We start from the raw sequence: 142,305 nt of genomic DNA on the forward strand, positions 1-142,305 counted from the left end.
GTTTTATTTGACCCAGTATAGCCAAAATATTATCATTTCAATGTGTAGTCAATATTTAAACATTATTAATGACATATTTTACATTCTTTTAATTGTATTAAGTCTTTAAAATCCAGTGTGTATTTTATACTTAGAGCACATCTCAATTCAGTTTAGCCACATGTCAAATGCTTAATCGCCATATGTGGCTGGTAGCTCCATACTGGACATCAGGGCTAGGAGGGAAGGCAAACAAAATAGACAAATAGACAAAGCATTTACAAACGGTCACAATTTTCTATGGAGGAAGCAAACTGGAGGACAGGAAGAACTTCTGTAAATAGGAGACATTTGGATAAGACCTGACATGTAAGAAGGACACAGCTGTTTAAAGAGTGGAGAGATTTCCAGCAGAAGGAACAGCACGAGTAAAGGCCCTGCGGTGGGAAAGCTTGGTCTTTGGGAAGAGCCAGTAGGACTGGAGGGGAGGAGGCCAAGGGAAGGTGGTAAGATTGAGGCTAAAGAGGAGAAGAGGCCAAGCATGAAGGACCACGTATGGCCATGATTGGGGGTTTAGAGTTTCCTTCTCAGTATGATGGAAAGCCAGTAGGAAAATTTAAACAGAGTGGCCATGTCATCTGATTTACATGGATCACATTGGCCCCTAACTGGAGTATAGATTAGAGAAGCAAAGAAGGGAGGCTTTGAGGAGAGATGGTGAGAGATGGCAAGAGATGAGGTGCCCTGGGACAAAGAGGGAGTGGAGAGGCTGCAAAGAAGGGGAGAGATGCAGCATATGTTAGTATTTTGGCAGCATAACTGACATGTAGATAGATTATATGTGCGGAAAAGGAAGGAGTTCTAGGATGACTCCCAGTTTTCCTGCCTTGAAAATCGCTATCTGTGCCTCAGAAGTAAAATCAGGGTTATTAATCCATTCAACAAATAATTATTGGACCCCAGGTTATACAGGAAATATTGCAAAAGATGTACTGTCTGACCTGAGTTTTCCAGAAGTCCCCACCCCATGGATGGCATAAAGAAATGCCGAGAAGGCGGCCTGAAGACCAGTTCCTCATCATGACCCTGGCCTTAGCAGCTCCGTGAACCTGGGCAGGTGACCGAATGCCCCGGGTCTGTTTCCTCATCCATCTGGGGGCAATTAACACATAACCCTTTGTACCTCTACTTGATTGTTGGGGAAATAATCAAAGCACAGGTAGGAAAGAACTCTATGAGGTTAAAAACCCTGGGAAAAAATGTAGTTATTAGATTTAACACATTTAATATCTATATACTGTTCAGGCTTTGAAAGTGTTAGTTGTTACAAAGCCCAATTTGCCTTAAATGAGTCACGGGAAGTGACAGTTTTTTAAAACCAGTAATATGAAGATGCTAAAATGCAGTTCTCACCTTGTGTTTCCTTGCTTAAAACCATTCAGTGGTTCACCATGGTAGGCAAGTTAATGGTCTCCCCGAAGATGTCCATTCTCTAATCCTTGGAAATTGGGATCGTGTTATGTTACATGGCAAGAGGAAATTAAGGCCGCAGATGGAATTGAAGTTGCTAATCAGCTGACCGTGAGTTGGGGAGATTATCCTGGATTGTTTGGGAAGGTCCAGTGTAATCACAAGAATCCTTATAAGTGAAAGAGGAAGGCAGGAGTATAAGAGTCAGAGGGGATGTGATGACAGCAGCAGAGGTCACAGTGCTATGATTTCTGGCTTCGAGGATGGAAAGAGGCCATGAGGAAGGCAAAACAAAGAAACAGACTCTCTCATAGAGCTTCCAGAAGGAACTCAGCCCTGCCAACACTTTCATTTTAGCTTAGTGAGACCCGATTCAGACTCCTGACATCAGGAACTATATGCTAATACATTTGTACTGTTTTAAGTCATTCAGTTTACGGTAATTACAGCAGCAATAGGAACCTAATACACTCACCAGTGCCCTTGGGGAAAAGTCCAACCTGCTAAGTACGGCACACAAAGCCTTGTGGGATTGGGCTTCTGCCACTGTGACTCTGAGCAAATTTCTTAACTTCTATGGGCCTCAGTTTTACCATCTGTAAAATGGGGAGGAAAAAACCCTCTAGGTCTGTAGTGAGATTAAATGCAAGGACATATTTAAAGTACCTACTAGAGAGACTGCACACAGCACATCACCATTATCATCATTATTGTTGTTGTCATTATTATTATCACGGAGCAATTGACAGGCAGTTAGGAGGCCTGGGTTCTACTCCCCTCACTAGGACTCTGTTTCTGCATCTGTAAAAAAGGAAACAAACAAAAACATATAGGTTTGGCCGTCTCATCTTTCCTCTCTTCACTCTTTCCTGGTCACTGATCTTCATTCACTTCCTCAAACATTCTTCACTCTGTCTTCCAATTTTGTACATGCTGTTCCCTCTGCCTGGAATGCCCTTCCCATCCCCTTTACCAGATGAACTCCCATTTCCTCCTGGAAGTCTCTGCTGACCCCAATTAGATTGGTTAGACCTCACTGTTATGCATTCCCAAAACATCCTAAACTTCCTCTATCATAGTACTGATTTTCTTTTATTACTATGGCTTGTTTTTCATTTAGAAAAAAAAGAAAAACAAATCCAGATAAGAATATTTTGACCTATTTGCTTCAACTGGGTTCTTTAATAAAAACCATTTCAAATAAACTTGACATAGTTGAAGTTCCCTCTCCTCTCTCCTCCTCCTTAATTCTCTCCCCACAGGCAACGCTATCATGAATTGGGTGTGCATCTTTCCAGTCTGTGTTTTTACACTTGTAATACCTATATGCCCATAAATATATAGAATGTGCTTTTGTATGTGTGTTTATAATTAACACAAAGGTAACCTTTAAAAATATTTATCATTCTACAACTTTCTTTTATTGATCCAACAATAGGTTTGGGGGATATCTCCATGTTTATATAGAGCTGGATCATTCATTCTAATCACTGTATAGTATTTTTTTATTAGGGTATATCCCCTTTTATTCATCCATCGCCCTACCAATGGACATTTAAATCATTTCTAATATTTTCCACTAATATAAAGAATGCTTTATATTATATGCAAAGAACATCCTTATACATACAACCTATGCACAAGTGTTCGAATTTCTTTAGGGAAGGTTGTCATCTTGCACATTAGCTGTAAAACAAAAGGTAGTCCATGGGTGGTGCAGCTGTATTCAGAGAGCCTATGGGCTGTATAACCAGCAGTTGAATCGACGAGTTGTAAGGTGTGTGCCTTTTCAACTTTATGAGATATTGCCAAATTGCCTTCCAAAGTGTGAATGTAATCATATAAAGATTCCTGTTCCCCAACATGCTCACAGACACTTGGCATGCATATGTGTTTTAATTTTGTCTAGTTGATGTATTTAAAATCATCTCTTATAATTATTTTGATTTATGTATCTCAGTTGCCTATTGGCAATTCAAGTTTTTTTCCGCTGAAAGTTCCCTATTTATATATTTTGTTCACTTTTCCTTTGCAGATTGTGGGGGAGAGTCTTTCTTAAGGGTTTTCAGGAGTTCTTTGAATGCTTGCCCTTTGTTATATAGGTTGCAGGTTTTTACTCCTAGTCTATTGCTTGTCTTTTAATCCAATTTGCAATGTCTTCCGTTACATGGCAGTTTAAATTTTGAGAGAGTCACAGATCAACTTTTCCCTTATGAGTTATGCTTTATTAAGAAATCCTTCTTCACCATGAAGTCATAAAATTATATATATATGTATGTACGTATATACAGTTGACCCTTGAACAACATGATTTTGAACTAAGCAGGTCCACGTACATGCAGATTTTTTTCAATAAATATGTACTACAGTACTATACAATCGGAGGTTGGTTGAATCCAAGGATGCGGAACCGTCTATAGGGAAGGCCAGCTGTAAAGCTATAGATGGTTTTTCAACTACTTGGGGTTGAAACCCCTAACTTCCGCATTGTTCAAGGGTCAGCTGTAGTCCGAAATATTTGTTTGCCATATTTATTCTTTAATCCATTTGAATTAGGTATCTTATTTTTTATTCCTATGGAATGCCAGTTTCTCAGTGCCATTTACTGAGTTCTCCATCCTTTCCCTTCTGATTTATGATGCCACCTCTATGTATGGTACATCAAGTTCACACACACACACACCTGTGTCTGTTTCCAGGATCTCCATTGTATTCCATTAATATTTGCCTCTCCCTGCACCATAATGTGACTTAATAGGCAGAGAAATATCTCCTTTCCCCAACAAATACACTTTGTTTTTTTGGTTTGATAAGGGCTCTCAAAAATCCTGATTGGATTTGGGAAAATACATGTCTTTATGATACTGAGTCTTCCCATCCACGTACATGGTATATCCCTCCACTTATTCAGGCCTTCTTTAATGTCCTTCAATAATGTTTTGTAATTTTCTCTATGAGAATATTAACTCCACAATCCTTATTAGTTTTGTTCACTGCTGTATCCTCAGAGTCAAGAATGGGGCAAGACATAGAGTAGATGCTTAATAACAATTTGTTGTTTAATGAATGCCTTGCATATATTTTGTTAGATACATTCCTACATAACTTACGTTTTGTTGGTATAAAACAACAACAACAAAATTTTTTGAATAGTTTCTAGTCAGCTATATAGATATAGGTATAGAGATTCCAGGGCAGTGGAAGGACAGGGAGCCAATACAGGGTGCAATGACGAATAAATTGCCACTTCAGGTTATACGCAGGAGAGAGACAAGATCAGATTTGTGTTTTAAAGGGCTCTTTGCCTGCAGTGCAGAGAATGAATTGGAATGGATGGGGCAAAGTGGGCACAACTAGACAGGAGGCTACTGCAGGCATTGAGGCGAGTCCTAGCATAGTTGGTGCCTAAGAATTAGAGTGACTGGGAGAGATCAGAAGTGACCGATTGGCCAGGTGACCAACTGACCAGGTAACTCAGTGAGGGACCGAGTAAGGAAACTTAGAATCATCGCATTGACCAAAAACTGACAACTTTTCAGACGCAGCGCTATTTAGTTCAACCGAAGTGCAGCCGGAGGAGACGCTAGGCAGTGAGTGCCCGCGGCTGGCAGCCGGTCTCTGGCCCGGTGTGCCCCAGGGTCGCGGAGGCGTGGGGCTGGGAGAGAAAGTAAAGGGGAGCAGAGAGGTCCGGGCCGCAATGACACGCAAGGGCTTCAATCAGCTCGAGACTGCGAGCTGCGCCAAACGGCGTGTCTTTGCCTCATCCAATCAGAGCGGCAGAGCCTTCCCTCCGTCGCCTTGGCAACGGGACGCAAACGCTCGAGCGGGACGCAGTGACGGTTTGGGTCGGGCCCTGGGGAATTGTATCATGTCGCGACAGAAGGTAGGGGTGCCCCTCGATCCAGATGTTCCATCGTCCCAGAGAGGGAGGGAAATCGCGGAGGGATTCAGAAGTTGTGGGGTCCTCGTGGAGGGATTCCGGTTAGAATGGGAAGAAAAATGATGAGTTCAGAGAAAAAACTACAAGTCCCGGCATGCCGCGCAACGCCGGAGTTCCTGCGAGAGTCCAAGAAACCCAGTTTGCTGGCGGGAAATTTATGAAACGCCAGGATTCTAAACTGTACTCAGCGATTTCTGTGACCCCCGGGGAAGCTCAGAATTTCGTATTTCCTGACCTGGAAAAGCTCTTAGAGATCTTTTCACCCCGTGCCGTCTTACGACTCGCTCATCCATCTATAATCCATCCATCCCTCCATCCATCCACCCCCAAAACGCTAATGTGTTTTTTTCCCAGGCGACCCCAGTGCTGGCCAATGGGGGCACAGAGGTGAATCTGACAAGCCCCTGCCCTCTAGGAGTGCACAGGCCAACTCCCCCATTTCAGAAGTGGGAAAGATTAGACCCAGAGAGAGGAATGAATTACTCTAGAATCCAGCTCTCCCACCCCAACCTGCTTCTTATCCCGTGTGGCACCTCTGATGAATGGTACCTAAAGAAATAAATTTCTTTATTTCCCTCCCAGAGCATTAAAATGAGTGATTACATTGGGCCCACCTGTGTACTTCAGGATAATCTCTTTGTTTTAACGTCAGTTGATTCCAAACCTTAATTCCATCTACAACCTTAATTTCCCTTTGCCATGTAATGTAACACATTCACAGGTTCTAGGGATTAGAACATGGACACATTTTTTAATTGTTTTTTTAATTAAATTAATTAATTTCTTTATTCTTGGCTGCGCTGGATCTTCGTTGCTGTGCGCGAGCTTTTGCAAGAGGGGTCTACTCTTCGTTGCGGTGCGCGGGTTTCTCATTGCCGTGGCTTTTCTTGTTGCAGAGCATGGGCTCTAGGCGTGTCGGCTGCAGTAGTGCACATGGGCTTAGTTGCTCTGCTCTGCGGCACGTGGGATCTTCCCGGACCAGGGCTTGAACCTGTGTCCCCTGCATTGGCAGGCGAATTCTTAACCACTGCGCCACCAGGGAAGCCTGAGGACATGGACACATTTTGAGGGAGCATTATTTTGTTTACCACAATATACTATTATCAAATAATTGGAAAATTAAAAATTTACAATAGCATCACAAAATCAAATACCTATGAATAAATCTAATTAAAAACGTTCAAGACTTCTATACTGAAAACTAGAAGACATTGTGGAAAGAAATTGAAGACTTAAATTAGTAGAGATAGACCATATTCATGGAATGATGAACTCAATAGTTTATGGTGTCACTTCTTCCCAAAATGATCTGTACATTCACTACAATCCCAATAAAAAACCCAACATACTTTTTTTTTGATAGAATAGCAAACTGATCCTAACATTTTTTAAAAAATTAATTAATTAATTTTGGGCTGTGTTGGGTCTTCATTGCTGCACGGGGGCTTTCTCTAGTTTGTAGAGAGCGGGGGCTACTCTTCATTGTGGTGCGAGGGCTTCTCATTGCGGTGGCTTCTCTTGTTGCAGAGCATGGGCTCTAGGCGCACGGGCTTCAGTAGTTGTGGCACTTGGGCCCAGCCGCTCCGTGGCATGTGGGATCATCCTGGACCAGGGCTTGAACCCATGTCCCCTGCATTGGCAGGCAGATTCTTAACCACTGCACCACCAGGGAAGTCTGATCCTAACATTTATACTGAAGTCCAAAGGACCTCAAATTGCGAAGACAATCTTGAAAAAAAATAAGTTTGACTTATGCTCCCTGATTTCAAAGATTTACTACGAAGCTATGGTAATTAAGACAGTGTGGTAGTGACATAAGGGTAGACAAATAAGTCAACAGAACAAAATAAAGTCTAGAGATAGACCTACATATACATAGTCAGTTGAATTTTGACAGAAGAGGCAAGGCAATTCAGTGAGGAAAGGGAAGGTTTTTCAAGCAAAGACTCTGGAGCAACTGAATAAACATACATAAACATATGAGAATAGAAAAGATATTATGAAAAAAGATTAGGACACTTGACTAGTTCTGGAGGAATTAGAGGGGCTCTATCCCCTTCCACTGGCTTTTTGAGGGGTAGGATTGTGTGGTAGGCAGAATTCTAAGGTGGCCCCCAAGATTCCCATCCTCAGTGTACACACCTTGTATAATGCCCTCCCTTGAGTGTCAATGGAGCCTCTGAATTTGATGGGATAGTTATTACCATGATTACAATATATTATATAAGACTCTGCCATAGCTGACTTGGAGTGGGGGGAGGGTTGGAAATCAGAAGGGCATGCTCCTGTTGGCCTGGAAGAAAAGCAACATCTATGTTGTGAACTGCCTATGGGGGCCACTTCAAAAGGAACTGCAAGTGGCCTCTAGGAGCTGAGAGCAGTCCCAGCCTATGACTAGCAAGTAAACAGGGACCTCAGTCCTACAACCCCAAGTAACAATTCTGCCAACAATTTGGATGATCTTGGAAGAGAACCCCAAGCCCCAGAGGAGAAACACAACTCCAGCCATCACCTTGATTGTAGCCTTGCAAGACCTGAGCAGAGGATCCAGCTAAGATGTGCCCAGATTCCTGGTCCAAGGAAACTGTGAGATATAGATTTGCACTGTTTTAAGCCACTAAGTTTGTGGTAATTTGTTATGCAGTGCAGCAGTAGAAAACTAATACAGATGGCACGTCTGGCCAAGGTGCAAAGGTCATCCTGCATCGGACCAATTTCTAGTTCTTTTTTCATATCTGCCTTAGGGATTAGTCTTATCAGGACTGAGGGAGAAACTGTTTTGGACATAGTTGGAGGAGAATAATACCTACCACCCTTTGAGGATTTGGAAGGTCCATTTTGGGTAGAAGAAATTAACATTGCTCTGAGTCTTTGACCCAGCTCCTCCTGGATCATGGGTCTAATCAAACATTCAAGGTTAGAGTAGGTCCACATCCTTCTCACAGAGCCTGCTGAGTTCAGCCCTCAAACTGGGGTTAATGGTTGGACTTTTAGAGCATTGAAAACGGATGTTCACTATACTGGTCATGCCTGTGGAGTAAGCCTACAGTGAGGTGGACCCTTGGATTCTTGGAGGTTCATTTCAAGGACCAAGTTACTAGGCACATGTTGACTAATAAGAAATTGGCCAGGCTGAACCTTCATGTCATAGCATCTGGGCAGTGTTGAGTCCGATAGTTTGAGCATTTTAATATCTACAGTAAGTTGATTTGGGAAGCAGGTAGATATGCATAAGATTACATCACTTTCCTTTTCTCATTGCAGAATCAAAATTACAAGGGGCATGGACTGCCAAAGGGAAGAGAGCGGTGAGTGGTCCCACCCAATCCAATAAACCCAGAACTAACTTCCTGCTTGCTAGCTGCCTTCCTTCCTTCCCTTTGTCCATCCCTCCCTCCCCACTTCTTTACTTAAATAATGATAATGATAATAAACAATCAGTGAGCACTTACCATGTGCCAGGCCCTGGGCTTGTTACTTTACTTGTATATCTCATCGAATCCTTACCACAATTCTTTGAAATAGATACTACTCTTATGTCCACTTTACCAATGGGGAAACTGAAGCTCAGGGAGGCTAAGTTACTTGCTCAAGACCATAGCATCTGTTAGTGGCAGAGCTTGTTGGACTCCATGGCCCATGTTTTGTCTAACTGTGTTTCCTTGCCTCCTTCAACAACCACGTGAAGTTGACTTGATAATGCAAATGTCAACTGCACTCTGAACTTCTGCATCGCTCTGCACCAATAACCTGGTTATAGAACTCAGCACCTCTTCGGATTTCTTAAAAATAATCCACTTGCACAAAGCAGGAGTGAGCAATGCAGACTTTACTGAAGATTTTTGTGGGAATTAGGGGAGGTAGTTTACATTGCACACACCATGGCAAATATTTTAGAATTTTCTATTCCCTATTTCATTATATATTTCTGTTCTTTCTAATGCCCTTCCTGGCTACACCACCTCTGGGGCAGGCATGCATGGCCTCTGACCTTTCTCTCATGCAGCACCCATCTTCTTTGCCTTCTTTGTCTCTGTACTGACTCCTTTCCACCAATTTCAAACCTTTCACTCTTGCATGCACAGTGTTCCACTGTGTTCCAGCTCCTGGAACTTACACACCCACTCCCACCTCAACAAAACAAAGAGCACTTCAGTTAACAAGACCCATCCATCTGTTTTATCAAGGCAGATATTGATTAGAAATGCATTTAGCTACAAGTAACAGGAAACCCAACTAATAGTACTTTTAAAAAATTGTATTTCTTTTCCTCATGTAACAAAGCTTCCGTGGGGCTGGTGCAGTGGTGCAACAACGTCAGAGCTAGTGTCTCTGTGATTGCCTTCACATTTTCCTGATAGACACCAAGTGGCTGCTACATCTTCAGCCTTCATGTTATGGTCAAGATGGGAAGCAGGGAGGAGGGCAGACTCAAGCCATCTCTCTCTCAAATCAAAAGAATAAACACTTCCCAGGAACCTACCCTCCTTAGCGGTTTTATGCTTTTATCTTATTGACCCAAATTGTGTCACATGGACACCCCTAGCTGCCCGAGTGGCTAGGAATAAAAGTTACATAAGTGGCATTATACTGTTACATTTGCACCCTGCTTTTGTCTCACAAAATTATACTTTCAGTATTTATCCATGTTGGTGCATGTAGCTCTGGATACATTTTAACTACTGTATGAGTTCCATTATATACCACAAGTTATTTTTCTATCTGCCTTCTGAAAGGCACTTAGGTTGTGTCTTATATTGGTTTCCTCCAGAAGCAGACCCTGAGATAAGGATGTGAGAGCAGATCGTTTATCTGGAAGGTGATTCCAGTAAGCATCGGCAGGGAAGTGGGGAAGTGAGACAGCTAAGGGAAAGAAACCAATAAAAAGTGCATTATTGACAGGTTATTGCTGTGGGCAAGTGGGGCTCCATCCCACCGGGGATTCCTATGAGATAGTGTAGAACACACCGTAGACTTACCCCAACTGAGTGATGAAAGAGCTGGAGGATTTATCCATAAACTTCAGTCATCATTGGTTTTATGCTGTTGGGGGGAGGGCAGTTAATTCCCTGGTACTTCAGATCTACTCCAAGCACTGGCTGAGCACACCAAGGGCTAGAAGAAGACTTCAGGTAAAGAACTGCAGGTGCTGGCAGAGGAAAGCCCTGTGATTTGCATGCACAGGAATGGCAAATGCCCAAGGGATAAGGATGGACCACCAACAGTGTGTGCTGCAGATTACTTCCATAAAAATATTAACAGTTACAGATGAACATCCTTGTATGTATATTGCCGAGTACATATGTAGGGTATCTACCTAGGGTGTAGATCTAGGATAGAATTGCTGGGTGTAGAGTATATGCACATTCAACTTACTAAATACTGCCATGTGGTTCTTCAAAGTGCCTTCTACTGGCGGAGGAGGAGTTTCCATTTTAGCACATTGTTGCTAAAACTTGGACTTTTAGATTTTTGCCAATCTAATGTGTATGAAATAGTAATCGATGGTTTTAATATGCCAACTTTCTCTCCAAAAGTTTATCCAATTTACACTCCCATCAGCATCACTATCATTTCTCCACATTCTCGCAAACACTTGGTATTTGCCTGATTTTTAATATTTTCTCCAATCTGATGGATTTGAACTTGTATTTCTTTATTGTTTTGGATTAGCTTTAAATATTTCACTACTTTAGAACAGTAGTTTTCAAAATTTGACCTCAGGATCCCTTTACAACTTAAAAATTGTGGACTGTAATAACTTTTGTTTATGCAGCTTATACTTATCAATATTTACCACATTAGAAATTTTAAAAGATAAATTTAAAAAATACTTATTTATTAATTCATTTAAAAAGCAATCACAGGGCTTCCCTGGTGGCGCAGTGGTTGGGAGTCTGCCTGCTAATGCGGGGGACACGGGTTCGAGCCCTGGTCTGGGAGGATCCCACATGCCGCGGAGCGGCTGGGCCCGTGAGCCACGACTACTGAGCCTGCGCGTCTGGAGCCTGCGCGTCTGGAGCCTGTGCTCCGCAGCGGGAGAGGCCGCGATAGTGAGAGGCCCGTGCACCGCAATGAAGGGTGGCCCCCGCTTGCCACAACTAGAGAGGGCCCTCGCACGGAAGCGAAGACCCAACACAGCAAAAATAAATAAATTAATTAATAAACTCCTACCCCCAACATCTTCTTAAAAAAAAAAAAAAAAAAAGCAATCACATACTCATTACATGGAAGCATAAATAACATATTTTTATGAACTATAACTATTTTCTCCCTCCCCCAAATTTACTGAGATGAGTGGTGGTTGTGAGGCTGGTTTTTTGTGAGGCTCTTCAATGTCTGGCTTAATAGAAAACATTCAGCTTCTCAAATTTTCTGTATTCAATCTGTTGTGATACGTTGTTTTGCCTGAAGAGTAGGAAGAAAATCTAGCCTCACAAAGATATGTTGTTGAAAGGGGAGGACTTTGTGTACCCCTGAGAGTTGGGGACCTTGAGGAGTACTTGGACCACACATCAAGAACCACTGCTTTGGGACTTCCCTGGTGGTGCAGTGGTTAAAAATCTGCCTGCCAATGCAGGGGACACGGTTTCCATCTCTGGTACAGGAAGATCCCACATGCTTCGGAGCAACTAAGCCCGAGTGCCACAACTACTGAGCCTGCGCTCTAGACCCCGTGAGCCACAACTACTGAGCCCACGTGCCACAACTACTGAAGCCCATGCCTAGAGCAGGTGCTCCACAACAAGTGAAGCCCGCGCATGCCATCGAAGAGTAGCCCCGGCTCGCCACAACTAGAGAAAGCGACGAAGACCCAACGCAGCCAAAAAATAAATAAATTAATTAAAAAAAAAAAAAAAGAACCACTGCTCTAGGGAATTACAATATGCATCCTTAACTTATCACTATCTACCTTGACTCAATATTATACCACTTCGTGTACAACATAAGAGCCCTAGAACAGCATGCTCTGTTTACTCCCCTCCCATCTTTCGTGCTGCTATTTTTGTCGTATATTTTACTTGTAAATATATTATAAACCCTACAATACATTCTTTTTTTTTTTTTTACAATGTAGTTTTTTTGTTGTTGTTGTTTTTGTTTTTTTTACTTTTTGGCCACACCACCTGGCACATGGGATCTTAACTCCCTGACCAGTGATCGAACCCTCACCCCCTGCAGTGGAAGCATGGAGTCTTAACCACTGGACCGCCAGGGAAGTCCCAGCCCTACAATACATTCTCATTATATTCACTTTACATAGTTAACTATTTGTTTTTTTTAATTAAGATATGGAAGAAAGTATTTCAAATTTACTCCACTCTTTATCCCTTCTTATAGGTCTGAATCTCCATCTGGTATAAGTTTCCTTCTACCTGAAGAACTTTCCTTTAAAATTCTTAAACGATGATGTCCCTTTGTCTTTAGGCTTGCATTGTCTCTGATGAGAAGTCAGCTGTCCTTTACACTGTCTCCCCACCACCGCCCCGGCAGTTACACATACACATACACACACACACCTGTATGTGTCTTTTTCCCTTGTCTGTTTTTAAGACTCCTCTGGTTTTCAGAAATTTGACTATAGTTTGTTCGCCTTTGTGTGTGTGTGTGTGTGTGTGTGTGTTTTGTATTTATTCTGCTTGGAGTTAATTGAGCTTCTTGGATCTGTGACTTGATAATTTAGTCAAATTTGGAAATTTTTCAGCCATCATTTTTTTAAAAAATATTTTCCATCCTATTTGCTCCCATCTCCTTCTGGGATTCCAGTTACATGTATGTTAGGTTGCTTGATATTATCCCATAAGGCACTGAGATTCTGTTCTTCTAAATTTTTTCTTTCTCTAATTCAAATTGAATAATTTCTATTGACCTGTCTTCAAATTTATTATCTTAAATTTTTTTCCAGCTTTATTGAGATATAATTGGCATAAAACATTGTATGATTTAAGGTGGACAATGTGATGATTTGATACACATATATATATTGTAAAATGTTTACCACAATAAGGTTAGTTAACACATCCTTCACCTCACATAACTACCATTTTGTTGTTGTTATGGTGAGAACACTTAAGATCTACTTGAGAACACTTAAGATCTACTCTGAGCAACTTTCAAGTCTATCATACAGTATAGTCACCCTGCTGTACATTAGATCCTCAAAACTCATTCCTCTTATAACTGGAAATTTGTACCCTTTGACTAACATTACTGTCCTTATTTCTACAATGTCCAATCCCCTGTTGAGCTCATCCTATGAATTTTTAATTTCAGATACTATAATTTTCAGTTCTACATTTTTCCATTTTGGTTCTTTTTTAGACTTTCAGTGTCTTTTCTGCAATAACTCATTATACTGATTAAATGTAATTAAATATATTTAAATAATTAAATATATTTACTCATTATATCCACCTTTTCATGTAAATTCTTTTTTTTCATCTTTATTGGAGTATAATTGCTTTACAATGGTGTGTTAGTTTCTGCTTTATAACAAAGTGAATCAGTTATACATATACATATATCCCCATATCCCCTCCCTCTTGCGTCTGCCTCCCACCCTCCCTGTCCCACCCCTCTAGGTGGTCACAAAGCACGGAGCTGATCTCCCTGTGCTATGCGGCTGCTTCCCACTAGCTACCTATTTTGCGTTTGGTAGTGTATATATGTCCATGCCGCTCTCTCACTTTGCATGTAAATTCTTTAACACATTTATAATATCTGTTTAAAGTCTTTAATAATTCCAATAATTGGGTCATTTATGAGTTATGTATATATAACAGAACTCTATAACAAAATATAGAGTTTTTCCTCTTGATCATGCATTAAAATTTTTTTGCTTTATTATTGCATGTCTTCTATTTTTTATATTCCATTCTGGTCATTGTGTATAAAAAGCAGTGAAGACCAAAAAATTACACACACCCACACCCACACCCACATATGTGTATGTGTGTATACAGGCATACATCATTTTATTGTGTTTTGCTTTATTGCAGTTTACAGATATTATGTTTTTCACAAATTAAAGGTTTGTGGCAACCCTGCATCAACAAGGTCTATTGGTGCCATTTTTGCAACAGAATTTGCTCCCTTCGTGTCTGTGTCACGCTTTGGTAATTCTCACAATATTTCAAACTGTTTCATGATTATTATATTTGTTATGATGATCTGTGATCAGCGATCTTTGATGTTACTACTACAACTCACTGAAGGCTCAGATGATGGTTAACCTTTTTTAGCAATGAAGTATTTTTTAATTAAGATATGTACATTTTTAAAAAGACACAATGCTATTGCACACTTAATAGACTACAGTATAGTGTAAACATAAATTTTATATGCACTGGGAACGTGGGTTGGACCAAAGCTTTAATTACACTGAGTTCATCCCAAGCCCAGCCTCCTGTACTACCATTTTGAGCTTGTTAGTATTTGACCTGGGAGGACATTGGACTGCAGTTCAGTTTTTTTGTTTGTTTGTTTGATTTTTGTTGTTGTTCCTTTTTTTTTTTTTTTTTCCTCAGGCTCAGCGGCCATGGCTCACGGGCCCAGCCGCTCCGCGGCATGTGGGATCCTCCCGGACCGGGGCGCGAACCCGCGTCCCCTGCATCGGCAGGCGGACTCTCAACCACTGCGCCACCAGCGAAACCCCTGTTGTTCATTTTTGAATTCAACTCTGGCAGGGCTGCCGGAATGCAAACACCATGTAAACATGCAGGAGTCTGGGTTTTCTCTCAGCTGTACTGTTTTCTCTACTGTTCCTTTCTTAAGCAAATTTGCCAGAATCCGGTTTTGTTTGGTTTGGTTTTGGAATGGGCCCTTCCAGATTTTGATGTGTTTTGCCATCCTACATATCGTATAAGCTCAGCTGATTTCTCCTGGTGCCACAGACTCTCTCTTCCACGGCTGGCTTGTTCCTCCACTTGCCCACCCCAGGCCAGGCAGCCAGCCCAGATCTGGAAACGGCTGCATCTCTCTGCTGCCCCCCATGAAGGCCTTGTTTCTCTCTGGAATCGGTTCATCAAGTTTTCTTTTGTCTATTGCTCTCCACTAGCCCCATGGACAAGTATATTTATTTTGTACATTTTTTTCTCATTGTTACTATAGGATTGAAAGTCTTTTACATTCTTTTACATCATAACCCAAAGCGGAAGTCCTCTCCTTGGTATTTTAATTTGCATTTCTTAATTATTGGTAAGGTTGAGTATCTTTTAACATGCTTGTTGGTCATTTAAATTTCCTATGCTATTAATTGCCTGTTCATAGCTTCTAGACATTTTTCTATTGAGTTTGTCTCTTTCTTTATGTACTTGGTCCAAATCTCTTATGGATTTTAAGCACCACAAATATTTTTTCTTAATCTATAGGTAGTCCTTTAACTTTATTTGTGGTATGTTTTGTTATAGAGTTCTGTTATATATACAGAAAGTTGAGTATATCATAATTTTACAGCTCAGTGAATTTTCATAAACTTAATATACCCACATCAGGAAACAGAACATCACCAGCATGCCCTCTTCTAATCATTGCTCGATAAAGGTAGCCATTATCCAGACATCTAAAGTTGTGTTGGGAATTTCCTGGCAGTCCAGTTAGGACTCCGCACTTTCACTGCCAAGGGCCTGGTTCAATCCCTGATCAGGGAAATAAGATCCTGCAAGTTGTGCAGCCAAAATAAAAAACTGTTAATTTTTAAAATTGAACATTTTAATTGTGGATTCATATGCAGTTGTAAGAAATAATACAGAGAGATCTTATGTGCCCTTTACCCAGTTCCCCCCAGTGGTAACAGAGTAAAACTATAGCACAGCATCCAACTAGGATATTAACATTGATACAGTCAAGATATGGAATATTTCCACCACCACAAGGATCCCTCATAGTGCCTTTTATAACCACACCCACTTCCCCTCCCTCCCCCTCTTCCTCCCCATCCCAACGTACCCTATCTTTAACCCCCAGCAACTGTTGTTTTGTTCTCTTTTCAATAATTTTGTCCTTTCAAAGAGTTTTTTTTGTTTGTTTTCTTTGGTTTTTTTGTTTTTTGCGGTACGTGGGCCTCTCACTGTTGTGGCCTCTCCCGCTGCGGAGCACAGGCTATGGACGCGCAGGCTCAGCTGCCATGGCTCACGGGCCCAGCCGCCCCGCGGCATGTGGGATCTTCCCGGACCGGGGCACGAACCCGTGTCCCCTGCATCGGCAGGCGGACTCTCAACCGCTGCGCCATCAGGGAAGCCCCAAAGAGTTTTTATAATGGAATCACACATTATATACTAACCTTTTGGGACTGGTCTTTTTCACTCAGCAACTTCGCTAGAGATATTCAGGTTGTTGAGTGCATAAACAGTTCATTCCTTTTTATTGCTGACTAGTATTCCAGGGAACGGATATACCACCATGCGTTTAATCACTTACCTATTGAAAGACATCTGGGTTTTCTTCCAGTCTGGGGCTATTATGAATAAAGCTGTTATGAACATTCAAGTACAGGTCTGTGTGTTAGTTTTCATTTCACTGGGGTAAATGCCCAGGAGTACAATTGCTGGATTATACGGTAGTTGCATGCTTAGTTTTTTAAGAAACTGTCAAATTATTTTCAAAGGTGGCTGCACCATTCTATATTCCCATCAGCAATGTATGAGTGATTCGGTTTCTCTGTGTCCTTTCCAGCAGCTGATGTTGTCAGAGTTTTTTATTTTAGCCATTCTGATACTTGTGTATTGCTATATCATTGTGGTTTTAATTTGTACTTCCCTAATGGTAAACGATGTTGAACATCTTTCCATGTGCTCATTTGTCATCTGTACATCCTCTTTGGTGAAATATCTGTTCATGTCTTTTGCCCATTTTCTAATTGGATTTTCTTTTTAATGTTGAGTTTTGAGAATTCTTTATGTATTCTAGATAGTAGTCCTTCGTCAAATATGTGGTTGCAAATATTTTCTCCTAGGCTGTACCTTGCCTTTTCATTGACTTAAAACAGAGTCCTTTAAAGAGCAGAAATCGTTAATTTTGAAGGTTTATCAGTTTATCCAATTTATCAGTTTCCCCTTTTATGGACCATGCTCGTAGTGTCAAATCTAAAAATTCTTTGCCTAGCTCTTAGATCCCAAAGATTTTCCTCTATGTTTTATAATTTTACATTTTACACTTAAGTTTGTGATCCATTTTGAGTTAAAGTACTTTATACTTTATATAAAGTATGAGGTTTAAGCCTAGGTTCATTTTTTGCATGTGCATATCCAATTCTGCAGCACCATTTATTGAAAAGGCTATTCTTCCTCCATTGAATTGCTTTTGTTCATTTGTCAAAATTCAGTTGGGCAGGGACTTCTCTGGTGGTCCAGCAGTTAAGACTCCACGCTCCCAGTGCAGGGGGCCCAGGTTAGATCCCTGGTCAGGGAACTAGATCCCGCATGCTGCAGCTAAGGGCCCGCACGCAGCCCAATAAATAATTTTTAAAAATTCAGTTGGGCATATTTGTGTGGGTCCATCTCTTGTTTGTTTGTTTGTTGTTGGTTGGTTGGTTGTTCTCTTGGTCTTTGTATCTCTTTCTCTGTGAATACCACACAGTCTTGATTATTGTAGCTACATAATGTTTTGAAATTGGTTAGACTGATTTACCCCACTTTATTCTTCTTTTCAAAATTGTTTTAGATATTCTAGTTCTAATATCTTTGCCTTTCCACATACATTTTAGAATTATCTATAGCTACAAAAAAATCTTACCGGGATTTTGATCCCAGGAATCGCATTAAGTCTGCACACCAGTTTGGGAAGAATTGACATCTGTACTCTGCTGAGTCTTCCAATCCATGAACATGGTAGGGTTCTCAATTTATCTAGACCTCCTCTGAATTTTTGCATCAGCATTTTGTAGTTTTTAGTACCTACGTCCTGCACATGTTTTGTTAGATTTGCACCTAAATATTCCTTTTTTTAAAAGTAATAGTTGTAAATTGTATTTTTAATTTCAGAGTTCATGTGTTCATTGATAGTATATAGAAATATAACTGATTTGTATATTCATCTTATATCCTGTGATCTCACTGTACTTACCTATTAGTTCATGAATTGTTTTTTAGATTCCGTGGGAATTTTTACACAGTCATCTGCAAAAAGGGACAGTTTTCTTTCTTCCTTTTTGATCTATGTCCCTTTTATTGACTTATTGCACTGGTTAGAACTTCTAGTGCTATGTTGAATAAGAGTTGTAAGAGCGGACACCCTTGCTTTCTTCCAGTATTCTTCACATATTCTTCAAATGTGTTCTTAATTACTCATTGAAACATTTTTATGATGGCTGCTTTAAGATGTTTGTCAGATCATTCTAACACATCTGCCATTTTGGCATTGGTATCTATTGATTTTTTTTAACATTTTTATTGGAGTATAATTGCTTCACAATGGTGTGTTAGTTTCTGCTTTATAACAAAGTGAATCAGTTATACATATACATATGTTCCCATATCTCTTCCCTCTTGGGTATCTATTGATTTTTCTTAGTCACATTGAGATTTTCCTGATTCTTGGTACGACAAGTGATTTTCAGTTGAAACCTGAACATTTGGAGTATTATGCCATAGAACTCTGGATCTTGTTTAAGCCTCTTTTAGGTGACATTTTCTGACATCACTCCGGCCAGGGAAGGGGGCATGGTACCACCTCATTACTACCATAGAGTGTAGAAGTCCAGGTTCCCCACTTGACCTCCATTGACACTTGAGGGTAAAGGAGGTTCCTTCTTACTGCTGGGTGGAATGGGAGTTCTGGTTCCACTAGGCCTCTGCTGATACCACCCTGGCCAGGAGGGTTAGGAGTTCCTTGCTACTGCTCCCTACCTGACTCACATGAACACCACAGGAAGTGCAGCCTCATTACCACTGGGTGGTATTGAAAGTCCTGACTCTCCACTAGGCCTCCGTTGACATCAGCTCAAGGGAGAGGGGTGCCTCCTTACTTCCAGGTGGGGGTGGAAGCCCAGGCACATGGTCTCCACTGACACAGCAGGGGTGGGCACCTCACTACCACCTGCTAGGGATGAAAGTCCCGGCTACGTCTTTGACCTTCTCTGACACCAGCCTAGCCAGGGGTCTTGGGGGATATTGGGTACCTTGTTACAACCTGGTGGGAAGTCTAGATTCCCCACTCAGCCTTTGCTAGCATAAGTGAGCGTAGGTCACAGATTTGTTTCTGCTGGGGTTGGCCAGAGTAGAGAAGTTACTGTCTTAAGTGTTCCTTTCCTGATTTTGTCAGCTGGAGAGAGCAGGCTTTTGCTGGAGGTTTTTTTTTGTCTGTGCCCATTGGTGTTTCAGACTTGCTAGCTTCTTCATCTCCACATCTGGGATCTATGAGGCAAAAAGAGAACCCAGGGAATTCACCACATGCTCTTCCATGGGTCCTGAGGTCCTTAGCCGATCTGCCTTCTTCTGTCCACCTTTCAGGGTCTTCTTCTACTTGTTTTATATCTAATGTCCTGGGGTTTTAGTTGTCCTGGTAGGAGGAAGAGGGAAAAGTATATCCATTCCATCTTCTCAGATGAGTGACAGAAAGGGGGATTTGCGAAAACGTATCATTTAGTATAAGGATTAGCCATGGCGTATGTAAAGCAACCAGACCATGAAAGGCACTGAAGACAATGATTGCTATTATTTTTCAATGATTCAAAGATTCTATCATTCTCAATTTGATTATTTTGTTTCACGCTATGATGCTAAATTCTAAAATTCAGTAACTCTATGTTTTGGCATTTCCATGTATGAAACTTGACCTTTCTTCCTTTCCCTTTTTTCCTATCCCTGGACTGTCCTAGGGAAATAGTTGATTCTGAGCAAGTGTTCCATTACCATGTCTTGCAGAGAGCAGAGAGCATCAATCCGGTTCAAGACCACTCCTATGAATACCCTCATGGATGTCCTTCACCACAGGCCAGGATGGGTGGAAGTAAAGGAGTAAGAAGCCCTCATCCCCAGCCTTGTTTCTCCTTCCCTTTGTCTCACAGGTCCTTGTCTCCCTTCGTTTTTGTCTCAGTTCCCTTGGGTGGCCACTGGGACTTGTCCCAATTTGGCTGTGACAGGAGCCGACATTTATTTAGCATTCACCATGTGTTAGGTGCATTACTGATGCCATCTCTGTCTTATTTAAGCCTTATAACCATCCAGAAAGATGTGAATATGTTCAGAAATATTAAGTCAATTGTTTAAGGTCACACAGCACGTAAGTGTCAGAGTGGGATTCAAACCCAGTTCAGTTTGACTATTCCACAGCCAGTGTCCTATAACTCTCTATGCAACCATCACAGACCTGTGGGGTGAATCCTCCGGTGATGGCAGGTCCTGGCCACTTACTAGTTCTGTAACCTTGGGCAAGTTTTTTGACCCCTAAGCCTACATTTCTTCTTCTATGCTGGGCCCTGGGGATACTGAGATGAAAAAGCAAACAATTCCTGGCACGTAGTAGGTGTTAATATTAGTGAAGGTTAAGGTTTGGATGCATGTAACAGGGACACAAAATAAAAGAGGCTTTGACAGACTAGAAGTTGATTTACCCGTCCCATTGAAGTCCAGATGTAGGAGGTTCAAAGATGGTATGGAAATGTGGAACCCATCTGCTTCCGTCTTTCCACTCTGCTATCCTTTGAGTGAGACCCTCATCCTCCTGGTCTGAGGTGGAGTTCCTGTACATTCCAAGCAGCAGGAGGTAGGAAGGAGACAAGAAAAGGCATGTCCTACCCTTGAAGGACACAACCCAGAAGTCCCTCACATTTCACTGGCCAGAACTTAGCCATGTGGACACACCTAGCTGCAAGGGAATCTGAAAAATGTAGACTACATTTTCCAGGTAAATGTTGGAAATTCTATGACTGTAGAAAAAGGAGAGAATAGATATGAGGGGTGAGGGCAACCAGATACCCTGCCAGGGTCCTCAATAAATATTTGTTGCATAACAACAACTAAGCCTCCTAGACACTCTTGCACACTTTACACGCATGACCTCTTTGAATCATCCCAGTAAACGTTCCAGTAGGTGCTATCATCATCTCCATTTTCCTGATGAGAAAACTGGACAAAAAGAGGAAAAATATACCATGTTGGAAAGTGGAAAGATATACCATGTTGGAAAGTGTTGGAATATACCATCTTGTCAGGGCTTGAGCTAGGGTTTTCACCTAGCCTGGCTGTCTGCAGAGTCCCAGGTTCAGCCTCCCTGTTCTAGCAGCCTCTCAGTAATTGAAGGAACAAATGAGTGAATAGGTGAATGCATGCTTCCTGCTGCCTGGTGCTGGAGTCTAGCAGAGGAGACAGACCCTTACTAAATCATCCCACAAAAAAATTAGGAATTGGCTGACGGTGGCAAGCGTGGTATGGGGAATCCAAGATGGCAGAGTCCTCTCTCTGGCACTTTGGGGAGTATTACAGTGATGGTGATGACGGTGATGGTGGTGATGACGGCAGCTACTGTGGATTTTCCTTCTTGGTTCTCTCATGTATCACACTAATATCAGAATGAGTTTTCCTTCCCTGGATCCAGAAGAACTGGATGTAGTGGAGGATGAGGCGGGGGAGGTGACCGGCAGGTATATGGGAAAAGGTACTGTCCTGACCTGCCACATGATCTGAGGCTGCCCCCTGTTTCTCCTCAGCCTTGCTCCATGGTCAAGTGGAAGAAGGTCTGAGGGTTCGTCTGGTGCTGATAGTGTGGGAGTCCATGAAGCAGGTTGTTTCCTGGCTGATCCCAAATTGCCTTGAGAGTCCTCAAGTCAGGAAAGGCTAGAGGCCAGGGCCTTTACACCAGACATGGCTCGGTGAATGTGAGCCCTTTTCCTTAGGACCTAAGCTGGGGTCTGGTATTTCCAGATAGAACGAGGTCCCAATTCAGACCATCAGCCTGTTAGGTCAGAGTTTGGAACAGATGTGGCCAGAGCTGTCCCCTCCCTTGCTTCCCACAAAGAAAGCTGTCCTTGATGCCTGGAACTGCAGCAACCATCTTGTGACCTTGAGGTGATGAGCATGAAGACAACATGTTAAGGATGGCAGAATGAGAAGGTAGAAAGAACCTGGATTTCCTGTTGGCCTTGTTGAGCAGTTTAATGTCTTCCTGGGTGATTTAAGAGCAACTTGACTGTGATAATCATGAAGATGGTATACAAAATGAACAAACTTGTGGAATTAGAAAAGAATCCAAAATCCACATCATGGTCTACAAGGCCCTGTTTGTTGGGCCCTACTCCAGTTTCAGTGTCGTCCCTTACGTTTCTCCCTCCACTCTGGCTTTTTTTTCATATCCTTGAATGAGCCCTTTCCAACCTCAGGGCCTCAGTTCCTGTCCTTCCCACTCCTGGAACCCTCTCCCCACTGCCCTTGATCTGGCTGTCCCTCCTTACCATTCAGATCTAAGCTGAAAGGTCAGCTCCACAGGGTAGCCTCCACCTAAATAGGTTCCTCAGCTGCCCTGCCTCATGGCCTCCAACTGGATTATTCCAACTGGGTTATAACATTTCACAATTCCTCATTAGAGAGTTGTGTATTTGTTTCCTTGTTTATTTTTTATCTTCCCCACAGGACTGTATGTGCCACCTAGCCAGGTGTTTTTGTTCCCCCTATATCCTTGCATCCAACATTGTCTCTGACACCAAGACAGCCTCAACACCTATGTGCTGTATGAATGAATGAATACTTCATTATTCATTCATTCATCCATTATTCATTCAACTAAAACAAAAGGTGGGTTAAAAAAAAAAAAGCAAATTGTGAAAGGAAATAGACAAGAGTAGCTCTAACTACAGAGCTCGGAATCTGGAACCCGATGGCCTGAGTTCCAGTCCTGCTCTGCCACTTACTAGCTTATGAACTTAGGTGAATTCCTTAACCTCTCTGTGCCTCACTTCACTCATCTTTAAAATGGGCATAATAAAAGAACCTAACACTTAACAGTTACTATGAGGATTAATGAGTTAATATTTGTAAAGTACTTAGAACAGTGTCTGGCACATGGGAAGTGGAAGTAAGTATTAGCCATTAGAAAGTTTTAAGAACATGCCAAACGATGCCATGTGCCACATATGGATATGCACATATATACACAGTAAAACTATAAAGACACTCATAGAAATGATTCCAAATTCAGCCTAATGGCTTCCTTTTGGACAGGAGAGTAGGAGATAGAATCAGTCAGGAATATACGCGGGGCTTCAGTTATATCTGTAATTTTTTACTAAAAAATTTGGAAGTAATCATGGTTGTGCATTTCATTTCCTGTCAAGTCTTTTTGAAGCGCCTCCTCTGTGTACTCCAGCTCTGGTATCCGGATTTGGTAGATCAGTCTGGTTTCCTGTCCCCCTCTCTGGCAAGGTGGTGAAGAACAGGGTCAGAATTTGGAGTCGGGCAGGCGTGGGTGTGAATCCTGAGGCTGCCATGTCCTCACTGAGCAAGGCTGTCCCCGTCTTAGGGATCCAGGCGTGATCGTAGTCACTTCTGGGGCTGCTCTGAGGATTCAGTGAGAGGAGGGTTTTCTGAACTGGGAAGAGCTTATAAATGTTGCCTGTTTCCACTGCTTGGTAGTGTGGGCTCAGGGGTGGCTACTTGGATGCTTCCAGAGCCCAGGCAGGTAACATGACCAGGTAAGGTTGGCCCGTTGTCATGGGCCATAGGGCATGGTGGGGACTGTGATCTGGAGAGGGTGTGCCCTGTCTAAGGCGGTGGGTGCCAGGGGGCATCTGGGCTCAATGTGGCCAGATCTGCTGATTGTTTGAAGGAAACCAGTAGCCTGGATTTTTGCAGGGACATTTCTGTAGTTTTCACTCTGGCCTCACAAAGTACATGGTGGGCAGCGACAGCCCGAGGCCACCTCCTTGAGACTTACCTGATGGGCACACCGCTGCTTACCCCTCAGCTGCACCTCCCTGGGCCCCAGATCTCCAGCAGTGCTGAGGTCCTCAGGTCCTGACTTTTGTCCCACCCCCACCCCCAGTGAAGGGGAGTGGGATTTCTACTGGTGCGATGTTAGCTGGCTCCGGGAGAATTTCGACCACACCTACATGGATGAGCACGTGCGGATCAGTCACTTCCGAAACCACTACGAGGTGAGCTGGGTGGGCCCAGGGGACTGGGTGTGGCAATGAGCAGGGGCTGGCTTGGGGGTACAAGGACCAGAATGGACAAGTACAAGGGAATTTGGGGTACATGCCGGGTGAGAGATATGTGCCCTAGATTCACGATGAGCTAAATAGTGTGAGGGAATAGGGATCTCAGACCTGAGGAACAGCCCACCTTGGGGAGGGGACTGAGGTCATGGGCCGTCTGACTTCAGGTGCGAAGGCTAAAGAAGCAGGATGCTTGAGGGATTATGTGATTTCAGGGTGAGGCAAGTTGAGCTGTTTGGAGTCTGCAGATGGGAGAGAGCTCTGGGAGGAACCATACCACAAAGATGGGACTTGAGGGGCCAGTGGTGGGAGATTTAAAAAGTTTAGTGCAGCTTAGCAGTTAGAAAAAGAATTTTGGCATCAGACAGGCCAGGTCAAACCCTGGCTGTGCTGCCTGTTAGCTGGATAGCTCTGGGCAACTGACAACCTTCTGAGCCTCAGTTTCCTCACCTGTAAAGTGGGGATAATTATAGAATAGCAGGCTCTCAGTCAAAGTTACTCTCATTGTTACTCTTTTTTTAACCCTTTTTTTTATAAGATTTATTTTTATTTATTTATTTTGGCTGGGCCGGGTCTTAGTTGAGGCACGTGGGATCTTCGTTGTGGCGTGTGGAATTTTTTAGTTGCAGCATGCGGGCTTCTTAGTTGCGGCATGCAGCATCTAGTTCCCTGACCAGGGACTGAACCCAGGCACCCTGCATTGGGAGCACAGAGTCCTTCCCACTGGACCACCAGGGGAGTCCCTCTTATTGTTACTCTTACCGTACAGAGAATGGGGGCTGTGGGGGGCAGTTGGTGGGGTGGTTGGAGAGGGGCAGTTGGTGGGACGGGTGGTGCAGGGCAGTGGGCATGAGCGCCAATGGCCTGCCTGTCCATCATGCTGCTCAGCTGACCCGCAAGAACTACATGGTGAAGAACCTGAAGCGCTTCCGGAAACAGCTGGAGCGTGAGGCAGGAAAGCTGGAGGCAGCCAAGTGTGACTTCTTCCCCAAAACCTTTGAGATGCCCTGCGAGTACCGTCTGTTTGTGGAGGAGTTTCGCAAAAACCCAGGAATCACCTGGATCATGAAGCCTGTGAGTGCCCAGTGCTGGGGACTGGGGAGAGGGGGTGTCCCAGGGACCAGAGCAGGGATCCTCCATTGACACAGGAGTCTGCCAATGGAGAAGGACAGGACTCTGCCTGGGAATTCAGCCTTAGATGCACCATCTGCCTTTCCCTAAAGCAGGGGTCCCCAACTCCCGGTCCGGAACCTGTTAGGAAGCAGATGCACAGCAGGAGATGAGCGGCGGGCGAGGGAGCAAAGCTTCATCTGCTGCTCCTCATCACTCTCCATTGCTCCCCATCTCTCCCCATCGCTCCCCATCACTCCCCATCTCTCCCCATCTCTCCCCATCACTTCCCATCTCTCCCCATCACTCCCCATCACTCCCCATCACTCCCCATCACTCCCCATTGCTCCATCTACTGCTCCCCATCTCTCCCCATCGCTCCCCATCACTCCCCATCTCTCCCCATCTCTCCCCATCACTTCCCATCTCTCCCCATCACTCCCCATCACTCCCCATCACTCCCCATCACTCCCCATTGCTCCATCTACTGCTCCCCATCTCTCCCCATCGCTCCCCATCGCTCCCCACCTCTCCCCATCTCTCCCATCTCTCCCCATCGCTCCCCAACTCTCCCCATCACTCCCCATCGCTCCCCATCTCTCCCCATCGCTCCCCATTGCTCCCCATCTCTCCCCATCTCTCCCCATCACTCCCCATCACTCCCCATCGCTCCATCTACTGCTCCCCATCTCTCCCCATCGCTGCCCATTGCTCCATCTCCCACTCCCCATCTCTCTCCATCTCTCCACATTGCTCCCCATCTCTCCCCATCGCTCCTCATCTCTCCCCATCTCTCCCCATTTCTTCCCATCTCTCCCCATCACTCCCCATCGCTCTATCTGCTGCTACTCATTGCTCCCCATCGCTCGCATTACTGCCTGAACCACCCCCACCCTCACCCCTGTCCGTGGGAAAAATTGTCTTCCACAAAACTGGTCCCTGGTGCCAAAAAGTTTGGGGACCACTGCCCTAAAGGACTGACTACATCTCCTCCTCTCTGCAGTGTGTGGACCCAGCACCTATGACTGCTGGTATACAGTAGATGCTCAATAAATGTTCACTAGATAAACAAGTGATCCTCAGGACACCAAGGCAGGGAATCCAGAGTCTCTCTTCCTGAAATGAATGAAAACAATGGCCAGGCTGTGAGAAGTGCTTTACTTGCATTGCCCCACTTCTTGTAATGGTCCTTGGGAGGAGGTATTACCAGCCCCATTTTAAAGATGAGGAGCCTGAGACCTATTCATTCAAGCATCCCACAAATGCTTATTGAGCACTTGCCATGTGCCAGGCACAGAACTAGATGGTGGGGATACAGCTCTCAGCAAGTCAGACGTGGGTCTCTGCCCTCCTTGAGGGCAGACAATATGCAGAGGATACACGTGTGATTATAGCTGTGCTAAGTGTCAATAAGGAGAATGGTGCCAGCAGAGGAAACAGCAGGAGGATTTCCCCCAGCCCTTCAGCAGGCTTCTCAGAAGAAGTGAGAGATTGGGCTCTGAGACCAAACCCCTTGGTTCAAATATTAGCTGTACCACCTACTGTGTGACTTCAGGCAGATTACTTAACTTCTCTGTGTCCCGGTTTCCCCATCTGCAAAGTGAGAATAACTATAGCACCTATCACATAATGTTGTGTGACTAAATGAGTTAACACAGGTACAGCACATATTAGGTCCTCAACGAATGATAGTTGTTGTTGTTATAAGAATTAGTATTGAAAAACAAACAAACAAAAGAAAACAAATAAATTTTTTAAAAAGAATTAGTATTGAGCTTCAACCTGAAGGATGCAGAGGAGTCAGCCTGGAGAAGGGCAGAGGTAGGGAAGAGCATTCCAGGAAGAGGGAACTGCATGACCAAAGGCCTTGCATCTGGAGCAAGCCCTAGATCAAGAAACTGAGTGGCGGGCAAGGGTACCAGAGCACCTGCCGGCCCCTCAGCCCTTCCTCGTGCCAGGACTGGCTCTCACCACAATGCCACCATGGCCTTGAATGGCATCATCAAAGCCCCCCTAGTATTTTCTGGGATTGGAAATGTGCTTGGCCCCAGGAAGGGAGTTGGGGGGTAAGGTAGGAGGGGGCAGCCCCCCTTGTGGAGCTGGAGATGGGCTGGTGTTGGCTCGTGCAGATTTAGCCAATAGCACAGGTGAGTGGAGGGGGAAACTGGTAAAACACACCAAGTGCTCCCAAAGAGGCCAGAGCCAGGATTTACCCAGGCCTCCTGAAGTCTCACTGGAAGGCTCGGCCCCCTTCCCAGGAAGGCGGGAAGGCCAGCGAGGAGGGCTCAGAAGGGTGTTAGGCAGATGAACACTGCAACCCACCGGGCGATCCCAATTCCCACCATTATCTCCTCAGACAAATGGTAATTTGTGCAAATTGGGAACAAGCAATTGCATATTAAGTTGATTCCTTTCCCAGCCCCCGCCTTTGTTAGCAGCAGAGACAGCTGTAATTAAGAGGAGGAATCTTGGCTCCGTGTGTGTGTGTGTGTGTGTGTGTGTGTGTGTGTGTGTGTGTGTCCTCTCTCCTGAATCGCTGAGGCGCCCTGTCTGGCATGGAGAGTGGGTGCTTCTAGTTAGAAGCCTGGTTCTGATTCTGATCCACCACTTATGAGCTGTGTGATCCTGAGCAGGTTACTAAACCCCTCTCAGTCCATTTCCTCATCTGTAAAACGGCCTTAATGGGTATACCTGCCTTACAGGGTTGTGAGAGGGTTCAGTGAAGTTACACATGAATTATACAAGCTGTATAAAGGGCTTGGCTCTTAGGTGTCCAATAATTAACCGCTTTTATTGTTATCACCGAGAGTCCAGACAACACTGCCTCTTCCCGCTGCCCCTGGGGAGCACTGGGTCAGTGCTTCCCAAATTTTAACGTGCTCACAAATCATCAGGGATCTGGCTAAAATGCAGAGCCCCTTTCAGCAGGTCTGGATGGGGCCTGAGAGTCTGCCTTGCTAACCACCTCCCAGTGATGCCACTGGGGCTGGTCCACAGACAACACTTTGAGTAGTGAGAATATAGAGGGGCAGTTCTCAAACTTGAAAATTTTCTGGAAAGCTTATTAAAGCACACCCCCCCAGAGTGTTGGCTTCAGTAGGCCTGGTATGGGGCCTGAGAATATGCATTTCTAACAAATTCCCAGCTGCAGCAATCAGGGATCTCCATGGAAATGGAACCGTTAGTGTGTGTATAAGGAAGTGGCTGTGTGATATTGCGGGAGCTGGTGAGTCTGAAATCTGTGAGGGCAGAAAACTCAGGCAGGATTTCTCTGTTACAGTCTTGAGGCAGAATTGCTTTCTTTTTCCAGAAGCCTCAAGTTTTGCTCTTAAGCCCTCACCTGATTGGATGAAGCTCGCCCAGATGATCCAGACTGATATCTTTTATTTAAAGTCTGCTGATTTTAGATGTTAATCACCTCTATAAAATACCTTAACAGCAACATCTAGACGAGCATTTGACCAAACAAGTGGACACCATTGCCCAGCCAGGTTGACACATGCAATTAACCATCATACCAGGTTATGAGGATGCTACTGGTCTAGGTACCACACTCTGAGAACCACTGAGCTAGATCATTAGCTCTGGGATCCTGTTGTTTGGATTCCTTTGGTGTGGGGAAAAGTTAAAGAAGAAAAAATGTTCACATAGTTCACATAGTTGCAGTAGCCGGGCCAGTTGGGGCAGCCACCCGCCTGCCTTTTCCCTCAGATGTCTCCTCTGCCCTGTTCCCCAGGGCCTGCGAGCCTCCACCTTCCTCTTCGTGACGGCAGAGCAGTCCTAGAAAGAGGGGTTTGAGTTGGACTCAGAAGGGAGCAGGCAGCATCACCCCCTTCACGCCACCCCATCAGTCTAGTGTAAAGCCCATCTCAATCCGAACTTTTTTTTCCATCTAAGTGTTCTCCCCTCCCACCAGCCCAGGCCCTCTGGTTTGTCAGAGAAACGGACAGGACCCAGATCATAGGGATCACGCTTGCTCCTCTAGCCTCCCTTGTGTGGCTAGGAAGCAGGTGCTGGGCTCTCAGGACCCTGTCTGTCCGTCTCTCTGTGTGTCCACAGAACTGGTCTAACACTTCACTCAGGGCTGTGAGCATCCTGGGCAACGACTGTGCTGCTCTGGGCTTTGGGGGGCCTCTGTCCAAAGTGCAGGATGGTAAGAGCCGAGTTTTAACATTCTCTTACGCGGGTTTACCCCAACCAGAGCTTCTCACACTTTTTCACTGAAATCTCCCAAGAGTTGAGATGTTTTGGATGCAGATAACAGAAAACCCAGTTCACAGTAGCTCAAACAAGAAGGCAGGGGTTCTGAACTGTTCTCTTTGGCATCTGGTGTAATGTGTGGACCCCATCACAGAATAGTGTTTTTAAACGCATAACATAAAGTATGTTTGATTATAAAAGAAAGCAACTGTATCGAAAAACAGTTACAAGCTGTGTTTGTCTGGCTCCTCTGAGAAACAGATTTAACAGGCCAGGGTTTGGCCTGTGAGACGAGGCGGAGGGAGCCTGGGGAGGCTGAGGGAGCTGTCACCCCACCAAGGCCAACCCCAGTGAGGGAGAGAGGGAAGGAAGGGTGGGCGAAGTCTCCTAATGCCCCGTGGCCTGACGGAAGTTCAACGAGGCCTGCGGAGGCCTCAAGCCCAAGTCGCTGTCAGGAGTCCCCTGTCTCCCAGGAGTGGGCCAGCCTTCAGATCCTTGCATCGAGAAGATGCAAGAAATGTTTAACAAAGATCTAGAAGAATTAAAGAACAAACAAACAGAGATGAAAAATTCAATAACTGAAATGAAAAATACACTAGAAGGAATCAATAGCAGAATAACTGAGGCAGAAGAACAGATAAGTGACCCAGAAGACAGAATGGTGGAATTCACTGCTGCAGAACAGAATAAAGAAAAAAGAATGAAAAGAAATGAAGACAGCCTAAGAGACCTCTGGGACAACATTAAACGCAACAACTTTCACATTATAGGGGTCCCAGAAGGAGAAGAGAGAGAGAAAGGACTCGAGAAAATATTTGAAGAGATTATAGTCGACAACTTCCCTAACATGGGAAAGGAAATAGCCACCCAAGTCCAGGAAGCGCAGCGAGTCCCATACAGGATAAACCCAAGGAGAAACACACCGAGACACATAGTAATCAAACTAGCAAAATTGAAGACAAAGAAAAATTATTGAAAGCAACAAGGGAAAAACGACAAATAACATACAAGGGAACACTCATAAGGTTAACAGCTGATTTCTCAGCAGAAACTCTATAAGCCAGAAGGGAGTGGCATGATATACTTAAGGTAATGAAAGGGAAGAACCTACAACCAAAATTACTCTACCTGGCAAGGGTCTCATCCAGATTTGATGGAGAAATCAAAAGCTTTAAGACAAGCAAAAGCTAAGAGAATTCAGCACCACCAAGCCAGCTCTACAACAAATGCTAAAGGAACTTCTCTAAGTGGGAAACACAAGAGAAGGAAAGGACCTACAAAAACAAACCCAAAACAATTAAGAAAATGGTAATAGGAACATACATATTGATAATTACCTTAAAGGTGAATGGATTAAATGCCCCAACCAAAAGACACAGGCTTGCTGAATGGATACAAAAACAACACTCATATATATGCTGTCTACAAGAGACCCACTTCAGACCTAGGGGCACGTACAGACTGAAAGTGAGGGGATGGAAAAAGATATTCCATGCAAATGGAAATCAAAAGAAAACTGGAGTAGCAATACTCGTATCAGATAAAATAGACTTTAAAATAAAGAATGTTACAAGAGACAAGGAAGGACACTACATAACGATCAAGGGATCAATCCAAGAAGAAGATATAACAATTATAAATATATATGCACCCAACATAGGAGCACCTCAATACATAAGGCAACTGCTAACAGCTATAAAAGAGGAAATCGACAGTAATGCAATAATAGTGGGGGATTTTAACACCTCACTTACACCAATGGACAGATCATCCAAACAGAAAATTAATAAGGAAACACAAGATTTAAATGACACAATAGACCAGATAGATTTAATTGATATTTATAGGACATTCCATCCAAAAACAGCAGATTACACTTTCTTCTCAAGTGCGCACAGAACATTCTCCAGGATACATCACATCTTGGGTCACAAATCAAGCCTCAGTAAATATAAGAAAATTGAAATCATAGCCAGCATCTCTTCTGACCACAACGCTATGAGATTAGAAATCAATTACAGGGAAAAAGACATAAAAAACACAAACACACATGGAGGCTAAACAATACGTTACTAAATAACCAAGAGATCACTGAAGACATCAAAGAGGAAATCAAAAATTACCTAGAGACAAATGCCAACGAAAACATGGTGATACATACCTATGGGATGCAGCAAAAGGAGTTCTAAGAGGGAAGTTTATAGCAATACAAGCCTACCTCAAGAAACAAGAAACACGTCAAATCAACAATCTAACCTTACACCTAAGGGAACTAGAGAAAGAAGAACAAACAAAACCCAAAGTTAGCAGAATGAAAGAAATCGTAAAGATCAGAGCAGAAATAAATGAAATAGAAACAAAGAAAACAATAGCAACGATCAGTAAAACTAAAAGCTGGTTCTTTGAGAAGATAAACAAAATTGATAAACCATTAGCCAGACTCATCAAGAAAAAGAGGGAGAGGAGTCATATCAATAAAATTAGAAATGAAAAAGGGGAAGTTACAACAGACACCGCAGAAATACAAAGCATCCTAAGAGACTACTACAAGCAACTCTATGCCAATAAAATGGACAACCTGGAAGAAATGGACAAATTCTTAGAGAGATATAACCTTCCAAGACTGAACCAGGAAGAAACAGAAACTGTGAACAGACCAGTCACAAGTAATGAAATTGAAACTGTGATTAAAAATCTTCCAACTAACAAAAGTCTAGGACCAGATGGCTTCACAGGTGAATTCTATCAAACATTTAGAGAAGAGCTAACACCCATCCTTCTGAAACTCTTCCAAAAAACTGTGGAGGAAGGAACACTCCCAAACTCATTCTATGAGGCCACAATCACCCTGATACCAAACCAGACAAAGATACTACAAAAAAAGAAAATTACAGACTAATATCACTGAAGAATATAGATGCAAAAATCCTCAACAAAATACTAGCAAACAGAATCCAGCAACACATTAAAAGGATCATACACCATGATCAAGTGGGATTTATCCCAGGGATGCAAGGATTCTTCAATATATGCAAATCAATCAATGTGATACACCATATTAACAAATTGAAGAATAAAAACCATATGATCATCCCAATAGATGCAGAAAAAACTTTTGACAAAATTCAACACCCATTTATGATAAAAACTCTCCAGAAAGTGGAGCATAGAGGGAACCTACCTCAACATAACAAAGGCCATATATGACAAACCCACAGCAAACATCATTCTCAATGGTGAAAAACTGAAAGCATTTCCTCTAAGATCAGGAACGAGACAAGGACGTCCACTCTCACTACTATTATTCCACATAGTTTTGGAAGTCCTAACCATGGCAATCAGAGAAGAAAAAGAAATAAAAGGAATACAAATTGGAAAAGAAGAAGTAAAACTGTCACTGTTTGCAGATGACATGATACTATACACAGAGAATCCTAAAGATGCCACCAGAAAACTACTAGAGCTAATCAATGAATTTGGTAAAGTTGCAGGATACAAAATTAATGCACAGAAATCTCTTGCATTCCTATACACTAATGATGAAAAATCTGAAAGAGAAATTAAGGAAATACTCCCATTTACCATTGCAACAAAAAGAATAAAATACCTAGGAATAAACCTACCTAGGGAGACAAAAAACCTGTATGCAGAAAACTAGAAGACACTGATGAAATAAATTAAAGATGATACAAACAGAGAGATATACCATGTTCTTGGATTGGAAGGATGAATATTGTGAAAATGACTATACTACCCAAAGCAATCTACAGATTCAATGCAATCCCTATCAAATTACCAATGGCATTTTTTACAGAACTAGAACAAAAAGTCTTAAAATTTGTATGGAGACAAAAAAGACTCCCAGTAGCCAAAGCAGTCTTGAGGGAAAAAAACGGAGCTGGATGAATCAGACTCCCTGACTTCAGACTATACTACAAAGCTACAGTAATCAAGACAATATGCTACTGGCACAAAAACAGAAATATAGATCAATGGAAGAGGATAGAAAGCCCAGAGATAAACCCATGCACCTATGGTCAACTATGACAAAGAAGGCAAGGATATACAATGGAGAAAAGACAGTCTCTTCAATAAGTGGTGCCAGGAAAACTGGACAGCTACATGTAAACGAATGGAATTAGAACACTCCCTACCACCATACACAAAAATAAACTCAAAATGGATTCAAGACCTAAATGTAAGACTGAACACTATAAAACTCTTAGAGGAAAACATAAGGAAGAACACTCTTTGACATAAACGACAGCAAGATCTTTTTTGATCCACCTCCTAGAGTAATGGAAATAAAAACAAAAATAAACAAATGGGACCTAATGAAACCTAAAAGCTTTTGCAAAGCAAAGGAAGCTACAAACAAGACGAAAAGACAACCCTCAGAATGGGAGAAAATATTTGCAAACGAATCAATGGACAAAGGATTAATCTCCAAAATATATAAACACCTCATGCAGCTCAATATTAAAAAGACAAACAGCCCAATCCAAAAATGGCCAGAAAACCTAAATAGACATTTCTCCAAAGAAGACATACAGATGGCCAAGAAGCACATGAAAAGCTGCCCAACATCACTAGTTATTAGGGAAATGCAAATCAAAACTACAATGAGGTATCACCTCACACCAGTTAGAATGGGCATCATCAGAACATCTACAAAGAACAAATGCTGGAGAAGGTGTGGAGAAAAGGGAACCCTCCTGCACTGCTGGTGGGAATGTAAATTGATACAGCCACTATGGAGAACAGCATGGAGGTTCCTTAAAAAACTAAAAATAGAATTACCATATGATCCAGCAATCCCACTCCTGGGCATATTCCCTGAGAAAACCATAATTCAAAAAGTCACAGGCACCCCAATGTTCATTGCAGCACTATTTACAATAGCCAGGTCATGGAAGCAACGTAAATGCCCATTGACAGACAAATGGATAAAGAAGATGTGGTACATATATACAATGGAATATTGTTCAGCCATAAGAAGGAATGAAATTGGGTCATTTGTAGAGACGTGGATGAATCTAGAGACTGTCATACAGAGTGAAGTAAGTCAGAAAGAGAAAAACAAATATCGTATATTAACGCATATATGTGGAACCTTGAAAAATAGTACAGATGAACTGGTTTCCAGGGCAGAAATTGAGACACAGATTTAGAGAACAAACATATGGACACCAAGGGGGGAAAGCGGTGTGGGGCAGGGGTGGTGGTGTGAAGAATTGGGAGATTGGGAGTGACATGTATACACTAATATGTATAAAATGGATGACTAATAAGAACCTGCTGTATAAAAAAATAAATAAAATTAAATTTAAAAAAAAACCAAATTTGCGTAGCTTGTTATAATTTATATCCAACCTCAGTGTCTACCTTTGCAAAACTTCGGGACTAATGGTACATGGATCCTAACTGAGATGCTGTGATTTAAATAAGAGAGGATTTTTTATTCAAATTAAGTACATATAGGATTCCAGCTTTAGTGGGCGTTACCGTCTCCCCAGTATCCATTCCACTGCGGCTCCCCCATTCTATAGTGTAGATTCTATTTGGACTGAGTTTTTCCAGGTGATCCCATCTGTATCGCCCGTGTTTTCCTGTCTCCTCAGTAAAATTCTCTCACTTCCATTTTATGAATTTTGTCAAGTGGCCCCTTAGTTATCTATAAATGCGTAATTCTAATTACACATAATTCCAGTGTTTCCCTTTGGTGTTTGGAGGCTATCTTTAAGGAGTCTGAGATTTTCTGTCCCTTTTCCTGTTGACAAAGGGAGAAAAGCAAAACCATTTCTATAGTAGTATCATATGCAATAGTTTTCTTGTAGTTATCCCTCCACATAATTATAGCCAACACTCAACTGTCCTTTAAGAAAATTCATGATATGACTTTCTAGACAGAATTTAGAAACTAATTAATTACAGTACAACAGACTTCTTTAGCAAAAATACATTCAAGGGCTCCTTTTAAAAAGCAAACTTCTGTTGCACATAATTAAAGAATCATAGACCTTGACGGGTCTTTTATGATCATCTTTACAAATAAATTGAGATGAAGTATTCTTTTCAAGGGAATGATCACTTTGTTATTTTCACGCAGTGTTTTCACCCAACGGGATCTATGTAGCCATAATAAGGAACCAGGACATTCTATACGAGCTGAAATGGAGAGATGCTCAGGATAGAACGTGAAGTTGAAAAAGGTGCAAGCTGGTCTATCTTAGCATCTCTAGATGTGGAGCAAACAGACAACTGGGACGGAATAGCAGCAGCTGTGTATTCTTGCCAAAAAGGGGAACCTGAATGTAACCAAACCTCTAGAGCTAAGTTTCATTTATAGGAAATACAAAGAAAAGAGGAATACTTTAAATGGTGCTACAAGGAAACAGACCAACCCAGAATATGGAACAGTGCACAGGACAATTGGTTTGTACACCTAGTCAATGGCAGGGGGAAAGGAGGGAGGACTGTCCTCAATTAAAAGAGACTTAGGTGTCATAACAACCAAATGCAATGTAGGGAGCTGTTTAGGTCTGGACTTAAACCTATTATAAAAGGATATTTTTGAGATAATCAGGGGAATTTGATTATGGACTGAAGAATCAGATGCTAAGACATCATTATTAATTATGTCTTATATGATAATGGTATTATGGTTATATAGCAGAGTGTCAATTTTTTGAAAACAAGATGCACACAAGTCTGTAAGGGTGAAATAACATGACATCTGGGATTTGTTTTAAAATGAAAGTTCGATAATTTTGAATTTGTGTATTGGGAGTATGTACTATTCTCTGCTTTTGATATGTCAGAAAATTTTAATGTAAAATAGTAAATAGAGGGCTTCCCTGGTGGCGCAGTGGTTGAGAGTCTGCCTGCCGATGCAGGGGACGCAGGTTCGCGCCCCGGTGCGGGAGGATCCCACATGCCGCGGAGCGGCTAGGCCTGTGAGCCATGGCCACTGAGCCTGCGTGTCCGGAGCCTGTGCTCCGCAACGGGAGAGGCCACAGCAGTGAGAGACCCGCGTACCGCAAAAAAAAAAAAAAGAAAAAAGAAAATGCAAGGTGAAAAAAATAAAGGTTTAATGAGGAAATGTGTGTAAAATCCTTGTGCCTGGTTCATTGTTGAGAAGTATTAGCTTCTAATATTACCACTGTTTAGGAACTATTCCCCTAAAGTTCTGTTTCTGTTGCTGCGTTCCCAAACTCCGTGGCTTGAAACAACAATCATCTCTTATTTAGCTCATGAGCCTCCGGCTTGGGCAGCACTTGACAGGGAAGGCTCATGGCTGCTCCAGCATCTACCTGGGCGGATTTACTGAGGGCTGGAGGACTCACTGCCAAGCTGACCCACTCGCTCCGCTAGCAAGTTGGTGCTGGCTGCTGGCTGGGAGTTCAGCCAGGGTTGGGGGCTGGAAGACTCAGTTGCCCCCAGTGTGGGCTTCTCCACATGACCCGAGCTTCCTCACAGCACGGTGGCTGGGTTCCAAGGGTGACCATCTCCAAAGAGAAAGCTGTGTGGAAGCTGTGTTGCCTTTTATGACCCAGCACTGGAATTCCCACAGCATCACTTCCGCTGTACACAATTAGTTGAGACAGTCCTGAAGGCTCACGCAGATTCAAGGGGAACGGACATTGACTTTCCTCTTGTTGGAAGGTGGTGGGTAGCAAGGTTGGGGAAGACATGTGGGACTGGGAATATCGTTGTGATTGCTTTCGGAAACGACAGTCTGGTGGGGCTAGATGTTAGGTGATTTCCAGTCTCAACAACTCTGATATATCACCACGCAGGAAGTTTATTTTCCACTCTTTAGGATTATTCCAGGACATCTCCTGGAATAGGCATGTCAGTGACTAACAAGGCTTTAAACAATAAAGGCTTTTCATTATCTTATATAACAAGAAAGCTGGAGGTAGGCAGTTCCAGGTTTAGGGATGTGCTCAAAGGTGCCATTAAAAGCCGGGGCTTCTTCTCTTTGTCCACTCTGCCTCCTCAGTGTGTTGGGTTTCTGTCATCAAACTTGTCACCTTATGGATGTGAGATGGCTGTTGTAGCTGCAGGTTTCACCTCCTCAGATGCAGCATTTGAACAAGGGGCAGACACTTTCTCTCTCTCTCTCTCTCTCTCTCTCTCTCTCCCCCCCCCACCCCCAATCTCTCCCCCCCCACCCCCAATCTCTCCCCAACCCTAATATTTTTAACAAGGATGAAATTCTTTCCTCAAAGCCCCAAGCAGATAACTCCTTAGGTCTCTTTGGCCAAAATGGGTCACATGGTTTCCATTAGCTGCAAGGGAGGCTGGGAAAACAAGTATCTGGTCTTTCTAGCCTCCATCCTGAGAGGTGGGCTTTGTCAGCCAGGAACAAGAGGAAGTGGAATGGCTTTAGGGAAGTCAACCAACAGGGGTGGGGGTGGCGGTTCCTAGATCAAAAGGTATGAACTGTTAAAAAGAAATTTTTTAATTGAAGTTTAATAAAACAGAAAGTTCCCAAATTATTAAGGATATAGCTTGATGAATTTTCACAAGGTGAACACTAGTACCCAGATTATACACAGAGCATTGCCAGCCCCTCAGCAGCTCCCCCAGACCCCTTTCCACCCACCACCCCCAGTCACTGACGGCATAGGTTCTTTTTGTCTGTTTTGGGACTTTATATAATTGGAATCATGCAGTACAGCTACATTGTGTCTGGTTTCTCTCCTTCAACATTATGTCCGTCCGATTCATCCATACTGATGTGGGTAACTGTAAATTGCTAAGCATTGTTGTACACTATTCCATTGAGAGAATATTTATTCATTTGAGAGTTTCAAGGTTGGAGTTATTATGAATTGTGCTGCTTGGGCATTGCCGTGCATGTCCATGGATGCCCACGTGCACACGATTCTGTCACGGAGTTACCTAGGAGAGGAATCGCTGGGTCACAGGGGTGCCTGCCTTCAGTTTTAGTGGATGCTGCCCAACAGTTTCCAACAATGCAGTGTGTGAGCGTTCCAGTTTCTCCACATCCTCACCAACACTTGGTAGTGTCTGCCTTTACTTTTAGCCATTCCTGGGGAGTGTGTAGTGCTATCATATTGGGGTTTTCATTTGCGTTTCCCTGAAGACTATGGGTCAGTGCCTTTTCATTGCTTACTCTGGGTCATCTCTCCCGAAGTGCCCAGTCAAGTCTTTGCACAGCTGTGAACCGTTGGAAGCCCTGGATGCACACTGAGTAATTGTTTTCCAAAAGAGCTGTGCACGTGTGGCTGCCCCTGCACCACTGCCAGTGCTCCAGTATTTTGGGCACCCCATCTTCTGGGCACACACACCCTGAATCAGGGTGCACAGCATGGCAGGCAGAGCAGGGCTGGGTTTTTAGCTCCCACTGCCCCCACCGCTGGAAGCCCTTCTTGCAACAACCCGCGGCCATGCCTGATGGCCCTGCCCGCCTCACATCGTACCAAGAGCCTCGCTTTGACCAGCTGGGCCATGCTCAGAGGAGATGAGAACGAAATGAGAGTTTGCTCAGGCTGGGTGCATTTATGCTGGAGAAAAAATGGCTCCGGGGCACTTGCTCAGGGGCTGCAAATAACCAAAGGGCTGTTCTGGGGCCCAGGAACCAGATTTGTTGTAGGAGGCCTAGAGGCCAGAACCAGGCAGGCGAATTTTAACTCAACACAGGTTAAGCTGTGAAAGTTCCATGAGGTCTGGGTTACTGCTGTAGCATAAAGCCAAGCACAGAGTAGGCACCTAATATGTACCTTCTGGATGAAATGACTGCTTAATAGAGCTATCCTGCCGTGGAATGGGCTGTCAAGAGGTGGGGGCAGGTAGTGAGCTCCCCGGCACTGTGAATGTGCAAGGTCAGGCAGGTGACCATTGTGGAGGGATGTCACAGAGGGAGCAATGCCTTTGGTGCCTGCTGCCCTGCATGGAATGAAAGCTTCTCCCAACCCCTAGACTCTGTGAAGCTTTGAATTATCCATGCTGGGATTCAACAAAGGCAGGCTGATTGCAGTATTAGCTGAAGCAAAATCTAATTAGGAAGGCAAATTGATTTCCAAAAAAAGAAGTGGATGATGTGTTCCCAGGACTGTTAGAAATGGCTTTTTAATTGTCTGCTCCTTTGTATTATTCATGCAATTGTGTGCCTTTGTGAGCTCAGTCGGTCTCTCACTTTCCTTCCCACTTCCCTCTCTCCCTCCCACCATGCTTAGCACCTTCTCTGTCCCAACCCCTTCAAGGCTGGGCTGGGCCATTCCTCAGGGACAGCTGGGGGGCCCTCGGGGAAGGAAACAGAAAAATGCTGGGGAGGGGCCCCTGGGGAGGGGCCCCAGGCCCCCAAGCCCAGGGGCCAACAGGGAACCACACAGAGCTGAGAGCCAACCTTTCTGCCCTCACCCCCACCCCAGGTAGCCCGGTCGCAGGGGAAGGGCATCTTCCTCTTCCGGAGGCTGAAGGACATCATGGACTGGAAGAAGGTGAGCTTGCCCCTCCCCCTTCCTCCCCAAACCCTCCTTTGCCCTTGCATGGATGAGGGGCCCCTCCTCCTTGCCCTCAAAACTTGGAGGGCTGGCCAAGAAGCTCTGCCTGCAGGCCTGCCTATGGGTGCAGGGTCTCTGGAGCCAAATTGCCTGGGTTCAAATCCTGACCTTGCCACTTAATAGCTGTGTGACCTTGGGCAAGTCATTTCACCTCTCTGTGCCCCTGTGAATCAGTGAGTTAATATGTCTAAGAGAACGGTGCATTCTTTTCCTGGGCTTCCTGCTCACCTGGCTGCAGAGAGTTTGGCTAACTCTTCCTCCAGGTCCTGGACTGAGCCCGAGGCAGGTCCCTCCCTCCCCCAACCCCGTCTTTGTCACAGCAGAAATCCTGGTCCCAATCCTGCCTCAGCAGCTGTGTGGTCCTGGGGAAACTGCTGAGCCCCTTAGGGATGATAATGTGCAGGGTGGGTGTGAGGGGCAGGATGACAGAACTCCACAACGGGCACCTACCGTGTCAGCAGCTCACAGCAGGTGCTCAATAAATGAATTTTTCCTCCCCACCGTGTGTCCTGATTCCTCCAATGGAACTGTCGGGGCACCGCCGCGAAGAAGCTCACCAGCTTGGGGGCTTAGCCGGCTCCGAGCGCTGTCAACCCCTCTGGCAGCCACATGAGTATAGGTGGGGGTAGCCCTGGGTCCCAGAAAGAGAAGACCTGGCTGCCTCGATATTGAAGCAGCTTGGGGGTGGGGGTGGTGGTAGGTGTAGAAAATTCTGGCCCTTGGGCCCAGAAGCCCTGAGTTCCAGCGCTCACTGCCACTGGCTGTTGTGTGACCTTACCAGGTGTGTGACATTTGCCTTTGGGCCTCGGTTTTCTCACAAGGTTACTGTGAAGGGGACAGTGGGTGGGAAAGGGCTTTGCAGATGGTGAGGTGAAAAGGAGCGTGCTATCCTCCTGAGCTGGGCTGGCCTGCAAAGAATTAGCAAGTAGAGAAGGGAGAGGAATGTCCTTGGAGGCCTGGGTGGTACTCCAGGCAGCACTGACCAACGGAACTTTCTACAGTGGTGGGAATGGTGCACACCTGTGCTCTCCAATGCCCTGACCACTAGCGCCATGTTGATATACTGAACACTGGAAATGAGGCTAGTGCGACTGAAGGACTGGATTTTTAATTTATTTCCTCTTTTATTGCGGTAAAATATACTACATAAAACTTACCAGTTTAACTCTATTTGTGTACAATTCAATGGCATTAAGTACATTCATAGTTTTGTGCAACAGTCACCACCATCCATTTCTAGAACTTTTTCATCTTCTCCAGCTGAAACTTGTAGCCATTAAACACTAATTCCCTCCTGCCCCCTGCCCCCAGCCCCTGGCAACCACCCTTCTACTTTCCGTCTCTATGAATTCCACTCCTCTAGGTACCTCGTATAAGTGGAATCATACAATATTTGTCCTTTTATGTCTGGCTTGTTTCACTTAGCATGATGCCTTTAAGTTTCCTCCATATTGTAGCACGTAACATCATTTCCTTTTAATCAATTAAAATATAAATGTACATAGCCACATGTGGCCAGTAGCTGCCCTACTGGGAAGCACAGATCTAGAGGCTAAATACCCAGCTCTGGGCCCAGCCTGTGTGGGTCCACTTCCCAGCTGTACCACCAGTTGGCTGTGTTACCATGGGCAAGTCACTCCCCTTCTCTGTGCTTCAGTTTCTCATCTGTAAAACGGGAATAACATTAGTACTTTCCCGACAGGGTTGATTTAAGGATCAGATCATATACCCCCAAGTAGAGTGCCTATCACAATGCCTCATATACAGGAAATGCGAAAAAAATGTTAATAACAATTATTATTACAACTAGGCCACAAGAAGTTCTGATGACCAGAAAGATGATATTCCCGTGGAGAACTATGTAGCTCAGCATTACATCGAAAATCCCTACCTGATAGGAGGTAAGATGGCTGTCTCTGCTCCTGCCCTTCCATGGGATGGTCGGTCAGTCAGTCAACAAGCCTTGATTAGCAGCCCAACGTGGGCTCAGCCTCACACCAGGCATGATGGGATGCAAAGACAGAATCCCACCCTGCATGCTCCCACCTCCCAGCCGTTGCCCCTAAGGTTCCCCCTGCCTGGCATGCCCTTCCCTCTCCCTTCCTGGTTCGCTAAAATCCTCTTCATTCTTCAAGAACCAGCTCCTTCATGCGTTTATCCAACAAATATTTACAAAGTGCCTAGTCAGTGCCAACCATCGTCCAGGGTGCTGGCTGCCCACCCTGTTCTCTTGGAGCTTACACTCCAATGAGCAGACAGCAATAAACCAGAAACAAAGAAGTAAGATAGTTCCACACAGCGGTGAGTGTTAGGAAGTAAATCAAGTGCAGAGTGAGGGAGGGCCTCTCTGCAGAGGTGACGGGAGCTGAACCCTGAATGACAGCTAGGAGTCACCCGTGGGTAGATTTGGAGGCCCGGGGAGATGTAAGGGCCAAGGGCCTGAGGCGGAACCAGGCTATGGCGCATGAAACCTTCTCAGATTTCCCCAGGCCGTCTCCACCTCTGCTTTTCCCACACAGGGGCCGTGAAGTACAGACACGTCAGGCAGTATGTGAGGAGGGGCGTCTTGGGAGGGTCTGGTCTGAGAGGAGCCAGTGCTCCGAAGGGGACAACATCACTTACCTCCTCTCACTTCCTCAGGAAATGTCCTTCCGCCGGGGCAGTCCGTGGTGTCTTCTCCACCCCTCCCTTTCCCAGTGACCCCATCCTCTCTCGTGGTTTTAACCACCACCCAGATCCAGTAACTCCCAGCTTTCTGTCTGCAGCCGAGACCTTGCCCTGCACCCCAGACCCTGATGTCCTGCAGCCTGTATCATCCCCTCGCAGGCATCTCTCAGCAACTCGAATCCAACAGGACTAACATCTACCCCTTGTCCTCCCCCCACCATCTGGCTCACCCACCAGCCTCCCCCTGGGGACGCAGCCCTCGCACCCCCGAGCCAGAAGGTGGAGACCGTTCTGGGAGCGTCCCTCTCTTCCCTCCCACATCCGGTTCTCCATCAAGTTCCCATGCAGCTTTTGAACCTGCTGGCCACCTCCATCCCAGTTCCGGACACTGTCCTCTCCCTCCAGGGCAACACGCCAGCCTCCGCATTGATGCCCACTGCTCTGGCCCCCTTCGCTCTACTCCAAACACAGTTGCCAGACGGATCGGACACCCTTCAGTAGCTTCCCATGGTTGGTGGAACAAAATCCAAAAACTGCACATGACCTGGCCTCTGCTGACCTCACTCACATCTCCTTCCACTCTGCCCTTGGACCAAGCTCTTTGTCGCCTCTGGGCCTCTACTCAGGCAGCTCCTCCTGCGCGAAGGCCCCGCCCCCTCTGGGCTAGGCAGGCACCCGGTACCTCCTGTGGCACACTGGGATTCACATCTGCCTGTCAACTGTTGTATCCCCCAAACCTAGCATGGTACACGTTCAATATTCATTACACTGATTAATTCTTTCCTTGCCTGACAGGCCGCAAGTTTGACCTGCGTGTCTACGTGCTGGTGATGTCGGTGAGTGACCAGTACAGGTGCCTTCCTCCAGTGGCGGGGAAGGGACAGTTGGACTGGGGGACAGGGGCAGAAGCCATTCTGGGGGCACCCGTGTGAGCTGTCTGGTTTAACCTGCCTGGGAGAGCCCAGGGGGTGGGTAAACAGATCCAAGCTTTGCCGTCTCAGAGACCCCAGCAACTGGGTTGTCACTCTGCCTTCCTTCTTTATTCATTCAGTCATCCATGGTAACCACAGCTAGCATGTATTGAAAACCAGGCCCAGTATTTAGCAGGTTTTATCTCATTCAGTCCTCCTAATAACCAGGGAGGTAGGATCTTTTATTGGCCTCATTTTACAGATAAGGAAACAGATCAAAGGGACTGAGTGACTGGCTTGAGTTCACACAGACGGTGAGTGGCAGGGCTGGGACTTGGATCCAGGCATCCTACTCTCTTAACAAAGGAGGTGCTATACTCCCTCCGCCCATGCATTCGACGAACACTTAAACCTTCCTGGTGCAATATTCTCTGCTGGGAACAGGATATAAGGGTGTCCAAGACAGGCTCGGCCCCTGTCCTCCTGGAGCTTACAGTCTGGTGGGGAATATGGACACACCGTGAGCTGGTGGGTGTCACATGTGGTGGCGGAGCAGAGAAGACACCCATTAATTTTGTTCCCTTCTGCATCTCCCTACCCTTACTTCTACCTCCAGGGAAGGAGGGGGATCGAATCAAAGGAGGCTGATGTTTGAGCAGATTCTTGAAGGATGATGTGGGAGAGAAGGCAGGGCATGCCAGGCGGAGGAAACAGCAGGTGCAAAAGCTAGGAGTTGTGAAAGTGCTGGTATTGATTCCCCTTCCCTTTTCTCTCTCTCCATTTCCACCTCCCCCACAGTACATGCCGCTGCGAGCCTGGCTGTACCGGGACGGCTTCGCCCGATTCTCCAACACCCGCTTCACACTGAACAGCATTGATGACCAGTGTATCCTGGCATCCCACCCCCCACCCCTAAGTGTTCTCCACATACCCTGCTCTGCCTGTCCCCTGGCTGGTCCTGAGATAACTCATTCACTCCACAGATGTTGGCTGAGTGCCAGGCTCTGGTCTGGGCACAGGAGATACAGCAGTGAACAAGATAGCCCTGGTCACTTCCCTTCTGGAGCTTACAATCTTGTGGAGATGGGGGATCCTCCAGTGATCTGAGGAGAGCAGCCTTGCTCTGCTCAGAGCAACTCACCCCAGGCTTCTCTGCTTGGTGATCATTTCACATTGATTCATGCTCATAGGATAGGAGTGTTTGAGTCCCTTTGGAGAATGTTTGCATCCTTTTACATGCCTAGTCATCAGCTCACTCATTCACTTGAATACAATGTCCTTTTCACCCATCAAATTGACAGATATGAAAAATTTGATAACACGCTATATTGGCGAGGCTAGGGGAGTACATACATTGCTGGTGGAATGTGAACTGGTACAACCGCTTAGGAGGCAATCTGGCAAATTATCAAAAGACAAATGCCCAGACCCTCTGACCGAGCAGTTCCCTTCTGGAGTTTATCCTGCAGGTACTCTAACAATATAGTAAAAGAGGGGGTTAAATGTTATTCACTGCACAGCCTTGTTGTGAGATTTTTTAAAAAAGAAAATACCTAAATGAATTACTCATTTATACAGTGGAGTACTATACAGCTGTTAAAAACGAATGGGGGGCTTCCCTGGTAGCGCAGTGGTTGAGAGTCCGCCTGCCGATGCAGGGGACGCGGGTTCGTGCCCCGGTCCGGGAAGATCCCACATGCCGCGGAGCGGCTGGGCCTGTGAGCCATGGCCACTGAGCCTGCGCGTCCGGAGCCTGTGCTCCGCAACGGGAGAGGCCACAACAGTGAGAGGCCCACGTACCACACACACACAAAAAAAAGTGTATCTCTGTATATGTTTTTATCTGTGCCTAGATATCTCTGGAAGGATGTAGAAGAAACAGGAAACAGAATTTGCCTTTGGGAGGAGAAATGGGCAGGTGGAGACTGGGGTGGGAAGGAGATACTCCTTATATACATTTTTATACCTTTTGACTTTTGAACTATGTGAATGTATTATCTGGTTCAAATATAAACATCAAAGATTGTTTTTAAGATTTTCAGACATGAGCATCAGAGGAAAAGGGGTATGATCAGAAATATTTAGGAGATAAATCAGCACGACTAGATCACCTGCATATGGGAGAGGTGGAAATGACAAGTGATGTTGCCAAGCTTCTGGCCTGGGCAATCCAGCTGATGCTTTTAGTCAATTCACATCACTGTGCCTTAATTTCATTATTCAATTAAGTGTCTGTCCAAGATAATACATTCCCTACATGATAGAAGGGCTTAGGCCTTCCTGAGAATTTTCTACAATTTGTTTCTTTCTATTTAGCCAACTTCAGCCTTTCCAGTATGTTTGTTTTATTTTGTGATTCTAACAAGCCTTTACCATATGCAACTCATCAAATTTATTTTACTTTCATTTTTTGCCACCTCATTTCTTATTAAAGTTAAATGATACATGTAAAGCACTTAGACAATGCCTAACCCAGAATGACTACTCAGTACGCGTTAGTGGTCTCCCGACCCCCATTTAAAAGTGTTTGCTTATCTCCAGACATCATGGGGCCTTATTAAACTGAGGCCTCTCCCAGGGCTAGTTTCTGTTTAATGAGCCTTTGCTGTTTTCACAGTGAGTGAATACACGTAATTTTCCATCCCTTCTTTTAATTGTTCTTAATTTTTAAATACTGAAATATTTCAATTCTATGAAAACTGCAGGAAAGGCTGTAACAGAAGTCTATGCATCTACCATCCAGATTTAGCAGATATTAATATTTTGCCATATTTGCTTTAGAAACACAGTAACTTTTAAAATAATAAAGCAACTTGGGATCACAAAATAATAATATATAATATTATTAACCTGACTTTAAATAAATATATATAACATATATAGTTTACACACAATTATTCAAATACATATATGCATATACACACACCCAAAATATAAAAATATTCACCTCAACACTGTAGTAGTAAACAAGCAGAAACAGCTTAACCCACCCTAGAGGGACGGTGAAATGAATGATAAAGCATTTCCAGGATCCTGTGTAGCTGTTGAATACAATGAGGTGATTGAAATGTCATGGAAAAATACCTACAGGAATTCCCTAGCCGTCCAGTGGTTAGGATTCTGCGCTTTCACTGCTGAGGGCCCGGGTTCCATCCCTGTTTGGGAACACTAAGATCCCACAAGCTGCAAAGCTCTGCCAAGAAAAACAAACAAACAAAAACCCAACGTGTCTATCACAGACCATGAGGTGGAAACATGTGCGGTGTAGAACTGGGATGCGTTTACAATCCCATTTTTGCTTTTAGGGAAGTACGTTTCTGTTTAGAAGAAAGTATGAAAGGATACTCATGAATCTATTAACTTTGAAAAATTCAGAGGATTAGAATCAGGTCAGGAAACGTTTACTGTCAACTTTACACATTTCTCTATATTATGAACTGTTCTTTATAACTGCTATGAATTACTTTAATAGTAAAGAGAATAAAACATTTAAAGGATATAGCCTTCATAATAAAAGTATAGCTCTTTAAAGACAAATCAGAAAATACAGAAATGTACAAAAAGGGGGGAGGGAGGAAAAGAAACCTTTTCTAGTCACACTTTCTAGAAATAACTACTTACCTTTTTGATGTCTTTCCTCCCAGGTTTTTTTGTTGTTGTTTGGCCTTTTATATATGAGTGATCACGCTGTATAAGTATAACCTTTTTTTCACTGAACATTATTTAAGTATTTTCCTTATAGACATTTTTTATTAGTTACAAAGTATTCCACTGAATACTGGTTTTACCGGTTTTACTGGTTTACTAATCCTACTTGCTGCAGGCATTTGGGAAGTAGTCAATTTCTTCCTGTTATGACAAACAATGCTGCAAAGAAACATATTTTTTTCATAAATCTTTTACTATATTAAAATTTTTTCCTTTGTATGATGCCACAGGGGTATAAATACTGGGTCAAGGGCATCGGCCAGATTGTTTCCCAGAAGATTTCCTCATATTTTTACCCTCCCACTGACATTTCATTCCAGCTCCCCAGTACTGGGGACGATCAATTAAAAAACACATTTCCAGGGCTTCCCTGGGGCGCAGTGGTTAAGAATCTGCCTGCCAGTGCAGGTGACACGGGTTCAAGCCCTGGTCCTGAAAGATCCCACATGCTGCAGAGCAACTAAGCCCGTGCACTGCAACTACTTAAGCCCGCGTGCCTAGAGCCTGTGCTCCACAACAAGAGAAGCCACCACAATAAGCCCGCGCACTGCAATGAAGAGTAGCCCCCATTCGCTACAACTAGAGAAAGCCCGTGCGCAGCAACGAAGACGTCACACAGCCAAAAATAAATAAATTTATTCAAAAAAAAAACACATTTCCAAAACAATTGGCATATATAGGTGAAGCATATATGGGAATTCATTGTACTATTCTTGCAAGTATTCTGTGGGTTTAAAATTTTTTCCCAATAAAAAGGTTAAAAAAAAATGTAACTGACTTGATGGGGAAGCAGATTTTTTGCCTTAGAATTTGCATCTCTTCCAATTTGCATTTTTCCCCCATTTACATCCCTTTAAAATTGTGTATCTTTTATTACTAGAAACTTTGGGCACTTTCCCAGATGGTCTTTTACCAGTTATATTTTTTCTTTTATGTTTTCATATCCTTTATCTATTTATCTATTAGGGTCATACAATTTTACTGTTAACAATTTATGCGTGATTTTCACGTGACAAAACATTAGCCTGTCATATTTGTTACAAATCTTTTCTCTAGTCATGTTTGCCTTTCAGTTTTGCCTTGACATCTGATTAATTTCCTTTTCACATAGTTGACTATATCCACTGATTTCCTCTGTGATTTCTATTGTCATTTCTAAGATAAGAAAATCCTTTTCCCCCTGAAGATCTCACAGCTAATCAGTTCCACTTCTCTATGAATTGGACCGTTTGTTTGCTTACTTTTTGCCACTTAGCTTGTTGGTCCATTGGAACCTGGTTTCAGGTCCATCTGTGGAGAGGGGAGGCTCTGAGGTCAGCTGACCAGTCACCCACTCTCCTCTTTTAGCCTCTGCTTCCCCCTGGAAACTAGGGAAGTCCCTGACTTCTCCTGCCCGCAGGCAGGAGCAGTGTGCGGAGAAATGTGAGTGTTTCCTCCAACACAAGGGAGCAATTTCCCCTCTTAAAGCCAGTAACTCACTTTGCCTGAACATCCTCTTTTTCCATTTTTTAAATAACAGTTGTATTGTGATATATTCACATACTACACAGTTCACTCAGTTAAATCATACAACTCAATGGTTCTTTTTTAAAAAAAATAAATAAATTTATTTATTTATTTATGGTTGTGTCGGGTCTTCATTGCTGCACACGGGCTTTCTCTAGTTGTGGCGAGTGGGGTCGTTGCGGTGTGCAGACTTCTCATTTTGGTGGCTTCTCTTGTTTCAGAGCATGGGCTCTATGTGCGTGGGCTTCAGTAGTTGTGGCACATGGGCTCAGTAGTGTGGTTCCTGGGCTCTAGAACATAGGCTTAGTAGTTGTGGCACATGGGCTTGCCCTGCGGAATGTGGGATCCTCTGGACCAGGGCTCAAACCCGTGTCCCCTGCATTGGCAGGCGGATTCTTAACCACTGTGCCACCAGGGAAGCCCAACTCATTGGGTTCTTATCATCTTCACACAACCATCACCACATTCAGTTTTAGAACATTTTCACGATCCCCCAAAAGAAACTCCATATTCATCAGCTGTTGTTTCCCATTTCCTTCCGACCCCACTTCCCAGCCCTATGCAACCACTTTTTACTCTATATGTTGCTTATTCTGGACATTTCATATAAATGGATTCATATAATATGTGGTCTTTTGTATCTTCTTTTATTAAGCATAATGTTTTCAAAGTTTACCCATGTCATAACCTGTATCAGTACTTCATTCCTTTTTTATTGCTAAGCAATGTTCCATTGTATAGATATAGCACATTTTATTTACCCATTCATTAGTTGATGGACATTTGGGTTGTTTCTACTTTTGAGCTATTATGAATAATGCTGCTATGGACATTTGTGTACAAGTTTTTGTGTGGACATATGTTTTTATTTCTCTTGGGTATATACTAGGAGTGGTGTTGCTGGTCACATGGTAATTTTATGTTTAACCTTTTGAAGAACCACTAAACTATTTTCCAAAGCACTGCACCATTTTACATTCCCACCAGCATGGTAGGAGAGTTCCAGTTGCTCCACATCCTTGCCAACATTTGTTATTATCTGTCCTTTTTTATTATCGCCACACTAGTGGATGTGAAGTGGTTTTGATTTGCATTTCCTTGATGACTAATGATGTTAAGCATCTTTTTGTGTGCTTCCTGGCCATTTGTAAATCTGTGGAGAAATTTCTACTCAAAGTCTTTGCCCATTTTCTCATTAGGTAGTCTTTTTTATTGTTGAGCTGTAAGTTTCTAAATGTATTTTTAATACTGCTCCCTTATCAGATACACGATTTACAAATATTTTCTTCCATTCTGTGGGTTGTCCTTTATATTTTTTAATATATATTGTTCCATTGTTTGTTTTCTCTTTTTTAAATGTTTATTTATTTTTGGGTCGGGTCTTGGTTGCAGGCACACAGAATCTTTTTGTTGCAGCGCGGGCTCTTCGTTGCAGTGCGCAGGCTTCTCTCTAGTTGTGGCGTGCAGGCTTAGTTGCCCAACCAGGAATCGAACCTGCATCACCTGCATTGGAAGGCAGATTCTTAACCACTGGACTGCCAGGGAAGTCCCTGGTTGTCCTTTTTTTTAAGGACTATTTTTTAGAGCAGTTTTAGGTTCATAGCAAAATTGAGAGGAGGGTACAGAGATTTCCCATATACCCCCTTCCCCCATGTGTGCATAGCCTCCCCCACTATCAACACCACTCACCAGAGTGGTACATTTGCTACAATTGATGAACCTATGTTGACACATCATAATCACCCAAAGTCCATAGTTTACATTAAGGTTGTACATTCTATGGGTTTGGACAAACATATAATGATATGTATCCATCATATTGTATCATACAGAGTGATTTCACTGCCCTAAAAATCCTCTGCGCACTGCCTTTTCATTTTCTTCATAAAGTCCTTTGAAACACAAAAGTTTCTAATTTTGATGAAGTCCAATTTATCTACTTTTTTATTGCCACCTGTGCTTTTTTTTAATCTCAATATAATTTTTTTTACATCTTTATTGGAGTATAATTGCTTTACAATGCTGTGTTAGTTTCTGCTGTACAACAAAGTGAATCAGCTATATGTATACTTATATCCCCATATCCCCTCCCTCTTGAGCCTCCCTCCCACTCTCCCTACCCCACCCCTCTAGGTTGTCACAAAGTATCGAGCTGATCTCCCTGTGCTATGCAGCAGCTTCCCACTAGCCATCCATTTTGCATTTAGTAGTGTATATTTGTCAATGTTACTGGCTCACTTCATCCCAGCTTCCCCTTCTCCCCCCGTGTCCTCAAGTCCATTCTCTACATCTGCATCTTTATTCCTGCACTGCCACTAGGTTCATCAGTACTGTATTTTTTAGATTCCATATATGTGCATTAGCATACGGTATTCGTTTTTCTCTTTCTGACTTACTTCACTCTATGACAGACTCTAGGTACATCCACCTCACTACAAATAACTCAATTTCGTTCCTTTTTATGGCTGAGTAATATTCCCTTGTATATATGTGCCACATCTTCTTTAACCATTCATCTGTCGATGGACACTTAGGTTGCTTCCATGTCCCAGCTATTGTATACATAGTGCTGCAATGAATATTGTGGTACATGTATCTTTTTGACTTATGGTTTTTCTCAGGGTATATGCCCAGTAGTAGGATTGCTGGGTCATATGGTAGTTCTGTTTCTAGTTTTTTAAGGAACCTCCATACTGTTCTTCATAGTGGCTGTATCGGTTTACATTCCCATCAACAGTGCAGGAGGGTTCCCTACACCCTCTCCAGCATTTATTGTTTGTAGATTTTTTGATGATGGCCATTCTGACAGGTGTGAGGTGATACCTCATCGTGGTTTTGATTTGCATTTCTCTAATGATTAGTGATGTTGAGTCTTTTCATGTGTTTGTTGGCCATCTGTATGTCTTCTTTGGCGAAATGTCTATTTAGGTCTTCTGCCCATTTTTGGATTGGGTTGTTTGTTTTTTTGATATTGAGCTGCATGAGCTGCTTGTATATTTTGGAGATTAATCCTTTGTCAGTTGCTTCGGTTGCAAATATTTTCTCCCATTCTGAGGGTTGTCTTTCTGTCTTGTTTATGGTTTCCTTTGCTGTGCAAAAGCTTTTAAGTGTCATTAGGTCCCATTTGTTTATTTTTGTTTTTGTTTTGTTTTTGCGGTACACGGGCCTCTCACTGTTGTGACCTCTCCCTTTGCGGAGCACAGGCTCCAGACGTGCAGGCTCAGCAGCCATGGCTCACGGGCCTAGCCGCTCCGCGGCATGTGGGATCTTCCCGGACCAGGGCACGAACCCGTGTCCCCTGCATCGGCAGGCGGACTCTCAACCACTGCGCCACCAGGGAAGCCCTATTTTTGTTTTTATTTCCATTACTCTAGGAGGTGGGTCAAAAAGGATCTTGCTGTGATTTATGTCATAGAGTGTTCTGCCTATGTTTTCCTCTAAGAGTTTTGTAGTGTCTGGTCTTACATTTAGGTAAGTTTAATCCATTTTCAATTTATTTTTTTGTATGGTGTTAGGAAGTGTTCTAATTTCATTCTTTTACATGTAACTGTCCAGTTTTCCCAGCACCACTTACTGAAGAGGCTGTCTTTTCTCCATTGTATATTCTTGCCTCCTTGTCAAAGATAAGGTGACCATAGGTGCATGGGTTTATCTCTGGGCTTTCTATCCTGTTCCATTGATCTATATTTCTGTTTTTGCGCCAGTACCATATTGTCTTGATTACTGTAGCTTTGTAGTATAGTCTGAAGTCAGGGAGCCTGATTCCTCCAGCTCCGTTTTTCGTTCTCAAGATTGTTTTGGCTATTCATGGTCTTTTGTGTTTCCATACAAATTGTAAAATTTCTTGTTCTAGTTCCGTGAAAAATGCCATTGGTAATTTGATAGGGATTGCTTTGGGTAGTATAGTCATTTTCACAATGTTGATTCTTCCAATCCAAGAACATGGTATATCTCTCTATCTGTTTGTATCATCTTTCATTCCTTTCATCAGTATCTTATAGTTTTCTGCATTCAGGTCTTTTGCCTCCTTAGGTAGGTTTATTCTTAGGTATTTTATTCTTTTTGTTGCAATGGTAAATGGGAGTATTTCCTTAATTTCTCTTTCTGAGTTTTCATTTTTAGTGTATAGGAATGCAAGAGATTTCTATGCATTAATTTTGTATCCTGCTACTTTACCAAATTCATTGATTAGCTCTAGTAGTTTTCTGGTGGCATCTTTAGGATTTTCTATGTATAGTATCATGTCATCTGCAAACAGTGACAGTTTTACTTCTTCTTTTCCAATTTGGATTCCTTTTATTTCTTTTTCTTCTCTGATTGCTGTGGCTAAAACTTCCAAAATGATGTTGAATAATAGTGGTGAGAGTCTTTTTCCTGATCTTAGAGGAAATGCTTTCAGTTTTTCACCATTGAGAATGATGTTGGCTGTGGGTTTGTCATATATGGCTTTTATTATGTTGAAGTAGGTTCCCTCTATGCCCACTTTCTGGAGAATTTTTTAATCATAAATCAATGTTGAATTGTGTCAAAAGTTTTTTCTGCATGTATTTCACCTGTATTTTTGTTGCCACAGCTAAGAAGCTCTGCCTAACCCAAGGTTGCAATGACTTATTCCTAAATGTTATTCTAAGAGCTTTATAGTTTTTGCTCTTATATTTAGGTCTGTGGTCCATTTGGAGTTAATTTTTGTCTATGGTATGAGAAAGGGGTCTAACTTTATTCTTTCACACATGGATATTCAGGCATCCCCACCCCATTTGTTGGAAATACTTTGCTTCCCACCACTTAGTTGTCTTGGCACCCTTTTCGAAAATCAATTGACCAAAAATGTAAGGGCTCTCTTCCTTTTAGTGGTTTGTTATGTGCTTATTCTTTTGAAATTAAGGCAGAAAATCTCTCAGACAAATGTGAAAAAAAAAAGGTCTTTGAAAAGCCCTAAAGAAGATATTCTAGGAAAATGGTGCTACAGAGAATACCCACCTTCTCTGGAGAGGCTGAAGTCCTGTCCAATATGCCACAAACATGGAGAAACATACGTGTTAGGGGAATTAGACTTGGGTCAGTGACCTAGAGCCTCTACCTCCGCATCTGTGAAATGTCCCAATGTTACCAACCAGGGTTCTTGGCCTCCTCAATCAATAGAAATTGATCAGAGGCCAGAGAAGAAATTCAGCCAAGGCTTTATTGGGGCCCCTGCTGTGGCAGTGGGGGGCAAGAACAAGTAACAAGTTCCCTTACTCACCAAGGTGGGGGGAGCTTGTTCCTTATATGGGATGAGGGTAGGGGTGTGTCCAGGGGTCGGGCCAGAAGGGTGGCTTAGGTGGTTTGCCCAACGCTTTGGTGGTGGTGGTGTGTAGGGGGCATGTGCAATACCCTGCTTTTGCTCCCGACCCTCTGCTTTTGCTCCCGGCTCTTCAGAAGTGGCAGTTGGGCTTTTTGGTCTCTTTGTATCTTGTTGTCCATAACTTGCCCCAACTGCGCATGCATGCAGTTATTTTTAGTCCCTTATAGTTTCTGTGTATCCAGGTGCAAGCACTGCAGCAAAAGGTCTCAGCCTGTCTCACCAACAAGTCCAAGTGAAAGTTATGTCTTGTCACTACACAAGGTTTTGGGGATCCATCTTACTTAGTTATGTGGAGGAGGATGTTGAGAAGGGGTATTCTGAGTGGCTGTCATCCTCTCTGAACCTCGAAGCTCTCTTCTGTGATATGGGAATGATTTGGGGAATACATGAGCTGAAGTGTGTGAACATGCTCTGTAAGCTTCAAAGTGTTGCCGATGTTACTGGTGGTGACGATGGTAATGATACCGAAAGCAGACTCTCAGGGCTGGGACTTCAAAGGCGGCCAACTTGACCCCATCCCAATGCTGGGTCACTTCTCTGGTATTCCTGCAGTGGTCACCCAGGCTGAGCCCCTCTAGTGACAGAGAGCTCAGAATGTCCTGAGATGGCTGTTCTGTGCTTGGTCTTTCTACATGTTAGAAAGTGTTCTCTCCTGTTGAGTGGAACAATCCTAATCTAATATCAGCCACGCCAGGCACTGTAAGAGGTGCTTCTACACAGCATCTTATCTGATTTTTCAGATAACCCTGTGAGGTCAGTATACTACTACACGCCCCCATTTAATAGGTGGGGAAACAGGCTCAGAGAGGTTAAGTGACTTGCTCAGGGGTGCGAGCCCATCTGACTCCGAAGCCCCCGCACGTGACCTCTGGGCTGTTTGGTGGCCTTCCCCCATCACTTCCCAAGCAAGGGTCTCAGTTCGGTCCCTGGGGGCTACATGGCACAGGGCTCAGCGCCTTCTTGTCCGCACTGGCCCTTGACCAGTAATCTCTGGCAGATGTTCACCTCACCAATGTCGCCGTGCAAAAGACGTCTCCCGACTACCACCCAAAGAAGGTGAGGAACCTGGGCTTCTGCCCTCCAGGTATGGCCTCTGGGACTGGGCTGGGGGGAGGAGGAGGGATGCCAAGGAGCCCAGGAGAGTTCAGATCACCTTCCCGTTTGCAGGGCCCAGGGCAAGAGTACAAATGGAGGCCCACACATCATGTGTCTAAATATTTAAAAGTTACAAATCAAACGAACACACTGTTTAAAAAAATGTGTTGTATCCTCCTGCCTTGACAGATATACTCCTATCATCTATCTATCTATCTATCATCTATCATCTATCATCTATCATCTGTCTATCTGATAACCTGCAAGGCCACGTTCATATTTAGAACACTCAGACTTCTCAGAGTTAAAAGCCAGAACAGAAGAGCCCAGGAAGACATTGTCCCCAGCTCCCCATCACCCCGAGGGGGCTTCCTTCAAACACACACACACACACACACACACACACACACACACACACACAAAACAGCAAGCTGTTGGTGACTCCCTGGGCCTTGGGCTGCACACATGGTCAGGGCAGTCTGTCTGCATAAGGGCAGGCCCAGGGAGGAAACTGGTGCAGGGCATTTGGTCAGGGACTTCTGGGGTGGTGGATAGCAGGCTGTGCTCTAGAAAGAGAGGCACAGGCTCTTGGGCATGTAGAATCTTCGCCCCTCAAGGAGGGACACACTTGGGGCTCTCCTAATCACAGGACTCAGGGCTGGGCCCCTCTCGTCCAAGCCTAGGGGCTGTGCTGATGGTAAATGATGGTCTGGATGGGCCAGGTCCGGGTTGACCGAGGCTCCCTCTCCCAACCCGGTGGCGGGGTCCCAGGGCTGCAAGTGGATGCTGCAGCGCTTCCGGCAGTATCTGGCATCCAAGCATGGGCCCACGGCAGTGGAGACGCTCTTCAGTGACATGGACAACATCTTCATCAGAAGCCTGCAGAGCGTGCAGAAGGTGATCATCAGCGACAAGCACTGCTTCGAGCTGTATGGCTATGACATCCTCATAGACCAGGACCTCAAGCCGTAAGTGGATGGGCTCGCGGCCCGGAGAGCCTGGAGGGATGTTTTACACACTCTGCACCCAGACTGCCCGGGTTTGAGCTCAGCTCTGCCACTTCCCAGTGGGGCACACTTTCCTTTTCTGTGCCTCAGCTTGCCTGTCTATAAAATGGTCACTGTGGGACTTCCCTGGCGGTCCAGCGGTTAAGACTCTGCACTTCCACTGCAGGGGGCACGGGTTCGCTCTCTGGTCGGGGAGCTAAGATCCTGCATGCCGCGCGGTGCGGCCAAAAAATATTAAAAAATAAAATAAAACGGTCACTCTGTCTGTAAGATCGTTATGAGGAAGAAGTGAGGTACTGAGCCCCATGCCTGGCACTGAGGCCTTTGCTGAGCATCTGCTGAGTCAGCGATCCTCCCCTCCTATCAGGCAAGAAGCTTCCCCTCTGTTAGCCCTGGTGCTTTGAGGATGCAAAGTGCCATGTAAGGAAGTACTGTTACCATGTCGATCCCTGCCAAGAATTTTGTGCCCTCCCAGGGCCCACGAGGAGGTTGAGCTGATGAGTAGAACAAACCTGAACTATCAGGGAACACAGTGATGGCCCTTACATGATACAACAGGGCACAGAAGCCCAGTGGGGTTGTTGAGGCAGCTTGAGGTCATGCAGTAAGTCAAGGGCTGAGCCAGGCCCAGGGTCCATGTTCCTGGGCTGAGCTGCTCCCACAGCACTGAGGTTCCTGGACCCAACCCCCTCCCCAGGGTCACTGTATAGCTGTTGAGGGGCTTTCTGAGCTAGGAGTAGGAGCCCTAGAGCAAGACCTAAGTCGGGCCCAAGTTCAAGAGAAACAGGGGCCGGGCACCAGCGGGTCTCTCTCCCTTGACCCCGGGGTTGCAAGATGTGCTATGGGCATTAAAGTGGACACTGAAAGGGGAAACAAGCTTGGCAGGAGGCAGAAAATAGTGGAAAGGGGGCCCTAGCCTCCCACTGACCTGCTGGGTGAGCCCTGCCCTCTCTGTGCCCCAGATTCCTGTCTGTAAAATGACAGGGTTGCACAAAACAAGCGGTTGCAGGCTGGCGGCCCTTGAGCTGCTTCTGGCCTGCAGACACTTTGAGTTTGGCCTTCCCGATGTTTTTGCATTTGGTTGATTTTCATTGACAGTCTCCAATAACTGGAAGATGTTTACACAAAAATCTGGATTTTTTGGCTTTTCTGGGAAAGTCAGAGGATCTTGCAATTCTGGGTTCACATTCTCACAGGGCAACGCTCTCCTAGAGCCTCCATAGCCACCCCTTTAGACATGGAATGCTCTTTCCGGCTCACCACAGTCCCTACCCCTCCCTGCTACTCCCCACCCCCTGACGTGTCAGGCCATTTATGGGCAAAGTTTCACTAGGAAAGGAGTTTTTCTTGTACTCACAGCTCTTTTGAAAGAAGGAAAAGCGATAACAAGCATGAGGGCAGCAAAATCATTCTTACCCCCACCAACTTGCTTCCTATAAGTCACCACCTGGACCCTGTGGGAACTGCCCAAGTTTGTGACAGTTGTTTTCAAAAGTTTTGTGCGTCCCTGGTGGTGCACTGGTTAAGAATCCGCCTGCCAATGCAGGGGACACGGGTTTGAGCCCTGGTACGGGAAGATCCCACATGCCGCGGAGCAGCTAAGCCTGTGCACCACAACTACTGGGCCTGCGCTCTAGAGCCCGCGAGCCACAACTACTGAGCCCGCGTGCCACAACTACTGAAACCCACGCGCCTAGAGCCCGTGCTCCGCAACAAGAGAGGCCACCGCAATGAGAAGCCTGCGCACCGCAATGAAGAGTAGCTCCCGCTCGCTGCAACTAGAGAAAGCCTGCGCACAGCAACGAAGACCCAATGCAGCCAAAATTAAATAAATAAATTTAATTAAAAAAAGAAAGTTTTAGCCCCTGAACCCTTTCTTCAAATGGAAATGTGGAAAGAGCAGCCCTGGTTGAATTGAGGGTGAGACCCAGGCACCCTATCTAGCCTCTCAGTGAAATTCCAGGGGCCTCAGGGACCAGGTACACTTAAGATTCTCTACTCCCTTCCCTCCGCAGGTGGCTCCTGGAGGTCAATGCATCCCCATCACTGACAGCCAGCAGCCAGGAGGACTATGAGCTCAAGACCTGCCTCCTGGAAGACACCTTGCACATCGTGGACATGGAGGCCAGGTGAGGGAGAGCAACCTTGCTCATGCATCCCTGTACCTGACCATCGGGGTTCCCACCGAGGATAGAGAACTCAGAACCTTGGGACTTGAGAGGCCCTCAGAGATGGCTCTGTCCACCCCGCCCCAGCATTCTACAGATGGAGAAACTGCAATGTCCACACAGGGTCAGATCCTGGCCCAGGGACTCAGCCCTGTCCCAGCAGAGCAGGCCAACTACAGCTTTCTGAGATTTGGTCCAGCAGGATTTCCTCAATATCTCCTGACTGTGTGACCCTGAACCACTCACTTCACCTCTCTGAGCCTCAGTTTTCTCATCTGTAAAATGGGAGATTTCATATCTATCTACCTCTCAGGTTTGTTAGATTAATTTACCAAGATAATTTATTATAAAGTGTGTAACTCACAGAAAGTGCACAGTAAGAGGCTATTTATTGATGTAATGATGTGTATATAATAGAAAGATCCAGGGTTTGACTTCAGGAATGGCTCAGGCAGTGTTGGCTGGTTTGTCTGTTCTCACTTCCCTCTCTCTCATCTCTTTCCTCCGTATTAACTTTTCCCCAATTATTCTGGCAAAAGTTTGAGGGCTGACTCTCATTGCTCATTGGTGGGGATTGAGTCGCATGCCCATACCGGAACCAATCACTGTGACTCTGATTGACCTAGGTATTGTGCCCACCTCCCAGGGGGGTGGGGTTAACCCCACCTGAGCCATGAGAGTGAGAGAGGGAGGCATGGTTTTCCAAAGAAAAACCCAGGTACCCACAGGCTAAAAAATGGTGAAATGTATGCTCAGCAGGCAGAACCTCAGGTGCCCACTATATCCATCATCACTTATTCATTCAACAAACATTTGAGCCCCTACTATGTGCTAGGCCTTGTGCCACACACTGGGGACACAATAAAGGACATGACAGGCCTAGTCCCTGACTTCATGGAGTCTGTGGTCTGGGAAGAACAGCAGACTTCTTTAAACCAGAAAGCATGAATAGGTGCATGTTACTGGGGGCAAGTGTGTAAGCCTGGGGACAAATGGGGGATGACCCGTCTGAGGCCTGTGTGGGCGCCTGGGAAACGACCAGTGAATGGATGGACAAAAGAAGATACTTTGACAGGGTGGGCACCAGTCGGGTGCAGGGAACAGTCAGGGACCTGGCTTGAGTCTTAGGGCCCTACCAGGTGCACCTTCATTAACCCTTTTTGTCTCCTGCCTGTCCAGACTCACGGGAAGGGAGAAGCGAGTGGGAGGCTTCGACCTCATGTGGAACGATGGCCCTGTCAGCAGAGAAGACGGGGCTCATGACCTGTCAGGGCTGGGGAACTTTGTGACCAACACGCACCTTGGTATGTGGGGCCAGGTGGGGAGTGGGCACCAGGGATGAGTCATGGGAGGTGCCAAGTAGTCTAAGAGGCAGCTTGCCACAGTGGTTAGACTGTTTTAATTTGATCTACAATTTACCAGCTGTGTGACCTTGGGCAAGGGACTTACCTCTCTGTTCCTCATCTGTAAAACAGAGATTAAATAGTTTCTGTCTTAATATATGCCGTAGTGAGAGATATTATTAATCTGTCATGAGGTGGATTTCAAAAGGCTTAAGTGGCACCCACACAAAAAGCACGATATGTTGTTAAGAGAAATTAAGGACTTCGGGGCTTGACTTTAAATTTGGTTTTTCAAAAGTGAAAAATTTCCCTGACTATAAAAATTATGCATACTCATTGTAGAATATTTGAAAATTAAAGAAGAAAATAAAAAAAAAAACCATCCAGACGTAACCATCTTTAACAATCTGGTGTATTTCCACCCAGTTTTTCAAAAATGCATATATTCATGCTTTTTCTTTTACAAAATTGGCATTGGGCTGGAGCTTTGAGTCTAATTTCCCATGTAGCGTTTTTCATCTCATTCAATAATAAGAGCCTCTCTTTTGGAAACATTGTATGGCCAGGCCCAGACTAACTATTTTACGTACGTTATCTCATTTCATTTTTAGGCAGCTTTTATTCTTTTACAGATGAGGAAATGGCCTCCAGATGTTACATCATTTGCTGATGGGCTTGGTTGTAAGTGGTGAGCAGGGACCTGAACCCCAATCTGTCTGTGACTCCAAAACCCGAATGCTTGGCTGCTAGTGCTTGTCCCTTAGCACAATTAAAACCAAGATTACCATATGGCTGTAAAACATCCCCAAATTTATGAAATCAATTTCATATAATCGAGCATTTGGCATGATTCCAGTTTTTCACTTTTATAAATAATCCTGTGAGAACATCCTCTCACATAAAGCTCAGCTGAAACTCTGGCTGTTTCATTAGGACAGATTCCTAGGAATAGAATTACTGGGTCAAAAGGATGGACTTATTACAGTCAAATTGCTTTCTTAGAAATATTACACAGATTTGCCAGTTCTGAATTTAAAACAACAGAAAACCTTTGCCAACTTCATAGGTAAAAAGATTGACTTGTTTTCTGTGCATTCCATTGATTATGGGTGGGGCTTCAGATTTAAAATTTGCATTTCTTCTTTTGTAAGCTGTCCATACTCTATTTTTCAATGGGCTTACATTTTTCTAAATTTGTAAAGGGCTTGGATATTATATTGAGGATATCATCCCTCTGTCAAACTTACTGTAAACATTTTCCTGAGTTTGTCATTTTGCTTTTTAAATTTTGTTTGTGGCATTTTTTTTTCTCTTTTTTGATGAAAAGAAGTTTTAAGTATCTTTTAGAGTTTGGTATGATTTAGGATTGGGTTCGGCTGCAAACACTAACAAGCCAACTAACAGTTATACAGATAGGAACTGATTTATCTTAAGCCACAGGAAGTCATGGGGTAGGCCGTACACAACAGCTGCACAAGGACCCAGCTCTTTCCTCTTTCTGCATTGCCACTCTCAGCATGTTGCCTTGATGCTCATGCTTGTTGCCTCATGGCTACAAAACAGCTGCTCCAACTCCAGACACCGTGTCCTTGTCTCAGGCAGGAAGAGACAGGAAGGCCCAAGGGCCAAAGCCTTTCTTTCAAGCTTTGACTCTTTATTCCAAAAGGGAAGCCCTCCCAGCAACCTCTGCTGACTTCCCACCCACTAGAACTGGGTCACATGGCACCTCAGCCGCAAGGAAGCCTGGGAAGTCAAGTAGTTTGCCTTCAGGAAAGCAAGACAGAGAAGGTTTGTGAATGGTTTTCCCACAGCAGACCCCTAGTACCTGCCCGTGGTGTTGTTGGAGGATGACTATACAATGCTTTCAAGTTGTGCAATCACCTGGGAATCTTGTTAAAAATGCAGTTATGACTCAGTAGGTCTGGAGCAGGGGGCTAAGAGTCTGCACACCTAACAAGCTACTGTTATGTAACAAACCCTCCTAAAACCTCGCAGCTTAAAACAACTATATTTGCTTATGATTCTTCAGGTGTCGCCCGGGGTCTCTCACAGGGCTGCAGGCACCTAGCAGATCTGCTGAGACGTGATGGTCTAGGATAGCCTCATTCACATGTGTGGTGCTCGAGACTGACTGTCAGCAGCCTCTCTTTCCAGGTGGCCACTCATCCTCCAGCAGCCCTGCCCCAGGTTCTTCAGATGGTAGTCTCAGGGCTCCAAGAGGGCGAGAGAAGATGTAGCGAAGCCTTTTGAGGCCTAGGCTCAGAAATCCCACAATGTCATTCCACCACAATCCATTAGCCAAAGCCAGTCCAGCCCAGATTCAGGGGACAAGGAGATAGACTCCACTTCTTGACGGGAGGCGCGGCACAGAGAGGCACCTTTGCAGAGAGGTGCATATAGGCCTGGGAGGATCATGGCAGCCGCCTGTGTTAACAGTCCACCTCAGATATCAATGCTGCTGGTTCCTGGACTCTGTTTGAGTAGCAAAGATTCAGAACAGTGGTTCTCCACCCTGGCTGAACATCGGAATCATGCAAGAGAATTAAAAAATACTGACGCCTGTTGGAGATAAGTATCTTTGGACGTCAGTATTTTTCAAAGCTCCCAGATAAGTCTAAAGCACAGCTTAGGTTGAGAGCCAGTGCTTCCCAAGACTCCAGCTGAGCGTCTGGGTGGATGGTTTTGAATACAGGAGGAGCTGGCTGGGGGTGGAAGAGTACTGATGAAATGAGTTAGGGATGTGCTGAGAACTGGTGAAAAGATAAACAGATAACTCAGAGATGAGTCTAGAACTCCAAGAAGAGATTTGCACTGGACACAAAGGTTTGAGAATTATGAATGAGCCAATTATAGTTAAAGCTAAGGTTCCACGGAACTCACTTTGGAAAACCCTGGGGATGCATTTAGTGGACTCTCGGCTCAGTGAAGCCTTGATGGCTGGTGAGTGCCTAGGAGGCAGGGATGGGGCTCTGGGGTGCTGAGAAGACGGCAGACACCTCCAGGTCAGTAGTTGCCCCCATGGGGATTCAGTCAGTCGGCCACCATTCGTGAGTGCCATCAGTGTGCCTGGCCCAAGAGCAAATGACCACGGAGTCGCCTCAAGGATCAGCTCTGAGCGCAAAAGGGAGGGAACACTGTGAACGTGCTCAGAGAGGGGAGGTCATGTCAGGACTGCCTGGGACACATTTTCATGAGAGTAGGGGCCACCTGCAGGGAAGAGCCATCTCTTAGATGAAAGTGCCTGACACATGGGGTTGGATAAGGGAAGAAACTAACATTTAACCAATTAGGTACCAGGCACTGTGATAGCTTTAAGTGCATTTTCAGAGCAAAGCCAGAAGGTAAGGCAACGTGGGGTGGTGGTTAGGAGCTGGGCCTCTGGAGCTTGATAGCCTGGGTTCAGCCCTCAGTCCTGCTACTTATTGTGTGATTTGGAGTAAACTACTTAACCTCTTCAAGCCTCAGTTTTCTCTTGTACACGTTATTCCCGTGAAAGTTCAGCAAGTCAGTCCACATTCTGGACCTGAAGCAGCCCCTGGTTTGAGGTAAGCCCCCAGTGAATATTACCTGCTTTTGATGATCCTTACATTCACCCCATAAAGCAGGTATCCTGGTTTACAGATGAGAAAGCAGATGCTCAAAGAGGTAAATGACCTGCCTAAGGGCCATGACAGGCAGCAGGGGAGCCAGGATGCAAACCATAGGCCATCCGTGGTTGCATGGCTCCTGCTGTCCCCTCTTCCCGCAGGTAGTGGGAGCACAGGCCCCTCCACTCCCCCCAAATCCCCCTCTACTTGGGACAGCCCATCCCAGGCAACACTCCACTTCCCTTCCAGGCTGCGTCAATGATCGGAAAAAACAGCTGAGGCAGCTGTTCCGCTCCCTTCAAGGCCAGAAGAAAACTCCCAACTAATCCCCAGCACAGAGGAGAGCGGCCAGGGGAGGTGCCACACCAGTTCTCTCCCTGCTCCCAGTTTCCAGCATAGCAGCACCTCATAGAACTCACCTCCCTCCCTCCCCCTCCCTCCGGCCTGGCAGCTGCTTTGCTAGCCTGGCACCCCCACCCTACCCTGGGCATCTCTGCACCAGGAGAGAGCCAATCCCCAGGACTGGAGAGACTTTAACCTTGACGGATCAGCTGGCTTGGCGGTCAGGCCCGAAGAGGACAAATGCGGCAAGTTCTGCTGCCCCAGAGATCACATCTAATAAAGGATCACAGTCTTTATTCGGGCTCCAGGCTTGGCTCAGGGGATGCTGTTGGCTGCAACCAAATCTTCCTGGCTTTGACCCTCTGATGTCTCCCCGGGGGGATCAGTGTTGAAAAGCTCCTCCAGGAGCAAGGGTTCAGGGTTTATGCAACTTAAGCTGTGTTTGCAAAGCAAGCAGTTACTAGATTGTGTGTTTACTGGGGGTCTGGGGAAGGCCTGAGCCTTATATGCATCTTGCCCTCCTTACAATACCCTGACTGCATGGCAGGGAACCCACGGACAAGGTAAGGATCAGGAAGACAGAGCTACTTAGAGACAGTCTCTGCAAAGGTGCACTTATCGAAGTCAGATGGGTGACCTAGGTGCCTCTCTGAACCTTCCTGTTTGAGGTTGGGAGCTGAGCTTTTTAGACCAGAAAGCCTTGGGCTGGCAGGCAGAGATGGCTTGGGGAGTTGGGCACAAGTAAGAATGTCTGCATTTTCCACATTCCTACGCCTCCTCTAGGTTGAAAAGAAGTTGCAGCAAGAGTGGGCTGGTGGCTAATTGCTCCAGGGCAACCTACCAAGGACCCTAGTCAGCTCCCTCTATTACTCTCCCCTCTTTCAGGACAGTTCTTTTGGCTGCAAGAATCTGACTGTGGAAGGAAAGGAAGGGGAGAAGTGGGGAGGGCTTTTGGAAGGAAAATACTGGGAAATCTAAGTGAATCAGCCAGCCTTGGGAAGCCCCTGAAGCCAGGCCATTCCGGGCCTCCTGCCTCCAGAGTGTGGGGACTTCCCTCATCCCTGGGACTGGGGCAAGCCCAGACAACCCCAGGCATGGATTCCACATCTTTCCAGGAGAAAGAATCTGATTGGCTCTTCTCTGGCCTAGCATCCACCCTCAGCTAGACAAGCAGTGGCAATGTTCAGACAGACCAACTGCGAGCCAGGCAGTCATACTAGACAGCATCAACCAAAGTGAACACCACAACTCCCCATTTTCAAATATACAACAGCAACATGTCCTTCCCTTGCACCCTGTGCCCCACCATGCAGTTTCTATTCCAAAGGAACCACATAATTGTTGGCACACAAATTATGAGATTAGACACCTGTCCTTACTTCTCACTTTAATGTATCTTGGAGCTTGTTTCAAATCAGTGCTCAGAGCTTCTTCATTCTTGATTACAGCTGTATAGTATTGCACTATTTGGAGTTACCAATTTCTTTAATCTACTGTGGACAGATATTTAGTTTCCAATTCCACCTCCCTACTTCTTAGGGCCATTATGGGGAAAACCCAGCAAATTCTACTAAGAAAACTCAAGAGGATGCAAAATCATCGGTCTGGGCCAAATTTGACTTAGGTAAAGTGTTTTGTTGGCCAACACCCAAGTTGTAAAAAATTTTCTGAATTAGCAGTATTTAAAAAACAGAGGATTCAACCTAAAAATCTAAATTTCTAGATTATCTTGAAGAAAACACAGGATCTGGCCATGCCAGCTTGATTCCCCATATAACTTGGCTGGAACCAAATGGAGTGCCCTCTCCATCCTGCCACCTTCTGCTGTTACTGCCTATCTAATCCTGACATCAATTCAAGGAGGAACCACTGCCCCTTCATAGATGGTATCCTAAAGGAGTGGCAATTAAGGACTGAATGAGGTGAAGACTAGAAGCTGCTATTCGTTCACGTAGGTAACATTTATTGAGCCCTCGAGGCACACGAAAGACACCCCTCACGGCACATTCCCATCAGGATCGCAGACCCCGAGGGCAGATGGGAACTCCGAGCAGCACTGGCCCGGGCCCTGCTTTCAGAGCCGGTGGAGGCGCACCCTGCACAAGTGCAGCACAGTAAGACGCGGCCCCTCACCCACCTCTGGTGCAGGACTCTGCAAGGCCTCCCTGACTCCAGAGCAGCCGCAGCAGGCTGATGAGCAGCACCTGCTCTGGGCTGTCCTGGGGGCAAGCAGGAAGATGGGCCCAAATGGAGGCAGCGCAGGGGGACTGTGCGTCTGCCTATGGCGGACCATGAAGCACCAAGATTCTGTCCTTGATTCAGGACAGGAGCCTCTGAGCCTCCTGCTTTATTCCAATTCCGTTACACACACTGCTTGAAAATGCCTCTCTCTCTTTCTGAGAGGAATGCTGGAATGAGCTCCCACTCTTCCCCCTGCCCGGGGCCCCTTTCAATAGCAGGCCATTGTTGAGAAGTGCCTGTTGCAGTCATTCTCACACCCCCACAAGCGCTGCCCCCTCCCACCTCCTGGTGGCTGCCAGGGCCTGTCAATGGGCCTTGTGTCCACCCAGCCCCAGTGGTCAGGCCCGGCAGATACTGGCAGGCTGAGGGTTCCCTCCTGCCATCACAAAATAGCCAAGTGCTACAGACAAAGAAGCTTCGTACAAGGGCTATGGCCAGATTCCTCACAACTGTCCCCTTGCAGAGTAGATCCTGTCCTTGCAGGTGTCAAGGCTGGAGAGTTCTAGGTCCTCCATGATCCCAGGGGGGATGCTGGTCTTAGGTCCCCCACTTTGGTTCTTAAATTTCATCCTTTCAAGATGACCTTGAGAGCTTTAAGCTCATCCTCGTTGAGGGGGTTCAGGTTAAAACCCTTCAGCTCCGGTTTGCCTAGGAAGAGAAGACAATTCATCAGCGAGTCGGGGCTCCTGCTGTCCAACCTGCTGGCCCTGGAGTCAGGCCTGGGAAAGGGGCTTACACTGCATTCATGCTGCCAAACACTTGGCCTTGAGGTCTGACAGGAATGGACCTCAAATTCTGCAATGCACTGAACAATGCGCATCGACACCTGCTCCTGAGTCACCAAGAACCTGCAGAGTCATGACTGCTGTCTAGAAACCTCCAGATCTGCACCAGACTGTGACCAATCTGGAGTGGTTTGGTTTACCTAGAAATTCAGCTCTAACCTGGACCACCTGACTGAGGCCTTCTGACCCTTAGTCAGAGCTATCCCAGTCCCGACACCATGCCCTGGCATAAATGTGAGATATCCCAGGCCATTCCTGGCGCCTGAAAACAACTTGTGACAGGAATAAGATCCCACAGACTTCCCGTCCATTCCATCTCTGGGCGGCTCGAGACAACCCTGCCCACTGCCCACAGCTTCAGTGCCACTCACCAGCTGCCCGGGTCACTGCCCACCCAGAGGGGCTTCCCACCCCTGCCTTCAAAGTCCGTGTTGATGGTTGTCTCCCCTCCTGGTTTCCAGCCCCACCCCCAGCCCCCAGGCCAATACCTTGGGCCTCAAACAGGCGATTGACCTTCACTTTCAGTTGTTTCCGGAGCCTCTCTATTTCTTTATCCAGATGTTCCTGATCTGAAAAATGAGATGCAAACAAGATGAGGTTATACTATAGACAGATCTGAGGATGCCAGCCTCTCCCCAGCCCCCTTGAGAGCAAGGGGTCTCAGCACGTGGGAAAGAAAAGAAGACTTCGGAGACCAGCTGAGGAAAAAACTAAAGGCTAGAGAAGGGACATGACCTGCCCCGACCCCTGAGTGAGCCCAAAACAGGGCTGAGCACACCAGTCCCCTGACTCACAGTTCACCGAACTGTTTTCATTATGCAAAGTACCCTGGCCAGTGGATGGGGAAGGCAACGCCAGGATTTTAGGTCACCCTCCCACAGTGAAATTGTGGAAAATTCAAATGTAAGGACAAAAAGAACCTAGACCCAGCCTACCCTAAGACGGATGGAAAAATAGGTGGCTGAGGAATTTCACAAACCCACATTCATCAAGGTCAGGGGTTTTCACAAAGGCAGGATTGTGGTAACTGATACGTGAACAGTCAACATGCAGCCTAGTGCTCACGCTTGACCTAATTCACGGCTGTGAAGAGAAGGCTGTCTTACAGGACGGTGTCTTACAGGACGGGCTGCACCCAAAGGCAGGTGTGCCGTGAGTAGTGCAACTGACTGGTGCCACCCAACCAACTCCCCCAGCTCTGTTTTCATCCACTCGTGAGTGACATTCCTGTCTTCCTCACAGACTTCCATTCTTTCTGATGGGTGAACGCCCTAACGAGCCGAGCCTCTGGCCTGGGCAGTGGTTCTGGTTCTCACTGTAAATGAGGAACCACAGTCTCACACAAGCTTGTTTAGCCTGGGTCCATCCCTGAGAACCAGAGGTGATGATGTCACAGAACTTCTCTATGTCGGTGACAAGACCAACTTGTGGGCTAAGAGAGCTGAGGATCCTGAACCCAGGCAGGCGATGCCCTGCGGAAGCTTAGTCTGAGTGGCCTCCAGCCTCCACCCAAGTGCAATGACAATTCTTAATTTTATAACCAGGATATTAGTGTACGTTTTTCAACAAGACAGCCGGAAGCTTCTCCTCCAAGCGGACCTAGTTTCCTTTGCTAGAATTTCGGTTTCAATAGGGATAGAGATACCCTGTTTTCAGGGACAGAGGCAACCTTGTTGGTCCTCCTGGCCCACATGTTTTCAGGGGTACAGACATGCAAAATTTGACCTTTTTCCAGCCAAGGACCCATTTGTAGCCTGACCTTTTGCCTTTATGACGCTCCTCCAAAGAGCCTCCAGGAACGTAGTTGCGAGATTTGAGTAACATATGTTGTGTATCCAGGCTGTGGCAGCCCCTAGAGGTTCACTCTTCCCAAACGTCCATTTCAACCCACTTGCTACTGCAGGGGATGTGAACAATAAGAGCTCCTCTGCCAGGCTCCCCGGCAGCTACGTGTGGGCATGTGCCTTAGATCTGGCAAATGAGGGATCAGCAGAAGTCCCTGAGGCGGACCGTCTTATTTTCAAAATAGAAGGCAAGGCCATATATGGAGAAAACCCTCTGCCTTTTCTCCAGCCTGGCACTCAAACATGAGACCTTCAATGATGACATAATAACCCTGAGAACATGTTAAGGTGACACTGCTGAACAGCTGTGCCAGTCCTGTACTGCCCATCTCTGGACAACTTCTTACATAAGAAGAACAGAACTCTATTTCCTTAACCCTCAATTTGTTGGATTCCTGTTATTTGCAGTCTAACTCATTCCTCACTGATAAACAAGCACTGCGCTAGGCACGCGTCCTGTTTTATCTCAACTTCACAACAACTGTGCTACGTAGAAGTGTCCCCCTTTTAGAGATGAGGAAATAACTCAGTGGCAGAGCACAGATCAACATGCACACAGCCGCCTCTCATCAAGCTGCTGCCCAAAGAAAGCCTGACTCTCGGTTCTCGGTTAAGACCAAGGCTGGGGGGTGCGGGGGAACCTGTTCCTGACCCCTGCCCAGGAGGCCTTACCTTTCTCAATCATTTCCTTCGTCTCACGGTGAGGCATCCTGATAAACATGTTCCCAAAGCAAACCATCACGTCTTCTGAAATGGCAAACAGTCATTCCTTCAACAAATATTTTTATGCCAGGCATTGTTTTAGATGCTGAGAACACAGCAGAATAGGACAAAGTTCCTGCCCTCATAGCTTATGTTATAGTGGAGAAGAGGGAATAAACAAAAAAGATAATAAACAAAGATATGATTTGTCAGACCCTGAAGAGTATCGTAGAGAAAACTAAAGCAGGGTAAGAGAGATGGAGAATGCCAAAGTAGGGGAGGAGTCTGTCATTTATAGCAGGCAGTCGGCTAAAGCCTCACTGATTATGTGCCATTTGGGCAGAGACCCAAAGAAAGTGAGGGTGTAAGCCCTGCAGACACCTGGGGAAAGAGCAAGGCAGGCAGAGGAACCAGGAACAGCAAAGATGAGTAATGTGCCGGGGCGTTAGGAACAGCAAGGAGACCAGCGAGGGTGGAGCCAATGAGTAAGGAGGAGAGCAGAGGAGATGATGTGGGAGAGTTCAAGGAAGTCTGAATTCCATGGGGTCTTGCAGGACTCCGGATTTTACTCGGGTGAGATGAGAAGAAACTGGAAGGTTTTAGGCTTCCCGGTGCACTTTAAACCCTTGGCCCCCAAGGCCCTTCATTATGGCCTGGCCTCTGCCCACCTCTTCAGCCTCATCACACACCCCTCCCCTGCTCCTTACTCTGTCACAACCACTTGGCCTCATCTAAAGAGCCACTATCCCCTTCTCCAAAACCCACCCCATGTCCAATTCCTCCTTCAGCTTTCTCACAATTTTCACATTGTGTATTTTCAATTCACAATTTTCACGTGCTGGGGGTTTTTATACCCCCCGCATGTTCCCAGTGCCATCACTGATAAGCTGGCCGCTAACGACCTGTTACTGAGGAAGTATCATAGAGAAAACTAAAGCAGAGTAGCTGCTGAAACCCTGAACCGCAGTCTATGTCAGACCTGCAATACCGTCTCCCCCATCTCCACGGGCTGTGCTACATGCCTGTGGCCTCCTGCCCAGTCTCTATCAGGGACAAGTCAAAGGCCTTAGAAGGAAACGGAACAGGCCTCCTGGGCTGCAGCGAGGAGGTCTAGGCTTACCAGAGAGGCTGAGATCCTTCTGCAGGGCCCTTAGGCCTTCCCGGTTCCGATTCCTTTTGGTATCCAGGTCCACAATCTGAAAAGCACAGGGGCAGAAAGGAACTCAGCTACTTCTTACCCCAGCCTGTACTCCTAACAGACCCAGGGCTATTAAAACCTAACAGAGACAAGCCATCATTCCTAGGTTAATTCCAATGTCCTGCCTAAAATGGACTGATGTGTGAAGGTATTTCTTCCCCCACTCAGCTTCCAGCTCCTTAAAAACAATGCTTTGTCCAGGTGTCTTCCCCCAAGAGGAGGTGCTGGGGAAATGTTTAATGACTAAATAGGTAATTTTTTTTTTATTATCCACTGAAGCACTAGTTCTCAAGCTTTAGGGCATTTCAGAATCACTAGGAGAGTGCAAACCACTCCCTGGCAAGCTCCTCCAGTTGATTCTGACCTAGTATCATGAAAAACCCAACAATATTAGATCAGAACAGCAGAGGTGTTGGCACTGAGATGGTGGTAACAGCCCAACAGCTACAAAGGGAGTGAGCAGGCAGTACAGCATACTGCCTGACAGCACTGGCTCTGAAGCCGAATACCCAGGTGTGAATCCTGCTGTCCACTATGAGCTATGTGATTTCACCTCTCTGAAAAACGTAGACAGGAACCGGGCCCACCACATAGGTTACTGTTTTTTTAAACTTTTTGTTATTTATTTATTTGGAGTATAATGCTGTGTTAGTTTCTGCTGTACGATGAAGTGAATCAGTTATTATGCATACACATAACCCCTCCCTCCTGGACCTCCGTCCCCAGTCCCCGATCCCACCCCTCTAGGTCATCACAGAGCACCGAGCTGAGCTCCCTGTGCTATACAGCAGGCTCCCACTAGCTATTTATTTTACACATGATAGTGTATTTATGTCAAACCTAATCTCCCAATTCATCCCACCCTCCCCTTCACCCCCGTGTCCACACATCCATTCTCTACATCTGTGTCTCTATTCCTGCCCTGCAAATAGGTACATCTGTACCATTTTTCTATATTCCACAAATATGTGTTAATATTCGATATTTGTTTTTCTCTTTCTGACTTACTTCACCCAGTATGACAGACTCTAGGTCCATCCACATCTCTACAAATGACCCAATTTCATTCCTTTTTATGGCTGAGTAATATTCCATTATACATGTGGGTGTATCTCACATCTTCTTTATCCAGTAATCTGTCGACAGACACATTTAGGTTGCTTCCATGTCCTGGCTATTGCAAATAGTGCTGCAATGAACACTGGGGTGCATGTGACTTTCTGAATTATGGTTTTCTCAGGGTATATGCCCAGTAGTGGGACTGCTGGGTGATATGGTAGTTCTGTTTTTAGTTTTTTTAAGGGACCTCCATACTGTTCTCCATAGTGGCTGTATCAGTTTACATTCCCACCAACAGTGTAAGAGGGTTCCCTTTTCTCCACACCCTCTCCAGCATTTATTTTTTGTGGATTTTTTGATGATTGCCATTCCAACTGGTGTGAGGTGATACCTCATTGTAGTTTTGATTTGCATTTCCCTAATAATTAGTGATGTTGAGTATCTTTTGTCACCACGAACTCCCTTAAAGCCCTTGGCATTTCCATTAGAACCAGACCCAAACTCCCTGTGCAGGTCTACATGGCCCTCCATGGCCAGGGCCCCACGCTCCTACCACGTCCCCACTCCGTGCCGTGCCACGCATTTGACCCACGTGCTCTCACAACCGCCCAGTCTGTCGTCACAGCCCTTGGCCCACAAGCCTAGGTCAACTCACGGCGAGCCCGAGCTGGAGCCAGTTCTGAACCACGCGCGTTTCTCCAGGCGCTCGCCTTCAGGCCAATCCCGGGCCCCAGCCCCGCGGACGGGCCTCCTACCTGCCGTTTGTCCGCCAGCACCTCCTCGGCGAGCTCCTCCACCTCCACGAGGTACCGAAGCACCCGCTCCGCCTCGGGCGACAGCATGGTGTTCACCTGCTCCGACTCGGCTCGGCCGCGATCCGTACCCACCTCCGCTCTACCTCCGCTGCGGCTCGGTCCGCGCACTCGCCGATCTGACAGGGCTTCCGGCGCGCATGCGCAATTGAAAAAAGAACGGTGGCGCGCAGGCTCCAATGCACGCGCGGCGGGCGGACGCGAGAGGCGGGGCCTAGCTTTGTGGGCGGGACTGAAGCGACCCCTGCAGGCACAAACCTTTCAACCTCTCCCTTTCGTACAGTTCTTGAGCCCCTCCTCTGTGCCAGGCAGTTTTTTTTTTGTTTGTTTGTTTTAATTAATTTATTTTTTTTGGCTGTGTTGGGTCTTTGTTTCTGTGCGAGGGCTTTCTCTAGTTGTGGCGAGCGGGGGCCACTCTTCATCGCGGTGCGCAGGCCTTTCACTGTCGTGGCCTCTCATGTTGCGGAGCACAGGCTCCAGACGCGCAGGCTCAGTAGTTGTGGCGCACGGGTCCAGTTGCTCCGCGGCATGTGGGATCTTCCCAGACCAGGGCTCGAACCCCTGTCCCCTGCATTGGCAGGCAGATACTCAACCACTGTGCCACCAGGGAAGCCCTGTGCCAGGCAGTTTTAGGGGCTGAGGGTGCAGCAGTGAACAAAACAAAGTCCCTGCCCTCGTGCAACTTCATCTAGCGGGAAACATCGACAATTAATGACAAAACAAATAATTATATACTATGGCAGGCAGTGATAGTGCTTTGGAGAAATCAAATCATTCTTCCCCTCCCTGCCTGAGGAACACCAAGGAGGCCCATGTGGCAGTGTGACTTATATTAACCTTCAGGTTCCAGTTTATAAAATGAGAGTGAATAAAACTCCCCCTCATTGTCTTTCCTCAGGGTTGGAAGGAGGCAGGAATCTTTTTAAATTCAGTTTGACCCCCATGTTCATTGAGCCCCTGTGTTAGGCCCAATGTCCGGAATAGCTGACCTAGACCCAAGGAACGGGCTGGAAAACCATGGGCAGTGAGTGCCAGCTCAGAAGAAAGTTGTGTAAGTGCTGGAAAGTGAATTGGTGTGGGCTGTAGGATCTGGGAAGACCTCCAAGATGAGGTAGGCAGGTGGAAAGTGGCGGCCCTTCAGAACAAGAGGGTTCCCTAGAGATCTTCAAGCCCAATACCTCATTGTACAGCTGCAAAAACCAAGGTTGAGAGAGTGGTGAGGACTTTAAAAAGTCAAGAGCAGACCCAGTACTAGAGCTCTGACCTCTTGTTTCCCTGAGTCCAGCTTTTTATTTCTCTCCTTTTGGCCACTGTAACCTTTCACACCCCTTGCCTTACTTGAATTTCACAGCAACCTTTGTGGGGATGTGTTATTACACACTTCACAGTTGCAGACTAAGGCAGGGAAAAGGGCAATGCCCTGTCACACAGCAAGCCAGACCGCAGCTGTCTGTGGACCCTGAAAAAAGGCCCTCCCCTAAATCGTGGCCCCAGGAGTCGCAGTAGCACCCCGTCTTTGCCTGGCCATTGGCTTCCTTCAACTGCTAGAGGCAGAGCTAGTTTTCCCTGCAGCCACCTGGCATGGGGAAAGAAGGAGATTCATTAAGGATTCCTCATTGAGGGTGAATTTGTCGCCAAACCCAGGATGTTTTGTGTAAACACCTTCTGGTTCAGAAACGCAGACGCAGGCCCTGTGAAGGAAGGGGGAACATTTGCCAAAGGAGAAACAGGCCTCACCAGGCATCTGTGGGGCCTGGACCCCAGGACTGGGTCTCCTCCATCTTGGGGCTCAAAGAGGGCTGGACCAGGCTGACCCCTGACCCCTGGCAGATGGGCCCGGGTGGGGAAGGGTTGAGGAAGTCTCCCAAACTGGCAGCTTCTTGGCTGTGACTGGCCCTCAGAGGGCACCCCTGGCCACTGGCAATGTTGGGGAGGGAGGGCATATCTAAGACTTTGGGACAGTCAGACCTGGAAGGGCTCCTGTTTCAGAATCACTTATGTTTCAGAACCATCTATTTCACAAATATTTATTGACTGCCCTGGCCCTGTTATAGGGATTCCACCGTGAGTAAAACCAGACATGGTCCTTGCCCTCAGAAAGCTTTCAGTCTGGTGGGAGAGACAGGCAATAAACATGTGAACAAGCAACTATACCATATGTCAGGTGGTGGGTGATAAGTGCTATGGAGCACACTGCAGGGCAAGGTGGAGAGGGAATGAACCAGGGGCGACTTGAGATAAGGTGGTCAGGGAGGGCTTCTCTGAAGAGGTGGCATTTGTGCAGAGATATGGAGGAGGTGAGCGGGTGAGCCACGTGGGCATCTGGGGGATGAGCATTCCAGGCAGAGGGAACAGCAAATACAAAGGCCCTGAGATGAGCCTTCGTTTGGCAAGTTGGAAGGACAGCAAAGCCAGTGTAGGTGGAACAGAATGTGGGGGGAGGGAGGGGCGGGCAGAGAAGGAAGTGATGTCAGAAAGGGGAAGGAGGCATGGAGCCTGTGGACCTATAGATGGGCCTATAGGTGCCCCGCCCACATGGCCAGGCCCTCCTTGGGGGTGGCCTGCAAGTACTGCAGCACAGGCCTGTGGCTTCCTCTTTCTCCCTGCTCACAGATGCAGATTGAGTGGGGAATGCAGGTGAGTTAACATCCACAGGAGTGGCCCTCAACAAAGAAGAGGAAGGAGCTAGTGGCTGCCTACCCCAGCTTCTTTGCCTCTCTGTGGGAGACCCACGAGGAGGCTGTTACAATCATCCAGGCAGGAGAGGATAGTTGCTGGACAGAGGGTAGCAATGGAGATAGTGAACACTGGTGGGATTCTCCGGGCCTTTGCACACACTCTTCCATCAGCCTGGATTCGTTTTCTCCCAAACTTTGTACCTGTATAAATACTACATGTCCCCCACTTATCAGCTTGGTGTCACCTCCTCCCAAAGGTCAAGAGTCCTCTCGGGGCCCCCACAGCTTCCTGGGCTACCGACACCTCTGCACTTACCACACCATCTTTTTCTCTAATCATCTCCCTCTCCAGTTGAGAGTTCCTCAGGGTAGGGACCTTGTCTGTCATGTTTGCTGCTGTGTCTCCAGGACCTAGGATGGTGCCTGGCATACAGTCGGTGCTCAGCCATGGGCTCAACATGAAGCAGAACTTTCTAAAATCCAAAGTATCCAAAAGTGAACAGATCTAACCCAAGGGTAACTAGCTCCCCATCCCATAAGGTGTATAAGGCTGGACTGCCACGTTATCGGAACGTGGAAGCATGGAACCCTCTGCAACTCAGGTGGAGGTGGACCCTCAGTCTTTCCTAACCAGAAAATTCTACCAATCACACTAGGGTATGCCCCATCTTTAGCCACCCACCGCCCCAGGCCAAAAGGGCTGTAACTACTGGGGCTTTGGTGTTTGGGGACTGGAGGCAATAAGAACGATGTTGCACCCCTTCCCCTTGGACCTCCTTTGACTGTTTCTGTGCGCCCCACCCTTGGATAAGTGTTCAGTGACCAGCACCCACTTCTCTCCTTCGGGAGGACTGCTCTCAGGCTGCTGGAGCCTTCTGGGGGGACCCACCCTTCCTCCAAGCTGTAGCTCATCATTTCAGGGTTATGAAAGCCCACCTTCTTTGCGTAGGATGCTGGCAGGGGTGTGGGTGGATAACTCTGAGGTGTAACTTATGCTCCAGAGTTCCCCCATGGAGTCAGGCTGAAGCAGCCACCCACACGACATCCGCAAGTGCTACTTGGCTTCCTCTCCTTCCCTGTCCTGCCTCCCCCACTCCCTTATGGTCAGAACCCTCCAACGCTCCCATCTCACTCAGTAAAAGCCAAACTCCTCACCGAGGCCCGCAAGGCCCTACATGACCTGCCCTACCTCTCTGAGCCTCTCCCACCTCTCTCCCCATCACCTTGCTGCTCCTCAAACAAGCCAGGTGCAGTTCCACCGCAGGGCCTTTGCACTGGCTGCTCCCTCTGCCTGTACTTTCCCTTGGTGTTCTCTTGTCTCCCTCCCTCAGCTCCTAAAAGTCTTTGCTTAAATTTCACCTTCTCAGTGAGGCCTACCCTGACCATTCTATTTAAAAATAACCCCCCACCCCACCCCCCAGTACTCCTGATCAACTTCCTCTGCTCTACTTTTTTTTTTTTTACAGTTTTTGTCACTTTCCAGCATGCTATTTAATCTACTTATATTTATTGTTAATCTCCCTCTGTTAGAAAGGAAGTTCCATGAGGGCAGGAATCTTTGTCTCATTTGTTTCTGATGTATCTTCAATACCTAGAACACTACCTGGCCCACAGTAGGTGCTCAATAAACATTTTTGAATGAATGAATGAGGAAAAGAGCCAGAATTCTAACCAAGGCAGATCTCTCTGGGGCCAGGCTCTTAACCCCTGTGCTGGAGGTGGAGGTGGGAGCGGCAGGTCATGCCAGGCCTTGTTAAGGTAAGGGGATTGGATTTTGTTCCCAGATCAATACGAAGCTACTGGAGGGCCTTGAGCAAGCATGGGACGTGAGTGAGTTTTACCTTGTGAAACCTCTCTGGCTGTGGGGATAGGATGGGCTAAAAAGGGCAAGTATGGTGCGGTCGGTCCTCTGTGTGTGTGTGTGTGTGTGTGTGTGTGTGTGTGTGTGTGTGTTGGGGGTGGGAGGGTGATGATGGGGGCTTGGAGAGGTGACAGGGCTGTGACTGCACTGGAGTTGGGAGTAGCAGGAAGCTGGCTCAATATCCCAATTTTCCAGGCAGCCTGGGTGGCTGCCCCAGGGGCTCTGGCCTGCGAGTGGTCCAGGCCAGACCTCCCAGCTGCTGACAGAGTGCCCTTGTCCCACAGATGGGCTGTTTGCTCTCCTGGGTGGTCCCCAGCGCCTCCCTCTGCTTCCTTTGTGCCTTGTGGGCTTGGCAGGTGGAGGGGAGGCTTCCACTCCCTCTCCTCCCCTGACCCAGAGAATAATCCCTTATATTCATGTGATTCTCCTCATGCCCTCACTTCATCCTCCCACGTCCCCAGGGAACGAAGAAATCTGATTCCCATTGGGCAGATGAGGACACTGAGGCCCAAAAAGGGCATGGGATCCTCCCGAGGTCATGAAGCCAGATGGGGATGCCAGGTGGGGACCTGTGTCCTAACTCCCTGCACCTCAATTTCATCAGGCAACAGATGGTCCCAAGGCTTGACTTGAAAAATCTTAAAAGTGACCTCAAAGATAATACAAGCCCAGAATATTCCCGGCCTCCCTGAGCTGGTCTTTTTTTTTTTTTTTTTTTTTTTGTGGTACGCAGGCCTCTCACTGTTGTGGCCTCTCCCGTTGCGGAGCACAGGCTCTGGACGCACAGGCTCAGCGGCCATGGCTCATGGGCCCAGCCGCTCCGCGGCATGTGGGATCTTCCCGGACCGGGGCACGAACCCTTGTCCCCTGCATCGGCAGGCGGACTCTCAACCACTGCGCCACCAGGGAAGCCCGTGAGCTGGTCTTTACTACTACCTTTAATACTAAATCCATTCATGTAAAATTCCATGAATAGATTCTTCTTATTGAAAATGAAAACATTACAGAGAAGACTAAAGTTCCGTTTTGACACCCCTCCCCCATCTCAGTTCTCTCCACAGTCCCAGTTTGGGTGTGTGATGATGTTCATTTAAAGATGTAGTTAGGAACCCAGAGAACATATGTAAGACTATTATGTGCGTGGCAGGGTAGGGAGGTGGGATGGAAGGCACTGCACACAAATGATCACTCTGCAGCCTGTTTGCTCTTGGACATCTTTGATGTGTATATTTAGATCTCTCTCCTATTCCCTGACTGCTGCAGAGTATTCTATAGTCTATAAGCACCAGAGTTCATTTGTTTATCTAGTTTCCTAAATTAAGTTTTACATTTATTTTTCATGCAGTAAAGTACAGGTGGTTGAATTAATCCCACCTCTCAGCTCTTAGCACGTGATCATGAGTTAGTCTTCAAAGACCCTCTCTTGTTTATATTATTTTCTCCTTTTCCCCCCACCCCCACTCAATTCTGAGCTCACCGAAACCCTCTCTACTGTGTTTGATATATGTCCTTAAATATTTGTGATTTCTTGAAAAATGCATAGTAGTTGTGTTATGTGTTTATGTATTTTAAAATTTCTTATTGGGCTTCCCCGGTGGCGCGGTGGTTGAGAGTCCGCCTGCCGATGCAGGGGACACGGGTTTGTGCCCTGGTCCGGAAAGATCCCACATGCCGCGGAGCGGCTGGGCCTGTGAGCCATGACCGCTGAGCCTGCGTGTCCGCAGCCTGTGCTCCGCAACGGGAGAGGCCACAAGAGTGAGAGGCCCGCGTACTGCAAAAAAAAAAAAAAAAAAAATTCTTATTAAGGTATAACACACACAGGAGTGCACAAGTCTTAAGTATACTATAGTTTATGAACGTTCAAAAACTGAACACACCCAAGTACCCAGCACACAGATCAAGCAGCCCCCTCCTCAGAAGAGCCCTCCAAGCCCTCCCGTCTGCCACCCCAAGGTAACCACCACTCTGACTTCTAACACCATACATCGGTTTTGCTTGTTTTTGAACTTTATACAAATGGAATCACACAGAGTGTGCTCTTTTATGTCTGACTTCTTTCGCTCAACATTTTGTTCATGGATCTGTCTCTATCGCTGGGTGTGGCTGTAGATCACTTACTCTGGATGCTGAAGCGTACTCCATCAGAGGGCTCACAGCAGTTAAGCCATTCTGCTGCTGGTGGAGCTGTGGTGGTTCCCAGCTTGGGGCTGTTACAAAGAGCGCGGATATGAACAGTCGTGTGCATGTCTTTGGGTACACACACATATGTATCCTTTCTGTGGCGTGAATACCGAGGAGTGGGATTGCTGGGTATGATTAGTTTTAGTAGATAGTAGATACGGATAAGCCACATAATATTATTGTGCTGTAAGTTGTGTTAATGTCCCACTTTTTTTTTTTTCTCTCATCTCGATGTTCCTCAGATCTATCCACATCCTCTGTGTACCTCTAGTTCCTTGCTCCTGGAAGCTCCAGAGAACCTGTAACCGCTTCCACCACATTTCATACGTCCTCCTCCTTGGTTGTGGGTGCTTGAGTTCCCTTTTTCTCCGCATTGACACACACAGTGCCACAACGAACACCCTAGTGTGCTGTTGCCTTGATGAAGGGCACGCACACACTTTTTATCCCTGAAAAATGCCACACTGCCCTCCAGAATGGCTGTACTCATTTATGCCCTACCACTGATGCACATCCTCCCAAACATTAGGTATTATCCACCTTTCTGCGGCTTGCCGGTGTGGTGGTTGTGAGTATCATGTTTACTGACCCATTCTTTTGTGGATGGACACTTAAGTTGTTTTCCATCTTTGGGGATTGTAAGAAGTGTTGCAATGATCCTTCAGGGACACATCTCCTGATACCTGTCTGTGAGTTCTTCTCCACTTCATCTTCCTCTACTCTCCTTGAACCCTAGTTCCCAAACACTCCCTGACTTGCCCACCTCTCTGCCTTTGCTTGGGCTGTGCCCTCTGCCTGGAGTACCCTTTGCTTTCCTTCTCCACTTGTTGAGGCTTTTACTCTTCTCTTAAGGCCCCTCCTGCTAGAAGACCCCATCCCATCCCCGACATGGTCCCCCAGGAGGGTGGCTCTCCCTCAGGTCTTCCAGAAGGACTGTCGTCCTCCTTTTCTTCTGGCATCGATCACTTTCTTGTTTTGGACTAAACCTATTTTTGCCATGGTTTTGGCTTTCTCACTGACATGGGAGCCCACTGAGGCTAGGGGCTCTGTGGGCTTCCCCTCAAGTACCCAGGACCCTCAGATGATGTCCCCGGAGAGGTCTGCTGAATGAATGAGTGAGGCCGTGACATAATCATGCTTGGAGGGAATTAAGAGTCCAATCTCTCTTTCTCTTCTTTTTTTTTTTTTTTTTTTTGCGGTACGCGGGCCTCTCACTGTTGTGGCCTCTCCCTGGAGCACAGGCTCCGGATGCGCGGGCCCAGTGGCTGTGGCTCATGGGCCTAGCTGCTACCGCGGCATGTGGGATCTTCCCGGACCGGGGCACGAACCCGTGTCCTGTTCGTGCCCCTGCATCGGCAGGCAGACTCTTAACCACTGCGCCGCCAGGGAAGCCCCTCTCTCTTCTTCTTTACCAACCAAAACATTACGGAAGTTGCTCTTTCCACTGGAAAGAGAGTGGAACATGGAGTCCAGACTTCCACAGTGTTGGGTGGGGATGCGTGGCTCAATCTCTCTGTAAAATGGGTGTTGGCACTCAGTTATTCACTCAAGGCCATGGTTATTGAGTGCCTACACTGTGCCAGGCTCTGCAGATTCAATGGTAAACAGGACAGGCCTAGTCCTGAGCCTCACGGGCTTTTGGTCACAGGGATATGATTGACATTCATGCAGGCACCATTCCTATTGTGATAAGGCTCAAATGAAAAGCTCAGAGTCCAATGAGATTGTATAGAGGGGTGTCCCAACGTAAATCAGGGAATAGAGGTAGCTTTCTTAAGAAAGTGACATTTGACCTGAGACCTACGGATGAGTAGAAATAAACTAAGCAAATGGAGAGGTTATGGGTGGGTATGGGGTAAAGAAATTGTTTCAGGCAGGGGAAACAGCAAGTGCAAAGGCACTGTGGCAGGAGGGAACCTGGAGGAGGCAGTGTAGCTGGATCCCAAGGAGAAGGGGAGAAAGAGGTAGGGGATGAGCTGAATGGACAGGCAGGAGCTAGGTCATAATGCAGGGCCTAGTGGGCGAAGTGAAGTTGGAAAGTGGGCTCATTCACTTACTAAATAATTATTGGACACCTACCATTAGCCAGGGCTGTGCTATAGCACCGAACAAAACAGACAAGGCCCTTGTTCCCACAGAGCTTGCAGTCTGGGGGCAGATGATAACATCAAGCAGAGGAGGAATGCGAACCTTCATAGAGGCCCTACTATGTGCCAAGAACTAGGCTGAGGACTTCCCATGCACTATCTCATTTGATCCTTACCACCACTCTATGAAGTAGGATACTCATTTTATTGACGAGGAAACAGGCTTAGCAAGGTTGAACAATTTATTCATCTATTATACAAGGAGTCTTGAGGACTTATTGCAGTCCATTTAAAAGGCTTATTTTGAGCACTTTTACTCAATGCTGATATGTGTGGGATAAATTGGTATAGTCCCTATAGGGGGCATCTATCCAAATTATAAACACACCTACCATCGAATCAGCAAGTCCATTTATTATACAGGTATCCAAAATGGTGTGTCCACAAAGTCATTCACTGAAGTATTGCTACAGGCTGGTGACAAGCTAATTGCCCACCACCTAGGGGATTGGTGAAGTAGATTATGGTACATCGATGCAATGGAACACTGGGATGCCACAAAAAAGAACAGGAGTGCTCTCTATGCACTGATATAAAGCAACCTCCAGAAATGCTGTTATGCGAAAAAAAATCAAAACACAGAACTGTGTATAATTAAGCTCTGATTTGTTTCAGAATGGTGAAGGACAGTATAAAGATAAGCAGTGGGGGGCAGGGGAGAAATAAAGAAGGAAGGGAGGAAGGGAGGGAGGGAGGGAGAGGAAACTTGTGTACCTAAGGGAAGGAGAACCTTGGAGAACAAGATAGGAAAGACATATGTGCTGCCTTTGTACCTTTGAATTTTGAATACTGTGAATGTATTAACTATTCAATAAACACAATGACGTTTGTTTAAAGGACTTTCAGATTCCATGGAGGAGAGAGTGACGTTGGAATAGAGAAGACATCCCAGGATTGTTGAATTGAAGGTGTCTCTGTGATTCCCTTGTTTTACAAATGAGGAAACTGAGGCCCAGAGAGGCGACGTGACTTGCTTAAGGTCACCTAAGCAGGTAATGGCAGAAGCAGGACTGGCTGTCACCTGAATTGTAGACTGTGCCCTTTCACGTCACAGCTGGTTCAGGATCACTAAGCATCTATGTGCCAAAATCTGCTAAGTGCTGAGGACACAGTGGCGAACAATGTAGGCAAGACTGCTGCCTCCACAGATCTTGTACTCTAGACAAGAAACAAAAACATACATATTATAACATCATGTAGTGATAAATGCTGTGGATGAAAAATAAGGCAGGTGAGGCGACAGAGCATAGGGGAGAAATGATGAGGAAAACCCCTCTGAAGAGGCAACATTTTAGAGAAGAGAGAGATGGAGCCTTGTGAACACCTGGGGGAGCAGAAGGAACAAAAGCTGGCATGTTAAAGGAATAGCAAAGAGTGTGGCTGGAACAGAATGTGCGAGGGCAAGACCGAAGGATGAGAGGTTGGAGAGGAGAGCAGGAGAGAGATTGTAGGCAGGGCTGAGGAGTCAGGCTCAAAGTGAGTAGGAAGTAATCAGAAGATTCTGAGCAGAATGGGATCTGATCAGATATCTCTTTTTTTTTTTCTTTTTTTTTTTGCGATACGCGGGCCTTTCACTGTTGTGGCCTCTCCCGTTGCGGAGCACAGGCTCCGGATGCGCAGGCTCAGTGGCCATGGCTCACGGGCCTAGCCACTCCACAGCATGTGGGATCTTCCCAGACCGGGGCACGAACCCGTGTCCCCTGCATCGGCAGGTGGACTCTCAACCACTGCGCCACCAGGGAAGCCCCAGATTTCTCTTTTAAAGAAGCTCCTCTGGCTAATGGTGGAGACTGAACAATAGGAGGGAAAGAAAGGCTGCAGGGCGCCCAGTGAAGAGGCTGGTGCAGTCCAGTTGTCCAGGAGAGTAGCGACAAAGCTATGGTCTGGGGCGGGGTGCTGAGGAGCAGAGGTCAGTCTTCCCAGCTGCACAACAAGGGGTTTGATGAGATGGTCCCTTAGGGCCTTTCCAGCTCTGGCGTTTTGTATTTGCTTGAATTACCTCAGCACACACCAGCTAGGTGCAGCCAAGCCCCTGTTTTTCTTTCCTCACAATCTCTTGGAGGCTGAGTCTGGACAGAGCCCAGCGATCTGAAGCTCAGAGTGGAGACTCCTGCCCACCCCCACTTCTGTCCCCACTTCCCAGGGACAGATGGGTGGGCAGCAGGAGACAGCTGTGCCTTGACGCCTGCAGGGCCCCGGGGGAAGGATTTATCTGAGCGTTCATAACCTCTCTCTGCCTTGCAGGTCTCGAGTTAAAAGCCCCAAATACCACAGCCCCAAGGGGCAAGGGTTGGAGGGTGCCAGGAAAGGGGCAAGACAAGACACTTTTCTGCTTCTGTCTCCAGCTGCCCACAGTGGGGCAGAGACCTGGGCTGCTGAGAACTCCAGCCTGGAAGCAGAAGGCCGTTAGAGCCGAGGCTGAAACCTGGTGGCCCTCAGGCCACATCTGACCCACTGACCTATTTATTTGGCCTGAAAAGTATTTGAGAGAAAATGGAGCCAAGGTTTAAAAATCAAGAGATTTTACAATAAAATCTGGATTTCTGGCTTCTCTTGAGTAATTGGAAAATCTGACCATACTGACTGCCTATTCCCATATGACAACACTCAGCAGTAGCTGAGTAGCAGCTGTCCCCATTATTATTTCAATTTATTAATAGGTAAATACATTCACATGATTCAAAAAATTATAAATAGGCATATTATAAAGTCTCCCTCCCAACCTGTTTCCCTTCTGCCCAGTGCTCCCCAGTAATCTCATTTCCTTATGTAGACTTCCAAAGTTTCTTTATGCATATGCAAACAAATACAAATATAGATTATTAGTCCCACTTTTCACCTGTTCTGTCCCTTGCTTTTCCATACGGCTGCCTCTCTGTATTAGGAGACAGAGTGCTTCGTCACCTCCTTTACTGCCACATGCCATTCCGTTGTCAGGAAGTCCATGATTTATTTAGCCAGTCCCCTACTGATGGGCATGTGGGTCGTTCCCAATTTTTCTTGTTATAAACAATGCAGTGTCAATTATCTTGTGCACAGTTTGCACAGGACTAAAGGAATTAGTCCTGTGTATTAGAAACTGGTCCAAGCAGAGGGAAACTGGTCCTGTGTATTAGAAACTGGTCCAAGCAGAAGGTGTGGTAGGCATGGATTAAGCTCTTAGCTACTTGAGGAAATGTGATGAAGGCCGTTTCCAAGAGTGATTCCCAACAAAGCCCAGAGGCCATGTCCTTGGGCACTAAGGAAAAGCTCCCAGATTTGCTTCTGCCACTTGCTAGATATACTTCTCTCTGGACCTCAGTGTCCCTGTGTGTAAAATGAAAGAAGAGCTCAGGGAACTAGATGAGATCTCAAAGGACCTACCCACTTCTGACCAGCTGTGGTTCACCTTCTGCCTCCACATCAGCCAGACCCAGCCTCATCTTAGCCCTTGAACGAGCCTGGCTCAGTCCCACTGCAGAGCCTTTGCCCAAGTTATTCTGCCCCCGGCCCCAGTGGAACACCACCCCTGTACTTCCTCTTTGGTCTTAGTCTGAATCCCTGATCTCTGATCTCAGAACACACTGGTCCAAACTTGCTCAGGGCAGAGTCCCCTCTACAGCACCAGTGACAAGTGGGTCCCTCCCACCTGACCCACTCAGGCACCCCATCAGTTCCTTCCTCAGTGTCACTCCTCCAGTTGCCTGAACTAGAGTTCTCGAATGCCAACTCTGCTACTTCCTAACTAATGGTCTTGGGTAAATGACAGCACCTCCCTGAGTCCCAGTTTCCTCACCCCCCCCAAAAAAAGGCTAGTTTGAGGATAACATGTGGTAATATCAGTAAATTTCTTAGCACAGCTCCTGACACACAGAAGGGCTTCATAGTTACGCAAGTCGCTGCCCTTTTCCGAATAAGTTACTTTGTTTATAAAATGAGGAGAATAGCAGAACCTATTTCATAGGGCTGATCACTTGTTCATTCATTCATTCATTCATTCATTCAGTGATTTTTATAGACTATCTATTGAGTGCCAGGCACAGCACTGGGCACTCGGCGATTTGTCAGTGAAGAAAATGGATGAATTGTCCCGACTCTCATGGAGCTCCCAGACAATTCCAAACAGGCAAACATAAAAGATAAATTGCCAGTGTATTGATGTCAAGAAGGAAAAGACTAAAGTGTCATGGAAGCTCATAATAGGGGAGGGTCAGGGAGGTTTCTCTGAGGGATAGGGAGCAGGGCACGGCTGGGTAGGAGATCCAAGAGGGCTTCCTGAGGGAGGCATCACCCCAGCTAATGATTAGCATTAATTTTCACCACAGCCCTAGGAGGAAGGCACTGGTTATCCCCCAAGCCCACCATTTTACTTTCTTTTCTGAAGCTAAGAGAAATTGAGTGACTTGCCTAAGGTCATAGAGCCAGGAAGGAATGAGTAGGTTTTGAACCCAGGTTTCCTGGCTCTAGAGTCTCGTACATAAAAGTGTGACTTCTACTGCCTGTTTGAACAGGCTGATCCTGGGATGTGGAGAGGCATGGGAGGTAGAGGGACTGCCTCCATTGGGTGGGGCCCGGGAGGTGAGAACCTAACTCTGTCAGGCCCTATCCATACACATGCAGAACTGGCCCAGGGCCATAAGGGGATCTGAGGTCAGATCTTCCCTCTGCTCAGGGCTCCATGCACTACATGAGTCTCCTTGCCTGGAGTTGTAGAGGAGAAAGAAAGGAAGAGACACTTCTCCTGCTTAATCACATTGGGATTCGGACTCCCCTCCTGCCCAACCCACAAAAACTCCCACCAGTCTACACATGCCTGCGGATAAAGACTGTCAGCTTTGTATCCAGCTTGGAAAACTCCCTTAATCCCTAACTCTTCGTCCTCCATTTTCAGCCTTGGACAACAGCTGGCACTCCAACTCCTGAGCATTGCTGGGACCAAAACAGTCCCTGGACATGGCTGCTCCTTCCTGATCCAGGGCAGCTGTCTCCCTTCATCTTCCCTTCCTTGCCACTCTGAAGCAGGGTGGTCCTCAAACCTCCCTTCCTCCCCTCTGCTCTCCTCCCTTTCTCACCTAATTCCCATCCTCCCTTTGGAAGGTAGAAAAGCTTATTCTGGAACCAGGTGATGGGTTTGAATTTGACTCTAGCACTTTGTGATTCCAAACACATAAATAAACTTCTCCGAGACTCAGTTTCTTCATCTGTAAAATGGGAGGGAAACATAAACTACCTCACATATTGTAAGGATAAAGAGTTAGTAAATGTACAGTGCTTAGAATGATTCTGAGCAAAGAGAAACTGCTACATGAGTGCTTGTATCATAAGTGCCCTGGTGCATCCAATCTGAGCAAAGCAGGGTGAAGTGGGTGGTGAACTAGGGATATCCAGGGCATATGAGGGACCCTACCCCTCTCATGGATTACTGTTAGCACTCTCTCTCTCTCTGGTCTCTCCATCTCCACACTGCTTCCCTGTAAGCACTTCTCTCCTCTGGCTGCAGGGTCTTTTTTCCAAATCCTGATTTGATCACATTACTTCCCTGATCAAATTCTGAGTGTTTCCCCATTGCTTCTGGCTCTTTAGGATCGCATCCCTTGGAACTCTCCAGCCCCAACTTTCCTAGCTTTCCAGCTCCTTGGATCTGTGATCCAGACTTCCTTGAAAACATGCCCTCTAGTCTCAGGCCTCCAGGCCTTTACACTTGCTCTTTCCTCCACTTGGTGTTTCCTCTCATCCCTTTCCCTCTGATGTTGACCCCTTCCCAGCCTCTGTTCGACTAGGGCTGTGGCCAGATGAAGGCCCCTCCCTGAGGGAGGGGAAGGGGAGAGTGGGAAGAGACAGCAACTCTCAGAGCTGCAGTTTACTCAGCCTAAATGAGAAAAAGACAATAAGAAAAGAGACCTCCCAAGATGAAAGAAAGGGATGGAACAATATGTGAACACTTTGGAAACTAGGAAGTGGGGTGTTAGCATGGAGTGATGGTCTACTGGGGTGCCTGCCTAAGAAGCCCCTTACTTTCAAGTCCCTGGTCCCCTACTCTCCTCAGACCCAGACCACTGAAGGTAAACAGAGGAGAGAAATGGAAGAGAGGATGGAGACAGGGATGGTGAAGAAAAGAGGAAAGAAGGAAGTGGAGTGAGGTGGGGGGCTTGGAGGCAGAAAGCATGTGGCTGGAGCCCCACGCCTCTGAGGAAGGAAGAGGAGGGTGACCTGGGATGCTCTCCCCTCCCCTCCCCCTCTCCATTCCCTGGAGGGCTGCCCGCATCCGGTCACAGCCCAGGCGGGGTGGGGGAAGGGCGGGGGCGGGGGCGGGGGCGGCGCCGAGGGGAATGAATAATTGAAGTGTAGGGGAGGAGAAAGAAGAAGAGGAGGAAGAGGAGGAGGCGGGAGCCGCCCGCACAGGGTCCTTCCCACTCCGCACCCCACCCCCCTCCGCCGCCCGGAAGTCGCTCCCCGCCTCCTGCTCCGCCAACATGGCCGCGAAGTCGGATGGAGCGGTGGCCGCGGCCGGCCCGGGGCCGGAGGGGGCGGCCGGAGGAGCTCGGGGCGGTGCGGGTGGGCGCGGGGAGGCGGCGGCGGCAGCCGGGGACCCCGGGGTAACCGGGGCGGGAGGCCCGGGGCCGCGCTACGAGCTGCGGGACTGCTGCTGGGTGCTGTGCGCGCTGCTCGTGTTCTTCTCCGACGGCGCCACGGACCTGTGGCTGGCGGCCTCCTACTACCTGCAGGGTCACCGCACCTACTTCGGCCTCACGTTGCTGTTTGTGATCCTGCCCTCGCTTGTCGTACAACTGCTCAGCTTCCGCTGGTTCGTCTACGACTACACGGAGACCGCTGGGGCCCCGGGACCCGCAATCAGCACCAAGGACAGCGGCACCGGCGGACCGGTCATCAGCACCAAGGACAGCGCCGTCACCTTCCGTACCAAAGAAGGCAGCCCCGATCTGGGCCCCCGACCTGAGCCCTCCTCGGCCAGCGCCTACCGCCGCCGCTGCCGCCGCCTCTGCGTCTGGCTACTGCAGACCCTCGTCCACCTCCTGCAGCTCGGCCAGGTCTGGAGGTAGGAGAAGCTCAGGTGGAGAGAACTGAGTTGGAGGAGTGGGAGGTGGTAAGGGGCTGCCTGCCGCCCCAGCCTTTCTCTGATCCTCCACGCCCGCTCCTGTCCTGACCCCCGCCCCGCCCCACCCTATTGCAGCTCTGATTCCTCCTCTGCCAGCTCCTCCCTGACCTCTGCCCTCTAACTCTGATCAACCTCTGTACCATCCTCTAGGATCTGGCTATTGAGGGAAGAGGGAATGGGGCAAGAAGAAAGAGAAAGAGATCCTCAGGGGTGTGTGAATGAGGAGGGCCCAGGGCCGATGGAGAAGAATGTGAAGGTTGGAACAGGGCCCCAGGGCTCCATCCAGCCCTGTCCCACTCCTCTCTGCCTGAGTGCTGAGCCTGAGCCTGGGCTTAGGAAAGATCTCAGAAGTCCCTCTCTGCTCTCAAAGATTCTCAGTTCGGAATTGCAGTCCATTCCCAACCTCCCAGGAGAAACAGAATTCGAGGCAGCTAAATGAATATCCCGCCAAACTTTTTGGACTTTTAGGAAAGGTTGTGGTGGACCTAGCTGAGAAGGTGTCTAGCTCCTCTGCCTCCTAGGACTTCCCCAGTGTCTCTGCAGCGCCCCCCCCCCCGCCCCCCGAAACAGAGCCATGGGGATATGGGATCTTGAATCTGAGATTAGATAGCCACTATCTGTCCTTTCATCTCAGGACAGTAAGACAAAACTGAAGCTTTGTACAAGCCGCCCAATTCTAGGCTTCTTCCTCTGCCAGGACTGAGGGTGGCTGCTGAGCTGAGTTAACTGGAGACGGGGAATTCTGAACCTAGGGTTCCCCTTGAGTCTGTATTGCTCTAGTAGCTTAGGCTCTACTGTGCACTGACAGAATGAACTTGTCTGCTATTTGATCTTACACAAACCTCTCCTCCCTCCAAGCCTCAGTTTCCTCACCTGTGAAGAGAGGGCGATTCCCTACTCTTCTCATCTCATTGATCTACATTACATTTTCTTACCTCTTGGAATGGTCAGGTGAGAGAGGGTCTTTGTAAAGGCCCCGCAGACTGTAACATATTTTAGGAATGCAATAGATTATCATGATTATCACACCTGTGGGGAAAACATGGAAAAAGTCAAAGTCACTGTGGAGTAAAGGGTGATTATTGCTGTTGTTATATTTATTCTGCTACTTGTTAACACATTCTGCTTAACTCAGAAGATGCAGTTCTGAGCTGAGGGTTGGAAAGAGGACTCCCAGGGTTTGTCCCAGCTGCTCATTTGCTGTGTCACCCTTGTTGTGTTGCCAAATCTCTCTCTGACTTGCTTTCCCCATATGTGCCTTGCCTAGATGATGTATATATTCCATTTAGCTTACCCTGGGGGAAAAGGTGGGAGGAGCTCTATCCACACAAGGTGGTGTTATTATTATTAGCTTGACACAAAAAATATTCATGTCTACATCCAGGAACTAATCTGCATTTATCATTCTGTGCCCGAGTGGACAGATGGTGAAAGATATTTTTAGATTCTGAAATGGTAACTTCCTATTCTTGGTAACCAAAGCTTCATCCCCCTTTCCCTTCAGCCTAAAATGGGCCAGCTGCCCCTTGACTCACTGGCTACCTCAAAACCCCCTTCTCCCATTTTCAGAATCTACTTACAAGAAATGCATACTTCTTTCTTGAACATAAACTGAATTTCCCTCAAACAGAGCAAAAAATGACCATGGGGTGGAGGTGGGGGTCTCAGGGGAGTGGCTGCAGATGGCTGAGGGTCCATTGAACTCCATGGTTTCTTAGATAAAAGGGCTAGCGATTTCTACTCTACCCTGTTCGTAAAATGAGGGGCTTGGGATGAGATGATTTTGCAGGGATGACAAATTAATGGCTCTTAGATTGAACTTGGCCTACAGAAGTATTTTGTCTGGCTTGCATAGTATTTCAAAAATCCAAAATCCTAGCTCCTCTTGAAAAAAAAATGCATCTAGCAATATCAGGCCTGGAACAATTTAGACAGGGTATATGCGCTTCAGTTTGTCCGGTTCCATTCTCTTGGATCACATCTGGACTCTTTCACTTAGGCCTTAGGGGCATGAGAGCCCTAATTTACAGTTCTGTAACAATTGTTTCATTAAGCCTTCACTTTGTGCCAGACTACTGATTGCCTTTTTACCTGCTTCATCTCCTGTATCCCTCCTAATAATCCTGCAATGTGGTTGTATTATCATTCCTGCTTAACAGATGAGGGAATGGAGGCTCAGAAAAGGGACATCCTTGCCCAAGGTCACATGGCTAGGGAGTAAAAGCACTGGGACTCAAGACTCTCTGCCTTCAAAGCCCAAGTTCAATTTATCTCCCCTGCAATTCTGCCACTAAAGTGTCCTCCAAGCTCAAAGAATTATGAGTCTGAGATACCAAGATTCCAGGATGATAGAAAGTCAGGGCTTCTGCTGGACTGAGATAAGAATGGGAAAGGAGGGGGAGGGAGTTGAACTATGTGGATAAGGATGGGGAGACTGTGTATATTGTCAGGAAAGTGCTGGATTGGGGGTAGGGCGGGATCAGGAGACTTCATCCAGGTTTGTAACTAGCTGGCTAGGTGACTTTGGGCAAGGCTCTTCCCACCTCTGGGCCTCAGTTTCCCTGTATGTAAAATGAGAATAATAGATTTGACGGCCTTAAGAGCCTCCCCTTTTCTGGAAGTCTGACTCTGGGTCTATATCAGAGCTAAACCTCTGGGCCCCTGTCCCAAAAGCTTTGGATTCAAAAATGGCTGAGAGTCTGGCTAAATGGAGAGAGATCCAGACGAGAAGCCACCAGAGTTGGTATTCCTAGAAACTAAGCAATGTGGTAAGCAAACATGAGGTTCCCACAAAGAACAGGCTCACTGTCCAGCGGGACTTGGTGCAGATGTTCTGAGGGCTGGACCCCAGGGTAATGAGGAAGGAGATGTGTGTGTGAGACCTGCATGATCAAAGCTGAGGGACTGGCCATTCACTCACATGCTGATTCCACGCCCCCAAATCTGAATAAATTAATTTGAATCATAAAGATATCTTTCAACTCCTTATGCTTGCACAATGTTGAATCAAAACCTTGAATACTTTGAGGAGCTAGTAACACAGACTGTGTCAGTACATGGGTGTCAGACAAGGGGACAGTATGGGGCAAGCAGTGTCCTAGAGAAGCTGAAGCTACCGCCCAGCTCCAGCTGATGGTGCCACAAGAAATCATGGACCAGGTGTTGTCAAGTCTTGATTTCTCAAGAGAAATGGGAAATTGGGATTTTTTTTGGTGAATTCTGCCAGTATTCAACTACTAATTAAGGTTTTTAAAAATAGTGTCAACCACAGGAAACATATGGGGGCCCATCCTCTTTGTAACCTCTGGCCAGCTCCTTACAATTGATTTAGGTTCTTTCTTCTTCTGTTCCCAAACAAGCCTGCAAGATGCATGTTATTATTTTAATCACAAAATGGGGCTCTGAGGAGGGAGAGCAAGGGAAGGAATTCACAGACACTATGCACCCTCCATGTCCCAGCAGGCCCCACATGAGGTGCTCTAGGCATGTGATCTTGTTTTGCCCCAAAACCTTCCCTCTGGTGACAGTTGATATACCCATTTATCAGACAAGAAAGTGAGGCTTGGAAAAGTCAAGTAACTTGCCGAAGGTCACCCACTGAGCAAGTGGGGGAGAGGTGAGGTGTCAACCCACCTTTGCCTAATTCCCAAGCCCAGGCTCTATCCCTGATACCACCACACTGGCTGCATTAGAGGATCCCAGAGCGATGGCCCGGTACAGAGACAGATTGATCCCTGAGAGAACACACAGATCCTCTGGTCAGACATGACGCTGGCTGGGGGCTGGACACCAACCTGTGTTTTCATGCCTTCTGCCCAGCTCCCACCCCCATCCCTCTGAGCTGTTAAGCCACTCAGCACTGCTAAGCCAATTAAAGTCCTAACCCTGTCCACTCCGACCCTGTGGGCAGGAGAGTAGTAAGCCATGAATTCTGCTTTCCCTAATCTTCAACTCACTGGGCCCCAGCTTTGCCCAGATAAGCATGGTTTGTTAAGCCAATTAGTGGAATTAATCTGCCGTGGGATTCCTCCCAGGCTATCAGGATCCGGGGACCCCAAAATGGGAGGGAGGGGAAGGAAAGAGGCAAACTGGACTTTGAAGGCCCTCCCTCTACCACACTCTCTATGTCTAGGCCCCAGCACTGCTCCCTCTGCCTCCTCACAAGCCCTGCACTCCAGAGACGTTCAGAAATGAATTAGTGACCTACCTGGTATGAAAGTCAGTCTCTGGGGCTCCTCTCTGGGAAGCTCTGTTCTTTGCGTGATGGTTAAGAACATGAACTCTGGATTCAAATGTCCTCAGTTCAAATCCTGACCATACCACTTTATATGTGTGATCCTGACAGGTCACATAATCTCTCTGTGCCTGAGTCTCATCCTTTATAAACTAGAGACCATACGGTATCACCTCTTGGTTTGTTTCAAGGTTTCAAGAGATAATATACCAAGGTTTTAGCAAAGGGCTGGCCATCATTAAGTACTCAGAACCCCTGGCAATGGTTAGGACCATCAGCCTGGGCTTTGTTCCCTGTAGAAGGAGGTTTGTTCACTGAGCGGGTGGCCTGTGAGTGGGCAGGAGGGCAAGAGGGCCTTGAAGGACCCTGAAGCCATAGGGACACGGCAGCTGTGCATTTAATCTGTAGTCATTCATTCCACAAATATATGGAGCACCTGCTGTGTACCAGGCACTGCGCTAAGTGCTGGAAATACAGTGGTGAACAAGGCAGAGTCCCGGCCCTCTTGGAGCTCAAGAGTCTAGTGGGGGGCTTCCCTGGTGGCGCAGTGGTTGGGAGTCCGCCTGCCGATGCAGGGGACACGGGTTCGTGCCCCGGTCCAGGAAGATCCCACATGCCGCAGAGCGGCTGGGCCCGTGAGCCATGGCCGCTGAGCCTGTGCGTCCGGAGCCTGTGCTCCGTCACGGGAGAGGCCACAACAGTGAGAGGCCCGCGTACCGCAAAAAAAAAAAAAAAAGTCTAGTGGGAGAAATCAATAAACAAACAAATTAAAATATATATTACGTAATATAAAATATAAATAAATATAATACATAATATAAAATATAATGGGTTAGATAGTGGTAAGAACTATGGAAAAAGTGAAAAGGAGGAGGGTGTGGCCCTTCAAGATAAGGTGGTCAGGGCAGCCTCTGTGAGGGGTGGGCATGTGGGCAGAGGGCTGAACAGGGTGCGGGCAAGCTGTGTGGATGTCTTGGGAAGGGCGTTCCAGGCACAGGGAAGGAGCAGAGCAGGGAGAAGCCCCTGTGGCAAAGCAGAGAGCTGGGGGGAGATTGTAGGAGACGATGGTGGACAGGGTGGCTGGGGGTGGATGACACAGGGCCCCAAAGGCCGGGGGGGAGGATTGGGGCTTTCACTCTGCATGAAGTGGGGAGCCCAAGAAGATTTGAGCAGAGTAGGAACAGGGTCTAGACTTATGCTCTACAATGCGCACCCTGGCTGCTGGATCAAAAATGGACTGGAGGGAAGCCAGGGTAAGCCTGGAGACCCACAAAGAGGTCCACCCTCGATGATCCAGGTGAGAGAAGATGGAGGCTGGACCAGGGCAGTAGCAGAGGGGGCGGGGGTCTGTTTTAGGCATAGCAGGCAGGGTATCTTTCCTTCAATTGGTCAATTTCCCCATTGGGGCCAGACAGTTAATGGTTAAGAACTCGTACTCTGGAATCAGCCTTATCCCGTGTCTGCCACTTTCTGTGATTTGGGGCAAATGGCATAACGTGTCTGTGCCTTAATTTTCTCATCTGCACATTGGACGTTCTTACTGACAGTATGTATCGCGCGTGGCTTGGAGTAAATTAAAGAAGGTATGTGCGGTGTTTAGCACGGTGCCTGGAACACAGGAAGTGCTCAATTCTCAGTAGCCATTACTAGTTGTACAGTAATAATACAAGTATATAAGTAATACATAAAACTGGTCAGGAGTTGGATTCCATAGTGGTTTTCAAACTGTGTTTCACCTCTTACCATCATTTCAACCTGAGTATCTCAAAGTTTCTCTTTCTTGATATGATGGTCACGTGCCTAAGATTTTGTTTTGACAGTCCTACAGCTGAAACATGTTTACAACCCCCTGAACTCGGTGACTATCCACAAGGTCCCTCCCTGCTCTGACCTTGCAGGCTTGTTCCAGTCTAGCCTCACCACCCACCTCCTGGGAGACCCCTCTCTAGGACGCTCTCCACCCGGCCGCCCTCCTCTCCCTGCCCAGCTGGCAGCAACAGGCCATTAGAGCAGCTCCTAACAGACACAGCGGCGGCAGTTGGGCCCAGCGTCCCCTGTTTGATCTATAAAGACCACACAGGAGAAACCCTGGGGGAGGAGGGAGGGCTGCCAGGAAATGGCTTTGAACCCCTGGCAGCTGGGGCGAAGGTCCCCAGGGAGAGGAAGGAAGATGGGTTGGGATCTTCTCTGGCCTCTCCATTCACCACTCTGCCTTTGTTAGGGCCTCGGAATTCCTCCTCTGGGAAATCCTATCAGCCTCCGGTCTCCCCCCAGCCCACTCCTCCCCATATCCTGTCTCCACCTGCGGCCAGAATGGTAGTTCTAAAGCTCAGAGCTGACCCTGCCACTCTGTAGCCAGAGGGCCAGCCCTGGCTCCCCTCTGCCCCTTGAGCGAGTCTTAATGCTATAGCCTGGTGTCAAGCCCCAACCTCCCACCCTTTCATCTCCTCACTGCTCTACACTCCCCCCCAAATAAGTCACATGCTCCTTTTTTTCATGCCTCTAAGCAGCTGCCTGCAGTCCTTCCTTCAGCAACACCCCGCCCCATCCTCCTCCCAGTGAAACTCTGTACATCCCTCAAGACCAAGCTCATATGCCACCCCTTCTGAGACGCTTGCCCTGAACAAACTCAACATGTGCCACCCTCTGCCCCTCAGACCCCACCTCCCATTTCCTCAGTCAGGCTAGTTGTTGCCATTTTCGTCTAAAATGAAAACTGCTTGGTTGTTTTGTCTGTTTAAAAAGGAGCTGTATGCTCTTGTTGAAACCTCAGGCAGCGCAGGAAAGGTGCAAAGGAGACTCCTCTCCACTTATTATCTCTGGGGGTGCAGAAGTGGGGTCAGGGGAGATTTTCCCTTACTAATTAGATATTTCTTGTATCACTTGATGATTTTACTCTGATTTTTAATTAACCAAGAAATACATTTTACCTGCATACATTTTAAAAACATGTATACCTGCTTTCAAAGAGTCAGATACTACTAAAAATTATAGTCACCATTTATAGAGACATAGATTAGGTCATTCCTCTTCAATCCTGTCAGGTAGGGAGTGTAATAATGAATAATAATAAGGACTGTGGAGCCCAAACTCTGACTCTGCCACTTAGGCGCTATGTGACTTTGGGCAAGTCACTTAACCTCTCTGGGCCTCAGTTTCCTCATCTGTGAAACGGGATAACACCCCTATACAAATGGCCATTATGAAGGCTTATTGAATTAATATATGGAACATGCTTTGCACAGTATTCAACACATCATAAGTCCTCAAGTAGTGTTAGCTAGCATTATTGGCCCGTGTTTCAGATGTGGAAATTGACACACAGAGAGGTAACAGCCTCCTAATACATAAGTAGCAAAGCCAGTGTCTGAAGCCATGCAGTCAGGCTCCCAAGCCCACATGTGTAACTACCAAGAGATACTACCTTTTGCTAGTTAAGTGTATTCTTACAAAACAAACAATCATGTATTGCTTTGGGAAGAGGGAAAAAGTCAGAAAAGTATTTTTTAAATTTTATTTTAATATAAAGTACCCACTGTTGACATTCTGGGTTCTTCCTCTCCGACTTTCCCGCCATGCACAATTACTCATTCCTCCTCAGCCCCACAGTCCTGATCAGATTCTGTTGTGATCCTTGCCCACCTGGCTGGTTTTCCTACCAGATTAAAAGGGCCTGGGGAGTTGAGGCCTTGTTCGTCCTTCTTTCTGTCCCCCACCATGACTGGCTCCGAGCTGACACTCTGTTGCTATTGGTGACCTTGTACCCAGCGAGCTTTGGTGAGGTCCATAGTAGGGTCTTAGAACACAAATTCTGTTGAAGCAGGGTTTGCATCTGTGGCTGATGTGGGGGGGCGCTAAGGCAGTGTGGGAGCCCCTTGCTGTGTGGACACAGCACTGAGGTCTGCTTAGGCCTTCATCCGCAGCCTTCCAAACTGTCAATGAACAAATGCAGGCTAAGGGCAATACATATGTATTTGTACAAGATGTAGTAGAAGCAACCCCGGGGCTGAGTTCCCAGGAGGATGCACGTGTGTCTGACAGGAGATGAAGTTCCTCGTATGCAGTAAGTGCTCAATAAACGTTCATGTGAACTGAATAGAATCTTTAAAATCAGAACCTTTTTTCCTCCACTGTTAGTAACGTAACTTTATTTAAATTTTTTATTTTATATTGGAGTATAGTTGATTAACAATGTTGTATTAGTTTCAGGTGTACAGCAAAGTGATTCAGTTATACATATACATGTATCTATTCTTTTTCAAATTCTTTTCCCATTTAGGTTATTACAGAATATTGAGCAGAGTTCCCGGTGCTATACAGTAGGTCCTTGTTGGTTATCTATTTTAAATATAGCAGTGTGTACCTGTCAAACCCAAACTCCCAATCTATCCCTGTTCCCACCCTTGCCCCCTGGTAACCATAAGTCTGTTCTCTAAGTCTGTGAGTCTGTTTCTGAAATCAGAATCTTGAGAAAGACATTTCTCTGCCTGGGATTCAGTTATCCCATCTGTAAAGTCCAGGTGGGGGCTTGGGAATCCTGGATGAGTTTTCCCAGGACTTGGACAAGACAGCAGAGTAGCTGAGAGCTTGGGGCACTGGTACAGCCCATGGCGCCATGGCTTCCTCACTGTGTGACCTTGGGCAAGTTGCTCCACCAGCTGGAGCTCTAGTCGCATTGTGAAATGGGGTGATAGTATTCACCCCTTAAGTTTCTTGTAAAGATGTCTTGAGATAATGTAAATGAATAGGGTCTTCACATATTATATGCTCAGAAAATATTTACTACCAATTATTATTGGCCCAAGTAGTAGCCCATCCTACTTGCTTCATAATAAGATAGGGGGTGGGAGAAGGGCATCAAGGGTCCTAACGCTCACTACCCCTCACCCACAGATCCCCCCTTCAAGGAAGGAGACTTATTCTGTGACTCCAGAGACAGTGTGAGGATAGGTGACAACCCAAAGTTAAAGGGAGGCAGAAGCTGTGTGATAAGAAGAAAGATCTCCCTGGGTTGCCCCGAGGGTGTGAACTCCACATCACCAGACATGCATGCAGACAAAAGTGACTGACTTTGGCAGGGAAGCAGTAGCAGAGCCTCCTGCCTTCAGTTTGGAGGATAAACCAGTCATCTCTAAAGCCCCTCACAGTTTTCAGAGTCTGTGGATCTAACTTGGGTGCTTTGTGATGCTTACCTGCTGGACCACAGGTTGCAGATCAGTGGCCCAAGGGCAAATCCAGCCTGAGGATGTGTTCGATTGTCCCATACAGTATTTTTTCCCCTACTATTTAATGAAACTTTTTATTATGGAAAGATTTTAAATATATAAAAGCAGAGGGAACAGGATAATGATTGCTCTGTGTACCACCATTCTGCTCCAAGAATGATCATCTCCTGGCCAGCCTTGTTTTACTTAGGCCAGCACCATCCGAAAGAACTTTCTGCAGTGATGGAAATATATATGTATATAGGAAACGCACTGTCCTATACAGTAGCTACTAGCCACACATGACTATTGAGCATTGGAAATGTATAATTGAGCAACTGAATTTTAAATTTCATTTAATTTTAACTAATTTAAATTTAAAGAACCATATGTGGCTAGTGTAGGACACGTAGGTGTTGGAGAGTATAGGTCTGGACCCCACCCCATTTCTTGCCCTTCCATGTTATTTTGAAGCAAGTCTCAGATGTCATATCATTGCACCCATAAATATTTCAGTACATCTCTAAAAAGATAGACTTTTTAAAAATGTAACTGAAGTATGTAATACTGTTATCAAACCTAAAAAAGGAATAATAATTTCTTTTAAATTCATATGGTATTTTTAAAATTAGTTGCCAACATTTCCAAATTGAAGTTTTTGGGTTTTATTTTGTTTTTTGCATAAATATCCTAATTTCCAGCTCTTCTTCCTTTTTTTTTTTTTTTTTTTTTTTTTGCGGTACACGGGCCTCTCACTGTTGTGGCCTCTCCCGCTGCGGAGCACAGGCTCCGGACCCGCAGGCTCAGTGGCCACAGCTCACGGGCCCAGCCGTTCCGCAGCACGTGGGATCTTCCCGGACCGGGGCACGAACCGTGTCCCCTGCATCGGCAGGCGGACTCTCAACCACTGCGCCACCAGGGAAGCCCTCCAGCTCTTCTTGAAAAATTGAAATTCCAGCCATACTGGGCTCACATTCTCCCATGGCAGCAATCAGCTGGAGCTGAGGGACAGCTACCTTTCTAGACACCCTTCTTTCATTCCCCAGAGTCCCTCATAATATCAGCTCGGCTCCTCTACCATCTAGGATCTCATAGATCAGAGACAAAGAGAAGTGGTGCTTTCTCCCTGCCTCGATCTTCAAGTACCTTCAGATACCACCAGGAGACCAGGATCTAACTCCTTCTCCCTCACAGGCTCATGCCACCCCAATGTCACACAGGGAAATCAGGAAAAGAGGAAAGGGGGGATCAAAGAGGCTTGGGCTAGAGTATGGAGTCCTGGCTTTGAGTCTCTGCTCTGCACCCATTTCACAGATGCGGCAAGTGAAGCCCAGAGAGGGAAGGCGATCTGGCTGCACTCATACAGTGAAGAACATAAGAGGCAGGAACCTGGTCCCAAATGCTTTGCTGGAGAGGAGCTGCCTGCTTCCCTGTTGGGCAAAGAGAGGCACACTGTCTGGGAGCTGACTGCAGTGGGCGGGTTGGGAGAGGGTCTCAGCTTTACAGCCAGAGCCTAAAATTAGTGGCAGGGAGATGTTTGGCCTTAGCCCAGCAAAAAAAAAGTGCTGTGACTCTGGAGGGGGCTGCTGAGGAGGAAGGAGACAGCCCAGCTCCCAGCACCATATGAAATGGGAGCCAAACGTGTAAAATCGCATCCTTTACTGACATTTATGACTCATTAGGCTGCCAATTCCAGGAAGGTCCCATTTTACATCCTTGCAGGAGTGCTCAGCATTGAGGAGTGGATAGATGGGGAGGGGGCCTCAAGGCTGTTCCCCCCAGGAGCTTCCTTGACCACATTTCAGGTGAGGAATCTGTATAATTGGAGGCCCAATGTTTTGCAGGGAACTCACAGACTGCATCTAGGTCCTCAGCTTGATCCATGCCTGTGGTGAAATGAAGGAGTCCACCATTCCTAAGCTGAGATGCAATTCCAATGCTTCTGGCTACTGATCTTGGGCATGTCACTTCTCCAAATGCCTGCTAAATGTCTCTGGGGTCCATCCCTTCTGTCTGGGCCCTCCTCACCTCTCACCTCTCACCTGGGCTCCCAACCTCCACTCTTGCCTCCGTCCAATCTGTTCCTTACAGCCAGGGTACTCCCTCTAAAATGCAGAAGTGCTATCCAACACAATCTTCACTCTTCAGATAAAGACCAAATGCTTCACCATGGTCCCACTCATCCCTTGCTTTCTCACCTCCTTTTCTGGAGCTATAGCCATTCTGACCACTTACTGTTCCCACCTAACTCAGGACCTGTGCCCATGTTGTTGCTCTACCGGAAACTCCCTTCCCTCCTTTCACCTGGTTAACTCCTGTGCCTGCTTCAGATCATGCCTCAGTAGCCACCTCCTTCAGAAAGCCTTCCCTGACTGCCATGTCCTTCCCAAGCTGGGCGCTTCTCCCATAGAATTGCCTTCCTCAGCACTGGAGCACAGAAGCCTGTTGGAACATGTCTGCAGCCCACAGAATGTCTGTCGTTTCAAGTCTACAGGACGATTTCATTAATGTCCATGTTCCCCGCTAGACAGTGCCAGATGGACTGGGTCTGTCTTGCTCACCATCATGTCCACCAGCATTTTAGCACAGCTCCTGGCACACAGTAGGTACTCAAAAATGCTGGGTGGGGCTTCCCTGGTGGCGCAGTGGTTGAGAGTCTGCCTGCCCATGCGGGGGACGCGGGTTCGTGCCCCGGTCCGGGAAGATCCCACATGCCGCGGAGCGGCTGGGCCCGTGAGCCATGGCCGCTGAGCCTGTGCGTCCGGAGCCTGTGCTCCGCAACGGGAGAGGCCACAACAGTGAGAGGCCCGCGTACTGCAAAAACAAAAAAAACAAAAAAAACAACAAAAAAAAAAACTGCTGGGTGAATAAACGTCAAGTGAACCTCCTCTTTTCTGAGACTCAGTTTCCTCATCTGGAAAGTGGGGGTCATGCCCACGAAACCTCACAGGGCTGCAGTGAGGATTTTGGCGAAGTGCCCACAGAAGGCCTTTGATGAGTGGCAGTTATTTTCTGGAGGAGGGCGAAGACCCCAAATAAGGCCCTGCCCTGTGAACTTGTCCTGAAGGGACTTCTCTGACCCTCTGTCTCCTGAGGATGGATTCAGTGAGCACCAGGGAAAGTCAGGCGAGGAGTAGGTCTCAGCCCCGCTAGAAACTAAACTGGAAACTACAAGACCTCCTCTCCCTGCTGGAGCCTCTGAGTCTGTCAGCTTCTTAAAACCTCGTATTGGTTGAATACCCTGCACTGGGCTGGGCATTTTATACAAATCACCACTTTCTGATTTTATAGCTATCCCATAAGGTGGGCATTGAGCTGAAGGGTTCAGAGAGGGAAGCAACTTGCCTAAAACTATACAGACAGTAAATGATGGCGTCAGGATCTGAACCCGGGTCTCCCTGCCTCTCAAGGCTGATTCTTTCCCTCTGTACTTGACAGCCTTCACTTGGGGGCTTATAAAATACATTCACACTCCATTCATTCACTCATTCAAGAAACAAATATATATTGAACATTAACTATGTGCCAGGCACTAGGGGCATAGCAGAGAAGAGGACAAACATGGTCCCCACACTCGTGGAGAGACAGACAAGAAATATGTAAGCAAGTAAGTTAGATCATCTCTGGTTGTGATATGTGTTATTCAGAAAATAGGGTAACTTGACAGAAAGTGGCAAGAGGGGTGGGTAGAATTGCTTTGGAAGGCAGGGGGCGGATCTGGGAAGGCCTCTCTGAGGAGGTGACACTGAGCTGAGATGGAAAGAATAAGAATTTGCCACGTGTTGGTAAAGCCCTTTCCAGGGAGAGGCCCTGAGGCTGGAAAGAGCTTGGGGTGTCCAGGAAGAAGCAAGACCAGTGTAGCTGGAGATGTGGGAGAGGGGGACAGCGGAGGGAAATGAAGTCCTAGAGGTAGACAGAGGCTGGATCGCACCGGGCCCCACAGGTCATGGTGAGGATTTTATTCTAAGGACAGTAGAGAGCGACATGACCTGACCTAGGATTTTACAGGACTCCTCAGGCTGCTGTGTGAAGAATACGGTCTATGAGGGCAAGGATGGAGGGAAGGAGATCAAGGTAGATGGAGGCTGCCCTGCTTGAGGTTGGGTGGCTTGGACCAGAGTGATGATACTGGGGTGGGGAGAAGTACGTGGGTTTAGGAGACAGCTGTCGGGCCTTGATGTTATCAGGATGGGATGTGTGGGGACTTGCGCCTGATGAAAACTCCTTGGGGTAGGCAAGCATCAAGTTCCTTGGACCTATTTTGTAGGAGAACTAAAGCCCACAGAGGAATTGGACTTTCCCAGAAAGTCCAGTGGAGGCCTTGAGCCTGGGTTTCCTGACACTCCAACTACTATTGTCACCCCTTCCCCAGTTTTCTCTAAACCCACATAATTCCAAGCAAAGCTTTTAGGTCCAGCCCTGTCCGACACGGGTCCTCCCGGGCAGCCCTCTGAATACCTTCCAGGCAACTGAAGCACCTTCTCTGATGCAGGGGCCCATGGAGAGCCAAGTCTGAGTCCTAGGTCTGGCAGTAACTTGCTGTGTGACTTTATACAAGTCCCAGTCCCTTTCTGGGTCTCAGTTTCTTCATCTGTAAAATAAAGATAATAATAGTACCCACCTCAAAGATTTGCTGTGACGAATGCACAGTATGTATAGAAAGGCTTAGCACGGCCTATCATACAGTTGGTGCTCAGTAAGCGTGAGCTATTCTCATTATTTTTGCCTGCACGCTATCCCCCTACAGACTTACGGAGCAGTTGTGGGCCCAGTTGGTACAGTGTTCCTGCTGCTTTCCATCAGCCCAGCCTGGTTACCCTCCAGAGCCTGCAAGCCTGGCCCACAATGGAGACAAGAGAGCTGGCCATGGTGCCGTTTCTGGATGGGGTGGGAGCGGGGGAGCCGCTGGAAGCTGCTGTGTTTTTGGCCCAGAGCTGTGAGGGGGAGTGGAGAGGGACGAGAACACACACTCGGAAACGCTGAGATCGACAGATGGAAGAGCCGAGGATGTGAGAGACGCAGACAGACAGAGAGAGCCCCAGAGTCGGGAGACAGGGAGCAGGCAGGGGAGGGCGGCCGGAAAACTGGCAGAGTCACGCGAGCCACGAGCTGAGCAACAGACCAGCAGATGGACCAAGCCGCCAAGGGACTGAAAGACGGACAGACCAACAGGCAGTATTCAGGAGACAGCCAGAAAGACAGACAGAAAAGCAGACCTGGTATCCGAGGGGACAGACAGGCTATCCTGACATCCAAGGGACAGACAGACTGACGTTCCTGGCCTCTAAGAGCAGACAGACAGGCTGACGTGGGACCCCAGGGTCAAGCTGACTAACAGATGGACATAGTATCTGAGAGACGATGTGACCTGTAGTCCAAGGACAGACAGGAGGACTGACCCAGGGCCCCAGGGTGACCCTGACTGACAAATAGATTGACTGACTGACAGTAATGGAGGAACAGATAAATAAATAGGCTGACCCTGCATTCAGGGGACAGACACAACAACAAGCTGATCTGAGCCAGAGACAGAGACAGACAATGACCGAGGATCTGAGCACACACAAAAGACGGGTCCAGGATGACCTTCTGCACGGGGACTGAGGCCAAGGCCAGCAGCCCTGACTGGTACCAGAGACTCAGGGCAACCCAGGAACAGAGAACAGGAGAGAGACAGGGTGACCCAGAAACTTTCTGGCTACTTAGGGATGTGGGATCCCCTCATCCTTCTCTCTTCTGCCCGTTAGAAAGGAGCCCTCAATGCTGGGAAGTCCCTGGGCCTGGGGAGAAGGGGATGAGCTCTGTTCATCTCCTGCCCAGCTGCCTGCTCGCAGGGCCGGGGGATCCAGAGGAGACAGCCTTTCGGATCCTTGAGTGGAGGGATTTCACACGCTCACTGCTGGCTTCTCTCTTCTCTAGGCTTCGTCATTTTGCTCCCCACCCCATCCTCAACGATACACACTTACCACTTCAATTTCCAACTTCCTCCCAGACAGGCTTCTTCTCCGAGCCAAAGATTGGGAGTCAGCAAGTTAGATCCAAAACAGACTTCTGAGCACCTCTGTTTCCTCACCGGTAAAATGGGGGCGGTAGAGCTGTCTGTTAGGTTCTGGCTCACGCTGGCCTCGGGCAGTTTAAGGCTGGGGGTGTCAGAGCTGGGGAGGCCCAACCAGGCTGTGGAGCATCAGGGAAGGCTTCCTGGAGGAGGAAGGACAGATGTTCTGGCTCTATGCAAACTCAGGCAGAGAAGCCCCAGGGCCTCCAAGGTCAGGAGGGAGACACCTGCAAACACTCATGCACAAATATTCAACAAATATTTATCAAGTGCCTACTACACGTACTGATGCTGGGGACACAGTGGTGACCAAGACAGATGAGGTCCCGACCCTCAGCAAACCACAGTGGTAAAACAGAAAATAGATGTGTAAATTAATAAATAAGATTGTTTCATAGTGTATGTTAAGAACAAAATAAGACAGAGTGATATGAGAGGTGAGAGTGACTTAGTGAGAGTGGAGGGGCTGACATAGGATGAGTGGCCTGGGGGGCCTCTCTGAGAAAGTGACGTGGGAGCTGAGGAATCAGCCACGGGAGGATGTGGGGAAGGGGGTGTTTCAGGCAGAGCAAGTAGCAAGTGCAAAGGTCCAGAGTCAGGACCAAGTTGGGCTGGCTTCCAGGAACCTCCAGGGCGCGAATGAAGCAGTGGTTTGAGACGAGTTGAAAGAAGCAGAAAGGGCCAGATGGTTTAGGGCCTGCAAGCCAAGGGGAAATGCTTGGATTTTATTCCAAGTGGGATGGGAGGCCCTTGGAAGATTTTGAGACAGGGAATAATGTGATCTGACATGATTAGTTTTTAAAATATCCCACTGGTTGCCATGTGGAGAATGGACTATGGTGGTGGGGCACAGGAGTGGATGCAGGACTGAGAAAGCAGAAGATGATGGTGGCCTGGACCAGGGTGGTGTCAGTGAATGGACAGACTGGGGTTGTGTTTTGGAGGAGAGTAGAGGCACTGCCCCTGAAGTTGGATTCCTTTCCCTGAGATGAGGTGTTCTCTGTAGGTGGCATCGGTCCCATTTGTGGTGAAAATCAACTTCTTCCAACTTCCTTTCAAGTAGAGTGGAATCAGGTGGGCTTCCTGGAGGAGGTTTTAAGGGCACCTGCTAGTACGTCAACTTTCAATTAAAAGAGAGAGGCTGGATGATCAGAAGGAGCCAGAGGCCTCCACCTAGCATATGCTCACCCTCACTATGTGCACATCCCTCTACAGTTTATAAATGCCCACAACAAGGGGGAAAATGAGGCTCAGAGAGGCAGAGAGATTACCCAAGGCCACACAGCATCCAGGGCACGGGCAAACCCACAAGCCCAGCATATTGCCGTCTTGTCTCCTGATCCTCGCCCCAGTGGCTGTGATGTAGGCAGGAGGGCAAGTGCTGTGCTCCTTTCTAGAGAACGTAAAACTGAGGCCCGGGGAAATTAGGTTGTATGTCCTGGGCAGAGCTGTTTTAAGACTTTTGTGGGTCCCACATCTATCAAGTATATTAAAATGCAGCCATATCAGACATTGAATGTAAATTATATATACCCAGATACAAGCCAAATTGCAGTCGACTGGCTGATATGCTCTGTTTTGCAGACATTTAATTAAACATTTATTAATTTTGATTCTGCAGTTTTTCCCTGTGTTTTAGAGCCAATTTTTTTTCCAGGCTTCAAACATTTTGCTAGGCCCATGAAAACCTCACAGGCCCTTGGCAACGAGCATGTACCACCGGCTGGAAAGGACAGCCACGATTTTTGGACCTGTTGTCAAAAGGGGCAAGGGGCAAAATGAGGCTGAACCGAGGCCCTTTCACCCTCAGACTGCAGCCTGGTCTCTCCACGCTCCCTGCTGACCCCATGTTCTTGGGTCTCAGGAGCCTTCTTTCTTCCCCTCCCCCTTCCTTGCTCTGGCCCAACAGCGCCCTCGGCTGGGTAAGCCCTTTGTCTGCTGTTAGCTGGGGTGTGGGGTGTGGGGTGTGGGGTGTTGGGAGCTGGCACAGGAGGGGACAGGAGTGGGTGGGGAGTTGGGCAAGCAGCCTGTCAGGTGGTGATGGATGCTGGCCGGGCTGGGGCCTTTCTCATGCTGACCCAGGCCGGGAAACAGATGGTCTTCAGCCTGAGGGAAACTTCCAGGGTGTTGCCCTCCCCCAGCTCCCCAGGCCCCTTCACACTGGACCAGCTGGTCTCTCCTTCCTGTTCAAAGCCGGAGCCGCAGGACTGGGAAAGGGAATGGGAAGGGGGAGATGGAGGCTGGGACAGGTGGTCTGCGTTTTGGGCCCTGAGAAGCTCTGGGGGCCAGCCTGGTCTCTCCCCGAGTCGCCCCCACTTCTGGCATCCCCAGCTCTGCGCTCGACTCCTCCTCTGTGCCCTGCCTTAACTCAGCCCTGTCATTTCAGGCCTGAACTAAACTGGGGACTCACCTGGCCTTCCTCCAAGGCAGCCAGCAGAGTGAGCTTTCTCAGCTACCGAGCTGATCACATCACCCCCGATTCTGGGATAGAATTCAGGTTGAGAATAAAATAGGAACCGTTCAGTCCAAAATTTGATGCCCTTCACAATTCTAGTCTTCTAATGCTCCTCCCCAGGACAACCCTCCCCGCCAGGCCTGGCAAAACCCTGGCGGTGGAGATCAAGTGTTTCTTCCTCCAGGAAGTCTTCCCCAGCTAAAGTTACTGATCCTTCTCTGGGTTTCACAGCATCTTAGAGCATCTATTTCAGCTCTTAGCTTGTCTGTTCTCCCGTGGGACTGTGAGGTACTTAAGGTCACAGGGCCTGGAACATAGCAAGTGGTCAAGATACGCTTGCTATGTGAATGAATGATTCTAGCTGCAGACATCCTTATTTGGGGGGTAGGCAGGGGCCTAGAGAATAGAAGTCACAGGGAGACAAATTTCTGCTCATCAGGAGAAACACAGTTCGGCCCTGGAGCTGCTCGGAAGCCAAAGGCTCTGCCTCAAGAGGTAGCGTCTCCCTGTTCTGAGAAGTGTGTGAGCAGAGGGGTAAATGCACGGGGCTGGGAACTGCTGAAGGGATTCCAGCGCTGGACAGGAGAGTTAGACTGAAGGGCCTCTGCGTCTTGAGTCAGCTTCTGAGGGAACAGCCCTCCTCCCCGTCCTGGGGGCCAATACCGTACTGTTTCACACTGAGGGCGTGTCTACACCACCGATTGGTCCTCAGAAGACCCAGAGATGGGAAGGAGAGGCCTAAATGGTATGTTTCTGGCCATGTTTTGGGGGGAAGTTTGGGTCCCAGAACATTAGCTCTGAAAGGATCTCCAAAGTCTCCAAGCCCATCCCTCTTGTTGGCAGATAGAGAAGCTGAGGCCCAGAGAGGGCCACACCATTGCTAAGACCAGGATACTCATTTGGGAAAACTCTGGGAATTAGCTGAGCACAAATTTCAGGGAGCACTGTGGTTCCTCCCTTGGGCTGGTCACACACAGCTGAATACAGAACATCCTGGAAATGCCAGCACTTCACATCAGGGAATAGACCCCCGGATCCCTGGTTCCCTGATTGTGGATTCAGGCAATAGGGTCATTGAATCTAGTGGGATTTTCTCCCCCAGTTTTGGGGGATATGACTCCTAGAGGAGCCTTCTCTGGTTTCATGAAAAGGGCTTGCCTGTCCTGTGTATCAGAGAATTTGGGGTTTGGGGCTGTTGTACCTGCAACAGCCAGGAGTGGAGCTGCTGGGCAAGGAACCAGGGCAGAGATCTGTGTGGACAGGTCCTTTGTCACCCTAATGGGCACTGCACTTTATAGCTGCAAAGTGCCTCATACATTTAATCCTCACAACCACTTTAGGGGAGATCAACTAGGGCTCAGAGAGGGTCTTGTTCAAAATCACACAGCAAATTAGAAGCAAAGTCAGGAATTGAACTCAGGACTTCCAGATCCCTTCCATACCTCCTACGGGGCTACCAGAGTTCCATTCAGTTAAACAGACTTGGAATCATGCACTCAGTCATGCAGCCAATAGGACTGGCACCTACCGTGTGCTAAGAACTGAGGATATAGCAGTCAGTTATGACCTAGTCATACTCATGGAGTTCACAGCCTGGGGGAGATGGATGCATAACCAGACAGTTACAACCCACTGTGACGAGTGCTGGGTCGGAGGGAAGCCGGGGAGAGGCCCCTACCTCAGGTGGAGGGCGATCAGTAGAGGCTACCCTGAAGAAGTCATATCTAAAAGCTGAGCCTTGGATGAAAAGCAAGAGTTATCCAGGTTTGGGGCTGGGGTGGGGTTGGCGGACAGGGCAAGGTGTTCCAGGCAGAGGGAACAGAAAGTGCAAAAGCTTAGCAGTGAGGGCGAGCAAATCTGTGACGTGTACAAAGCAGCTGGAGCTGTGAAGTTTGTTGGGAGAAGTGGCACCAGAGGAAGCAGCTAAGTCGCAAATGCCAGGGGATCTCTGAGCAGCTTCCCTAAGGGGAGAACTGGGCACTCAGACGTGGGGTTGGGGAAAAGGCCAGGAAGCTGGCAACAGAACTGGGGGCTGGCACCAGGACCGTCCCTGAAGGAACCTGTGTATGGGCAAGTCTTTACGGCTTGCAGTGAGAGGCAGTGTCGCCTATTGGTTAGAGTGTGGGTCTGAGACCAGCCCATCTGGGTTTGAATCCTGGTTCCACTGCTTCCTAGCTGTGTGACCTTGGACAAATGACATACCTCTCTGAGCTTCAGTTTTCTCATCTCTAAAATGGGGATAATAATAGGGTTATTGCAAGCTCCGGGTAAGGTGTTCAGAATCCTGCAAAGAAAGCAGGCCCTAACTTGCCATAGCAATAATGATCCTTATAATGCTGTATTCAAGGCTTAATTTGTGCCAGTGCTTTAAGCTAGTGAGCCCAGTGGGAGCAGCCCAACAACAGCCCCGTGAGGCGATCCTTTCAATGAGGCCGTTTCACAGCTGAGGAAACAAGCGCAGTAAGTGACTTGCCCAGGGCAACACCGCGCCCTGGCCCTCTGCACTTGCTGGGTGGCGAGGGTCTGGTTGGGAGGGGGCGAGGGGGATGAGCGCGCGCAACAGCCTGAGCACCACGTCCTCCCGCAGGTACCTGCGCGCCATGTACCTAGGGCTGCAGAGCCGCTGGCGCGGGGAGCGGCTGCGGCGCCACTTCTACTGGAGGATGCTGTTCGAGAGCGCCGACGTGAGCATGCTGCGCCTGCTGGAGACCTTCCTGCGCAGCGCGCCGCAGCTTGTGCTGCAGCTCAGCCTCCTGGTGCACCGCGGCGGCGCGCCCGACCTGCTGCCCGGTGAGCCCCGCCCCTCCGCCTGCCCGCCCCGGGCGCCCCCGCCCCCAGGGCTCACTCGTCTGCAGTATTCTGACGGCCCCACCTGTCCCCCACCCCCACCCCCACCAGCCCCATGCTTAAGGTCCCCTGGGGAGGCCCTGTCCACTCCCCCCACCTTGGCGCACTCACTGTCGGGGTTTGGGAGGCCCTGCCCCTTCTACTCTCTGCATTCTCCAGGCCTCTGGAGACCCCCAGGTCCCCTCCGATGGCCCCCTTACCCTCAGTGTTAGGAGACACCCCACCCCCTTGCTCTTCTCAGGCTCCCTGCGCACTACCCCCTCCCGCCCTCCTCCCTTCCCCATTGCCAGGGCAGACCAGACCTCACTTCTGCCAAGTCCAAAGAGGCTCTTGACCCCATCACCACACCTCAGACCCTCAGGGAAGTCCCCTGCCCCTGCTTTCCCCAGACTGTCCCAATCCCAGTCTGCATCTCCTGGGGACCCCTCTGCCTCACAGACTCTCTGAATCACCACCAGTTTCCAGAGAGCCCTTCCATCCACCCCACTGCTCTTCAGCCCCTTGTGGACTCCTCCCAGGCTTCGTCCTGGTCCCCAGGAGCTCACCCCGCCCACCCACCTTGCCGCTTCTCGAACCCTAACAGACCAGGCCAACCCCTTCAGTGTCAGAGAAAAGCCACATTCCCAGTCTCCCTGGGGCTCCCGGTGCCCCTCCCGCCCGACACTGCCCGACACACCCTCAGTGTTTCAGAAGACTCTATCACCATCTCTCAGGTTCCCTGGGCATCCCTCGCCCAGGGTCCTGGGCCCCAGTCGAAACTTCCCACCGGGATTTTCCTCCCATGCCCTCAGCTGTGCTCAGCTTGGATATTCCTTTCCATGCCCCAGCCTCATCCTGGTGGCCTGTAGCTTCTAACAGTCCCTTCTGGCTCCTCCATTCCCTAATCATGACCCCCCTCTTCACCTCCTTTTTCACTCCCAGAGTCCTGGACCCTATTTTCCCAGCCTCCCACCAAGACCCCTGAACCCTAACAGCCCCATACTAGAGACCCCAACCTGACCCTTATGGAGACCAAAATCACCCACTTCCCCTCTCCCTTTATGCTCCCACCCCTGTAGAAGTACCCAACCCTGTCCACTCTCACCCCTGCCTCAGTGTTCTTGAAGACCACCCACCCAGACCCTCTCCACACCCCTCTCGATTTGTAGACCCTTCCCTCACACCTCCTCAGAACCCAGCTCCTGACCCAGACCCCTCCCCCTTTCCTCAGACCCCAACCCGGACCCATCCCTAACCCAGCCCACCCTGCCCCCACCCTGTCTCCGCAGCCCTCTCCACCTCCGCCTCACTCGTGTCCCTGGCCTGGACCCTGGCCTCCTACCAGAAGGTGCTGCGGGACTCACGGGACGACAAGCGGCCGCTGTCCTACAAGGGCGCCGTGGCCCAGGTGCTGTGGCACCTGTTTGCCATCGCGGCCCGCAGCCTGGCCTTCGCGCTCTTCGCCAGCGTTTACAAGCTCTACTTTGGCATTTTCATTGTGGCGCACTGGTGCGTCATGACCTTCTGGGTCATCCAGGGCGAGACGGACTTCTGCATGTCCAAGTGGGAAGAGATCATCTACAACATGGTGGTGGGCATCATCTACATCTTCTGCTGGTTCAACGTCAAGGAGGGCCGCAGCCGCCGCCGCATGACCCTCTACTACTGCATTGTCCTGCTCGAGAACGCCGTGCTCACCGGCTTCTGGTACTCCAGCCGCAACTTCTCCACTGACTTCCACTCACTTATTCTGGTCTGCGTCGTGGCCTCCAGCTTCGCACTGGGCATATTCTTCATGTGTGTCTACTACTGCCTCCTGCACCCTAACGGGCCCCTGCTGGGTCCCCAGATGCCTGGCTGCATCTGCCCTGAGGCCCCAGGGCCCTGTGGCCCACCAGCCGATGCTGTCACAAGTCCCCCGAGGTCCCTGCCCAGGACTACAGGCGCTGAGCGGGATGGGGCCTCCGTGGGAGGCGAGCGTGCGGGGACCCCCACACCACCTGTCTTCCAGGTGCGACCTGGCTTGCCTCCCACGCCTGTGCCCCGCACCTTGCGGACAGAGGGGCCTGTCATTCGGATTGACCTGCCTCGTAAGAAGTACCCTGCCTGGGACGCTCATTTTATCGACCGCCGGCTCCGGAAGACCATTCTGGCGCTGGAATACTCCTCGCCTACGACACCCCGCTTGCAGTACCGGAGCATCGGGATCCCCCAGGAGCTGCTGGAGTATGAGACCTCGGTGTAGGTCACAGTCTCCCTGCAAAAAGGGATGAACTCTGGCTGATCCCACATCGAGCACAGTGTTGAGCCCAAAATGTCAGGGCCACCAGGCTGAGGGGGAGTGGATCTGTTGGTCCAAGGGTAGAGTGGCGCCCACCATGGGGTTATTTCATGGGAGGCGACAGCCTTGTGGAGGCCCCAGGCCTTGGCCCTGTTTTCAGCCCTGTGGCCCATTTCCTAAACTCCCCTGAACCGGGACCCAGGGAACCAACTGGTGCTACGCTCCTCGGGAGCGGCCCCACTTTCATGGAGGCCTCCGTATCACAGCTGGTGCTGAGGACCCCACACCCTCTCCCCTGCCTGGAGCTGCCCACCTGTCAACTCTGGTGGGCCCGCCAGAGAAGGGGGTCCATGACCTAGGCCCTGTGCTCCTCAGGGGGCGTGGGGGTGGGCTGCCTCTGGGAAGGATGGAGGAGGCCACGGAAGATGTGGGGTGAGGCGGGAGCATCTGGTGAGCAAGGTTGGTACAGCTCCTGTGGGTCGAGGTCTGGAGCCTGGGCAAGAGGGGAGTTAAAGGAGGGAGTTGGGGTGGGGTGGGAAGTTGGGGTGGGGGGCTGACAGTGCTGGAGGTGGACAGGAGGGAGGACCCTGAGACATTGGAGAGGTACAGGCTGGCAGAAGCATGAAGCGGGGGCAGATCTGGGGGAGGGCAACCTCGATCCGGAGCATAGAGAATGTTCCTCAGGAGACAGCCTTTGTTGTGGGCTCTTGTATGGAGGAGGCTCCAGACACCTCAGGGGAAGTGTTTCAAGGAGCCATTCTTTGTTCTAGGTGAGCATCTAGAACATTTCTTCTAGATGAAGGTCTTGACCGCAGTAGATGAACTGCCTAGGAAGATGCTCTGTCTGGGTTTGATTGTGGATAAGGTTCTGGCGCGTTTAGCAGGGAGACTGTTCTAGAGAGACATTCTTTGTTCTGGATTGAGCTCCAGGACACACAGCTGATAAAACATTCTCGGGAGTCACTCTGACCTGGATTCTGTTATAACGAGGTGCAGACGCTGGCACCCTGCTGCTCTGCTGCGGGGAATTCTAGCTCCTGCTGTGGTGGTGGGGAAGAAGGCATCAGAACCCTGTGTGAGTGGAATATTCTAGGAAAGGGTACTCCACTTCTAGACTTCTAGGGTTTATAAGAGTTCTGTGCCCCTGTCCACTTCAGTCCACAGCCACCTTCCCGAGGAGAAACTGTCCTCAGAACTCCTGAGACATTTCAACTGCCAACTGGTTTTCAGCTGGAGAAAATTAGCTCTGGGGACATGACATGAATCTTGGCTCTTAGCCACCTTGCAGATGCAGCTCCCTGGGGCTGCAGCTGTAAAACTGACTTGTTTTGCCTCAGATCTGACAACCCTCCGGGACCCATGGTTCATTCTCATGGTCCAAACCTCCCAGGGCATCCTTGGGACCACTCACCCAGTGCCCTTTCTCTCCACCTGGGACAACAAGTCCTGGATAGCATGGGGGGTATGGGAGCTGAGAAGTAGGCAGTTCTGTGGGGTGAGGGGACAGAGCGAAGCTTGGAACCCCTCTCCACAAATTCCTCCCTCCCGCATGCCTAGTAAGGTTCGTTCACTGCAAGGGCTCAGCAGGTGATATTAAGGACAGATGCAGACCTGGGCTGGGGTGAAGGGGACATGAGAATTAGAGGAGCAAACTATGCAAATTAGAGGGGCACTTAGCCCTTTCTGGTTCAGCCTCCCTTGGGTTACAGATAGGAACTGAGGCCCAGCGTGGCAGCGAGTCTCACAAGGTCCTAGATTCCTGGCTTTTCCATCAGAATGTGAAAGGTGATAGTGGCTTTGCTAAGGATGCTGGGAGAGGGCCACACTCAGGGTGCAGGGTGGCTCCAAAGGCAGAGAAGGCAGGACTGCACATACACACACACACAAGCACACATCACCCCCGTGACACAAGTCACCTCACCCCCCCAGCACCACAGGTGACTGCACAGACACCCACCCAGGCCGAAATGGTGTGTGCATCCCTCCTGTCAACTCACAGAGAGTGTTTTTCCTTCTTTCTTTCTTCTACTTCCCTGATCCCTAAGATGCCTCAGGAACCAGGCCTCAAGGTGGTGGGGGGTAGGAGCAGCCCAAGGCTGACCCAGATTCCCTCTGGTGCGTTCCCCCATCCTCTTTATCCTCTGTCCTTCTGTTTTCAAAGACCAAATTCCATGGCCCTTTGTGAGATGGGAGCATTGAGGTTGTGGACCCAGATCCAACCGATCGTTTCTCCTGGGTTGACTGCCAGCAGTTTTCACTCTGGACTGTTTCACTTAAACTCTCCCCTGCCTACAACAGAGGTGTTATCAATCCGTCTTACAGAGGAGGAAACAGGCTCAGAGAGGGGACATGAGGGTCAGCCTTGGCGAGTTATTTTACTCCCAGTGCCCCAGAATGGCTGCTCCTTTCCCCAGCATCCTTGAAAGAAAAGTTAAAAATCTCCTCCCTGGGAGCTGGGAGTCCTGACGGCTCCAGGAGCTGCCCAGAGAACCAGAGAGTAGGGACGAGCAGGCAGTGCTGAGGCGTGGCTTGAGGCTCATTTTTGGACTTTACTCCACCTCCACCCCACATCTTCTCAATCCCACAAAACCTTCCCTAAAGGCCTCTGCCTGCAAGGACACCTGAACACCAGAAACGGTCATAGTCAAAGGGCCCGAGGAGAGGGCTACAGGCACCTTCTGCGTCTCACCCTCTGGAAAGAGTTCAGCCCCTTAAGGACTGCCCCCTCCCTCCACACCTAGAAGCTCAGGACCCCATCCCTCCCAGGCCTGAGGTCCCTCTCTCTGCTGGCCTGTCCCTTACTTCATCTTGTCCCTGCTGGTCCCCTTGTTTCACTGGGATGGAGGCGTCAGAGTAGGGAAGGGGCACCATCTCATTCAAGCGGTTTTGTTTTCCTTTCTGTGACACAATCTACCTCAGCCAGTCTCTCTTCCCTGCTAGAACTGGACACCCTGGGTCCCTGCCTCCTACTGCCCATTCCCTGTCTTCCCCCCAGCCTGGCTGCTCAGCCCTTCCCAGAATCCCTACAGCGTCCTTGCAGTGAGAGAAGGTTCACAGCCCAGAGGGGCCCTTAGTGTCTCTTAAGCCACCTACCCTCCACATCCACTATAAAGAAGAAATGGAGGCACAGAGAGGGCCAGGGACTTGCCCAAGATCACACAGGAAGTCGTGGCAGAGTTAGGCTTTTCCTGGGGATGAGAGGTAGTTGGGTCCATCTTAATTTTGCCAGGGAGAGAAGAGAACAGGATGCTCTAGGTACCAAATATGTCAGGCCCTGCCATGCTGTCAGTATCTCAACTCCTAGGAGACCATGTCCCCATTCCCAGGGCAGACTTCTGTCTCCCAGTTTTTTGGAGCTGATGCCCCAGGCTGCTGACTGCGCTCCCCAAACCTCTCCAGGCAGCACACACCCCTCATCATACCCCCATGCACTGATGTTCCACGTGCCTTGTAACTATCACCTGGTTGGACAGCACAGACCTCTACCCCTCGCCAGCAGGGGGCTCCCCAACAAGGAAGCCTTTCTTGGTCCTCTCCTTTCATCTGCCTTATCCTCGTATCTCCCCCAAATCTGCCTTACCCCAAGCCAGTTCCCTACTACACCTGTGTCCTGCAGAGGTGTGTCACCCATGAGAGTTGAAGAAAGCAGAGGGCAGGGAGGGCAAGGCCTGGTCCAGGTCTCAGGGTCAGGGCCAACAGGGCTAGGAGTATCCAGGGAGGGAAGGTCTTGCCTGGCAGCCCCAGTGCCCTCCTAAGGGCTAAAGTCCCACAGGTCCCTTGGAGATCACCTGGGCTGGGAATTCACTGAAACCTCAGGCAGTGGGGAGAAGGTATCTGAGTGCATGGGTTGCAAATTCAAATGCCTCCAGTTAATGAAAATAAGAGTGGTAGAGGTGCTAGAAAATAAAGTGGTGGGGACTCTGACAAACTGGAGAGTACGTGCCCTGCCTAGAGCCACTAAAGTTCAAATTTTTGAAAAATCCAGTGCGGGCCAAACTAAACACTCATATTTGACCGTGGGCCACCAGTTTGAAACCTCTGGATCAAAATGTTAATAAGGTTCTGGAGAGTCTTGAAGAGTCTGGAAACTCCTTTGAGACTTTTCTAGGCCAACCCTAAACCCCCATGGCCTGGCCACCGGAGAATTGCCCCACGCCCTCTCAACTGAAAAGGCCAGGGAGGTCTGGGCATCCAGGAGGTCCCTGGCTTGGGAACCATCATCCGATAAGGGCTGCAGGCCCCTCCAGTGACTGACAGGGTCAGCGTAAGGACTGGGGTCTTCTCCAGTTTGGGGGCCCCCAGGTAGGAGGAACCTGCACTGGGTGGGGGGAGAGTTCAGGCACAGGCAGAGGACTGAAAGCCAGGACCCAACTCCCCCATCCTGTGCTGGGCCATGCCACCCTTTGGCACCCTGAGGATGGTTCCCTCCCAGTTATGGCCCACAGGGGGAGAAGCTATCAATTTCTGTACTTCCGTTCTTTGTAATGTCTCAGTGAAAGAGATGGAGTGAGTGCCAAGCCACATGGGCAGCAGTGGGGATGGGGTCTGCGGTCCCCCTTCCCAGCCAGAGGGTCTTCTGAGACCCTGGGGCTGGGGTAAAGACTCTCAAGTGCCCTTCTGGTTGGGGAGGGGCTCGGACATTTCCGGGTTCTTGGGTGCTGCAGGTAGAGGCGAGGGGAGGAACAGCAGGAAATTGTGGAAGTGGGAGAGGAAGGCCTGATCTAGGGATGGCCTGGTTCCTGGAAGCAGAAAACTCCCCGCTATGTGTCTGTGTGGGGTGTGGACCTGCTGTGCCAGGCCTCCTCTACCCTTCCCTTCTCCCAGCAAGAAGGGGGCTGCCTTCTCCCTAGCAATCCTGGCCTTTATTCTATGCACAATCATCGTTAAGGGCACCCCCAGGCCAGGCTGAAGGGGGGTGGGCCCTGGGGCACCTGCAGTAATCCCTGAGTGGAGGGTAGCTTGAGGCAAAGGGGATGAGAAAGGCACTAGGTAGAAAAATGATATTCTTCCATCTCCCTCTCACCCAAATCCCAGACTCCAAACCAGGCCTGTCTCCATTTGTTTGGCTAAACAACCCCACGTGGAGGGACCCCATCTGAACAGCCCCCCAAACCCACTGTCTTTTGTGAACCAGTCATAAACTAGCTGGAAGGGACCTGAATGGTTCCCAGATTCCCCCTTATTATCTTCACCCCTGAGGATCCTATAGTTTGGGAGATTTTTCTCCCAAACTAGCCTCACTTCTTGAAGGATAATTAATTTTCCCACATTAAATGAACTCAAACTGAGCTTCTGATTGCAGAGAAATGCTTCCAAGGCCTTGAGTTAGCTTCTAGGGCTTAAAGGTGGGGGGGATATCTGTATTCTGTTGGCATTTAATACATAATTCTCAAGAGCACTTGTGGGCCCCATTCTTGCCTCTGGGACCCCAAGTTAGGGATCAGTGGTTTAATCATCCAGCGTCTGTTGAATCATCCTTCCCCTTCTGAAGGGGAAGGCCCAGAAGGGGTGGCCAGCAGAAGGTCACACAGTGAGTTGGGAGGGTGGGATCAGAGCCCAGGTTCTTCGGGGTCCCACCAGAACACCCCCAGCCCTGATGCCCCCTCTTCCACTTTTTCTCCAACTCCAGGAACCACTAGCCATGCCCGAGGGGTTAATTTCCCTCCCTCAGCACAATTCCGGGTGATTCTCCCATCCAGATTCTTTCTTCCCTCCCTAGTCGACCCCCACCCCTGCCCAATTGTGTCTCCAATCCCGATCCCACCTCCTGGTATTTACTGCATCTGTGCCATCCTCAGTCCCGAGACCCCACTCACCCCTCTGCCCTTCCCCCAGGAGGGGGAGGGGACCCCAAGCTGGGACTTCTGTACTGAGACTCTTTTGTACGCCACAAACTTTTTGTATATTTTTAATTTTGCTGCAACATGAGATATTAAAAGTCATTTCAGTACGTGCTGTTTGCGTCTTATTGTTTTGGCTATTCTGCGCCAGCGAAAGAAGATGAGGAAGGAGGGTGCGGGGAGAAAGGATACCCTCTGCCACAACCCCTGCGGCTCCTGTGGCTCCCTTAAGAGACACAGGCATTTGGCTGGAAGAGGACAGCAGCATACAAAGCTCCTTGTTGATTGGACAGAACCTCAATCACTCAACCAGAATGATGGGTGGGGCCAAAAATTTAGGGATTTTCTCCAAACTCCTCGTTTTACAGGTAAGGGAAAAAAGGGACTGGGGACAGACTTTCTAGAGGTCAAAGAATGAGTCAGTGGCAAAGTCAGGACCTAGACCGAAGTTCCTAATGCCGCTAAAACAAATGTTTATTGAATAACTACTACGTGCCAGGCACTCTTCTAAGACACAGTGAACAAGAATGATATTAAAGTCATGATCGCTGCCCTCCTGGAGCTTACATTCTAGAGGGCATTGCCCCTAAGAGATCTGCCTACCTCCAGGGTTTCCACCCTCTAAGCCAGTGGTTCTCAAACTTCAAAATGCATCAGAATTACCTGGGGTGGAGGGGGGATATTTAAAATGCAGATTTCCGTCTCCATAACTGGAGGGGGGGGTAACAGAGCATGCCTGGGAATATGAATTTTAAAGGCTCTCCAGAGGATCTAGTACAAGGGGGTCTAAGAACCTCACTTTGAGGACCATTGCTTTAATGCCCCCTCCCCCAAATGTGACCATGACATTTCCTGGCTTTACAATCTCCCATGGCTTCCCAGGGCCTTCAGAATAAAGATTGTCAATTTTGCTGCTAGTCTCAAGGAACAGATATCTTAGTTAATGGTTTTAGTGCTTTTCGAAGTATGGGAAGATGCAAGAATTCAGGTGCATAAAACATTTCTCCTGAAAATATATAACTATCTGAAGGTCTGTTCTGCCAGTTCTCCCAGAGCACAGAGTGCCTCATTCCTGATCTCCCTTCAGGGTGTGTTAAAGGTCAGTGACTGCAGTGGCCAATGACTCAATTCTTGTAGAGCCAGATGGCTGGTGACATTCTTTAGTAGGCAAGATGCTGACTTTTCACAACCTGGACCCAAAATACCTCTTAATTCTCACCTCCAACATCACCCCACCTAGACCTCATAGCTTCTCCAAACCACCATCTTCCTGTTTCTGTGAGGTTCTTCTGGTTGCCACCCAATGCCCTTTCTCTCCATTCTCTCATGCAGGTAGAGCCCCATTTCCTAGGAGCCCCCAGCCCAAGTGCTCAGGGAATGTAGCCCCTACCTGGCCTTAGGAGGCAAGACAATAGTTCTCAAAGTGTGGTCCCCAGAGCAGCATCACCAGGAAATTTGTTAGAAATGCTGATTCTCAGAGCCCACCCCAGACCTACTGAATCAGCCATTGTGTGGGTGGGGAGCACCATGTTTTTATAAGCCTTCACGCAGATTCTGAGGCACACCCAAGTTTGAGAACCATTGGTCCAAGATAATTCCCCTGACTGAGGATTGGTGGGGGCAGGGCCATGTGACCCAATTCTGTGAGGCAGAGACTGCTATATGTCCCCCAGTATCCATGCCCCCCCTTTTTCTATAAAGGAATTATTAGCTGGGCACATGGCCACTCAGAATAGAAGACTATTTCCCAGCCTCCTCTGCAATTAGGCGTTTCCATGGAAACAAGTTCCGGCCAATGGGATATGAGCGGTAGAACTTTGTGCTGCTTCCAGGTCATCCCTTTAGAGGGAGGAGCTGTGCTCTCCTCTGGCTCAGTTTACCCTTCCTACCGGCTTGACTGCAGCTGTGTCGAAAGCCAACTTGAAGTTGAAAGCAAAACCCTAGCCTGGTGGAGCAGCGAGACGGGAAGCCCCTAGGTCCTGGACACATGGAGCTGCTGTACCTGCCCTGGACTTGCTTATGTGATGGAAGAGATCAACTTCTATCACGTTTAAGCCACTGTTATTTGGATCTTTGTTAGAGCTGAAATATATCCTGGCTAATACATCTGACCCCTAGATCCCTAAGGGAAGTCTCTTGAAGAATCTCTGGGAAAGGTTTTCCTTCTCGATAAAAAGACACATAAGAAGGGGAAACCCTTGGCCTTATCAAGGGTTGATAGCATCAAAACCAGAATAATGATGAGTAGTATCAGGTCTGTATTGGTCCTACAACTGCTACAGCCCTCTTGCCAGCTGTGTTAGTTTGCTAGGGCTCCCATAACAAAATACCACAGACTGGGTGACTTAACAGAAATCCATTTTTTCACCGTTCCGGAGGCTAGAAGTCCAAGACCAAGGTGTCAGCAGGACTGGTTTCTTCTGAGGCTCTCTCCTTGGCTTGCCGATGGCAGCATTCTCACTATGTCCTTACATGGCCTTTCCTCTGTGTGTGTGCGCCCCTGGTGTCTATGTGTTCAAATTTCCTCTTCTTATAAGGACACCGATCAAGTTAGATTAGAACCCACACTATGGCCTCATTTTAACTTAATCACCTCTTTAAAGGTCTTCTCTCCCCAACAGCCACATTCTGAGGTACTGGGTGTGCGGGCTTCAACATATAAATTTTGGGGGGCGGGGGGGACACAATTCAGCCTATAACACCAGCAAACCAGAAGATGTAAGGAACTTGATGCCATTTTTGAGCTGCTCAATTAACCAGCCCTAAAATCACTTACCATTGGGCTTTGTCTTGAGAGATAATAAATTTCCCTTATGTCTAAGTCACTTTTGATCGGATAGTCTATTCTTGGTAGCCAAAAGTGTCGCATCTCATGCAATGAGTGTTCACGCTGTTCCCTCTGCCCGGAGTGACCTTCCTGTCCATACGCCCTTCAAAGCCTGGCTTGAATGCCACAGGCTTGGTGAATGGCTCCTGATTCTACCTTCCCCAAACAAGTCGCTTGCCTTGTATCAGAGTTCTTTGCCTGTGTGTCTTTCTCTCTCACCAGTTTAGGGGTCAGCATATGCACTGTACACCAGCTGCCACATTCCCCACCCAGCCACCATCCCATGGCAATCCCTTTTTCATTGGGAGTAGATCTGGTTTTTCTAATCAGCACTCCAGGGCAGCCCCTCCAATCAACTGGAGGTGGCTCAAAAGACGTGAATCCTATTTGCCACAACTGTTAAGTCTTGAGGACATGGACTTTGTTTTACTCACCTCTTTTTTGATTCACAAGCAACTTTGTTAATAAGTGTTACCACTGTATGCTTCTGATCCCACTTAATCCCTGCAGCAGCCTTCTGAGGCAAGCACCATCATTATCCTGCTTTTGACACACGAGACTCTGGGACTCCAAGAGAAACTACTGGTTCAAGGTCATACACATGTGAACCTAGGTCCACCTGTCTCCGCCCATTTCCACTGACGTACTAGCCAATTGATCTGTTCATGGCCCTGGGGTGTGCACTGCAGGGAACACAGGGATAGTTTGCTCTTTCTAGTGGCATTCAGAACACTTCTTGTCCTGTTTGAGATTCCCAGCAGTTCAGTGATGTTTGGAGTTATTCCAGGAATAATAGACATTCCCATTTTACAGATAGGGAAACTGAGGCTCAGAGAGAAGAAAAGGCTTGCAAAGGTCAGTCATGGGGGACTTCCCTTGGAGGTCCAGCGGTTAAGACTTCACCTTCCAATGCGGTGGGTGCAGGTTCAATCCTTGGTCACAGAGCTAAAATCCCACATGCCTCGTGGCCAAAAAATCAAAAAAACATAAAACGGAAGCGATATTGTAACAAATTCAAAAAGACTTTTAAAATGGTCCACATCAGGAAAATCTTTAAAAAAATAAAAAGTCAGTCTTGGAGGTGCCAAAGCAAGAGACCACCTTTCATTCCCTGCTGCCACTCTAAGGGTGGGAGTTCAGGACCTGCTCAGGGGTTAACTGGGAGTTTGATGTCTGGGGCAGTCAGGGATTGGGTCAGGCCTCTTCCTGTTGGCCGGCGGGGGCGCTGAGGGAGACCTCACTTCCTGCTGTTGGGAGGTGACTGGCAGGATGTAGGGGAGCAGGTGGGGGTGGCTGTATGAGCTAGCACTAAGCAGCCTGGGCCATTTCCCCACCCCCAAAAGAGGGAGGGAGGGGAAGAGGGAAGGCTGGTGTCTGGGAGCCTCTGTCGGCTCTCACACCCAGAGGCAGTGGGGAGCTCTGACCCTCGCTCCCACCGGCACTAACCTGGAACACCCAGGCTTTTAGAAAAAACTCAAAACAGTCCTATGCATTGGCCCCTGCACTTCATAATTTCCAACTGCCTTCTTATGCACGGCCTGATGTCTTTCCTGCCATGTCTCTGACTGCAGGACAGGGTTTGGGGGATTATTGTTCCCGTTGGAAAGATGAGGAAACTGAGGCCCAGGGAGCTTACAATAAGCAACCTCCCTGGATCATACAGCAAATCAGTTCCGGGACTTAGGTCTCCAGAACCCAGGGGTCATGGCAAGGTCAGAAGGGGTCAGTCAGAACCTTTCCAGCTATCCTGGGTGGGCCACACAGAGGGCATAGGCCCTAGAGGAAAGGAACCAGGCTTCAGATCAGAGCCAGACCCAGCAGATATCCCAGGTCCTCCTCTCATTCACTGTGTCCCCTCATTGGGTCAGCCTCTGCAATTGAGCCTGTTTTAAAAATCTGTATAACAGGGCTTCCCTGGTGGCGCAGTGGTTGAGAGTCCGCCTGCCGATGCAGGGGATAAGGGTTCGTGCCCCGGTCCGGGAAGATCCCACGTGCCGCGGAGCGGCTGGGCCCGTGAGCCATGGCCGCTGAGCCTGCGCGTCCGGAGCCTGTGCTCCGCAACGGGAGAGGCCACAGCAGTGAGAGGCCCGCGTACCACAAAAAAAAAAAAAAAAAAAGAAAGAAAAAAATCTGTATAACAATGGTACCCCAATATTGTGAAGAATAAGTGAGATGAAATAAGTAAAGTGCTCAGTCCAGAACCACAAAGGGAACCTTGCCTAATATTATTCTCTCAAGAGACAGTAAAACAGCCCAGGACACACAGACACACAGGTAAATAGTTAATATTTACTGAGTACCTCACATGTGCCAAGAGCCTTTCTAAGTGCATTTAATTCTTACAAGGTCACAAGGCTGGTATTATGCCCATTGTACAGATGGGGAAATGGAGGCACAAGAGGTTACAGACCCAAGGTCATAACCCTAGTAAGTGACAAAGCCAGGATTCAAACTCAAACAGCCTGTCTCTAAAGCCCATGCATACCACCTCCCTTAATAGTAATGATTAAATTTTAAAATCATTACTTGCTCAGACACAATATTCCATAGTTTATGAAGCATTTTCCCACCCACTTCCATTTATTTCTCACCACACCAGCCCAGAGAGGAAGGCAATGTTTACTCCTAATTTATAAAGGGGAGGGGGAAACTGAGGCTGTGAAAGGGGGAACTATCCTGTCTTGCCAAGGTCACACAGCAAGGTCGGTGGCAGAAGAGGGGGTGGTATCTGGGACTTTCCGACTCCAAATTCAGGGGACCATTCCCAGCCTTACTCAACTCCCAAGCCCCCTAAATAGCAAGCCTGCTGGAGGCCTTGGGGGCTTTCTCCCCAGGCCAGTTGCTCTGGCTGGGCTTCCACTGTTCAGCTGGAAGGTCCCAAGGCTGCGTCCTCCACCCACCCCACACCCCACCGCTCACTATCAGATGGGAGGGGCAGGAACTCTGGGACTGGTGGAGTTTCCGACCAGGCAGGAAAAAGAACAAAGGAACTGCATGGGGGGAGAAGGTGGAGGGGGGTGGCCAGGAGGGTGGCAGGAGTGGAGGGGACACTTCACCATGGAATATGAAGTCAAGAAAGGGAAAAAGGTAGGTGGGAGGTTGGAAGGGGTACGCGGTAGAGAGATGTCCCCGGAGTCGGAGAAGTGGGAAGCCTGGGGGGAGGAGGGGGGTGATGGGCAGTGAGTGGCGTCAGGAGAGCCTTTCTTCTTATTGGGAAAGACCTTCCTCCCCACCCTTGGGCAGCCAGACATTTGGACTCAAAATTCCCTAACCCGTCTCCCTGCTCTCAGTGGCCTGTGCCATCCCAGGAATGGACAGACGGACGGGCACCTTCCAGGAAAATCCAGCCAGTCAGATTAGTTTGGGAGATATTCTCAACCTGCTTCCCTGGTGTTCCTGGGGGTTCCCTCCTGCAGCTTCTCAGACCAAGGGACAGATAGAGAGCCACCCAACAAACCCATTCCCCTGCTCCCTGCCTCCCCAGACAGAAGGACCTCAGCCAGGGCAATTCTGTGCTATGAGGCTGCCTATCCAGGCTCGAGACACCTGCTTGCTCCCCCCCCGCTGGGTTCCAACTGAGCCTGCCCCCTCCCTGTCTTTATACAGGGCCCAGTTCTGCTCCAAAGGCCTCAGCCTGGGGGTCATTCCCCCCACCCCTAGACCTTTACCCCTTCCTGACTCTCAGATATTTTCTAGTCTGGTTCTCTGGGCATCACACCTGTTTCTCTTTGTGGTCCAGGGAGCCTCTGGGATTCCAACTCCTACCCCCACCCCCACTGAGCCCTCTTCCCCCAGGAAACCTAGATCCAGCTGTTTGAAAAGACTCCCACATGAACTGTGGGGGCTCCGAAGGGAGACAAGACATAGGTGCTTGTTCTCTCTTGGTTCATTCCTTCTATAGATATTTAGTCAGCACCTATTATGTGCCAGGCACTGTGCCTGGCGCTGGTGATGATGCACTTGGTGAGCAAAGTCAGACAAGGTCCCTGCTCCCTCCCTGAAGCTCACATTCTAGTGAGGGAGACAACTATTAATTTTTTTAAAAAAACAATGTAAAACTGTACAAAAGTCTCCATACACAGTGCTGGGTGACAGAATATTAAGGGACCCAGCCCTAGACTGGTCAGTTTGAGCTGAGATCTGATGGGTGGAAGGAAAGAGGACAGGGAAGAGTGTTTCTGGCAGAGGAACAGCATGTGCAAAGCTCCATGGTAGGAAGGAATGTAGCAAATAGGAAGAACTGAAAGATGGCCCTATAGCTGGAGGGCAGGAGTTAGGGGCAGTGTGGGGTGAGATGAGGCTGGAGAAGTGGGCAGGGGTGGACCACTGAGGGCCACAGACAAAGCATTCACCTCCCCACTCCACTCACATATACACACATGCTCCCATATACAGGATAAAGTCCTGGCTCCACAGCCGGCATTCGAGCCCTCTATGACTTGTTCATCTCGTCATTCAGCCACAGCTACAACACACCTTCTCCAGTCTCGCGCCCGCCCTTGCAGCCCCCAGTGTTTTGCACATGCTCTGCCCTCTGCTTGGGGTGCTCGTTCCCACATCGCTTGTTCTCATTTCTCAGAGCTTCCACGTACTTCATCCAGGCTCCGTGATACTGATTTTAAAACTTGAGCTGGGCCTGCAGCAGAATCACCTGGAGCGCTTGTTAATACACAGATCATTGGGTCTCATCCCAGGTTCTGATCCAATAGGTTTGAGATGGAGCGCAAGAATGTAGATTTCTCTTCAGTTCACAGGCGATGCTGCTGCTACTGCTGGTGGAGACCCAGGAACCACACACTGAGAACCACTGCTCTAGAGCAGTGCTCACACTTTCCTGGGAGTTTAAATTCTGTTGGGATGGGCTGGGGTCCTGAAATTTGCTCCTTTAACCTTGATCCAGGCCATTTTTATGCAGGTGCCCACTGGATTAAACTTCAAGGTACCTGTTAACCATTTCTAATATTTAGGAAAGCACAGAAAATAGCTTAAATACCTATGCACCCACCACTCAGCCACACTGAATGTTAATATTTTTCTGTACTTGCCCCAGCCTGGGTGGGGGTTCCTTAAGCCTCAGCCTGGGCCTGCACATGGCTTCTACCCTCACCTGCATGTTTAGAATGGAAGGTTTGGAGCCAGACTGCCCAAGGTGAACTATTGGTTCTACCGCTACTAGCTGGTGACCTTATTAGCTAGCTGCCTCTCTGAGGCTGTTTCTCCACCTACTAAATGGGAATCATAGAGCTACCCTCTCTGCAGAGTTTTTGTAAGAATTAAATTAGGTAATGTAAGTAAAAGGCTGCACATGAAAGTGCTGAATATGATCAAGTCAGTTGCTGTTATTACTGTTCTTACCCCCACGCCCCCGCCTCTCCCAGGGCTTCGTGTCCCCCATCCGGAGGCTGGTGTTCCCGAAGGCTGGGCGCCGGGCAGCCTTTCGAAGCAGTGTGAGCCGCCGGCCCCTGCATTCGATGCCCCTTTATCCCCCCGACTACCTCATCGACCCCCAGATTCTGCTGTGTGACTATCTGGAGAAAGAGGTCAAGGTACTTTCGGGATGAGCAGGAGGGGTGGGAAGAAGCTTGAGATAAGGGGCTGGGGGGAAAGTTTTCCTCAGCCCTCTTAGGTTACCTGGCTGGATCTGAAAATTAAACTGAACAAAGATTAACAGGAGAAAAGCACACACATTTTATTAAATTTTCACATGGACATGAGAGCCTTCAGAAGAGAATGGAAGACCCTGAGAAGTGACCAGAGCAGGAAGTTTTTATACTTTTTGACAAAGAAACAATAAATCTGTGAAGAATGGACAAGGCCAGAGGGGTTTGGAGGGGGTTGGTAAATGGTGAAAGAGGAACAAGGTTTGTTTATACAGACTTCTCGGCCCTCAATTCCCTGTCCCTGGTGATAAGGATGTCTCCCTTCCTACTGGTACCCTGAAAGGAGGCTACCCTTCACCAGGGAGATTTATCGCCTGCTTTCAGGGAAGATGGGTGAGGTGGGGGAAGTTAGAGTGACCTTCCTGCTTCTGCCGTTTTCTCATACTCCTTCAGCTTAAGATATTCAGTGTGCCAAGACGCCATATTTTAGGGAAGCATGTTCTGGATCCCATCAGGAAAGACCTTACCTCTCCCCCACACCAACCCCTGACCACACAGGGGAGGCTCAGGGGAAAGAGGCCTGGGTTCAAGGCAGCCTTGCCCCTGAATTATGCTGGGGACCCTCAACAAGTGACCTCCACCTGTTCAGCCTCAGTGTTGCCATCTCAACATGGGGCTCAAAGCCTACCCCAAGGGGAGAGCAGATGGGAGGGTGCTCTGTGCACCAAAAAGCCGGACCGTCCTGTGAGATTTTACTGCAGTGACGTTGCTGCTACTTGGACAGTGTCCAGCTTAAAGGAAGCCAGTTCTGCAGGCCACATGGACTTAGGCCAACTCAGGGGCTTTACTTCTATTTTATGAACACCATGAAGGAGCAGTGGAGAATCCTCGCTACCCAATAAAGACTGATATGGGGGTAGGAGTGTCAGATTTAGTAAAAACAGGCACCCAGTTAAGTTTGAATTTTGGTGGGGGGAGGGATAAATTAGAGTTTGGGATTAACAGATACACACTACTATATATAAACTAGATAAACAACAAGGACCTATTGTATAACACAGGGAACTATATTCAATATCTTATAATAATCTATAATGGAAAAGAATCTGAAAAAGAATATGTATTTGAATCACTTTGCTATATACCTGAAACTAACACTGTAAATCAGTTATATTTCAACAAAAAAAATTTTTTTAATTTGAATTTCAGATAGGCGATGAGTACTTTTTTAGTTTTGATATTAGTTGTTTATGTGAAAACCAAGTTTAACTGGCATCTTGTATTTTACCTGGCAGCCCTATATGAAGAGAAAAGCTAGCAAACAAATCCACTTAAAAAATTGGGAACTGAAATTTCATAGAGAATAAAAAGAAAAGAAATGGTATGATTGGTAGAATCACCTAGAAGAATAAAACTAAAAATATTTTAAAAAGTTAATTCTTATATTAAATAACATTTAAGTGTGATAACATTAAGCTATAACTAAGAATGAATGAAGAATTAATTTACTATTAATTTAATTTAGGGCATCATTTTTCTGACAAAATTATATACTAATTGGATACAACATTCTTCCCTTTCCATTTGACTTTTGCAACAAGATCATGAAGAGGGCCAGTGACCTGCACAGTCAGCTGACACTGGTGCTTGGGGTGCACAGAGCCACTCAGGCCAAGCAGGAAATTCAAGCTATTCTAATGACTTTTGTTTCTGCCATAGCTAAATAACTATGTGCTCATAAAATAAGCTTATTTTAGCAAAAATAAGCTAGCAGTGAGAGTATGGACTCTGGTGTGTGGAGTCCAGTTCTGCCCTTTTTAGCTCTATAATATTGGGCAGGTTATTTGGCTTTGCTGTGCCTTAGTTTTCTCATCCTTAAAGCGATGATGAATGAGTGCATAAAACTCTCAGGACTATGCCTGGCTCCTACAATGGCTTTAATAACAGTTATTATCAGGCTATTATTATTAATTCAGATATTTTTATCTCAGTCTACCCGCACTGTGTCAGTGAGGAGGTCAGGGTCCTCCAAGGCTTCAGGGAGACCTCTCTCTGCCCTTTTCCCACCACCCCCGCCCCCACCCCATTTCCATCCAGTTCCTGGGCCACCTCACCTGGGTCACCTCCTCACTGAACCCCTCCAGCCGCGACGAGCTCCTGCAGCTGCTGGACACGGCCAGGGTGAGGCTCCGGGAGAGGGGAGGGCAGGGTCTGGTCCCCTACCTCTCCCACCCGAGGCCCCCGGGACTCAGGAGATCCGACCCACCCCGCAGCAGCTGAAGGAGCTGCCGCTGAAGACCACGGCGGAGCAGGACAGCATCCTGAGCCTGTCGGCCCGCTGCCTGCTGCTCACCTGGCGCGACAACGAGGAGCTCATCTTGCGTATCCCCACGCACGAGATCGCCGCTGCCTCCTACCTGCAGGACGACGCGCTGCACCTGCTGGTGCTTAAGACCGGTACGGCAGGCGGGGCCTGGCAGGGGCGGGGCGGGGGAGGTGAAGGAGTGGAGAAAGGGCCAACACCTAGTCTTGGGCATGGGCGTGACCTGGGGCAGGGGCGGGGCCTGAGGCTGGATAAGTGGGTGATGGAAAGACCTGACCAAACTACCCTGAGACTAGGGACAGGACATGGCTGTTTGCGAGAAGAGGAAGCCCAAGGTTGAGGCTTGAAGGAGGGGCGGCCTGACCCACCATCTTCGAAACGGTGGAGAAGCCAGAATCCTGAGGCCTGAAGTTAAAGGGCGTGATGAAGGGTAGCAAGGCTCTGAGGCTAGGAGGGAACCTGCGGCAGAGGCGGAGTCTCATCTAGTGGAAGGGCCGTACGCTGGGGAGGCGGAGCTTGCGGCTGGGGTATCTTGGTGGGAGATGTCAGACCCTGCCATACTAGGGGCGGGGCCTGAGGCCAGGGGAGGGGTTGAAGGAAAGCCGGAAGCCAAGGAGGTGTTCCTGAAACCCGGGACAAGGTCCGAGTTAAGGGTAAAGAAGGAGGGGACAGCCTGACCACTACTCTCAGACCAGACGGCAGCGTCTGGGAGGCAAGGGGCGTCGGAATGAGGTAGGGCGGGTGGGAACTGGCAAACCCAGGGGTGGAGCCTGAGGGTGGGGGCGGGACCCAAAAGTAAGGACCCGTAGTGGGGCGGGGTCCGGCCTCCCGACTTTGAAGCCAGGGGTGGAGCTTGAGGGTGGGGGCGGGGCCAGACACGGCTGGACCCCTTCTCCCCCCAACCACCACCGCAGCGGCGGGGTCAGGACACCCAGCTGGCCTCGGGAGAGGGCTCTCAGCCCAGATCGCCTGCTTCTGACGGCCACCCGGCCTTTCCTAGGTCTGGGCGTGGACCCGGTGCCAGCCGGAGTAGACGCCAGCCCCGGCGGCGCGGGGCGCGACCCGGGCCCGCCCGGGGCGGCGCCCGAGAAGCGGCGGGTGGGCGCCACGGAGCGGCGCCACACCATCTGCAGCCTTGACTGGCGGATGGCGTGGGGCGGGAGCGCGGGCGCCGAGGCCCGGGCCGGGGGCGGCGGCGGCGGCAGCCTGGAGCGCCAGCGCGCCGGGGCGCGGGCGTCGGGCAGCTGGGAGCGGCGGCAGACTTTCAGCGGCAGCTGGGAGCGGCGACACGGCGGCGGCGGCGGCGGCGGCGCCGCGGGCAAGCCGGGCGGCAGCTGGGAGCGGAGGCAGGCGGGAGGCGGCGGCAGCTGGGAGCGGCGCCACCCGGGCCCCAACCCGCTCGACCCGCAGGACCCCAGCCCCGACGCCTACTGCAACCTGGTCATCCTGGCTGTGGCCAACAGGGTGAGCCCGAGGGCATCCCGCGCCCCTGCGCCCTGCCTCCCCGGCGCGTTTTCACACTCCCCACACACATACCAAGTTCCTGGAGTCTACCCCAGCCCCTTTTCTTTTCCCTCCTTCGGCCCTACTGCCCAGAACTTCGGAACTGTGTGCCCATTGACGCCAAAAGGCTTTTACTCCAGCCCCAGGACACCTCCCCCTTGCTCTCCCAATGGGATGAAAGCTCAAAATGGCCCAGACTTGATCTAACCCCTCATCCAGCCCTGCTCCTTCTCCAAAGTCGTCAATGTCCACACTACCACAGTAACAATAATGAGGACAGTAATCACCAGCACGAATTCAGTGCCGACCTGTGCCAGACAGGAAACCAGCATTAAGTCATTTCATTCTCACAGTAACCCCTGGAGGCAAATATTACCACCATCCCCATTCTATAGAGAAGGAAACAGACCCAGAGGCTAAGCAACTTGTGCAAGGTCACACAGGAAGCAGGTGGTGATTTCAGCATTGGGACCCAGAAGTTCAGAGCCTGTACTCTTGGTAACAATGGCCATCACCCAAGGCAGAAGACTTCTGGCCATTCTTGCCCCCCCCCATCCTCCACATTCACCCTTGCTTTTATTCATTTGACCATGTTCATTGAGCGCCAGCTTGTGCTAGGCATTGGGCTAGGTGCCATGGATACAGAGATGAACAAAGAAATATTTAGTGCCCTCCCTTAGGGAGCTCACCATCTAGCAGACACCTCCAAACCCTGAGCCTTGTAAGCTGTGTCTCTGGCCCAGGGCCCTGAACTCCCTCTCTATATAAACCCCACATGGTGAACAAAACAGACACGGTGCCTCTCTAAGAGAGGTGGATAGTAAGTGGTAAACTCAGGCTCTGGTGCTGACTTGAAACAATTTCTCACTTGGTGTGCAGCTCTGCACATGCTCCTGGTTTTCCTACCTCCCTGGCTGCTCCTTCTCAAGAGCTGGCGCCTCCTCTTCTCACCAGTCTCTTGAGGTTGGACTGTCCCAGGCTTAGTCCTTGATTCTCTTTCTCCTTTATCTACACTCATTTCTACGTGGCCTTCTCTAGTGAGAACTCCCCCAAATGTTACCTCCCACCAAATCTCCATGGCTGTGTCTCCACTCAGCCTCTCCGTTCAAAGGTCTAACGACCAGAGCTGAGCGCCTAGTCTTCTCCCCAGACCTGCTCCTCCCTTGCTCTCCCTGTCTTGATGAATGGCAGCTCTGTCCTTCCATTGCTCAGACCAAAACCCTGCAGCACTCCTTGGCTCCTGTCTCTCACACAACCCATATCCACTCTGTCAACAAATCCTGTTGGCCCTATTTCTAAAATATAACCAAAGTGCATCTACTTCTCCCCACGCTCCATTGTCCCCCACTTCCCAGGTCCATGCTCCATCTTCTCCCATCTGGGTCATTCACTCACCCCTCACTGGTTTGGCCATTGCTCAGAATCTGTTCCCCCACACGGTCAGAGCAGTCCTGTTAACACAGAAGTCACATTGTGTCACTGCTCAAAACCTTTCAGTGGCTCCCCAGTTCACTCAGAGTAAAATCTAGTGTCCTTACAACTGTTTATAAGGCCATCTACCTTATAATGGTGGCCTAGCCACCATCCTCATTTCCTCTCTAGCCTCATCTCAAGACATCTGTGCATTCCGGATGGTTCACTCTGGTATCCCTGGCCCCCAGGGCAGTGCCTGGCACATGATAGGTGCTCAATAAATATACTGAATAGATGGATTAGTGGGTACTATGTTACTATACCTTGTGATGGGGACCAAGTAGAAAAGCAGGTTGCAATGATAATGAGGGACGAGATCCATTTTCCAGAGGGAAAGTGAGTTTGTGCCTTTTAAACTGAAATGTGTAAGAGAGAAGGAAGCAGCAGGGCAAAGAGTCAAGAAAGCAAATTCCAGGGGGCTTCCCTGGTGGCGCAGAGGTTGAGAGTCCACCTGCCGATGCAGGGGGACACAGGTTTGTGCCCCGGTCTGGGAAGATCCCACATGCCGCAGAGCGGCTGGTCCTGTGAGCCATGGCTGCTGGGCCTGCGCGTCCGGAGCCTGTGCTCCACAACGGGAGAGGCCACAGTAGTGAGGGGCTCGCGTACAGCAAAAAAAAAAAAAAAGAAAGAAAAGAAAGCAAATTCCAGGCAGAGGGAACAGTGTACCCTGTTTATCCCACTGGGCTGTGAGGGCTTTAGGCCTCATCGAATTCACCTCTGAGACTCCACAGCCTGGCCCAGTGCTTGCCACACAGTGGGACTAAATAATAATTTGTGGAATGAGTAAATAAATAAGGGTTGTTTTCTAGGAGTAACTGAGCCTCTGGCCTCCAATCTGAGGCATCATGGTCCCAAGGAGGGTACAGGAGTTAGAGTCAAAAAACCTGGGTGCCAATATTAACCAAAGCCATGAGCCTGCTGTGTGAGCCTGGGCAAGTCACTTAACCACTCTAAGCCTCCATGTCTTTCATTATAAAATAAGGATGCCCTCTTCCCTGTCCATTTGGTAGAGCTATTATAAGGGTCAATCCTGGTTTAATGATAATTTCACTCCCTCATCCCAAAATGCCTGTCCTGGGTCACATTTTAATTTACTCCCTGGACTGGCTTTTTTAGAAGCACAATATAAGAAGTGGCTTCATGAAGTTGGTCTCTTCATTAGTTGTTGTCTTTCCGTGTCTCTTGCTTAAAGACTTAAAGAGGTAAATCAAAGAGGCAAATTCCTCTTCATATTTGCGATCTCAAAAAAGTTGCACCCAAGAACTTAAATGCCTTCCTTCTATCAGGGACTGAAGTTTATGTGTTCATCCTGCTTCCATTTTTGCCTTGGGTGCCAGGAAGCTCATATCTAAATATGGCATAATAACTATGTTGAGCAGTAGTAACTCTGCTGAGCCTAACATTTTCATACAGTTAATTCTTCCTTTCCTCTTACTAGGCATTAGGAGACCTGGGCTCTAGTCCTGGCTAATCACTTTACGTCTCTGGGCTTCAGCTTCCTACGTGTAAATTAAACTAAATTAGGGCTTATTTTAGATAAGCTTCAGGAGGCCCCATAATTCTCCCAGAAATTTAGGGTGCATGTGTGCATTTTTCAGGGCAGAAGAGTTACATTTGTCACTGGATTCTGTAAAGGCCAGTGAGTGGCTATTTCTATAAAGGCCACCCAGAACGTGGCCATATAATTTTGATGAAAAATGTCCTCAAAATCAATTTAAAGGCTCCCATAGTTGTGTGTGTGCCCTTGTGCGCCTCCTCACACTGCGTTTTTAGGAAGCAGGGGCATCCTGGTCCCTGGAGAAGGCCTGAGCTCTGTCCTCCTCTCTGGGCCAGGATGCTGCAGAGGAGTCCTGCGCCCTCATCTGTCAGGTCTTCCAGATCATCTACGGGGACCAAAGCATCGAGTGTGTGGACCGGGCCGGCTACCACTACACGTCCACGCCCGAACGGCCGTGGCTCTGCAGCCGCAGTGAGTACTCCAACTCCTGGTGGCCCCTCCTGTGAAACGTCCTGAAAGGCCAGAGGAGGGGGGATATCCCAGGACTGGGGCCAATGAAAGCCCTTAGGGGTCCTGACCTCTACAGCAATTACAGCATACCCCCGATATGTCGCTAAAATAAAATGTCAAATTTCATAATGACCTCAAACGTAGTTTCAGAACGAGACCCTCAGAGCTGAACTCTCTCTCCCTTTTGTTTTTTGGTGTCCCCACTTTGCCAAAACCTAAGCACATGCATTGTAAGTTTACTGAGCCATCTAGTCCCACTAGGACTCTAGGTCAACACCAAGATTTCCAGACTGGTCCTTGAATGCCATCAACGGCTGGAATGAGAATGAGACCAATAGCGGTATTCGTTGGTCACCAACTATGTGCCAAGCATAGGGCCGATGTACCAAATCTCATTTAATCCTCATAACAACCTTGTGTGTCCTGTTTGCCACTGTATCCCTTGTGCCTAACACAGGACCAGGGACGGATGCTCAAGGCATATTTTCTGAATGGATGAAAGAATGCTCTGAGGCCTTATGAATACAATTTTTACAGATGAGGACATTAAGGCTCAGAGTAGTCAATAAATATCTCAGGGTCACACAGCTGGTGAATGGCAGAGTCAGGATTCAAACCCAGGTGCATCTGATTCTAAAGCTTCCTGCAACAGCCTCACTCCCCATGCTGCCTTCAGGGCCATTAAGTGAACTTCCTCAGCCACAGCCCCCTGAGCGTGGTCCCTGTTTGCGTAGCTCAGGCAACGGGGAGCCAGCTCTTTCCTTCTGGAGGCACTCACATCTGTGGGAACTGTGGTTATTGAGAATTTGGGAAAGTTCATTGACTCTCCCAGGGATGATGGACAAATAAATGAGATAACAACAGATATTTCAACAAATTCATTCATTCAACAAGTATTTCTTGAACACCTGTCTGTGGGATCCTGCTAATCACCAGGATGTACTGGCGAGTAAAGCCAGATGTGGCCCTCCCTCTGAGGCGTGCAGTGCTGAGGTAGGCCGACAGTAATTAAATAGTTGCACAGATAAAATGTAACCACACACTGTGTTATAAGAATGTATAATGAGGAACCAGCGGGGCCTGGAAAGTCAGGGGAGTGTCCTGAGGAAGTGACACTAAGTGAGCCACGATGGGCAGGGGGAGGCCAGTAGCTGGATTCACTGAGATGACAGGGGCAGGTACAGAGCAAGTTCTCTGTACCTGGTGCTCCGTTCTCCTCATGATTTTGAGCTCCTTGCCCTCAAAGTTCTTTTTTCTCTCTCTCAAACATACACAGTTTACAAAGCGCTACCTCGCCTGTTCCCTGGCTTGCTCTCCCCAAGGCCCCCCTGAGGTAGGCAGGAAGGTGGTATTGTCCCAACCTTGGGGAAGTTGAGTGCCGGGAGAGGAGAAGTGCGTTGCCCAAGGTTGGCTGTGTGTTGCCGGTGGGGGCAGGAATCACGGTCAGAAACTTCCAGTGGCTGCCCATTTCACTCAGAGTGAAAATTAACACCCGTACAGTTACTAACAAGGCCATTCGTGCTCCGGCCACCATCCTTACTCCAGGGTGGGGCTGAGCTTGGGGCCTCAGGGAGCCAGAGATGTTGGTCCCTGCTTTGCCGCCTCTGACCGCCCTCTGTCTGCTGCCCCCAGGTGACAGCTGCCGCACGGATGGGACTTACGCCTATGACGCCGACTTCAGCTGCTGCAGCTCCTTGTGGGTACCGTCCTTCTCAGGGACCCCACTCTGGTCCCCTCTGTCCCTGCACAAACAGGGTTGCTCATCTAGGCATTCTTGAGCCCCTATGGGCAAGAGAGGGTGGGAGAAAGTGACTCCACCTTGATTTGTGCTGAGATGCTAGGCCCCGAGGGTGCGGGTAACCTGAACTTCCCAGGCTCTGGTGAGCTTATAGGATCTGAACCCCTGAGAGACAGACAGGGCAGCCAGAACTCAGAACTACGTCCACACGGGCCTGCGGCTCTTTCCCAGTCATCCAGACACAGTGGCCTGCAGAGGCCAAAATCACAGCTAATGCCAAAAAGTCATTTTGGCTCTATGGAATAGAGAATCCTAAAAAAGAGTAGCTTTAAAAAGGATAAAGCTTCCCCCCCCCCCACCCCCGCCCGCCTGTCTCTTACATAAGATAGACAAGGAGTCTATGGCCTTACGGTCATTAAGGGCTAGGGCTTATCTTTTCCTCCCTCTCTAACACTTGCTTCCATCCTCAAGGTCACCTCATGGGCCCAGATAGTGGCTATAGTTCCAGCCATCACAGCAGCATATGAGGAATCTCTTTAAAGAAAGAGCTGTGCTAGAATTCCTACCTGACTTCTGCTTACATCTCATTGGCCAGAACTTGGTCTCATGGCCAGAACTAGCTGTAAGCAAGTCTGGAAAATGTAGGTTTTTTTAAAAAAAAAAAATCTCATTTGGGAATGTTGTCCAGGGTTCTATTTAGGGTGACTGACCACCCCAGTTTGCCCAGGATTTAGGGGTTCCCCAAAACATGGAAGTTTCAGTACTGTAACCAGGAAAGTCCCAGGAAAACTGGGACAAGTTGGTCACCTTAGTTCTGTTACTAAGGCCTTTGGCTTTCTGTTATTAAGGCTGACAGGGGACAGCCTCTGCCAGTGATATAGGCCTTACTTCCCCCTGCCCCCCTTTTCAGCGGCAATATACTTGCTTAAGACTGTGCACTCTTAGGCCAGTCCTTAAACAACCTGCTAGAGAGATGACAGTCATGACAATGACTAACTTTAGAACTTGCTGTCTGCCAAGTGCTATTCTATAATGCACTTCGTTTTTAAAATCTACATAGCAACATTACAGTAGATACTGTTTATTTACTGCCTAGTCCATGACTCTAAGTACTGTACAAATACTAACTCCTCTGTTTCTTACAATGACACCAATTTTTATCATACCATTTTACAGATAGAGAAACTGAAGAATAGAGAAGTTAAGTAACTTGACCCAAGGTCAAGCAGCTAGTAAGTTGTAGGCCTGCGATTTGAACCCAGACAGGCTGGCTCCAGAGTCCACACTAAGCTTACACTGCTTCTCTGGAGGTAATCATTGAAGATGGTTCTGGAACAATGTAGAGACCAGGAGGCAGGAGCCCAATGTTGACTTTTATTTAAGCAATATTTATTGAGTACCTACCATGTGCCAGGCACTGTGCTCTGTGCTAGGGATACAGTGGGGAGCCAGACAAGGACGAGGCCTGTGCTTGGCACATAGTAGGTACTCAGCAAACAGAGAAAACCAGGTCCCTGCTCTTGCATGGTTTACAAGGTAGCACAGGAGACAATGAAATCATTATTTAGTAATAATAAGCGTCAACAGTAAAAAACACTCAAGAGAAGCTCAGAGTGCTGAGAGAGAGGCTGTGGAAACCCTACCTCATCTGGGGAGTCAGGAGGGCCTCTCCGAGGTGATGACACTTGAACTGAGACATGACAAATAAAAGGGGGAAGAGCGCTCCAGGTACAGGGAACAGCAAGTGCAAGGATGCTGAAGCGGGATCCACTTGGCATGTTTGAGGAGCAGCCAGGAGGCCACTATGGCTGCAGCAGAGGGTGTGAAGGACAGAGTGGTTAGAGAGGAGATCTGGTGGGGGCATCGGAAAGGCCTTCATTTCATGGGTAGGCTTACAGACTATGTGACCACATTTGACAGAGGGTCTAACCCATTCTAGAGGGATCAGGGAAAACTTTCCTGAGGAGGTGACATTTAAGATCCAATGGTGAGGAAGAGTTAGCTGAGCAAAAGACAGGGAAGGGGAGGCACTCCAGGCAGAGGGAACAGCATGTGCAAAGGCCCAGAGGTGAGGAGGTACTTGGAGTATTAGAAGAAAAGACAGAAGGCAGGGTGACCTGAGCACAAACAGCAAGGGGGAGACGAGGCTTGAGAGGTGGTGCGTGGCCAGATCATATGGGGCCTCGAAGGCCAAAATGGTGTATAGGATGAGGCCCCAGGCCCAGAGCACTGGTGGCTGCACCCTCCCACCTTCAGCCTACCACATGGAGAGGAGCTGGAGGGAGGCGAGTGAGGGCCCTTCCCCCCCTGTCTCTGCAGCAATGGCTCCCAGGACACATTTGAAGCCTGTTACAGCGGCACGTCCACACCCTCTTTCCATGGCTCCCACTGCAGCGGCAGCGACCACAGCAGCCTGGGCCTCGAGCAGTTGCAGGATTACATGGTCACGGTGAGCTGGGGCAGGCAGTGCGAACAGCATAAGCAAGGGCCTGGAGAACACATGGGGTATTTCAGGCATCATGAATAATCCTGGACGTAACTGAAGCATAAGACCTCAGCGGTCAGGGCAGGGCATGAGGTTAGGAGAGCAAACGGAGTCAGCTGTGAAAGGCTTTAAGTAATGTCAACTAGCACTGAGTGTCGACTTTATACCAGGCACTGTTCTGAGCACCTTTAATGCATCATTTCTTTCCATCCTTTCAACAACCCAAGAAGGAAATGCCTTCATTATCCTCACATTGCAGATGAAGAAAGCGAGGGTTAAGGAGATTGTCACCTACCCACGATCACAGAGCTGGTCAGTGAAGGGGCCAGGATTTGAAATCGGGCAGCTTGAGTCCACATCCCATTCTTAGATGCAGCCCAAGGCCGGGTTTTCACGGGAGGGCTGGGCTGGATACACCCTTAGCGAGGGCTCTGGGTCTTTTAGGCAGGGGTTGGGTGGGGGTTGCTCTTGGGATTAATCTCGAATGGTGTCCCTGACAGTTGCGGAGTAAGCTGGGGCCCCCTGAGATCCAGCAGTTTGCCCTGCTGCTGCGGGACTACCGTCTGGGGCTGCCCATCCAGGACTATTGCGCAGGCCTGCTGAAGCTCTACGGAGACCGGCGCAAGTTCCTCCTGCTTGGTGAGCCCCCTGCCCAGGCTGGGAGTGTTTACTCTTTATCCCTTGGCCTCCCATAAAGCCGACATCATGAGATCCATGAGGCAAACAGGGAAACCAAAGTGCAGAGAGGGGAAGAGACTTGTCTGCAGTCAGAGCCGGGAGAGAGAGCACAGGTGTAACCATTTCACCTTCACAGCAAAGCTGGGAGAGGATATGATTCTTTCCATTTTACTCCATGAGGAATCTGAGGCTCAGAGAGGCTAAGGAACTCTTCCAAGGTCACAGAGCTAGTAAGGAGGGCTAGTGATAACAGCAACAGGAACGATAATCTTAATAAGCTAACATGTATTGGGCAGTTACCGTGTGTAGTGGCAAGGATCATCTCATTGAACGCCCTCAGTTCCGGGAAGTTGAAACTATGATTTGCCCTCATTTTGCAGATAAGAAAACTGAGGCTTAGAGAAGCAAAGTACATAAATAAGTCACAAAGCTAATAAGTAGTGACAGAAGTAAAACGGAAGCCAAATGGGGCACTCAGTGTGTGTTAAGTACCTTATTTAATCCTCACAGCCCTACCGAGAGAACAGGTGTAATTATCTCCCTTTTACAGGGGAGGAAAGTAAGGCTCAGAGTAATTATTGGAGGAGTGTTACACAACTCATAAATGGGAATGTAATAATAATAATGATAACAATAATAAGCTAACATGTAGTGAGCATTTATTGTTACTCTCTGGCTCAGAGAGTCAGGAATTGTGCAAGGTCACACAGCCGGCGAGCGGCAGGGTGGGGATTTGCACTCCGCTCCCCAGAGAAGGTGATTCCTCCGTGGGAGGGGAAGGCTTGACCCCAAGGAATCACCCTGCCCCTCGGCCTGCAGGGATGCGGCCCTTCATTCCGGACCAGGACATCGGCTACTTCGAGGGCTTCCTGGAGGGCGTGGGCATCCGCGAGGGCGGCATCCTCACCGACAGCTTCGGCCGCATCAAACGCAGCATGAGCTCCACGTCGGCGTCAGCCGTGCGCAGCTACGACGGCGCGGCCCAGCGGCCCGAGGCGCAGGCCTTCCACCGGCTGCTGGCTGACATCACGCACGACATCGAGGCGCTGGCCCCAGACGACGACGACGAAAGCACTGACGAGGAGGCCCAGGGCTCCCCGAGCGGGGTCGACGCGGCCGAGGACAACTACCTGTAGCCTGTGCCGCCGCCCATGCGGAGGGCGGGGAAGGGGGTGGCCCCAAGACCCCGCTCCTGAGTCTCACTCGCCGTTGCCTGTGGGACCCCATCCCCAGACCTCCTCCTCAAACCCCCAACCGGGGCTCCACCCTCCCGGGGTCTCTGTCCCTACTCCCGGGGCTCCGGTTCCTGCAGTACCGAGAATGTCCTGCAGGGGGCGGGATCCTAACCGGGACTTGGCAGCCCCTTGGCCGGCTGGGGTGGACTGCGAACTTCTTTGTCCCGCTAGCCCCGCGGGTTCGGCTTCTGGACTCTCCTTCCTCCTCGAGACTCCGCAGCTTTCTGGAGACCAAGGGAGGAATGAAGAGTGGGCTCCACCTGCTGGCCGGTTGAGAAAATAATTCTCAGAGCCCAAAGACCTCTGTTCCTCTTATTTTACAGTTTGAGAAACATGTTTGAGAGAAGGGACTTGAGGGATTCCCCTTAGATATTACCTCAAACTGACCATACTAAATGGTGTGGAGGGTATTTTTAAAGCTCTAAGAGACAGGGTCTCCCCTTCGCAGGTGGAATTAGATCGTTAGTGTGGAATAGAGGACTGACAGTCAACCCAGAGGTGGACGATTTGGGTCCCAGTCCTGGCCCTAAGGCTCTGAACAGGTTGCTTGTTCAGATCTTGCATTTGGAGCCAGACAGGCTAGGCCTCCTGTCTGGTAGCAGTTCTAGCTTCTCTGCATCTCCATTTCCTCTTCTGACCAGGAAGTCGGCCCCACCCACCTCACAGGGGCGTCATAGGGATGACTGAAGGTCAAGACCTCAGTGCTGGGTCTAGCACGTGATAAGCGCTCAATAAATGCTGTTCCCTTCCACATCGAACACTTTCTGACTCAGTTTACCTGTCTTTACCTGTGTGCAACGGGACAGGAACTGAGGTGGAGGTGAGAAGACCCTCAGGGAGCTCACAGTTTGGGAGGAGGAAATAGGAATTGCCCCTCACAGCTCTATTACAGCCTGGCTCTGTGCTCGAGGCCCAAATGAAAAGTACCCAAGATTCCGCAGACAAGCCGTCGCATCTGGGGTAGTCAAAGAAGTCTGAAGACAGGGTTGGAGGGGAGGAGAAGTCAGCATAAGGACAGGACTCAGCACAGCCTCAGTAAAGGCTCAGAGGCTGAAAGAAAGAAGCCCTGAGAAGAGGCAAGAGAATTGCATAGAAGAGCTAAAATTTATTTGTAGAACTTTACATGGCCTTCCATGGCCAGACACAGGGCACTTACCGTGAGGTAGGTACTATTATCACCATTGTTAAAATTATATCATTATTATTATTAGGGCTTCAGATCCAGAGAGTTTCATGAGTTATACTCAGTTCGTGGCAAATGACCATCCCATCATAAATGATCCATGAAAGACCCTTCTGATGTCTTACTTTGTTTTATATTCCCCGAACTCCATCCATACATCCCCACAATCCTTCCCCTCCCTACAATAGGCACCCACCCCTATGTGTTGATATATATCCCTGGACATAAAATGTACAATGTCTTCTGTGTGTGTGTTTATATTACGTAAATGGTATTGTATAAGGTTCTCATTCTGTTGTTTCCTTTTTCACACCCTAATATGTTTTTAAGATCTACTTATGTTGGGACTTCCCTGGTGGTGCAGCGGTTAAGAATCTGCCTGCCAATGCAGGGGACACGGGTTTGAGCCTTGGTCCGGGAAGCTCCCACAAGCCATGGAGCAACTAAGCCTGGGCGCCACAACTACTGAGCCTGCACTCTAGAGCCTGCGAGCCACAACCACTGAAGCCCGCGTGCCTAAAGCCTGTGCTCCACAACAAGAGAAGCCACCGCAATGAGAGGCCCGAGCACCATGACGAAGAGTAGCCCCCACTCGCCACAACTAGAGAAAGCCCTCGCGCAGCAACAAAGACCCAACGCAGCCAAAAATAAATAAATTTATTTTTTTAAAAAAAGATCTACTCATGTTGCTGTGTAAAAACCTAAATTATTACATCTAACCACTGCAAAATATTCCAAGCTGAGCATCCACTGTTTTATCTATCCATTCCCCCAGTGATGGACACTCAGGTTGCTTCCAGTTCCCTCTTACCATAAACCACACCGTGATGAACATCTTTGTGCATGACCCTTATGGGGCTGTGTGAAAATTTCTTTGAGCTCTATATCCAAGAGTAGAATTACTAGATCATACAGCATCTCTGTTTTAATTTTCACTGAAATCTGCTAGGATGGCTCCACTAGTAGCGTGTGAGGGATGTTTTCTCCCCACATTTTCAGCAACTTTTACATTATCTGACTTTGTAACTTTTGCCTACTTTGGGTGTAAGATGACATCTCGTTGTTTTAACTTGCGTTTCTCTGTCAATCCTGAGATTCAGAACCTCCTATACTTGTCAGGGATTTAGGCTTCCCCTTCAGTGAATTGTCTGTCCATATCTTTTCTCCATTATCTCCTGGATTTCCTGTTTTTTCTTGTTGATTTGTAGGAGTAGCTTATAAATTTTAGATGTCAATCTCTTTTTGGATATTGTTGTTACAAGGATCTTCTCCTAGAGCATTGCCCATCTGTTATTTATGGCAGTGGTTCTCCAACTTCAGCATTTATCAGAATCTCCTGATCCCCACTCCAGAGTTTCTGACTCAACAGAACAGAGGTGGGACCTAAGAGCTTGCGTTTTTGGTTTTGTTTGTTTTTAGCACTTGTGGTTTTTTTAAAAAATAAATTTGTGTATCTATTTATTTTTGGCTGCATTGGGTCCTCGTTGCTGAACACAGACTTTCTCTAGTTGGGTCGAGGAGGGGCTACTCTTCATTGTGGTGCGCGGGCTTCTCATTGGGCTGGCTTGTCTTTGTTGCAGAGCACGGCCTCTAGGCGCGCTGGCTTCAGTAATTGTGGCTCACGGGCTCTAGAGCGCAGGCTCAGTAGTTGTGGCGCACAGGCTTAGTTGCTCCATGGCATGTGGAATCTTCTCGGA

The 142,305-nt window shown here is 48.2% G+C and overlaps 4 protein-coding genes and 1 long non-coding RNA gene across 11 annotated transcripts; 4 read left to right on the top strand and 1 right to left on the bottom strand.

Moving 5' to 3' along the window:
- The first annotated feature begins 20,239 nt into the window (after positions 1–20,239).
- Positions 20,240–64,040, top strand: TTLL9 (tubulin tyrosine ligase like 9). Its single transcript, XM_073793303.1, is given in 13 exon segments — positions 20,240–20,343; positions 24,362–24,473; positions 25,422–25,607; positions 40,247–40,314; positions 40,912–40,988; positions 42,190–42,279; positions 43,841–43,881; positions 44,755–44,842; positions 55,512–55,570; positions 56,381–56,577; positions 58,632–58,745; positions 59,964–60,088; positions 63,964–64,040. Coding segments are annotated over 13 exon segments (1,338 nt in total).
- A 1,388-nt stretch (positions 64,041–65,428) lies between these two features.
- PDRG1 (p53 and DNA damage regulated 1) lies at positions 65,429–72,826 on the bottom strand. Its single transcript, XM_033839861.2, has 5 exons — positions 72,641–72,826; positions 70,749–70,824; positions 69,599–69,673; positions 67,571–67,651; positions 65,429–66,945 (listed from the first exon to the last, which is right to left on the bottom strand). Exons 1-5 carry the CDS (start codon positions 72,725–72,727, stop codon positions 66,863–66,865), a joined length of 402 nt encoding a protein of 133 aa, XP_033695752.1. The 5' UTR covers positions 72,728–72,826; the 3' UTR covers positions 65,429–66,862.
- A 2,401-nt stretch (positions 72,827–75,227) lies between these two features.
- Positions 75,228–84,104, top strand: LOC141276609 (uncharacterized). Of its 2 annotated transcripts, XR_012326505.1 has the most exons (4): positions 75,249–75,334; positions 77,160–77,205; positions 82,402–82,556; positions 83,809–84,104. It is a non-coding gene; the product is annotated as an uncharacterized lncRNA (long non-coding RNA). The 2 variants fall into 2 exon arrangements; XR_012326504.1 differs by lacking the exon at positions 77,160–77,205 and having other exon boundaries at positions 75,228–75,334.
- A 3,912-nt stretch (positions 84,105–88,016) lies between these two features.
- On the top strand, positions 88,017–111,742 carry XKR7 (XK related 7). The gene is made up of 3 exons (XM_019950649.3): positions 88,017–88,600; positions 109,196–109,398; positions 110,724–111,742. The coding sequence occupies exons 1-3, from the start codon at positions 88,017–88,019 to the stop codon at positions 111,677–111,679; spliced, it is 1,743 nt and encodes a 580-aa protein (XP_019806208.1). The 3' UTR covers positions 111,680–111,742.
- Positions 111,743–123,369: 11,627 nt separating this feature from the next.
- CCM2L (CCM2 like scaffold protein) lies at positions 123,370–140,892 on the top strand. Of its 6 annotated transcripts, none has more exons than XM_073792859.1 (11): positions 123,370–123,469; positions 125,761–125,928; positions 128,080–128,163; positions 128,256–128,439; positions 129,306–129,769; positions 133,115–133,250; positions 134,922–134,985; positions 137,347–137,476; positions 137,772–137,824; positions 138,013–138,151; positions 139,010–139,147. In XM_073792859.1, exons 1-10 carry the CDS (start codon positions 123,377–123,379, stop codon positions 138,113–138,115), a joined length of 1,479 nt encoding a protein of 492 aa, XP_073648960.1. In that variant the 5' UTR covers positions 123,370–123,376; the 3' UTR covers positions 138,116–138,151; positions 139,010–139,147. The 6 variants fall into 6 exon arrangements, with proteins under 6 accessions (XP_073648960.1, XP_019806477.2, XP_073648955.1 ...); XM_073792855.1 differs by lacking the exon at positions 137,772–137,824 and adding an exon at positions 125,130–125,321 and having other exon boundaries at positions 123,414–123,469; positions 139,010–140,892; XM_019950918.3 differs by lacking the exon at positions 137,772–137,824 and having other exon boundaries at positions 139,010–140,892.
- Positions 140,893–142,305: the final 1,413 nt, after the last annotated feature.

The sequence above is a fragment of the Tursiops truncatus genome, chromosome 15 (genome assembly GCF_011762595.2).
Source record: "Tursiops truncatus isolate mTurTru1 chromosome 15, mTurTru1.mat.Y, whole genome shotgun sequence".
NCBI classification, from domain to species: Eukaryota; Metazoa; Chordata; class Mammalia; order Artiodactyla; family Delphinidae; genus Tursiops; species Tursiops truncatus.

What these genes read in the sequence shown, in the direction of transcription:
- XKR7 (XM_019950649.3), top strand. Translation starts at nt 88,017, where the DNA reads ATGGCCGCGAAGTCGGATGGAGCGGTGGCCGCGGCCGGCCCGGGGCCG. An exon ending in CAGCTCGGCCAGGTCTGGAG is followed by an intron (nt 88,601 to 109,195) that starts GTAGGAGAAGCT and finishes GTCCTCCCGCAG; the next exon opens with GTACCTGCGCGCCATGTACC. An exon ending in CGCGCCCGACCTGCTGCCCG is followed by an intron (nt 109,399 to 110,723) that starts GTGAGCCCCGCC and finishes CTGTCTCCGCAG; the next exon opens with CCCTCTCCACCTCCGCCTCA.
- CCM2L (XM_019950918.3), top strand. Translation starts at nt 123,377, where the DNA reads ATGGGGGGAGAAGGTGGAGGGGGGTGGCCAGGAGGGTGGCAGGAGTGG. An exon ending in ATCTGGAGAAAGAGGTCAAG is followed by an intron (nt 125,929 to 128,079) that starts GTACTTTCGGGA and finishes ATTTCCATCCAG; the next exon opens with TTCCTGGGCCACCTCACCTG. An exon ending in TTCAGCTGCTGCAGCTCCTT is followed by an intron (nt 134,986 to 137,346) that starts GTGGGTACCGTC and finishes CTGTCTCTGCAG; the next exon opens with CAATGGCTCCCAGGACACAT.
- PDRG1 (XM_033839861.2), bottom strand. Translation starts at nt 72,727, where the DNA reads ATGCTGTCGCCCGAGGCGGAGCGGGTGCTTCGGTACCTCGTGGAGGTG. An exon ending in GAAGGATCTCAGCCTCTCTG is followed by an intron (nt 69,674 to 70,748) that starts GTAAGCCTAGAC and finishes TTGCCATTTCAG; the next exon opens with AAGACGTGATGGTTTGCTTT. An exon ending in GAAGGAAATGATTGAGAAAG is followed by an intron (nt 67,652 to 69,598) that starts GTAAGGCCTCCT and finishes CTCATTTTTCAG; the next exon opens with ATCAGGAACATCTGGATAAA.